Source organism: Vombatus ursinus, unplaced genomic scaffold (assembly GCF_900497805.2).
Source record: "Vombatus ursinus unplaced genomic scaffold, bare-nosed wombat genome assembly UNPS02007284.1, whole genome shotgun sequence".
Taxonomy (NCBI): domain Eukaryota; kingdom Metazoa; phylum Chordata; class Mammalia; order Diprotodontia; family Vombatidae; genus Vombatus; species Vombatus ursinus.
The window spans coordinates 21,872,501-22,015,846 of record NW_020947062.1 but is presented as its reverse complement, the minus strand read 5'-3'; the positions used below and the strand labels follow the sequence as shown (position 1 = coordinate 22,015,846).

The following is a 143,346-nucleotide window of genomic DNA, read 5'->3' as shown; positions in this document are numbered from 1 at the left end:
TTTCTTTCTTTCTTTCTTTCTTTCTTTCTTTCTTTCTTTCTTTCTTCTCACTTCCTTCTTGCTCTTGTTCTTATCCTCATTCTTCTCATTCTCATTTTTCTCATTCTTCTCATTCTCATTCTCCTCCTCCTCCTCTTCCTCCTTCTTCTTCTCCTCCTCCTCTTCCTCCTCCTTCTCCTCCTCCTCTTCCTCTTCTTCCTCCTCCTCCTTCTTCTTCTTCCTTCTCTTCTCCTTCTCCTCCTCCTCCTTTTCCTTCTCTTCCTCCTTCTTCTCTTCCTTCTCTTCTTCCTCCTCCTCCTCTTCCTTCTCTTCTTCTTCCTCCTCCTCCTCCTCTTCCTTCTCTTCTTCTTCCTCTTCCTCCTCCTCCTCCTTTTCCTTCTCTTCTTCTTCCTCCTCCTCCTCCTCTTCCTCCTCCTCCTCTTCCTTCTCTTTTTCTTCCTCCTCTTCCCCCTCCTCCTTATTCTTCTCCTACTTCCAGGTAGTCCAGGGTTATCACCAGTCATCTTGATCTTTGTCTTGCCACTAGATTTTGATGACTCTAGAGGAGAAAATGAGGCTGATGACTTTGTGCAACTCTGCCTCACTCATATCCAACTCATGCACAAGTCAAGATATCATGCTCATGATGTCATTGGTCCTCTTCAGGAATGAAGGACAAACAGCAATAACAACAACAGGTAGTCTAGTGATTCTTAAGTTATCTCTATATGTTTTCTAGGGCAGTTGTTTTAAATATGAGATATTTTATATTTTCTTCTGGTTTTTTTTTCAGTCTTCTGACTTTGTTTTAATTTTAATTTTTATATCATGGAGTCTTATTTGGCCCATTTAATTTTTAAGGAGTTTGTTTCTTGGATAAAATTTTGTACCTCTTGTTCCAAGCTATTAATTCTCTTTCTAATTCTTTCTTCTGTAGCTCTCATTTGTTTTTCATTTTTCTTTTAGTACCCTCATTTGAATTTTAAAATAATTTTAAACTTTTGTTACATTTTTTTCAGGAATTCTACTTGAACTTGTGTCTCCAAGCTATGGGGTTTTTTTTGGGGGGGGAGAGAGTCTTTTGTAGATGTTTTGGAGTCATTCTCATTTCAGATTATATCTTGAGTGTTCCTGTCATCCCTCTTCATAATGGGATTATTTTTTTTTTTGGTTTGCTCATTCTTCCAGCCTACTTCCTGACTTCAGAACTTATGTTAGAGCTAGGCTTTGCCTACTTCTGGGGGAAATGCCTGGGTTGACCTTGTTTACTTTTGGGTCTCACTGGTGCTTTTTTGAGCTATTAAGTATTGTGTTATTCCAAGTTCTCAGTGATAACTTAAGTTTTCAGTGCTCCCAAGGGTAAAGTCTTATTACTACTATCCTGATCTGAGCATAGCAAATTTCTGACATGCACTTGGGTACAAGTGGCTTGCTCCTGGTTGAAGTTCCAGTAGACTGCTGCTCCATTCAACTGCTGTGTGCTAGTTGGAAACCTCTGCTGGTTCAGATCAACAGAACTAGAGGTTCCCCTTTGGTTTGGAATTCTTTCCTTAGTTATTCCCCCACAGGCTTCATACTGGGCTAGGACCTGGAACTGAGACCTCTGCTCTGCTCCTGGAGTCAGAGCCTCATAGCTGCTACTTGTTTCTGAATGTGTTCCTACCTCAATGCCACCTTTAAGCATAGGTCCCCTTCTTGGTCTGCTGTAGATCTATGATCCAGAATTGTGAGTGGCAGAGCTCCCAGTCAAGCCTTGTTCTTGCATTGTGCACAACATTATTCCATTTTGTAGTGGTCTGTGTCCTCTTCTTGCCCTGCCTCAAGACTCTTAGTTCCTACTCTAAAATGATACATATAGTTGTTCACAGATAGGTCCTGTCCCCTTTGTTTGCAAATCTCTCTGTCTGTTTCCCTATGCCAACCTGGGCTGGAAAAAAAAAAGACTCACTGGGATTTTTTCCCTTGGATTTCCTGATCCAGACTCAGTATGGTGAATTTTCTTTGTAGAGGAGTTACAGCAGACAGAGATCTTTGTAGAGGAGTTATGAGGGTTGAAAGATGGAAGGCTTAGGCTCAGATTCTTAAAATCTAGCCATTGCTCACTAATGTTCAGACTCCTTAAGAGTCTGGTCAATATGGTGGATGTTCTAATAAACCTTGTCTTTGGCTGAAAAAAAAAAAGATGGAAAGCTTAGTTCTATTTCTTTCTGTTACTCTGCCATCTATGCTCCATTTCCCTGGGTCTTTTCTTTAGTTTTGTGACTTCTTTAATTTCTTTTTTTAAGTTTGGGTCATTTAAATTTTCTTTCTTGTTCTGTCTGGGAGGTTAATATTTTTTTTTTAAAGATTCATCTATTTCATTAAGTGGTTAATTTTATTGGAATACATTTGGGTGATAGAGTTTCTAATAATTTCCTTTTTTTGAATTATACTTTTCTCATTTCAGATACCAGCAATTTATTATATCTAACTTTTCTAAAATTCGATTAAGGTCCTTAACTTCTTTCTTGTCTTATTTTGGATTAGATTTGTCTAGGTCTGAATGAGGTACATTGAGGTTGTAGTTTTACTATTTCTCCACATAACTTATTTGGCTTTTCCTTTAAGTATTTAGATACAGTGCTATTCAGTGGATATGTGTTAAATATTGATATTGATTTGATGTCTATGGTAATTTCCAGCACAATGTAGTTTCCCCTTTTACCTACCTCAATTATCTATTTTTGCTGAGTCTGAGATTATGATTGTTACTCCTGCCTTTTTTACTTTAGGCTAAACATGATTGATCTTGCTCTATCCCTTTATTTTAACTGCATATGAATATGCTTTAAGTGTGTTTCTCGTAATAAACATATTGTTGCATTCTAATTTCTTATTAATTCTGATCTTCTTTTACATTTTGGGTTACATATGGGTAATTTCATCCCATTTGCATGCACAGTTATGATTATTAATTTTATTATTATTAATTATATGTTTCCTTTCAAATGAGTCTTTCATATTTTTCTTCTTTGCTCCTCACTCACCTTTACAAAGAAGAAGAGGTTGTGAAAAAGAAGTGTGCTCAGCACCAGTATTCTATGGTTGATACAGTCTGCTTCTCTCCCTTGCCCCTCTTCTCTTCCTTTCACTCAGACTCAAGTCACAGGTTCTTGTCTTTTCTTTCTTTCCTTTTAAACATCTTTTCATGATTATAAAAACTAATCCCTCTTTATATTTGCCCTCCGCCTTATTTTGTCCCTCTTCTTTCTTCCCTTCATTTTCCTCTTGAGTTAAATGTATTTCTACACCAAACTGTGCAAATGTGTATTTTACCCTTCTTTGACTAGCTCAGATTAACATGAAGTTTGCAATACCTATCCCCCTAATTCTTTCTCCATGTAGGCTAAATCTGTGACCTCACTCCACAGTCAATGTCATATAACGGCTGCTTGCTTCTGTACCTGCTCTTTGCCTTGCAAAAACCTCAGGACATATCTTAGCTATACTCCTTGCCCTGGTATAAAGCCACAGGTTTAAAAAAAAAAAAAAGATCGTTAGCTCACCCTGGATTCTTGACCCAACTCTAGGGTTAGAGACGTACACCCACTAGCTGGCTTCTGTTCCTGCTCCCTACAAGTACAAAGTATCCACCTCAGTTTCTGCTGGATGCAGGATTGCTCCCTTCCCTGGAATATAGACACAGGCTCCAATTTAATCTCTCTCCTGGAAGCCTCTATAGGCTGTACCCCATTCCCATTGCCTAAAGTCCACTGTTACTCTATGGTGATCTGGACTAGAAAAAATTACTCTTTAGTTCTTTTGGGATTTTCATATCACTGCTTGGCCTGGTGATCTTTCTAGATCTTTGTTGGAGGGGTTCTTTGTGAGATAGAGTTGCGCTATACTTCCTCTTACTCTGCCATCTTTGCTGATCTCCTCATAATAATATTTATTCTAAGAGCGTGAATGTAAGACTATTGAAGGATAGTGAGTAGTTCTAGCAACCTTTAGCACCAGTTTGTAGGTGAATTAAGGGAAATAAAATTGGGAGGCATGAATTCTTTTGGGTTAAGGGTAAGCCCTCTCTGGGTTCAAGAAAGCATAGTATTCCTGGCGGGGACTCCACAAGTTTCATAAATGCAAATTTTAAAAAATGAGTATTAGAAGATTTCTTCTCTGAGAGGAAAAGCCAAAGTCAGTGTCAAAACACTGCACTTAAGGAATTTAAAGGGAAGAAGACAGAAGTAGGTTGGGAAAAGGAGGCTCCCTAGTGCCATCATCAGCTGGCTTTGCCTTTATTCTCATCAATAAGAAAACATACACACACATTTGTGAAGGAAAGCCCTAATTTAGATGTTGTCCTAGTATAAAATGTTGTAAAATTAAAGCAGTTTTGAAATGGAGATGTTGAGGAATAGGTATTCAAGTGCTAACATGGAAGAGGAAATTATATTATCTTGTCCTACATCCTGTGAGGATGTCACTGTAAGGATGTACAAAGAAATCCCAGGCCTTCTCACCAGAAAGAAGCGGCCTCCTCACCTAGCTTACTTAGCTCTAGCCTTTAAGTTGAGAAAAATAATTATTAATAACCCAACTTAAAAGGAATTTAATCTAAAGTGTAACCTTGGCCCGTTGTGTTCTACTCAGGGTTGGGTGGGGGATATAGATCATTTGTCTAGGGGCTAGGGGTGTTTTAGAAGTAAATAACATGATTAAGTCACATCTACTAGTCCCTTGATAGAATAGGTCCACCTCTCATTATAATATCCATTCTCTTTCATTTATTGTTAACCAATCAGAGTTGATTGATACCCTCAGGAACATCCACTCTTCCTAGGGCATATAAACTGTGAGCCCACCACTATGATTCATCTTTGGTCCAAGAGCAACAGTCAAATGACCATTCTTTTTATTAATAATATGCTAACATTATGAATAAAATGATTAATTACCTAGAAATTATTTCTCTCAAACTTTTTAAACATCACAAAGTTACAGCTGAAAAAACAAATTCCTCTTTCCTAACTCTCCATGGTATCTGAAATCAGGGCATTTGAAGCTGTCCAAAGGCTAAATGTTTCCAGTTTGCTAAGACAGTTATTGTTTTCTTGTTTCACCAGGAAGAGTTGGAATTAGTCAGATAATACATCTTATTCTGAAAGTACTTTGTTCTTAATATGCTCTCTTATTATTCTTAAAGGGAAAAAACAGACTTTTAAGGTTTTTTTCTTAAACATGAAATCTACTTTCTACTTATAGTTTCAAAGATAATTATAAGAGTCAAACACTTCTTTGAGATAAAACTCACCCCTTTTATATCCCTATGTTCTGTCTTGGAGATTCATTGTTGCTTGATAATCTTTCTGAAGTTGGTTAGAAAATCTAATGGTTTATACTATTAGTAGGCTGCCTAATGCTAACCAGTGAATTATCAAAATATTTTTAGAGGGATTCACACATACTGGAAGGAGAGGATAGTTAAAAAATCTCCAAGATAAATGAACCCCAAATCCAACTTCTTAAGAGGGGGAAGGTTCTATCTTCCATTATTGAAATAACTACTGAGTCTCATCATCTGTCTGAGGAGCAGATAGGGCCCTATATGGCCCTCTGATGAACTAAGAGTCACCCCCCAAAAAATTCTTAACTCACTCTGTTTGGATTAGGAACCAGTCCAGCTCATGGTCCTTGTAGTTATGATAGGATAAGAATGTGTAACATGGCTGAACATTGTTCCCTTAAAACAAAGCATTTTTCCTTATAAGGAAATTGTTTAAATCATTTCTCCAAATCTATTTCGGGTTTAGTTTAATTTGTGAGAGGGTTCACATGAGAATTATTTGGCATTTTTAAGTGAAAAAAAAAAGAGGTTCACAATTAATGTTCTCATCCCTGAATGCATTTAATAATGTTGAACCAAGTTTTTGATAAAGTGGAGTTTGTTTAGATGACAGCCACCAGGATAGGAAGGGAATAGAAGGCTGTCATGGAGGATTCTTTGAAGAAGAAGGAGATTCTCAGCCTGGAGAAAAGAAGACCTAGGGAAGGATGATCATTGTCTTCCAATATTCAGAGGGTTTGTCATGTGGAAAGAGGGATTAGATTTGTTCTGCTTGGCCCCAGTGGACAAGATGAGAACAGTAGATGGAATCATTGTAGAGGCAAATTTCTCAAGATCATGGTTCATAAGAGATTTGAAGTCATGAGATCATAAAATTCAGAGCTTCAAAGCATCTCAGGTATTATTTAGCCCAACCCCTTCACTTTACAGCTAAAGAAATTAAGCAACTTGTCCAAAGTTGCATATAGGTAGCACAAGACGGGCCTGGGATTCAAAATGAAATCCTCTGACTCCAAATGCTGTGTTCTGTCCATCGCAGCATGTCAGCTCAACATAAATAAAACTTTCTTTGTTATTAGAGTTTTCCAAAAATGGGATGGGCTGCCTCAAGAAACAGTGAAATCCCCTATCACTCATTGTACTCAGAGGCTAGATGACCACTTTCAGACAATTCTCATTCCCATACAAAATCACAAAAGACTAGAATTTAGAGCAAGAGGGGACGTTGGAGGCCCCACATCTGTACCTATAGCCAATGTACCCCTGATACTGTGTGCCATTAATGCACTGAGTTAAAGAGACATGATTAGAATATATACTGCAACTGCTTTTTTTTTTAAATCCAATGAATATAACAGGAAGAAAGAGAAAACAACTCCAGCAATTATTTTTAAAATGAATACTGTTTAGGGGGCAGCTAGGTGGTGCAGTAGATAGAGCACTGGCCTTGGAGTCAGGAGGACCTAAATTTAAATCTGGTCTCAGACACTTGACATTTACTAGCTGTGTGACCCTGGGCAAGTCACTTAACCCCAATTGCCTTGCCAAAAAAAAGAATTTTTTTTACACATAACTAAGGTTGGGGATGGAGTGGGGCAGGGCAAGAAGAGACAACTGGTGTTTACACATTGTAGTACTTCATAAATAATTGTTGAAAATATGAAAGAGTTTCTGTTTCCTACTTTCCACTTCTTCCTATTCTACTCAACATCACCCAGACCTGGGATGAAGCCTTCCCAGATGAAACTACAATCAAAAAGTGCTTTCACATAATCCAGAAATGCACAGCAAAAAGGACAGCAGAATCCACCAGTGGTTAGGAAAGGGGATTATGACACAAATAAGGTTTTGAGACATAAACCAGGGAGTCAAAACAGAAAAAGAAAACTATACACCAAGTTCCCTAATCAATATTAATTCAAAAATTTTGAATAAAATACTAGGAAAGAGATTATAGCAATACATCACACAGATCATACACTATGACAAGGCTGAATTTATGCCAGGAATGCAGGGATGGTTCAATATTAGGAAAACTGTAAGCATGATTGACCATATCAACAACAAATACAACAATAAAAATCATACGATTATTTTAATAGTTAGAGAAAATGCTTTTTGGGGCATCTAGGTGGCACAGTGGATAAAGCACCAGACTCAGGAGGACCTGAGTTCAAATTCAGCCTCACACCAGATACTTGACACGTACTATCTATATAATCCTGGGCAAGTCACTTAACCCAGATTGTCTCACCAAAAAGCAAAAAAAAAAAAATGCTTTTTTACAAAATACAGCATCCATTCCTATTAAAAACTCTAGGAAGTACAAGAATAAATGGAGCTTTTCCTAAAATAGTAAGCAGCATCTACCTAAAACAAAACAGCAAGCATTATCTTTAGTGGGGACAAGCTAGAAGCCTTTCCAATAACACCAGGAGTAAAGGAAGGTATATCCATTATCAATATTACTATTTCAGTATTTTACTAGAAATGCCAGTTATAGCAATAAGGCAAGAAAATGAAATTGAACAAATAAGCATAGACAAGGAGGAATCAAAATGATCACTTTTTTAGAAGATACAAAAGTAGAGAGTCCACTGAAAAACTAACTGAAACAATTAACAACTTTAGCAGACCTATAGGATATAAAATAAACTCACACAAATCATCAGCATTTCTCTACATTATCCACAAAATCCAGCAGGAAAAGACAGAAAGAGAAATGCTATTTAAAATAACTTGTACCTACCAAGACACACAAAGGAACTTTATGGACACAATTATAAAACAATCTTTACACAAATGAAAGCAGATCTAAATTATGATAGAACTGTTAATTGCTCATGAATAAACTGAGTCAATATAAAAAAAATGACAATACTACCTAAATTAATCTACTTATTTAGTGCCGTACTAATCAAACTACCAAAGAACTACTTAAAGTAGTTGGAAAAAATAATACATATCATCTGGAGAAGCAAAAGGTCAAGAGTATCAAAAGAATCAGTAGAGGGGAAAATGAAAGGAAAAGAGGCCTAGCAATACCAAATTTCAAACAATACTAAAATGGTAGTATTTGATGGTAATCATCAAAATAATTTGGTACGGGGTGAAAAATAGAGAAGGTGAACAGTGGGATGGATTAGATATACAATATATCAAAGAAAATCAGCATAGTAAGCTAGTTTTTGTTATAACCCAAAATCTCAGATATTGGGGTAAGAACTCATTACTTAACAAAAACTGTTGAGAAAACTGGAAAGTATTCTGACAGAAAGTAGTCCTAGACCAACATCTCACACTACATACTAAGATAAAATTGGTGCTTGATTTAGACATAAAAGGTGGCATTTTAAGCTAATTAGTGGATCAGGAAGAAATTATTTACCATATCTATGGATAGGGAAAGAGTTCATGACCAAAGAAGGGATAGAAAGTTTCACAGGAGGTAAAATGAACAATTTTTATTACATAAGATTTGAAAGTTTTTACACAAACAAAACAGTGCAGCTAAAATTGAAAGAGAAGCAGAAAACTGGGGAAAAAGTCTTTGTAGTAAGTTTCTGTGGTAAAGGTTTCATTTCTAGGATTTATAAAAAACTGAGTCAAATTATAGGAATAAAAGTCATTTCCTAATTGATAAATTGCCAAAGGATATGAACAGGTAATTTTCAAAAGAAGAAATCCAAGTTATCAATAGCCATATGAAAAAATACTCTAAATCACTAATAATTAGAGAAATTCAAATTAATGTAATTCTGAGGTACCACTTCATATCCATCAGATTGACTAAGATTTCAGAAAAGGAAAATGACACATGCTAGAGGGGATGTAGGAAAATCAGTGCACTAATGCACTATTGATAGAGCTATGAACTAATCTACCCATTCTGGAAAACAATTTGAAACTATACCCAAAGGACTATAAAACTATGCATACCCTTTGATCTGGCAATATCACTACTAAGCCTACATCCCAAAGAGATCAAAGAAAAAGGAAAAGGATCCACATGTACAAAAATATTTATAGCAACTCTTTTCTATGGTGGCAAAGAATTAGAAATTGAGGGGATGCCAATCAATTAGGGAATGGCTAAACATGTTATGGCATATGAATGTAATGGAATACTATTGTACTCTACAAGATATTATATTGTTCAGGAAAAATAACTATACTGTTTAAATCTGACACTATGTGATTAAAGGTTGTCCACACCCAGAATCTCACCTGACTCCAATAATTCTCTAAGAATGCTGAAGACGGCTACAAGGCATTTTGGATTCCCCCAGGTCCTGGATCGTAACCCAGAGCATTCTTGTTTTGGATTACCACACCCAGGACTTATGATAAGTCCACCCAAGCTTGTGCTTTGGCTTCACTGAAATTTCAGTGAAAATTCACAGTTACTCACAAGTACCTCAATCTACCTTGCTTTCAAGTTGCCTCCTTGGCAGTTTTGCTTAACTGTATACATGTGGTTTGTGTGTGGATACTCTTGTCTAGATACTATATATAGACAGTTTTCACTTTACATAAGTGGACCATTCAGCAGACTTCTACGTAAGTGATTTTTACTTAATGTGAATTTGCCTGCAGATGAGGGGATGGCGGGAGAGAGGCAGAAAGAGGCTGCACACCTGTGGAGAAAGAAAGCCAGAACAGGGCTCAAGGACAAGTGGAGGTGGGAGATGGAGAAGCAAGAGCAGAAGTAACAGTGGGGTGCCTGCCATGTCAGGGCCTGGCCAGAAACAAGAGGAAGAAGAGGAGGGAAGACACTGGGGGCTGGACACAGACAGGAGAAAAAGAGCAACAGGCAGGGCCAGGACAGACAGAAGACAGACACCTTGGGGTGCACATGGTGGGGGTTGTACTGGGGCAAAAGATTCCTTTCTCTGAACCAGAGGTCTCAATCCAAGTCCTGATCTAGCAGTGGCAGCAGGAGTGGCAGTCTCTCTGTGTGTCCATTCTTCTGCTTTTACTTGGAGGGTTTATTTTTAGGTTTTTTTTGTTTGTTTGTTTTTTTGATGAGAGTGTGAAGTACCAAGCTGAGGAGCAGGAGGAGGAGGAGGAGGAGGAGGAGGAGGAGGAGGAGAGAGAGAGAGAGAGAGAGAGAGAGAGAGAGAGAGAGAGAGAGAGAACAGTACTGTACGGTAAAGTTAACATAGGTTTGTTTGTTTTTTTGGAATGCAGATTTATTTCAGAGTTCTTTAGGTAAAGCTGAATTTGTGTAATGAGAATTTATGGAAAGAAAACTATCTGTGTTGTACTGTAAACCTTTCAGGGCTACCTCCTTTCTGGCTCTCTCTCCTCTACCAAATGATCTAATAAATGTCTTTCTAAAAATATTTCAGATTTTTGGGATGTGTTCTCATGAATAACACCAGAAACAGCTTTCTCTCCCTTAGAGCAGGGAGACTAGATAACCCAGGCTAAGAGTGAGTGTTATGGGGCTATCAACCTTGTCAATGATTTTTCCTCTATTTCTGTGACTGAAACTAGTCAGGAATAGTTTGATTTCATCTGTGAAGGAATACAATATACCTTCACTGTTCTTCCTCATGGCTTCTTCAAGTCTCTTTCCTACTGCCACATTATGGTGAGCAGAAACCTTAGAGGCCTCCTCCTGCCCTCAGGGTACTCGGTGTACACCACTATATCGATAACATAATATTGACTGGACCAAATGAGGCCACAGTGGCAGGGGCCCTAGATCAGATGGTAGATGATATGAAAGACAAATCAATCCTAAGAAAACTGAGGGTCCAACCTTCTCAGTCAAGTTTTGGAAAATATAGTGGGAGGGCAAAACTCAAAGGACTTCAGGCACAGTCCAGAGTAAGCTACTAACACTTGCTTTGCCACTTATTTGGGGATGCATGTCAGCATCAATCAGAGACGTATGTGAAAAAAACAGGTTGGAACTGTTACAAGAGTAGCAGAGGCCAGGGAATACGTCCAATGTCAGTTTGGACATTTGGATAGTGATACCACACTGTGCTGGGCATAAAGCCATATAATCCCTCTCACAAAGTACAAGACAGCTGTTCCTTACCCAAGTGGCCCTGAACCTATCCCCAAATTGCAAAATGGAATCTCAGGGTGAGAGGGCTGTCCCTAATGATGAACAGGTGCATCATTATGTACCTGACTGTCCATGTCAGGTGTCCAACTACCCACAAGTCATGTTGATAACAAATTGATGCTCCCTTGGAAAGAGAAAGGAGCTCCCTTGTACAGTGGTTTCTTGGATCCAGTCTCCAGAAAGCCTTACCTCATAAGAATGGACTGTTTTGGGACATATTTTTGCCTGATCTTCTCTGGCTTTGTCAGCCTCAAAGTTCTTTCCCTCTCATAAGGCTTCATATCCCCTGAAGAAGTAGCTCATGTCCCCTTTAATTAGCAGGCTTCTTTTCCTTTGGGATGGTTTAGGGAACTCCTTTCCAAAAAAGATTTAGGGGGCCAAGAGCTGGTATTTGGAGGCACCTTGTTATCTAATAGCATGGTGGAGATGGAATTGTTGCTATATAATTCTGAAGGGTATGTCCTTATCTGGAAGAAAGGAGGCCCTTTAACTGACTCAGTTGTAATTCTGAGTCACTGGATGAGAATAAGGGAGAATCCTTATTTTGCCACTGGAAGAAGGGGCAGCCCTTCAGAGGACTTTAAGGGGGCAAAGATTTTGTGTTATTACTCTTGTAAAGCTTTCAGGGAGGGAAAGATTTGAGCAGGTAGAACAGGGAATACTTAGCTGGTGGTGATACAACCAGAGCCTCAATGTCAACTTAGATCCCAAGATATTTTGCATGGAAGAGGCTTATGATCTCTTAACCACTTTACTACAGTTGACCCTGATGCAGAGTGAAGAATCATTGATTATGTCAAACGTGTCTGTGCAGAGGCCATGATACTCCTAGAACTGCTCTTGCTTATCATCACCACCTCACACCAGGAGAGGAAATCTATGACCTCTGGGATGTTATTATCTGCACCATGGCTCTAATGTTCTCATTGCTGCTTTGGTTCATTGTCTCCACTTTCATCAGGTGAATCACTATAAACTTGAAAGATGTGACATCATTCATCACATGGACCAAGACTGTGAAACTTTGAGGCTTAGTCTTTCTGAAAAAGGAAGCAAAGCCTTAGGACTTTTGGCTTTTGAATTCCTCCATGTTTTTGTTTTGTTTTCCCCTTTATTCCTTTTTGTTATCTTAGAATTGCCCATGATAGGAGGACTGTCTAGTTATTTAAAGGATGGAACGTCATTTAGAGGATCATTAAGACCTTACCACCAAGGGGTGGTATGTGGTGGAACGGCAATTTTCTGATGTGGCTACCCTTACCCTAACACAGCTTCTCCCTGGTCCCAAACAATTCTCACACAATTTACATTATTAGAAGAAGTTCCCAAATCAGTGAGATCACAGTGCCCTTTTAGTGTTTGATTATAAAAAGACAACAATCTATAGCTCTAGAGGTCTCATCCTTCCTCTAGGAAATTTCCTAGTATTCAGTCTTAGTATCCTATATTTGTATTATGCAGGCAATCAATTTTCTTTAATCATGTGGTTTATTAAACATAGCCAAAACTACAAATACAATTATTAATCACTCCCCTTCACAGACGACTTCATCCAATGGTTTTCCAGAACTTCTTCTTGACATCTGGTTTCAATGCATCAGAAGAGTAATTCCAAAACAGTCACCACAGTCCCCCTCATATCTTAAGAAAGATTGCATGTATGTATTCCACTTGGGAATAACTCTACAAATGAAGGAAAAGCAGAGGAGGGGCAAAGAAATGTATTATTTTCCTTGCCTTCCAATAGCCCAGCAGGAGGTATAGCAATGACCAGTCTTACCACTCCAGTCCTGTCAGCTCCTTGAATGCCTGACCCATGGATCAGTATGATATTTCTACTACAACATTGGCCTTAGGGTATCTTATATCTTTAGCAGATAACATGATAGGCATCAGTGTTATAGTGGCTGCCAGCATTTGAAAACATTCAAAGCACCAAGCAATTTATCAGATATAACCCAACTCATTCTTTTTTCCTATTCAATTCTAGGCTTTATAATTGGACCAACTAAATGGGCTATATATCCAATTTCATTTCAAAACCTAGGCAACATGAATTCTTCATAAAATCATAGGATTTCACAATTGGAAGGTCCCTCAATAACCATCTAGTCCAATCACTACCTGAAAAAAAATCTCTCTACAGTGCTCTGGACAAGGATAGACTGCCTTTGAACCTGGAGAGAAAGTGAGCAAGGAGATGAGTCTTGGAGGTGGGGAAGGAGGTGTTTGTGACTCCAGATATACATTTCACCTGTGCAGAATTGCGTTTATCTTGACAAAGAGAAAAACTACCTTATTCTCTGAGACTAGAACAAAGGAAGAAAGGTTTGGGAAGGAAAGGAATAAGCATTTATATATTGCCTACTATGTGTCAGGCAAATAAGCTAAGCACTTTACAAATATTATCTCATTTGATCCTCATAACAGCTCTGTGAGATAGATGCTGTTATTATCTCTATTTCGTTGTTGTTGTTGTTTGTCTCTTGTTCTTGAAGAGGACCAATGACATCATAAAGGTGATGCCTTGACTTGTGTGTGGATTGGATATGAATGGGGCAGAGCTGCACAAAGTCATCAGCTTCATTCTCTCTTCCAGCGTCATTGGAGTCCAGTGGCAAGACAAAGGTCAAAAGGACTGGCAATGGCCCAGGATGCACAGAGAGAGGTTAAGTGATTTGCCCAGGGTCACACCGTCAATTAGTGTCAGAAATCAGATTTGAACTAAAGTCTTCCTGACTCCAGGTCCAGTGCTCTATCTACTGCATTACCAATTGCCATGGGTGAAGAAATAGAGAGGTTCCAGAAGAATGAAGGAAGAAAGAATTAAAAAGTTTCCTACAAATATTCTTATTCTCCTCAGTAAAGCAGTGGTTAAGGCAGCAGTGTTGTTATTTCCGGTATTTAAGAATGAACATTTAATTGCTAGACTAGAGTTTTTAATGAAGGACTTAAAAAAAAAAAAAAGCAATTTCCCATTCCTGGAGGGATGGATACATTCTTCTGTATCATGGGGAGACTAGCTTATAAATGTCAGTGTTTGAAGCAAATGCAAAATTTTCCTGCCTCGTTTCAGCTCAGACAACCAGGTAGAAGCTTGAGATGAGCTTATTTCTAGTTCAGCAATGATGGGATAGGAGAGAACTCATTGTAGGAAGAGTATCATATAAAAACCAGCTTAGAGAAGAGTGAAGAAGGAACAATAAGGCTATAATCAAGAAAAAGCATCCAACAAAGTGGGTAAAGGTTACAAGGAAATTGAACATTTTCCAATGTATTTCCAATGTATCATAAACAAAGTATTATGATAAATTTTGTGAGCTCTCCACCCATCTAATTAGAGTCCTAAAAGAACTCAAAAAGATGAATCAGATAGTAGAAAAACTAAAGCAAATAATGGAAAATGTCTCCTAAACAATGCAGTCTTTGATAAAGAGAATAACATATTTGGAGCTCTACGATGCAGAGAGAGATTACAAATTCACGAAATAAAATAAAAATAAAGACTGAATGAACACATGTCAAGAAAACTAAGCTTGATGACAGGATGAAAAGATATAATTTAAGGATTATTCTAGAAAAGCACAATAAAATAAATAGCCTGATTTTAATACCTCAGAAGTCCAAAGAAGAAAAATTGACCAAAAGTACTAGAAAAAAGACTAAATATACCTTTTTCAGAACCCATAGGATGTCAATGGAAAGTAGTTTTAAGTTTAATCCACAGAGAAATGTCATAGAGTCATTAACCAAGGAAAATCAGTTCAAATAGCTCAAAGCTACTCATCATTTGTGAGAAATCAAAGGAAAAATTGGAATATGATATTCTAACATGCAAAGGAGCTCAAAGGAAGGCCCTAAATAATATATCTTCCTAAGCTTTATCATTAATGAAAAAATGGTGGACTTTCAGCATAAGGGAAGAATTTGAGTCTCTCACCAGAAACTAGAGGTGAGCAGGGCATTTGACATGTAAACTCATGGGGAAAAACATATAAAAACGTAAACAACTGTAGTGAACCAGTCCATTTCAGTTAGGTCATTATATACTGTTAGCCAATGGTTCCCATTTTTAGAATTATAGCAACCTCAATGAATTATTGGCTAAAGACTAGAAGTGTACAAAAAAAGAATGTTGAAAAAAAGATGTCAATGAGAAATCTCAAAATATTCACTTAGATCCAATATACTTTGATCACAAAATTAGTAAAAGTCATTCAATAGATCATAATTCTGTAATAGTAAAGATGTTCAAGAAATCTGTGTTATTGACAGCCATGAAAAAGAGGAAATATAATGAAGAATACATTAAATTGGTTTTTCATTTTATGAAGATAATGAATATCCATGACAACAATGTGTAATTTAAATTCTTACAAATAGCAGCTTAAAACCTTCTCTTTTACCTCAACATTCACAATTGAAATATGTAAGCAATGTTTATAACATAACTGGATTTCACCCATTGGAAGTGCTCTCTGTCCCTGCAGCTTCTCCCTCTGATTGATTGGTTTCTCCCAGAAGCTCCATATGAAAGAGGAGGTCCAGGCCAGTCATGTCTTCATTCCTCTCCAGGCTGCATTTCTGACTCATTTAGACTTTTTCTACGATACCCCTGTGTCAGCTGTGTTTATCCTTCCCCTTTCCCCTTAGCATTTCAGCTCCCTTTTACTTGTTTTCTTCCACCATTAGACTGTAAGTTCCTTGAGGGAAGGGCAGTCTTTCTGCTTGTATTCTCAAGGGTTAGCCCAATACCTGACGTGTTAAGTCCTTAATAAGTAAGCATATTAAGTAATTGCTTAATAAATACTTGCTGACTTGACTTCATTTGATAAGTCTGCTTAATTTTTTAAGTGCAAAGAACAGGATTTGAAAACACAATGTTGATTCATTTATTTCTGTGAATAAACAATAAAGTAGAAAAGTGATTGAAGCTTCATATTTAGTAAATTATCAAATTGCAAAAAAAATAGAAGCTCACTTTATTGCAGAAAAATTAATTTTGCTGTTTGTGAAAGCAATTTTCAAGTGTATGTTTGTAGATTTCATTTGGAAGTTAGAGATAATGCCCATTTCTAACAATACAGTGTCTTATAGGATACTTGATAAAGAAAATGATATTGAAATAGTTATTATAGAAAGAGTTCCAAAAAGGGACATTTAGCTTTGCAATTAGGTAAGACAATTGATATTTATAACTTAACAAATACAGTTTTAATTGCATTTTAAAGATGTCTGCATGGTGATAAAAATGATTTTTTGTTGTCAATTAATAGGACATAGACATTTTTAATCTAATTCATAGTTTGGAGGAGAACAAATCAATTGATCCTCTTGTAGAATTTGCACAGATGAAGCAAAATTAATGACTGGGAAATTAGACACATTGGCATACTGCTTCACATATTAAAAAAATTAATGTGAATATAACATGGACACAGTGCAACATACACAAATGTTTTGCATCAAAGAGAATGCCACAACAATATAAAAATGTGTTAGATGCTGTCAAAATGATTCATTTTAAAAAATCAAAACCTACTAACTCTCAACTGTTTACCATTTTGTGCAGAGAGATGGGCAGTGCATATGTTACACTTCCAACACACATGAATGTGTGCTTTTCCCATGGCAAATAGATGAGTTATTACTCACTTATTTGAATTGAGAAATAAATTAGTTGTCCTTTTCACTGACTATTCTTTTTTATGTGAATAAGTTTATATGTGATAAGGCATGGTTACAAAGTTTAGAATATTTAGAATTATTAACAGTTTAGAAATAAGCTCAGCATATAGTTACAGGGTATAAATACAAACAAATTCAATGTTTAAGACAAAGAAAAAAGTAAAGCTAAGAAATTAAAATTTTAGACCCACACAATTAAGAACTATACTTAGTACTTTGTGATATTACATAATTTCTTATTAGAAAATGAGCTATCTTTGGATTAGACCATTAAGAAAGACATCAATAATTATCTGAAATTTTTTGAAGTGACTTTCAATGAATATTTTCCTGAAATTTCCAATAAATTAAATTGGATTTACAGCCCATTTGGTACATATTTGACATCTCTGGTTGATGAATTGCTAATAGATAAAAAAAGAAAATTTAGTTGACATACCAACAGATTTTGAACTACAAATATCATTCAAAAGCAACATTCTTATAAATTTTTGACTAGAAATTTTAAAATGAATTTCCATCTCTCAACAAGAGAGCTTGAAAAAGTATCCTACTCTTTTCCACCCCATATTTGTGGAGCATTTTTATTTTATCCTTTTAAAAAATCAAAATATAGAAGTAAAATCTACATGGAAGCTGATTCAGGACTGTTTGTCTGGTGTTGAGTTAAACATTGTAAACTTTTGTTCAAATGGAAAAGTTCAACATCAAAATTAAGTTTATATATGATTATTACAGTATATTAAACCTTTTCCAAGTTTTAACTTCTTTCATTTAAAATATTATTTAACTATTAAAAAAAAAGAAAAGAAAGAAAATCTATGGACTATCATAAAAGTTAATGTCAAAATGTATTGTCAAAGATATACTTAATTTGCAATGAGTTACGTGGTTTTATGATAAAGAGTTAAAGAATGTGTCAAAAAAAAAAAGGAAAGAAAGAAAGAAACATACAATTTCAAGCATGACCAATGTGGGAATTTGTTTTGTTGGATTATACATGCTCATGATAAGGGTTTTTCTTTTCTTTTCTTTTCTTGCTTTAATGAAAGAAGGGAGTAGAAGGAACAGACTACGAATTCATGTAAAAACAAATAAATTAATCTTTTTTAAAAATTAAAACAATTACAAAATAAAATGGTATTTATATTAAACAAAATTTATAAAAGAAATGAATTTAATATGAAGTTTTATAGATAATAGTAAGCGTATTGTTGGATAAGCTCTTTTAATTCTTAAATAATTTGCCACAAAATATTTATAATTACTTTATAATTGAGGTTTTATAGTTTTATATTTAGCATTTTCATAATTTTAGGTAGAATACAATTTTGTGTTTTACAATTAATGTAAATTATAATTTGGAGCTTTTGGGGGCAAAAGTTATATTGTAAGCATTTAATGAATAAATCTAAAAGAATATTATGAGTAGCATATTAAACTGACCAAGAGTTCAAAACATTTTTTGTTGTTGTTGTTTAAAGGGGTCCAAACAAGATATGTTTGGAACCATTGTGGTAAGTAATACAACAATACAACATTATTCTTTAATTCATATAAGGAAAAGCTTAACTTGAGACATACAAGAGGATGAAGAGGAGGGAGTGCAGGTATCAGCTGAGATGATCTTTACGACATAGCAGGGGAAGGAAGGGAATCACTGATCCAGAGAGAGCCAACCTTATTAACCCTACACTCAGATCACTCCAGGCTTTCTGCTCCAGGATTTGGAGACAACTAGGAGTTTTACAGGAAGTGGTAGGATATCATTAAGGTCAGAAACAGGGAGGGAGGGAGAAAGGGAAAACAAACCATTTATTCGGTGCCTACTGTGGGTCAGAAGATGTGCTAAGCACTTTACATTTGATCCTGACAACAACCCTGAGGGTAGATGCTATTATTATTGCCATTTTACAAATGAAGGTGCTGAGACAGTCAGAGGTTAAATAACTTGTCCAGGATCAATCAGCTAGTAAGTATCTGAGGCCACTTTTGAACTCAGGTCTTCTTGACTCCACGCCCAGCATTCTTTCCACTGTGCCACACATACATCAATTAGTAAGGTTCCATAAGGAATAGAAGTTTCTAGTAAATATGGGGAGATGACCAGAAAAGGAATGGAGCAAGGAAGGGTACAAGGCAGCAGGGAGAGAACTTTCTAGGGCAGAGACAAACCTAATGCAAAAAAGGTTAGGCACAGTAAACAAGGTGGTGTTGTTTTTTGTTTTTTTTTTTTTTGGCTTCAGATAGCAATAAAGGACTATGCAAATGAAATTCACGCCTTGCACTTAGAGTCCTCTCTGCCAAAAGCAGATGAACTATTAAGTTTTCTATTTGTGTTAGTGTAACCCTTGGCTCAAAGGACCAATTATATGGAGCTTATTATTATAAGGAGCAAACTCCTTATTGGAGTTTGATTACTCAGTGCCCTTCGCCAATGTGAGGAGCAAAGGTGGAGTTGGTGAGAACAGGAGAGAAGAGACATCACTGCTTTTCTGGCTTCCAGCATCAAGAAAGACATATGACTTCAATGTCTCTTCAAGTCCATGAAGGGAGAAAGAGTCTGAGAAGAAGCTGATATGTAGAAAAGCTGGCAAAACTGATCATGTCCCTATTCCCAGCTTGCCACACTGGAGACTTTGGGGAATTTCCCCTTGAGTAAGACCTGAGATCCTCTCTCTTGGTTGAGCTGAGCTATCTTACTCCCAATGGGAGATTTCATTCTCTCTGTATTGCCTGGTATATATTTTCCTATGTACACTTTCATGGGTTTCTAATTTGCTATCAGTTTGAATAAATGGGTTGCAATTTGCCATGTGTGTTCATTGTAGAATTAGCAACTGATAGGAACCTTGGGACACTCCTTTCCCTATTAAGGAAATTGTGATCAGAAGCTGTAGCTTGAACCTGAAAACTACTTCCCCTAGACTAATAATATTTAAGGGAGTAAATATATGTAATTCTTGCCTGGTGCCTTCTCTCTCTAAGGAGAGCAGAGTGGTCAGCCTCTGGCTCCAACTTCCTACTTCCCAACTTTCTAACAATTAATGCTATTTAAAAGTGGAATGTACTACCTCTACATGTGGTGGTTTGCCTTTCCTTGTATACCTTCAAGCAAAGGCCACTTGTCAGGTGTGGTATAGTGAAAATTCTTTTTTTTTTTTTTGTATGAGTTGGACTAGATGGCTGGTATGGATCTTTCCAAGTCTCAGATCTGTGATTCTATGTTTTTTGAATTAAAGAAGGCTTTTTTAAAAAAAAAAGTACATTCTCCTAGGGGCAGTAAGACAACAAAAAAGTATCTATGAGCAAACTTCAAAAGGGTGTGTCAAAAGAATGGAGAAAAAAAAATTGAAGCAGTATTTCTTGCACTAGAACAATGTACCCTCAACATGAAATCAATATATTTAAGGTGGGAAAAGCACAGATGATCTTTGAAATGGGTTAAAAAGAGAGGAGATACAAGGGGTGAATCTGGAGAAGCATACATACCAAGTCTGGGATTTAAACGAGAGAAGAGTGTGGCTTTTTGTTTCTGCCTCTTGCCCTGTCTGGGATCTTTGTGAGGTCTAGAAAAGAGCCCTGGGGTGGGAGAGAAGAGTGAAAACATTTTATTGTGGTGCATTCCCCCGAGTGTGATGGGAGGAAGAATGATTTTGGTCTTGCCACAAGTTCAGATCAGTTCAGGAATAGGTGCTTCTCTAGGGGGGAGTAATCTTTCCTGGGACTGCTTCCTATCCCAAGGAACCTAGGATGGATGTATCTGAAATGGAAGATTGGCAGTGGTATATAAATTCAAAGGAAGGGATGAGGTTGTATTCTTAGGTGGTGAGTGAAAGGGCTTGGAAACAGACCAGGTCCTTTGACTATGGATACTGAGCTCTTTCCATCATGCCACACTGCCACCATCATTAATATGGATCCTTATAAAAATATATGAGAGAGAGAGAGAGACAGAAAGAGAGAGAGAGAGAAAGAAGAAGAAGAAGAAGAAGAAGAGAGGAGAGGAGAGGAAATGCAGAAAGGAGGCTTGGGAGAGAAGGAAGGCTTGAGAGAGATCTGAAATTGCATTGAGTTGGGTTAGATAGAGTAAGGAGCAAGGCTTTTGTTTTCCAGAAGCCCCACTTTGTATGAGAATCATAGAAAGAATAAAGAAAGAATGCTTGAGCACAAAACTCATGAAAGAGAAATTAGAATTTAGAGTATTCTAGGAGGAGAAAGGAGTAAAGAAGAAAATTAAATTAGAACTTCTTAGAAAGGGGCACTACAAATGAATACTATTCAAACTTAGAAACTAGACAGTTTCTTAAAGGGAAGAGAAGATTCTGTAACACTCTTTTCTGGGTGGAAAAGGATAGAACAAAAAAAAATGGGCTGGGGGCAGGATAAGGGATGCAATGGTCATCAGATACATATAAAAAACCAAATTGAAATGCCTTGATGCTGATTTTAAATTTAATGTAACAGAATTTGATGGATTAAAATACAAATTATTTTAACCTTAAACATGAGTGGACTGAATGCCTTATTTGAGGCAAAAACAATTAAAACAATTGGGAATTGTGGAACTGATAAGGAAACAAAACCCAATAACAATTTTCTGCACACAACATTTTTAAAACATGTACAAAATGAAAATGAGGTACCAGAACAAAATTTATTATGCTTCATACAATTACAAAAAAGGAATCTCCTTTATGATTCCAATGAGGCAATAATAAAAATTGATAATGTCAAGAGAGATAAGCAGGAAAATACATTATGCTTGGAGGCACCATAGACAGTGAAAAAATAACATTATTAAAAATAATAAAAAAAAATTATTAAATATTCTACAGCATCTCTGACAAAGGGTTATCTATCCTTCCACTGGAGATTTCCAGAGAAGGGAAATTAAACATTATTAAATATATTTAATAATATATAATAATTATTATAATAATGTGTTAATATTATAATATATAAAAATATAATATAATAATATTAATATATTATAATATTATAATAATAATAACACTAAATAACAAAACATCTAAGTTCTTAAAGGAAAAGCTAATGGAATTTCAAAAAGATATTGATAATAATGATAACCATAGGACACTTTAATATTCTTCTTTAGAACTGGAAAAATCTAACAGAAAGAAAAACAAGAAAGAAAAAAAACTGAAGAGATTGTTGGAAAAATTAGATTTGGAAAAACCTCTAGTAGCTTTGGAATATGAATTAAAGAATATACATTATTCTCAGCATCACATTATTTTAAAATATTGATTGTGTTCTAGGGCATAACAAAAAATGCAAAACCACTAAAAGCATCATTTATAGATCACAACTCAATAAAAACTAGTAATCAATAAAGGAAACTGAGCAAAAGATATAGTCCTAAATGGAAGTGAAGTAATGACATGCTAAATAATTAATATGCCAAAAAGGGAGAAATGACAGAAACAGAGAAAAATAAAATTGCCAAAATAAAAAGTTAAGATGATACATTCCCAATTAACAGGAAATAAAATGGGAGTTCGTTAGTCCATCCATCCATCCATTTAACAAGCATTAAGTATCTACTAGGTGCTGGAGATTTTAAAAAAGATAAATAAGACACAGTCTTTACCTTAAAAGAGCTTAGCTAGTAGAGGATATAAGAGATATGGACAGAAACAACCATATAACTGTAATATAAAATGAAATATAGTGAGTCCATAGGAGAGACCCAAGCAAAAGATTATTAATTTAGAGGAGGGAGAGATCATTCTAATCAGAGAAGAAAAGGCAAAGCTTCCTGGACAAAACTGGACCTTGAAGAATGGGTAGGATTTCAACATTTAGAGATGAGGGAAGAAACAATAACTACCCTACCTAACTCATAGGATTATTGTGAGAATCAAATAAGATGGTAGATATAAAAGCACTTTCACAGAATGTATGAGTTAGACAGAGGTTACTATTTAGTCCAATCCATTTCTGTATATTCCTATATTTTTTTTTTCTACAGCATCTCTGACAAAGGGTTATCTATCCTTCCATTGGAGATTTCCAGAGAAGGGAAATTCCTGCCACATTTCTTCATGCCTCATTAGTTTTATCTATACCCTTCTGTAAGTCCTCAGTCCAACAGTTCAACCAATGTGCCAAAGATCTCTTTACATTGTGTGAATGCCAATCAGCTACCCATTGAGTCATTTGTCATTCATTCTGAGCCTACCTCCTTTTCCAGTCATATTTCTATCTGATGTTATTTCTGCAACTTTTACCATGTAATTTGGCACTAGCAATGTTACAGCCTATTCATTTCTACCAAGTACCTCTCCATTATCCTTGAGGTGAACTGAAACTTTAATTCTTCAGAGACTGTGATAGGCCATGACCAAATAGAATCATGGAAAGAATATTGACATTAAAAAAGGTAAGTCTTTGTTTCCTGGAAAATGTTCAGGTCATTAAAAACGGCACACAATTCCAAAAGGTTATCTAGCCTACTCCCCTCCTGTACAATTCTAGGCCCAGTTCATTGTCCAATCACAGTTACCATCCAAGATACATGTACTGATGGACCAATTCTATGAATTGCCTAGCTTACTTCATATCATGGTCTTGATATTCTTCATCTATTTGTTTTTTCCTGTGGGAAGTTAGGCCACATTCTTTTGAGTGATTATATATCTCATTAGGGAACTCTGCTGTATTCTAATCAGCACAATGTCACCTGCAAAACAGAAGCTCCTGGAAGATCTCACAGTCTATAGAAAACACTTCTTTAGTATTTTGTGAAGGACATATTTCATAAGAGTAGGAAGCATCTTTGTCATATCTACATCTCCCTATTTTGTGCCTAACTTGATAATAATAATCATAGTGGAAAACAAAGCAATCTGGTGTTACATCTTTCAAACAGTCTTATATGATTTTAACATATGAAAGGGAAACACTTTGTTGGAAGAGAGTCTTTCAGGTGACATACTGCTATATAAATCAAATTTTTTATAGTCAATAAAAAATAAACACATTAGGATCTTGTATTCTTCATGCCCTCCAGTCAATTATATGCCTGTAAAGAATGTGTTCTGTTGTGGAATATCTTTTGTTAAAGTCTGTTTTCCTCATATCTTTCTAAGTGCTATAATCTGAGTGTCCATTAATCACATAACGACTTTGTAGAGATAAAAATGGCATTTAAGTCAGTAGTTATTGACATTTTCTGGGTTGCCCTTTTGGAGTGACAATGAGAGAAAACTAGACAGAGAGGTGGCCTTCTAGTCAAGAAAACACTGGTTAAAATCTTGCATCAAATATAATGGCTACATGACCCTGGGTAAATCTCTTAAACTTAAAAAGCACCAGGCAACTCTGAGCCAATAAACTGCTGCATTCATAGAAAGAAGAATCTCTTCACTCGGAGTTCCTTAATCAAGTCTGAGGACACACACACACACAGGCTTTCCCTCAAGTATGTGATGTCCTCTCCCCTTTCATACTTCCTGAGAATTTATTCCTCAGTGGCCTCTAAAAATCACAAGGAAGAGTGTTTTCTTCCACTTCCTTTTTTCCATTTCTAAACCAACCTGAGAGATGGTCAATGTTCCTGCTAAGGAAGGCTTCCATAATCATCTGCAATGAATGCTCTGCTGTGGTGTAGTGGAAGGAGCATTGAATTTGGAATGAGAGGTTCTGGGTTTGAATACTGGCTCTGCTACGCTAGCTATGTGACCTTGAGCTGCTCCTTTTTCCTGCTCTGGGTTTAAGTTTCCTGATCTACAAAACGAAGGATTTGAACTAGATGGTCAATCAGGTCAATTCCAGCCGTCTACCTGGGGTAGAGGAAGTTGATGATTGGATAGTCTTCGGTTATTTCTAAGTCTTTCTCCTGCTTTGGTCCTCATCCCTATTCACAGAGTTACCGTTTTCTTTCCAAGAATGGCTTAGGAAATCTGACGTGTGTTTGAGCTCTGCTCCACCACATCTCCACTGTCCCCCGACTTTTCTCAAAGGCACTCGCCAGAATAACTGCCACACTACAGTCTGAGATTATCCGGAAAAAGCCCTGAGAAGGGTCTGACTAGGGACAACAACTATGTCTACTGTCAGGGGACGAAGTAAAAAGGCGATGGAATTAATCTCTCCGCCTCACAGCAAGCAATGCATAAGTGGGAAGGTGGTTATCTTCAGCAAATCCAGCAGGACCGGCCAACCCCACCTCGCAGAATGCAAGCTCTTTGAGGGTAGGGACTGTTTTCTGTGTGCGCCTTTTGTTTCCTAACAGCCTTACCACCTCAGTGCCTAGCAAACAGCAGGCATTTAATAATGTTTTTCGAACTTAACTGGGAAGCAGTAATCTGACTGGCGGGAGGAGAAAGAGAAGGCCCTTTAGACTGCAGGACCGGAGCTCGAGCCTGCACAGGACAAGGAGCCAGGCTCTCCTGCAGAGGACTCCGAGACCGGGGACAGCAAGGCAGCTGGGCTGGAGTTCTCTAGTGCCTCAGGCTGCGGTTCGGGTCGTGCTCGTACGTGCACGCGCGAGGCCGCGCATTGGAAAAGGAGGGTGTAGATGGGGCGCGTGCACGGGAGCTCCGTGTTGGGAAGAGGGGGTGGAGAGGGAAGGGAAGGACCGCTGCCAGCCGGACACGGGCCGAGGATGGGGATGTGACGAGTGGCTCGCGGTGCATTGTGGGAATTCACACAGACCCTGCCGACTGGTTCCAGTTCACACGGCGGTTGATCAGAGAGAGAGGGAGAGTGAGGGGAGAGAGCGAGCGAGCGCGCGCGAGCGAGAGGGAGGGGGGGGGGAGAGACCGGACGAGCGAGCGCGGAGAGAAAGAGCGAGAGCGGCCGAGGCAGGAGACATATTGCTGCTGCTCCTGCTGCCTGGGAGCCGCTCCGTAAGTGATCGGCGGGGGGTGGGGGCAGGGTTCGGGCTTTCCCGCTCCTCTGGGGCCGTGCGCTTGTTTGCTGGGGCAGCAGTCGCTGCCGCACCCCGGGGCTGGTGGACTGCCCCGCGGGGCGCCCGGCTTTCCATTGAGAATTCTCGCTCCAGGCGGCGCGGGCTGCCCGGGCTGGATACGTTGTATCTCTTTGGTCTGGGCTTTGGGCGCGGGGAGGGGGGGAGGCTGCTCAGAGCCCGGGGGTGGGGGTGGGGGAGGACCTGCTCCAGCTGCCGGGAGAGCGAGAGAAAGGAAAAAAGGAAGAATTCGTTTGTTTCTCTCCCAGTTCCCTCCCCCCCTTTTTTTTTCCTTTAAAGAGGTCGCCTTGCTTTCTTTCCTTTCTTGCAAGGAAGCTTGCAAGGCCGACAGCTTCTTAATTTTTAAAAATAAACCCGGAAACCAACTTCCTTTGGAAGAAAAAAAAAAGCAAGCATCCTATCCCTGACGCTGCTGCCGCCGCCGCCGCTGCTGCCCTCCTCCTCCTCTCACCCGCCCCCACTCCCCTCCCGGGCCCCGGAGCCGGCGGAGCCTCCCGGAGCTGTTCCCGCCCTTCGGGGAGCCCCGGCCATTGGAGGGGGGGGGGGTCTGGGGAGGGTAGAGCCCAGTGCCTCTGGCTCCTTGAAGGGAAGGTGCAGAACCTGGGAAGAGGTGAAGAAAAGGACTCCTCCCCCTCCCCCTTCCACCCCTCCCCGCTCCTTGGCCAGGCCTGCACCCAGGGCGGTGTTTGGGAGTCTTGTGTTAAAGGTGCCTAAAGTTGCACTTGAAAGATGAGACAGCCTCGGCGGCAACGTGGCGCCCCGGAGTTATGAGAGTGTATGGGAGAGAGAAGGGGCTGTTCGGAAAGGGGGGGGGGGTTCCGAGGAGGGGGGGTTCCGAGGTTCCCAGAACAATACTGGCAGAGGGAGTGAGGGCAGAGAAGCACGCCCTGCAAGGAAGGAGGTGGATGTGCATGTGTGGGGATTTGAGCCTTGGCCGTTCCAGGTCCTGTCATTACTTCCCCTGGGGGAAGAAGTCCGAGGAGCTGCACTGGCAAGGGGTCCTCTTCAGTGGGGGGGAAGGATTGGACCGAGTTGACCCGGTCGGTACCCGAAGATGCTATTTGCACAAGCCTCTTCTCATTAGGGAACGATGGAGGTTTTGGGTACCGACCAGCACTCCACGTTCTTTAGTTTCTGGGTAGTTCTGTTTACAATTTTAATTTTTTTCTCGAAGGTAATTCCCGGAAGGGCCTATATTTCCCTTCTGTTGCAGCTTGGTGAAGTGCTGGATTTGGAGCCTGAAGAACTGAATTCGATACCTGACTTTGTCAGACTGTCCTGTGTAATCTTGGGCATGCCTCCGCACTTTGGGCCTTGATTTCCTCATCAGTAGAATGAGGGGGACTGGTGTAGATGACCTCTAGGGCCCCTGCTGGTTCTATATCTTTGATCCTTTGTAGGGTTGAGAAAGTATTGGAACTAAAGACTTGCCTGGCACTAGGAGGGAGGGTGGGTAGAGATTGGGAGGGGTGTTTGAATGTTGTCTGTCATCTCACCTGACCACCAGTGAGTGAATCCCTTTCCCCTAACAACCCATTACTCCCTCCATTACTTAAAGGAAATTCAGATTACGACTGTATTCTTAGTTCTTATATACATGTTAAGAAAATGCTTTATTTCAAAAGAGACCAAATGGATTATGAAGAGCAAGTAAATCTTAAGTCCAGCATTTGCACTTATTTTGAAAAACTTGTAAGATTTTAATGATGCCATAAACGTCTTATAAAAATAGAAAATTATAGTTTCTTGCCAGTTCCCTTCCCTTACACTCATAGTTTGAGGTTTCACAGTTCAAGGTGCTTCCTTCCTTTTAAAGATTAGGCATTCTTTAAAGACCATTTGCTTTTGTGGAGTTGGTAGCACTCATTCATAGCTTTGGAACTCAGTTTTGCCAACTGGGGCCCATCTTTACCCATTTGATTATGGAAGCAAACATTAATTTACTGGCCATGGTATCATTAAACCAGAAACTAGCACCTCTGATTTCCCAGATTTGACACCAACTCCTCTACAAACCAAGTTTAGTATGTTGTACCTCCTAAATTTCATGGGAAAGTTACAATTCCTCTTTATAAAAACATTTTTATGTTTAAAAACAGGATTTTAAAATTATGTATTTTTTTCTCTGCTTTTCACAGTGAGATAGTCAAATACTTCCACAATCTCCAAAAATCTAGGTTTGTATTCTTAATTTAATAATTGCAATATGTAACATTTATAAAGCACTTTAAAGTTTATAATAATACTTTACTAATAGTCTCTCATTTAATCCTCACAACAACCATATAGGGCGGGTACCATTATTATACCCATTTTACAGATGAGGAAACTGAGGTTAAGTAAAGCGACTTGCCCAGGACCCTACAGCTACTATGTTCAAGGCAAGATTTGGACTGAGGTCTTTCTGATTCCAGGTTCAGCACTCTATCCATTGCACCACTTAGCTGACACAGTTAGTGCTGGTATTGAAAGCTGACACACATAGTGCTGGAAATGAAGGCTAAAGGAAGCGTGAAGTTATACCAAGAAGAGGTTGGACATTGAGACATTTTATTTTCAGACCTCAGAAATTGTCCAGTTCCCCATAACAAATACAGATGGAGTATTTTAATGAATAGCAAGCTCAGCACAAATCAACACATGTGGCAGCCAAAAAAGCTAATTTCATCTTCAGAGAATCACAGTGCCTAGAACATGGGATGCAGTGGTATGGTTAGAGAGAGTGCTAGATTTGGGATCAGTCACTGATCAATCACTTCTCTCTGGGCCTCAGGTTTTTCCTCTACAAAATGGGAGGACCACCTCAGAGGGCCCTTCTAGCTCTAAATTTATGATCCTGTGGTACTCCCAAGTATGTTAAATTTCTGTCAAACAATATAGCTCTTTTATTCATTTAGCTAGAATTTATTGAGTGCCTACTATGTTCCAGACACCAAGCAGGGGATACAAAAACCACTTCCTGTCCTCAGGGAGCTTACATTCTCTTTTAGTATTGTTTTTAGTTCTAAGTACTACACTTTAGGAAGGATGTTGACAAGCAGGAGAGTGTCCAGAAAAGAGTGACTAGGATGATGGGAGTTCTTGAGGTTATACCATATGATAATCATTTCAAGGAAAGGGGATAAGGATTTATAAATCAATCAACCAACAAACATTAAGCATCTACTTTCTGCCAGGCACTGTGCATGTCCACGGTCACATAGCAAGTCAGGAGCACAAAGGGACTACAACCTAGGTCTTGACTTGAGTCATGTCTTTCTCTGTAAAGCCTTATACCCTTGCCCTGGATAAGAGCTGCAATGAAACTAAGTCATGATTTCTTTGTAAAAATAATAATTGGGGGGCAGCTAGGTAGCACAGTGGATAGAGTACCAGCCCTGGAGTCAAGAGGGCCTGAGTTTAAATCTGGTCTCAGACACTTGACACTAGCTGTGTGACCCTGGGCAAGTCACTTAACCCCATTGCCTAGACAAAAAAAAAAAAACTGAAATGACCATAACCCCTTATTATATGTACAGTGCTTTGCACTCTATAGTTTTCATAGTGTTTTCACTTATGTTATCTTATTTAATCTTTGCAGTATCTCTGTGGCGTATAGGCAGAATTAGTCACAGAATTGTTGGGGGGGAAAGTGTTTTATAAACTTTAAAACACTATTGAGTAGTATCATAGATTTAGAGCTTGAAGGGACCTTGGGCCTCATTTTATAGATGAGGCTCCTGGGAGGTGGCGAGTGAGGTTTTGACTAGCTCATGGTTCCCATAGTGTCTGAGGTAGGGTCTGAACAAAACTCTTCCTGTCTCCAAGCCCGGTGCTCTACCTGCTGCACCATCCAGCTGCCTTAAATGTTATTATTAATAGGTAATGACTTTGAGATAGCAGTCATTTTTAAAAAAAAAGATCTAGGGGTTTTAGTGGACTTCAAGCTCAACATATTTCAAATGTGACACAGTTGCCAGCAAATGAAAATGAAATCTTAGGTTGCATTAAAAAAGAGGACTAGGGATGTGAGAGTCCCACTGTGTTATTGTTTAGCTCACAAGTGGAGCACTGTCTTCAGTTCTGGGCACCGAGTTTTAGGAGAGACCTAGAAAGGTTCTGGAGGAATGGCAACCTGTATGGTAGAGAGTCCTGAGGTCATGCTATATAAGGGTAAGTTGAAGGTAGTGGGGATGTGTAGCCGGGAGAAGAGAAGACTTCCGGGTAGATATAATAGTTGTTTTCCAGTATTGACAGGGCTGTCATGTGGAAGATGTATAGTTTAGCTTGGGCCTGAATAGCAGAACTGGTGGTAGTGGGTAAAAACTGCAGAGAGGCAGATTTTGACTCCATCAGATTAAAAACTTCCTAAAAATTAGCTGTGTTCCTGTGTATTGAATTTCCCCCTACCCGAAGGTCTCCAAGCAAAGGTTGGCTGCCCACTTGTGGGGATGTTGTAAAAGGGATCTTACACAGCTTCATAGCTGGACAAGATGGTTTCTGAAGTTCCTCCCACCTCTGTAATATTGGATAATGCACAGATTAGGCTTCGGCATATAGGTATACTCAAACTTTCTGACAGCTCCTATTTTAATAGAAAACTGATAAGGATCAATTCATAGTACCCACTCACTTAGTCCTGTCTAAGGAGGCCCAAAATAGTAGGGAGTTTTGAAATATTATTCCAAGGTAGCCTACAAAAAATTTAGTTTGGACAAGTCATCATAACATCAAGCTAGTTCATTTTTTTTTACCTCTATCACTGCCACCAAGCAGTGTAGTGCAACTTGCTTTACTTACAAATCCAAAAGGAAAACCCCAAAATAACCCCCCAACAACAGCCTGACCACTTCTGATATTATCGCAGCTGCTCGTGAGGTTGTTCACCTGTTGTTTTACTGATCTAGGGCTGGTGGCCAGAGCAGACAGCTGTAGAGATTGTAGAGTTTTCTGTCTCTTAGTTCAGAAGGATTCTCTGAAACCCTGAAAGAAAAGGAGTTATGGTGACCAAGTATTTTACCCACTTCTGTGTTCTGCTTGTGTTTTCTTATATCATCCCAATTTCATTGAGGCTGTTTGGTACAGTGAATTGGCAGCAGATCTGGAGTTGGAGGACCTGGGTTCAAATCCCAGCTGTGCCACTTAGGATTTATGTGATTTTGGAGAAATCACTTCGTTTCTCTTTGTCTCAGTTTCCAGAAGAACAGAATAAGAGGGTTGGACTATGTAACCTTTGAGGTGACTTCCAGCCTGTGGTTCCAAGAATGTCTGCAAGCCAGTGTTTCCTATATATAAATTCACAAGCTTATGTTCTCTTGGCTGATAATTAGAAGAAAGTCTGGCTGTTCTGTATGAATGACTTATAAGAGTCATTTAGCAGTCAAGAACCTTGGAAATGTATTATTGTTTGGGAATGTTTTTTCACAGAACCACTTCACTATTCCTGGGAGCTTTTATTTGATGGGTTTCCTTTAGAGTGGATATTTTCCATTTTATATTGGGACACACCCTTCCGGACTGGGGATGAGGTGAGGAAATCACTTTGTGAATCAGACATTTGCCTTATGTATAAGGGCTTGTGCTTGGATCTGGGGATAAAGACCTTACAATCTAAGGTAATGCATGGCTATGACCCCAGGGAGAATAGTTAAGGTGACATCTGAAGTCAATTTAGTTACTTGAAATAAAATAGGAATTTTTTTTTTGTTTGTTTTGTTTTGTTTTGGTTAGGCTTTGGGGTTAAGTGACTTGCCCAGGGTCACACAGCTAGTACGTGTTATGTGTCTGAGGCCGGATTTGAACTCAGGTCCCAAAATAGGGATTTTACAAGATGGAGCTGAAGGGAGGGGGGATTCTCTTCTAGCCATTAGGGATGATATGTGTAAAGATGGGGAAGGGCAGAAATAGCATGGATAAAAGAATAGTCTTGTTCAGCTAGATTATAGACACTGAAGAGGAAACATTTTTTTCCTACATTGGTGGGGAATCAGGATCAGGTTAGAAAAGTAGTTTGGAGTAAGTCTAAAATGCCAGGTTCAGAACCTTGTACTTCAATCGTTAGGCAGTGGGGAGTCCCTGAAGGTTTTATGGGTAGAGAAATGTAATGATCAAAGTAATTCAAAGGGAAGATACCTTGGGTGGCTGTATGGAAGATGAATTTAAGAAAGCATAGGCTACAGTCAAGAGAACTGGCTATGAGGTGAGGCTATTTGAGAATCTAAGGAATTCCTGAATTGGGGTGGTTGTAATGAGTGTGGAAATGAAGACTAGAGGGATTTTTGTTTTCCTTACTGGGTATTAACATTTGACAAAATTTCCTTTAAGCAAGTAAGCATGGCTTGGGTGGTCTACATCGGTGTTATCCCTTCTGTAGTAGATTTTCCAAGGCAAATTGAAGCTCCCTGTCAATTGGCTGATGTTCAGATGCACACTAGGTTAGTTTTAAGCCCCAAATAAACAAATTAGGAAGACAAATGCATAGCAGGTAAAATGACATACAGTATTCCAAAGCACAGAATAACTGGGTCTTTGGAATATATGTGTGTTGGGCTCACCTGTAGTACTTCATGGCTGGCTTCCAAAGGATTGTGGAGAGTTGACTGTAGGATACTTAGCTAGTGCAGCATGCTTTCAAAGAAGTGTGTTTGTGTGCATGAATGGGGACAGATGACATTCTTGATTGGCTGGAAAACTAGAGCAGCCCCTATTTTAAGCCAATCAGAGTGACACTTTTTAACCCCAGCCCAGTGAGTGATGGTTATTGTACTGTATCCTATGCCTCTTGGGAGTGACAACATTGACATGGTTAATCATTTTGTATGATGGGAATAAATGGAAGAGAATGTTGTAACAGGATTAGTGTCTCATGCTCCAGAATTAAGTGTCTCAGATTGGCCTTGGTGATTGAAGTTGATGGGAGGGTGACAAATGCTTGTGTAGAAAGTGGGCATTTATCCAACTCCATGAGATCATTATCCTGTGACAACATGGCTTTGATCTGAGCACTAATCTTACGGAATCTGTCATCCTTATAGTAGGATGTAATTATCTTTAAATAGCTGTCACCAATCAGACTCTAATCAATACTTTTATTTGTGGTAAATGAACAAGTATTAATTATTTAGCTAATAAAAAACCCTTTGTAATATATCTTTAAGCCATTTTGTAATTGTCTCGATTATTTGCTTCTTGTTACTTGGTTTTTAGGTCTGTCTAATAATGGAGTTAAATTGCCAAGTCTGAAAAAAAAAAAACCTGTATTTGGCTTTCTGCAAGAGAAAAACTTTTAAAAGATGTGCAGAGGTGCTTATTTGGATATAACTTTAGGACATCTTTTTGTTTCCTACATTGTTGGGGAATCAGGATATCTGGGTTCTATTCTGGCTGAGCTGTTCACATTCAACCTTAGATTAGTTTCATAGCTTTTGTGGGCTTCAGTTTCATGAATTGTAATAGATAAGAAAAGAATAATCTTTGGCCTACTCATCCCTCTTACAAGTATGTGAGAAGGGTATATGAATGAGGCACTTTGAACTCCTTGGAGGAAAGTAGTATGTACTTTGGAAGTGGAATTGGTATTAATGGATTCTAGTGTGGGCATGACAGACATTTCTCATAATGGTGTCCTGAAAAAGTCACACATATAGTATTGCTTAGAACTAGTGTGTAGTCCCAAAATTAGGAAAGGAGATTGTTTGGAAGAGAGGCATAGATGATAATAATTGTAAAGTGTTTCACACAGTGCTTGGCACATCGTAAGAGCTATAGAAATGTTAGCTATTATTATCATATGTAATAAAGCACTGTCTTCACAGCAGCCCTGTGAGGTAGGCAGTGCAAGTCCCAGCTCTGACACATATTACCAGTGTGACTTTGGGCAAATTATTTAACTTCTCTAAGCCCCAGTTCCCTCATCCATAAAAGGAGAGGATAGAACTAGAAAATAATGTCTGAGCCCTTCCAGCTATAGATTTTATGATTAATCAGTCTGTCAGTATGCTTTTATTAAGCCCTACTATGTGGCAGGCATAGGGAAAACAAATAGAAAAGGGAGCCAGTCTGTACCTGTCAGGGAAATATCAGCCTACTAGGGGGATGCAGTGTGTTCACAGATATGTATGAAATAAATACAGAATGATAAGTGCCTTCAGGGTTCTTTAAAAAGGTGGCCCTTGGGCTGAACTTTGGAAGGAGCCAAGAGTTCTAAGAGGCTGAACATGCTAGGCATGGAGAACCTCTTCTCCAAACAGGCTGTGCCCTCCAGAGGCCTAGGGCCAGGAGTCCTGTAAGTATTCTATCTGTTTGAAAGATGAGAAGTTTAAGCAACTGGCAGGGTAATATTCTGGTAAGTAGCCCTCGACTTCCTACTGCCCTTGAAGATTTCCAGAGAGCTTTACTATCCCATTTGGTCTTCAGAAAACCCTGTGAAGGAGGTGCTGTTGTTAGCCCCATTTTACAAATGAGGAAAATGAGGCTGAGGTTAAATGATTTCCTCAGGGTCACATATCTAGTAAGTGGTAGTTTCTACTAAGGTAGGATTCAATCTCAAGTCGTTCTGATTCTAAATATGGAACTCTTATCCATTCATCATCACCATAGGGTTGGCCACAATGTAGTGAATTTTTTTGAGAATAGCTTACTAAAAACTCATGAAGACATGTTTATCTGCTTAGGTACTGTTGCACAGTGGAAAGAGCACTGGATTTGTTGTCAGAGGACCTAGATTCAAATCTCAGCTCTGCCATTTTCTATTTGTATAACTTTGGGCAAGTCATTTCACATCTCTGGGCCTCAGTTTCTTCATTTGTAAAATGAAGGGATTGGATTCAGTTATGTCTAAGTTTCCTTCCAGCTTGAAGTCTGTGATCCTTCTGTATATATTGGGCTGTGATCAGTATCAGTGGAGGGAGTGCCCATATTCATGAAATCATGGATCCTCTGAAGTATTGAAATAAAAAGCATTTATAGAGCTCCTCCTGTGTGTCCAATATCAAGTCAGTGATGCATAGGATACAAAAGAAGACCTTTTTATCTCTAGGATTTCATATTTTAGTTGGAGATGCAATCAGTCAACAGGTATTTATTAAGCACCTACTATGTGCTAGCCACTGTATTAGGGATAGTATAAAGATAAAAATGAAATAGTCTCTGCCCTTGAGGAGCTTATCTTCTATCAGGGGAGATAACATACATACGTGTGTATGTATATATGTATATGTAGATATGCATTATATATGTGTGTATGTATACATATATGTATATGTGTGTAAATATATCGGAGACATGAAAAATAAAGGTTAATGTGAGGCAAGGGATTAGAGCTTAATTTAGGAGGTGGTGTTTTAGTGAGCTTTGAAAGAAACAGATTCTGAGAGGTAGAGGTGAGAAGGGTTGCATCCTAGGCATAGAGAACAGCCAGGGGTAAAGCATGGAGATTGCAGATGTACTGTCACGTATGAGGAGCAATCAGAAGGCCGTTTGGCTGGACCGTAGAGTGCATAAAGGGGAGTGATAGAAGACGGGACAGGTAGGAAGGAGCTAGGTTACGAAGGGTTTTAAATGCCAAACTAAGGAGTTTACCCTTGATTCTAGAAGCAGTAAGGCAGTGGTTCCTTATTGGAGTTTACTTATTGAGCAGAGGAGTGACATGGTCTTACCTGTGCTTTGTGAAAACCACTTTTATCTCGGTGGAGGATAGGAGGAAGGGGGAGACAGTGCAGGCATGAAGAACAATTAGGCCAATACAGTAGTCCAGGTGAGAGTTGAGGAGTGCCTGAACTAGGATAGTGGCTGTGTAAGTAGGGAGGGGGAAAAGTTAACATGAAAAAATGAGAATGACACAGGACTGTAGAATCCAGTGTTGGAGGGGCTGTTGTCCCAACAGTAACTGGGACATGGAGTGGTCAGGGAAGGTTTCCTAGAGGCGGAAGGGCGGGAAATGGACTTCAAGGATGGGTAGGATTTAGAGAGAATGTGGAGAAAAGGAAGATATTAAAGAGAAAAGGAATAGCATGACAGGACTAAGACTGACAAGTGGAGAAGTAAGGTCCAGAGTTGGGGAACAGTGTGCTGTTTGGTTGGATAGGTGGGCTGGGGCCAGGTTATGGATGGCCTTGAAAGCTATTATAGTTCCCACAGACTCCAGGGCTTGCTCTTCTCTTCTGATGATGGGGCAGTTTTTTTAAAAATTTACATAAGTCACCTGATCTGATCTCAGTATCCTAGTGCAGGTGGCAGACACATAGCTTATTTTCCCAATCTGACCCACAAACATACTGATCCCTGCTCTGCTACTCTCTTATCTGTGTGACCTCCCCTACCTGGGTTTCATCTATAAAATAAAGGGTTTGGTCTAAGGACCAGAGAAGGAGAGTGAGGAAGTCACATGACTAAGGCTGTATGGCTAGAAAGTGGTAGAGCAGGGTGTAACACTGAGGTCCTCAAACACCTGTTCCTGTGTGTTTTCCTCCCTGGGGACTGGCAAGGGTTGGAGAGGGTTGTCCTCTCCCTCTACCTTTCCATATGAGATATACCCCTCAGTGTTCCAAGTATTCTGTGTTCAGTCAAGGTGAGTGATAATAAGCGTATATTAGAGCATTTTAGGGTTTTCAAAGCATTTTCCGGTGCAGGTATTATTTTCCTCACTTTACAAATTAGGAAATGGAGGATCAGAGAAGTTACATGACTTTTATTCTTGTCACAGCTAATTTAGTGCTAAAGCTGGAAGGGGTCAAATTTGTGGCTTTCCAAAACAATGAGGTGATTTTCTTGGGTAGGAAAAGAGTAGGGTCTTTGCAAAACACATTGTTGGAAATGCTTTTTGTAAGTGGTCACTTTGTTAGAAATTTCAGTTCCTCCATCTGACCAGGTGACAGACAAAACAATAGCTGGACCAGACTGACGTACAATGGCTATCACAGTAACCTAATGTCCAATCACTTTCCTGAACATACGACAATTGATGGATGTGTAGGAGAGCAGAGATGGCTCCAGGGTGGTTCACATGGGAAGGATCAGAGTTTGAGGGGCTAGATTGTATGTATTTTGCATAAAAATAAGTCTAAGAAAAACATTTTCAGTTTGGAGTAGAGAGATAAATTAGGATTATTGGATTTAAGAGGTGGAAAGGATCAGCTAGTGACCCAGGGGTGGGGAACCTGCAGCCTCAAGGCCACATATGGCTCTTTAGGACCTCAAGTGCAGCCCTTTGACTGAATCCAAACTTTACAGAACAAATTAAGACTCTGGGGCAGAGCTTCTTAACCTGGGGTCCATGAACCAGTTATTAATATATTTTGATAGCTGTGTTTGAAAATAATGTTTCCTTTGTGAGTCTACGTGTTTTAGTTTATTCATTTAAAAACATTTAAGAATGGGGTCCATGGCACAAAAGAAAAGGCAAAGAATCTCTGATCCAGTGCAGTCCCCTCATTTAAGGGATGAGGAGAGAGGTACAGAGAGGAAGTGCATTGTTCAAGATGTCGTAGGCAAAGCCAAGACTCAGGCTCAGATCTTCTGACCCCAAATGCTAGACTTGTAATTAAGAAGATTGGAGTCAGAGGAACTGAAGCAATTCATGACTTTGATTTCTTCATTATGTAAATCTACTATCTTGTGTACATTCTCTGTAGGCACTTAGCTCTCATTAGTCATAGATGGACTGAAACCATATTGCCCAACCTGATAGCATTCATGCTTCTACAGAGCTATTTGGGGAAGCCTCCCTGTGGTTGTTTGATGCTTTCATCAAGGATACTGTCAGTATGTGTTTAGATCATTCTCAAAGATCTTATAGGGATGAGAAGTAGACTATGTAACTAGAATATATATTCTGGTTTACTCTTCCACAATGACTAAGCAGTAATTCTATATTAAGTACCACTGTGTGTCAGAAACTGTGCTGGGCACTGGATAGACAAAGACAAAAGCAGAACAGTTCTTTTCCTCTAGAAGCTTATGGTCTATCAGAGAGAAATAATAATATGTATGTTCATAAGTATATACAGAATCCACACCAAATAAATGCAAGATAATTTCTGGCAGGGAGGGGCACTAGCTGTTGGTAAAGAAAGGCAGGTGATTTAAATGCAGAGTAGAGCTGGAAGGAGCCTTAGAGACTAATCAGCCTTCTGATTTTACTTAAGGGTAGATGAGAGCAGAGAAGGGATCCATGCAAGGTCACCCAGCAAGACCTTGGAGGGAAAATAGAAAATAAACATTAAGAAAAGCATTAAATAAATACAGAAAGGTAAAAACATTGCCCCTATCTGTGTCTCAGTTTAAAGGGAAATATTTAAAAATCTGATATGGAAACTTATTCCAGAGATGATTTGCTATGAAACATGACTGTAGAGTGAGGGTGCTTGATTCTAGGTGGCTAACATGGCATGCTGGTCAGACAGATGCCTTCTCCAGTTTGGTTTAAAAATCTTGGAATGAAATGACTATAAAGTGCACTAAGTATGAAAAATACCCTTAAAATGCTGTTTTGTCTACACTATACAAAACTGAGAGGAGTTAAGAGGTTGCTGTTATTCATTTGTTTGTTTTGTACTACACGTGGGTCCCTTGGCAGTTTGAGGAAGCCTATGAACCCCTTCTCAGAATGTTCTTAATAGCCTAAATTAAGATACACAGGGTCACAAAGGAAACCAATTACACAGTGGAATAAGATTATCAAAATGTAAAAAAAATTTCACAGACCCCAGGCTAAGCACTTAATTTGATACAAAGTCCGAAGAACTTTCTTCCCTAGGTTGATTGCTATTTTGGTGTCCCAGGTCAGCTTCAGGGAAGGATGTTAGGCTGAAGAGACAGTAAGCAAATCAGAAACATGCAAGAGGAAGAGGAATTAGCACTGAATCTCATTCATAATGAGCTGGTGCTTCATTAGAAGAAAAAGTTATCATAATCCAGTCCCCTTAACCTGTACAACCAGGCATCCCCTGGTGAGGGGTGGTCAGTTTCTTTGAAACTTAGGTATGAGGAATACAAAAACAAAAACCTCTAATGCCCTTGTTCATCTAGAATCATGGGGCCATAGTTTCTGAACCCCAAACTGAGACATGTCTGAAAAAGGCAATTTCATTTGCAAAGCCTTATTTGAAGTATATTTCCCTTTCCTGAAGTTGCAAGTTTATTTGAAAGTTCACTGCCTTGCTTGACTGAAACTTTGAACTTCTTAACTATTTATCTTGTACACTTAGCTAGTTGGAGCTGTTGGCAAAAATTACTCACACAGAGATAAAAAACCTTTATGCAGTTTTTTTCAAATTTTAATTTCTGTAAGTCTGAAATATATAGCTGTAATAGACCAGCTTTTGTTCTGGCCCATACACCTCTGCTTTGCCAGGCAGTTTGGCTCTTCCCTAGGCCAGGTGTAAATGTAAAGTTGGGGCTATTCAGTTTTTCAGGGCAAGCTGCTGGAAACAGATCCTGTGAATACCTGAGTACAAAATGGGACGGAGAACTTTAATTCAAGGGAACAAGATGTGCTTCAGAGCCTGTCAAGCACAGAAGTGTAATTGTTCCTCTGTCGAGCAGAGGTCATCCTCTTCTCTAGCTGTAATTAGCCAAAAGTCACTGAAGGCAACTATGACTAACTACTTAAGGTAAACCATGCCCCCAGGGATTGTTGAAGGGTGTTATGAGCTAAAGTCACAGTTCAAATAAAGAGCTAAACTAATTTCAGGAAATATTTATCACTTTTTCATATGCTTCTATTTAAAATACAGAAACACCCACCCATTTTAAAAATTGTAATAGCAGTACGTGACTTTGATATCCATAGACTCAATGGAAATTTCTATTTGGACTTATGGTTCTAAGAAATAATTTGCAGTAACACTACGCAGAAGGTAGCAAAATGTTTATTCAAAGCCAGGTTTGGATCCTTCAGACATTATATGAGCCAAACATTTCCTGCTTTTAGTGGGTAGAAGCACCTGTAAATAAGGAATATTTTAAGTCACATTCATTCATTCAACAAACATTTTTATTTTAAGTCACATTCATTCATTCAACAAACATTTTTATTAAGCATTCTTCACAGCAGGCCAATGAGGTTGGTGGCACAGGTTGCAGCCCTGCATTGTAATTTATTACCTTTGTGACTCTTAACTTTTTGATTTGGTGCATTTAACTTCTGTGAACCTCAGTTTCCTCATTTCTAGAGCCATTTTTTACAGGTATTTGGAGGGATTTGGGGGAGAGTTCTAGCAAGTTATTGCTTTTACTCTGCCATCTTTCCCTTCTCATTTCTAAAATGAGGGAGTTGGACTAATTTCCAGAAGCTAGGGCTGTGACTTACCATTGAAAGTACTGTTAGATAGTGGTGAAGATGTAAAGTTGACATAAGACACAGTCTATCCAGACCTCTTGGTATTGTAAAGGAATGAGATGCATTGCATTGATAGACACCAAATATAAACATTCTCATTTAAATGAGCAAGGCTTGTAATTCTGAGGACTGCATTTCTAACTATAAGCCATAAGCCCTGTTTCTGCTTTATCTAGCCTTTAGGGGGCAATATGCCATCCTTTGGTGGCATAGATGTATCACAAACAATAAGATCTGTCTTCTTTGGACAACTACCTCAGGGATTGATTCTGTTGTTTTTTTTGTTTTGTGTTTTTTTTTTTTTTTTTAGGCAATTGGGGTTAAGTGACTTGCCCAGGGTCACACAGCTAGTACGTGTCAAGTGTTTGGTCTGAGGCTGGATTTGAACTCAGGTCCTCCTGACTTCAGGGCTGGTGCTCTATCCACTGTGCCACCTAGCTGCCCCTGGGATTGATTTTGAACGAAGGCTTGAGTTGCCTTAGCTCCTATCAGATTTGTCTGTCATAGAACTCTGATTTTTCTAAGAATTAAGCTTACACACATTTGAACCAGGCCTCTCAAGGGACATTGGAACCCCAAAGGGGAAGAATGAAATAGTGAGACAGATATAAAATATGTTGCATCATTGGAAAATGCCTGATGCAGTGAACAGAGTGTACCTGGTAGTGCTGTTTATGAGACTGTAATTAGTGTTTTTATAAACATATTTCTATGGCCTTCAGTGAGCTGAAATAACATTATATATAACTGGCCCTCTGGACTGATGACTGAGGCCTTATTTAATGATGTTAGCTCCATTTCATAGATTAAGAAACTGAGCAGATAAAGGGGTCATGTGAACTGCCAATAGTCAGTGATTCTGCTGAGAATTCTATACTGTGGCAGCAAGGTATAGTGGAGAGAATGCTGGATTTCAAACTGGAAGACCGAGGTTCTAGTCTTAGGTCAACTGTTTACCAGTTGTGTAGATGAATCACTTAATCCCTTAAGTCTCAATTTTCTCACTTGTCAAATGGAAAAATAGGATTTACACTACCTACTTTCTCAAAGAGTAATTTTGAGGAAAATATTCTATGAATTGTAAAGTGAACTACATTTCTTGACACCAACTTCATTGTTCCATCACACTTGACACAAATGAAAAACCCAAGAGACAGTTTCTGAGTAATTAATAATCAATTTATTAATTAGCCTAGTTAATAATCAATAAATTGATGGTCATTGGTTTCTCTCGGTAGCTAAAGACAAAAAACATGAAGAGACTGGAAGCCTTAATGTACTTTTGGAAAAGGGAATGCCCCTGACAGATAAAAATCAACCCTGATTGGTGAACAATTTAATGAGAAGCCAAACATATTAGTGAGGAAGTGGGCTAAAAGTCTTCACATCCTCCTGCTGAGAATGTGACTTCATCGTGAGACTCGGCCACCTCCAGCAATCTGGACAAAGGAATCTGTCTCTACCCAGACCACTCTGGTTGGTTTTCTCCATGAGCTGGGTTACCCTAAATTTCAGTGGGGGGAGGGAGCAGTACAAGGACATGGACTCAATGCTTTGGGGCTGAAATTCACCTAGATTAGATTCTGTTTGTACTTTAAGCAGAAGTGAGGTCTCATGGTTGGGTGGGGTCCCACTCAAGATTGTGGAGCATGTTCACAGAGGATTTGGACAGTCTCATCTACCAGCCTCATCTGTCAGTCTTGTCCTTCAGAGACTGACTGACTGACTTCCAGGGGCTGGTCCCTGAATGAGGAAATAAAGAGCAAAAGCCTTAATCCTAATTTAATAACTGGTTGTTAATGTAATAAAAAATAATTTCCCATACACTGGTTCATGGTATCGAGTGCTTAAGAAAACTTACTATTCAAAAAATATGAGCCAAGGAGGACAGGATCATAGATTTAGAGTTGAAAGGGCCCTTAAAGGTCATCTAGTTCAGCTCCCTCCTTTTACAAATGAGGAAACTGAGGTTCACAGGGATTATGCACTTGTCCAGAATCACACAGCCTCTAAGTTTCAGAAGTGGGTCTTCCTGACTTCTAGTCTAGCATCCTATCTACTGTACCTTGCTACCTGTTAGGTTTCAGAGAATTTAAATTGAAGTGCTTATTGAGGACCTACTGTGTTCTAAGAACTAGGCTTGGCCCTGGGGATGCAGAAACAAAAATGAAATCATTCCTGCCCTCGTGATATCTTACATCCTATGCCCAAGGTCACATAATTAGTGAATAAGTCAAGACAGGATTTGAACCCACTGCTTTGGACTCCAAATGTAGCATTTTCCCCTGTATCTTTAAGGTATGTTTTATGTAAGTGTAGCAATATTAGCTGTCAGTCTTGCTGCTTTCCCCCACTTGGCTTCCTCTCACTGCCTGCCTGATTCTTTAGCATCACCTGTAACAGGTTAGAGGAGGGAGAGGGACTGCCTGCTGTTTCTCTCTAGACTCAGCAAGTATTTGGTAGAACCTTCAAGTTCGGGGTGCCCATAAATTAAATTCCAAGGAGACTTGAAAGGTGGTTCCTCTTGCCACTTAGAACCATAGGCATTAAGTTAGTCATGGATTTTAAGATTCAGTCATTCTCCATGCCAGTGAAGTAGCTTCAAAATATTTATGGTCAGCAAATAGATAAGCCCTGGGTTTTAGTTCTGTGTAAATATAATGATTAAATATAAAGCATAGAGAACCTAGCAAAGAAATCCAATTTTCTCTTTTAAGTATACAGTATAAAGGCACTTAAGGACAGTAATCATTTTCATGGTAATATTTAAATGGAATGGCAAATAAAGTAAATGGATGTCACAGTGTCGGACATGGAAAGTGGAATCATTTAAAGGAGGGAGGAGCAAATTCATTCCAAGAGAATAAAGAGGACTTAAGTCTTCTTTTCAAGTCTAGATGGAAGAACCGAATCCACTGTCTTTTATTTGCCTTCATTTGGACAAATATGAGGTAGACTATTAGTCTGTGCATGCATGTCCTGTTCCAGACGATCCCAGAATTAGAGTGGGAGATCTGATTGCTTTTTCCCTTTGCCTTTGTAGTGTGCTGTTTCACATCCAGGAAAAAACAAGATGTCAAGCCGGGGTGGGAAGAAGAAGTCCACCAAAACCTCCCGGTCAGCAAAGGCTGGAGTTATCTTCCCTGTGGGGCGGATGTTGCGGTACATTAAGAAAGGACACCCCAAGTACAGGATTGGGGTGGGTGCTCCAGTGTACATGGCTGCTGTGCTGGAATATCTGACTGGTGAGTCTGACTCAACTTGGATGTGAAGTGGCCATCCAGCAAGCATTCACAGGACATGTATTGTGTGCCCAACCTGGAGCTTCTTTGTGGAGCCTGGGGTGGGTGGGGGAGAGGGTTATTTGGGGGGAAAGGGGAGACACAGAGGAGAAGAAGAAGCTGTAGAGTTTATCCTCTCAAGTTTACAGTCTGACATGACTTTATGCACAAAGAAACAATTGGTGAATAATATGTTTAAATGCTAAAATGTGATATAGACGTAGGTTCAGGAAAGGGGGAGATCAGTGTGGGCTGAGGAATTTAAAGAAGGCTTGCAGGAGGAGGTGGGCTTTGAGCTGAGCTTTGATGGATGGGGAGAATATGGATCGGCACAGAAAAAAGAGGAGGAGGAGGGCATTTCAGGCTAAGACAGCAGCATGAACACAGACATAGAGACAGGGATAAGTGGGGTGTGCTTAGGGGACAGACCATTTATGTGGAGTAGCAGGGGCGTGTTGGGATAGTTGGAAAGAATGCAATTTAATGAACATTTATTAAGCACCTTCTATGTGTGAGACCCTATACTAGAGCCTGGGGATTCAAATGAGGAATGCAGTCTCTGTCCTCAAGGAGCTGGCGGTGTGGATAAGGCATGTACAAAAGGCACGTGCCAAAGAAAGATTTTACAAAGGAGGATGCGGTTACCACAAAGGCGAGCTCCAGACAAAGTGGTTGAAGAAAATTTGAGAAGGGATGGAACACTTGAGACTGGGGGAAGTTGGAGGAGTTTTTTTAGGGAAAAGGCTTCCTATAGAATCCCACTAGTAAAAATTAAACTCCTTGAGGTCAGGGATAGTTTCATGTCTGTCTGTTTTGTATTATGTATTTTTTTTCTGTCTGGACCTGTGATTTCCTTAATAAGAGGAACTCTTATCTGCTAGTATAGATGAGCACCTGTTGTACAACTTAATGTCTCAGAGATTGGCCATGGGAACAGGGAGGTTAAGTCACTTGTCCCAACTGATAAGTGTCAGAGGCAGAACCTTGACCCAGGTCTTTTGGATTCCAAGGCTGCTGATAATATTTTGCACAGAGTAGGAACTTAATAAATGTTAATTGAATATTTATTGAAATATAAGTCTCAACAAGATGGGGTTTAGGTTCCTCAAATCTAATAGACCTAGTTCTCATGGAGCCATATTTTTGTTGTCCCACTGCTATTACTTTTGGCACTTGGGAAATAAGAAGGCAAAACTGTCATGCTAGTGCAAACCAACTCCTGTGTAAAGTGTTCAACCAGGAGTGGGTAAGATACACTACAGATAGATAATCTAGGGGAAAGAACAGTGGGTTGGGAGTCAGTAATTGCTCGGACAGTCATCCATTGTCCAAAGCAGTAGTGCCTTTTGACTTTGCTTGAAAGGGATCATCCAGGCTGCTCAAATACATCCAGTGATGAGGAATCCACTGCTTTTCAAGTCTGCCTGTACTCTGAACTTCCATTTTCTCATCCATTAAATAGAGGCAATTATTTTTGCTTATTGTAGAAGCAAACTAACATAGTGGGTAGTGAACTGGCTTTAGGGTCAAGAAGACCGAGTTTCAGTCTCACCTCTGACACATACTGTCTGTATGACCCCAGACTCTCTAAAATGATAAGTTCCTTATCAGGTACTGATCTACATTGATAAAGGGACTTAATTGATCAGGAACTCCTTAACCCAATGAAATTACAGGCTAGGATGAAAAAAAAAACTACTACAATTCCTTCCTCATAGGGTTGTTGTGAAGGGCCCACATTCATATATGTGTAAGTGCTTTGAAAACAGTCATGTTTTAAATTAAGATTATTAGATTGGTTTTAGGACCTTGGAGATCAGGTTGCATGATCCTCACATTTTACAGCAGAAGAAACTGAGGCTCAAAGAGGGCAAGGGACTTAGCTCAGGTTTCCAGAGCAAATTACCAGAAAGTCTAGAATGAAAACCCAGGGTTTCTAACTCCCAGAACAAGGCTCTAAGCACTACATTTGGCAGAATGTTAGAGTGCCTTGTATCCTGCAGCATGATACTTTCAATTCACTTCAATTAAAAAAGCTTTTTAAATCTTATTTTTATTGATATCTTTTATCTTTGCATGACCTTCGTTTCTGAACATATCTTTCCTCTTCCTACTCAGAGAGTCATCCCTTCTAACAAAGAATAAAAGAGGAAAAAAACCCAGTTTTGCCAAATGAACCAATGCATCAAATATGTCTGCAGCATATGTAATAATCCAAAACTCCCCTTGTATTCCCTGTTCCTTCTGTAAAATGGGGACAATATCTGCCTTAAAAGTTTATTTTGAAGATCAAATGAGATACTCTGTCATGTACTTTGCAAACTTTAATGTGCTCTATTAACTATTAGTTAATAGTATTAGTTATTATTGTAAATCATATGCAAAGTATACATATACAAAGTAAATATAAAGTAAATTTGAGCAGCTATGGGGCACTGACAAATGCAGGACACTAGGAATGACCTCATGGAGAGTTAGGTCTACCTGACCAGTTATCATTCTGTACTTTCATGCATAGTTCATGGGGGCCTAGCTGTGACAAAGGGCAGTGGTAATCTTGCGGTTGTGAGGAGGCAGGAGGACCAGTGTTTAATGAATAGACTTCCAACATTTAGAATCCTCTAATATTCTTTGATCTCTTTTTAGTGGGATGTTGGAATCCCGGGTTAAGGAGGATGATGACTCACCTTCAAGTTTATACTTTAAAGTCCCTTAATCAGAATGAGAGGAGAATCATAAATTTGGAATTAGAAGGTAGCTTTGAGATCATCTAATCCAATCCTCCATTTTACAGATGAGGAAAGAGGCTCAAAGAGATTAGTATACTCTTCACTATCATTTTATGGTCATTTAATTTTTGCTCCAGTGAGAACATTTTCTTTCAACAAATATTAAGCGTCTATTATTTGCAAAGGCCTGTGGGACCATTGTCCTCACAAAGCTCTTGGTTTAGTAGAGGTTGTAGGGAGGGCTTAAGGCATGAACAGAGATAAATACGCTACAAGGCAACATGTAGCATGTCCCATATGAATGATAAAGACAACAAGAACTTTTGGAAGATGGAGGATGGAGAGGTCTCTTGGTGTGTTATTAGAGAAAGTTTCATGGAGGAGGAGGTGGCATCTTGAAGAAAGGGCAGCGTTTAAATAAGTGGGGGTGGAAGCAGAGGGAGGAATGAGGCATTTCAGGCAGTGAGAGAACATTATAAGCAAGACTCGTAAGGGAAGATAAGGCTTTCATGGTGGAAAGTGAGTACAGCAATTTGGTTGGGATACGGAATATATTCATTTGTTCACAAACTAATACTAAGCACTTAAAGTATGCTGAATTACTGTGCTGCGGGAGACACAAAGTTTAATTAAGAAGCTCTTCCTTCTTGGATTTTACAGTCTCACAGGGAAAGATACGTAATTGTAATATACAGTATCACATAAGTGCGTTAGAGATAGGCACAAAACGAGAAAAATAGCTGACATTTAAGTAGCACGTTAAGGTTTATGTAAAGCACCATACACACTTTATCTCATTTGACTTGTATAGCAGCCTTGTGAGATAGATATTATGGGTATGATCTCCATTTGGAAGTGAAGGAAGCAGACTTGGAGAACTTAACTTGCCCATCGCCACACAGCTAGTAAGTATTGGAAGCAGGATTCAAACCCGTGTCCCTTCTGACTTGAAATCTAGTATTCTTACTAGGATACCTCTGCTTTGTGAAGTTGGGGTGGGACCAGGGGAGGGGATTATTGAAGCCTCATAGAGGAATTGGCTCTTGAGTTAGACTTTAAGGGCTATTTCCTTTAAAACTCAAGCCACCTCCTCCATGAAACCTCTTTCCTTTATAACCTCAACTCTAAGGAATTTTTCTTTTCTGTTAGACAAAAAGGGAAGGGAGGACATCCCAGGTATAGGAAGCAGTGTGAACAAATGCATGGAGGCAGGAGAGTACAAAGTGTGTTGGAGGCAGGAGTTTTGATCTCTCTGGCTAGAGCTCAGAGCTTGTGGGAGGAGAATATTATGAGATAAGTTTGGAAGGCTTAGGTGTCACCCAGTTGTGAAGGTCTTTGAGTGTTTTAAAGGCATTTGAACTTGAGTCCTTAAGTTGTAGGGAGCCATTGAAGATTTTTAAGCAGAAGAGTAACATGACCACATGCATGTCCCTCAGTCCATTTCTAGTCTGTTTCTATGATTCTTTGATTCTGTGGAAGATTATTTTGGCTTCAGCATGAGGGATGGATTGGAGAAATAAAAATTAGAGAATCAATAAGGCTTATAAGGAAGCTATTGGAATAGTTCATAGGAGTGCTAATGATGGGAGTGACAGTGGGTCTAGAGAGGAAGGGACAGAGTTGATGCCAAGGTAACGTTGATAGGACTGGTGGGAGAGTTTGATATAGGAGGAGTTAAAGACAAGACTAGAGGAGGATAAGACTAGAGAGCTAGGTTGAGGCTGGGTTTAAACAGCCTGTGAATCTAGGATTTGTCCAGTCATCATTAGTAGGGAGCTATTGTAGATCGTTGAACGAAGAGGTGACATGTGCATGTACTCCCTGGCTTTGGGAAGATTTCGTGGGGAGGGAGAGACAGATACAGAGACAAAGAGAAAGAAAAAGGAGGGGGGAGAGGGAGAGAGAGAGGAAGAGACCGACAAAGACAGGGAGGAGAAAGAGAGCATATAGGATTGCTTGGATGGGGGGCAACTAAAGGCTTTATGCATATGGAGAACATTTCTGAAGCCTTACTCTTTAAGTTCAAACACTTCAAAAAGTGTTGTCCGCTTTTTGCCTGCCTGCAATATCTTTTGGCAAGCACAGTGAAAAGGCCTCTTTAAGGATCATTCTGGCTCCTGCTGAACAAAAATGTTAGTCATCTAGAATCATGCAGCAGGCTGCCTAGTTAACTGGTGGCATATCTTGGTACTTGAACTCTGACTTAAAATGTAGTGCTTTCTCCATTATAACACATTTTCTTCAATACATAGAATAATAATAAGTAATAATAAATAGTATTTTAGTCACTGCTATGTGCCAGGCACTGTGCCAAGTGCTTTACACATTGTATTTCATTTTATCCTCACAACAACCCTGGGAAGTAGGTGCTGCTATTATCCGCTTTTTACAGTTGAGGAAATCAAGGCAACAGAGGTTAAGTGACTTGCCTGGGGTCACACAGTAAGTGACTGAGACTGGATTTAAACTCAGGTTTCCTGACTTAAGGCCTGGCACTCTGTCCACTGCACCACTAGCTGCCCAGTAGGGACTTGTCAGGGGAGGCTTCTTAGAGGCCATCTAGTCTAATACTTATATATACTTATATAATTATACTTTTATGTGTGTGTCATATGTAATACTTATATAGTCCAGTTTTACAGATGAGGAAATAGAGGCTCAGAGAGATTAAATGGTAGGCCTCCTAGCTTTGTCGCCTCTGTCTAAAGTGAATGGGAATGGACTGAATGTTGGACATGGAATCAGGCAAGACCTGAGTCCATGTCCCATCTTAGTCACTCACTAGCTGCATAACTTGTCCCTTAAACTCTCTGAGCCTCAGTTTCCTGATCTGTTAAATGAAGAAAATAATTCCTGTAGCAACTACTTCACTGTGTTACCATGCGGCTCAGATGAGATAATATACATCAAACTCTGTACAAACCTTAAAGAGTAACAAGAGTATGAGCGCTTACTGATTGTTCGTCAAAGTCAGACAGCGTGGTAACAGGGCAGGAGGTGTAATGATAGAATAACCAGGGCTTGGAGAGGGTAACCTGGAGAATTGCAGTGGTTAGCTGGGCCCTCGTGCTCCTGTCGGAGGAGATGAGCACCGCAGGTGGGGATTTTAACTCGTGGAAATGCTGGTCTTGGACTTGTCAGGTAAGAAGGCTGGAAATGAGAAATCTTGATTCAAACAGATAGCAAACCTGAGATTGAGAGCAGTTAGGATCACTAAGAAAAAAAAAAAGACTCCGTTCTCTGGATTTATGTCAGTGTTATTTACTTACTTATTTTTAGTGAGGCAATTGGGGTTAAGTAACTTGCCCAGAGTCACACAGCTAGTGAGTGTTATGTGTCTGAGGCTGGATTTGAACTCAGGTCCTCCTGACTCCAGGGCTGGTGCCCTATCTATTGCGCCACCTAGCTGCCCGTATGTCAGTGTTATTGATAAGTTTTGGGCTTTGACTTGAATTATCCTCTTCGAGAAGAAAAGTTGAAGTCTTAGGATCATAGATTCAGGTCTAAAAGGGACCTTAGAGGTCATTGAGTTCAGCCCCATTTTCCTGAGGCCTGGGCCTCAAGTCAAGTGACTTGTCTAAGATCACATAGACTCTGTCAGTGCTAGGAAGTTTTATCATTGGTTGAAGGTATCAGGGACACCTGAGCATGCTCCATAGAGGTGTAGTGTGACTGAGTCAGGATGAACTGGATTCGAGTCCTGCCTCAGCATACTGTGTGACCCTGGGTATGTCTCTTCCCCTCTGTGGGCCTTAGTTTCCTCATCTCTAAAATAAAAAGGGTTTCACTAAATGGCCTTTGAGGTCCCCTCCAGTTCTGCAAAAAAAAAATTTAAGAACCTCTGGCCTACACTGAGATCAGAGGTGTGGACCCTCCACAAAAAAAAAAAAATGTGCTTAGTGGCACAGTGGAGAGTGCTGGGCCTAGACTCAGTAATACTTGAGTTGAAATCTAGCCTCATACACTAGCTGTGTGACCTTGGGCAAGCCCCTTTACCTCTCTTTGCCTTAGTGAGGATCAAATGAGATAATTTTAACAGCTTACCCTGTTACAATTGCCTGGCATATTGTAGATGCTATATAAGTGCAAGCTATTATTATTATTATCATGTTCTTACAGTTATGTATAACCTCTTTAGGCCTTAGCCAACTTAAGGCTCGTCTGCTGAGTTACAAATAAGGTAGGATCTGCATCAGAAGAGGAAATTTCCACACAGATATGTATTGTACATGTTCCTTATCTATAGTTTCTCTACAACAAAAGAATAAAGTGGAAATAACAATGACCTTGGAATCAAGAGATACTTGGTTTTGGACCCTGACTCTCTCACCTACTAGTTATGTGACCTTGGACGGAGTATTTTACTGAACTTCAGTTTCTTCATCTGTAAAATGGGGATAAGGACACTTGCATTACATACCTCAGAGAGTTCTGAAAAAAAAATCACACTGCTACTCAATACAAAATTTTAATTTACAAAGTTGATATATAGTAGGAACTATCACCTTAGTCAAGTCCTTCCCCCTGTCTGGGCCTCAATTTACATCATGTGTAAAATAATGGTGTTGGCTTGGATTTCTAAGGTCTCTTTCATCCCTGTCATTGTAGGATTCTAAAATGGAGATTCCTGATTTTTAAAAATTGCTCATTGCACTACTTTTTGACTTTCAGGTGAATAACACCCCACCTCCCCAGCCCCCTCCAACCAGCTTTTCCCTAAGTAGACTTCAGTACTCATTTGTAAAGGAAATTAAACTTTCCTTCCCTTTCTTTTCTCTTCTCCCCCAGCATAACAAATCTGATGGTAGTAGCTTTGGTGAGGTTCTGCATCTTAGTCATCAAGTTTTGTGGGCCTTTCAAGGCTGTATTGGGGAAAGAAAGCAATTAGAAAAGTAAATAGGACACAAATGAATGACCTTTCTTATCCTCTTCGTCCAATAGGCCAGCAATACAGAGTTTGCTTCTGATCTCTCTGAGTCAATCAAAGATGTATAAAAGCCATACCACATGAGTACGATCATAGGATCAGATATGCAGAGTTTGAAGGGACCTTAGAAGACATTTAGTCCAACGACCTTATTTTCTAGATGAGGAAACTGAGTCCCAGGAAGTTAAATGACTTTCCCAAGGAGACACAGGTGGTCAGCATCAGAGGCAAGATTTGAGCTCTGCAATCCCACTCCACATATAAACTGGAGCCAGGGCTAGTAATGTCCCTAGTTAAAAAGCACCCAGAGAATTGTTGCTAAGAAATGATGCTCTGGCTGTTGAAGGTTATAGAATGTCACAGCTGGAAGAGACCGTAGACCACAAAATGTTAGAGCTGTGAGGGAGCTTAGAGACAATCTAGTCCAACTTCCTCTTTTTACAAAAAGGGAACAAGTCTGGAAAGAGGAAGTGACTTGTCTAATAATACCATACACCTCGTCAGGCATTGGCAGACCTGGGATTCAAGCAAAAGTCTTTTAATAGTTATCCCTTCCACATTGCAGTTTTCCCCATCATGGTTTGATACATTGTGGGTCAGTGTAAGAAATTAAATGGGAGTTTTTGGGCAGTTTTACAGAAGCCATAGATGACATGCAAAGGTCAGTAGATGACACAGAGCCTATAACCAAATACTTAGCCCAAATTTTACAATAAGATACTGTAAACACCCCTTAAAAGAAAAAGAAGACATTCAGACTTCTTCTCTGTTATGAAGGGAGGGCCAGAAATTTTAATGAGGATTTTCCAGATCTTGAGGGCTCTGTGCCCCTAACCTCTCTGACATAGAAGGAGTAACTATACTCACTATGGTACTTTTCCTACTACATCATCCTTATGCCCTCCTCCCAATGAGTCTGCCTCCACAAGTGAGCTCATTGTCTCAGCAAGGACAAGATGGAGGCAACTTCAGTGAGTTACAAGTGTTCTCAGTGCAGTTCTGTGACTGTCCTTGGGATGTGCACAGGTCAGCCAGGCATCACCTGTGTGTATGCTTTGAAGCCTGGCCACAAGGGAAGGGGGAGTGCCTGAAGTTGAAGGACCTGGTTTTGAATAACAGCTCTGCTGTTTACTACCTGTGTGATTGCTTAACCTCTCTGCTTGGTTTCTCTGTTTTTAAGATGAGTGAGTTGAACTAGATGACCTCTAAGGCCCCTTCCAGTTCTGTATGACCCTGTGAGTCTATAAACTATTGGTAGGTGTAGTCATACTACATGCTACACATACTACATACTACATACTACACATACTAAAGTAGGTGTAGTCATAGCCATGTTATAGACTCCCTAAATGAAAGAGAGGGAGGAATGAAAAGGATATTTCTTTCAGAGCTAGGGATGTTGGGTGACATGGTTAAAAGTCTCACTCCTGGGGGGATTCTGTTCAGTTCTGTTGGGAGGGGCAGCAATGTGGGCTGCTTTTGTTGTTCTGTAATTTGAGGCTGGGCATCTGTTTCTCCTCTGGTATGACTAGGCAAATCATCTGTCTTACTTGAAAGGAAAATACAGCATCTGGAGTGAACCTGTGTCTGGTGACCAGAATGCACCGTTCCAGAAATCCCTGTTGCAGATAGCTTTCTAGTCCCGCCAAGCCCTAACCTCTCAGATTTTTCCCAGACCTTTCCCCATGGAATATGACCCCTTCATATACCATGCACTATTGCCTATTTCTCTCAGTCACGTTATGGTGTCTTACTATTCTCTTAGTGCCTCAGTGGCATCTACACCTTTCTCACATAGTTTGCAGGCTTTTATTGCTTTTCCATGTCTTTGTTCATCCAGAACAGCGAGGTTCAGTTACTGTGTACAAGCAGGGACAATTGAGACGATATTCGAAATTGTGGTCCCGGCCCTGGTGGTGGGTCTTGGTCTGCTCTATCATCTCTGCTCCATATTCCCCTAGGTAATACTTGGTTGTTCAGTCATTCAGTGGTGTCTGACTCTTCGTGACCCCACGGACGATAGCATGCCAAGACTGCCCTTGGGGTTTCTTGGCAAAGATATTTAAGTGGTTTGCCATTTCCTTCTTCAGGAGATTAAGGCAAACAGGTTAAGTGACTTGACCAGGGCACACAGTTCGTAAGTGTCTGAGGCTGACTCTTTTTTTGCAACATACTTCAGAAAGCATGTTTCCCTTTTAAGGGAAAGGGAACATTGACTTCCTTGTGTTGTAGTTGAAAGAGCATTGAACTTGGAATCAGGAATCAAGCCCCAACTATGCTCTTTTTATAATCAGTGTAACTGTAGACAATTCACTTCCCCTCTCAGCTTATCCTTTGTAAAATGGAGCTGATGATGCCATCCCCGCCTCCTGTTCCAGAATTGTTGTGAGGCTCAAATGAGATAAGCCCTTTGAAACTGTAGAGTACTGCATAATGGTAAGCTTTAATTATGTTTGTTGTTATTATTCAGTAAGTACTTATTAGAAAGCATGGGAAGTACCAGTTTGTGACATACAGCCTGACTGATAGCTGTTAGAGTTAGTCCTAATATATGCATGTCTTGAACAGGTGTTTAAGCTTAAGAATGAGCAGACCCGAAATTGGTAAAGCAGAAAGAGAATCGTGAGTCTTGGTGTCGAAGGGACTTCAGAGAACATCTAATCTGTACCTGAATAAAAATCCCTTCTGTTATATGTTTAAGGAATGATCATCAGCCTTTACTTGATGACTTCTCATGAAGGGGAGCACAGGATCTCCTGAGGCAACCCATTCTACTTTGATACAGAATTAATTATTGGGAAGTTCACTAACTAACTGCCACCTTTTGCCCTTTAGGACTGAACAAAGCAATCCCTCTTCCACATTATGACCCTTGAAGTGCTGTTGTGTCCCCACCTAAATCTCTTCTAGGCTAAGTATCTCCAATGTTTTCCTTCCTCAGCTAGGTAGTTCTCTGGAAACTCTCTAGCTTTTCCTCAGGAGACAGATGTAGCCTGACGAGGGCAGAATATAACAGGAGTATCCTAGGAATATAGATTTAGAGCTGGAAGAAATTTAGAGCTCAGGTAGTCCACTTGTCTCAACTTACAGCTGAGGAAACTGAGGCCCATAGTGGTGAAGTATGTAATCCAAAGTTACCGCGTAAGTCCCAGAGTCAGGATCAAAACTCAGATCCTTGGATTTCCTGTCTATACCTCCACATCACCACACTGGTATCACTTTATCACTTCCTTTACCTAGACAATGTACTTTTTAGTGTAGCCCAAGATCTCATTAACTTTCGTGGCTGCCACTTTGCATCGTTGATTATGTTTCTCAAGAACTTTACAAGTTCTATTGAAAATTATATAAACCTTCTCAATGATTTGAATTTGTTACTTCAAAAGAAAGCCCAGCATTCTTTAACACTGGTGTTCTCCAAGTGATGCTATATGTTCATGACTCATAGAACACCATAATCTTAGAATAAATAACATTATAAATATCCTAAAGGGCAAAGAAAATATGCAAGCTGGATTTAAGCAAGATTATGCATCTTACCAGTGGAAACATATGTAAAAAGTGGTATAGGAATAAGGGAAGACTTGGGATTTCATTATTATAGGACACTCCAAGGTGAGGAAATGCCCTCTACCAATTGAAATTGTTATCTTCTCTGAAACTCATAGTCTTAGATGCGTAGAGGTTAAATGATTTGTTCAGGGTCACAGTCAGTACATGTCAGAGATAGGACTTAAATTCTGTGTCAGATCTTCCTGACTTTGAGCATAAACCATAACAGACATAAAAGGCATATCTGATTTGAAAAGGAGATGCTACTATCATAGAGCCAGTGAGAGAGAGCTGATGGGCAAACTGAGGAAAGACAGCCTGAGTGCTGCTGAGTTGCCCCTGAGAACAAGATGAAGGATTCTGTTGGGTGGATCCTTGGTAGAAGATTTGCAGGAAGGCATAGATAAGAATCACAGGTGATAAAAAGACATAGAAGGTGGTGATTTTCCCGGTTGAGGTAATACCCACTATAATGAAATCATGAAGTCAGCAAGGTATCAGGTGTTTAGTAAGTGTCTCCAGTGTTCCTTCCACAGTGTTAGCAGTTGCAAGGGAGATTGGAGAATATGGTATGGTCCCAGTCCACAGACTTGTGAGTTAATTGTGACAGTATGGAATTGAATGCTAAATTGAATCTAACCAAAGCCAAACCGTGTGGTTCAGTCAGCAAAAACTCTTGCAGGTCAAAGAGTGTTCAGAGTCAGGAAAATAGAATAGATAGATAGGAAGGTATAGAGAAAATCACACTGGATTTTTAGTCAAAGGTTCTAGATTTCAGTCCTGGTTCCCTTCCTTCCTGTGTGATTTTGGGCAAGTTCCTACAGTTAGACCTCAATTTCCTCATTCTTTTATGAGAGGGTTTGACCAGATGAACTCTGATGTCCCTCCCAGTTCTAAATCTATAGCCTTATGTCACTAGGATATAAGAATCTGAAACTGAAAGGGATATAGTGTTGGAGGCACTGTAGTACAGTGCAAATAGTGATGGATTTGGGGTCAGAGGACCAGGGTTCAAATCCCAGCTCTGTCCCTTACTTCACATGTTACCTTGGGCAAGTCACTTAAGCTCTTTGGGCCTGTTCCTTCATCTGTAAAATCTGGGGTAAGGAGGATTGGGGATGTGGACTAGATGACTTCTAAGGTCCATCCCAGCTCTCATATTCCATGCTTCTCTGATTCATTTGTTTAACTTGGACATTATAGGTTAACCTGTGAGAAATGGGATGGTTAGTGAAGTCTAGTTTCAAATTGTAGGAGAAAGCTCCATGTATAAAGAGTTGGATTTGGTCTGTCTGTTTGCATGCACACTTCCATTCAAGGTGTAGTCGACTATAAATCAGTGAGAGGCTTTTAACAGATGGACCAGATGAGGTGTGACTGTGTAGCCATGTGACTTATTTTAAAAATAAACAGACCAAAACTTGTATATCCAAATGAATGCCACCCTCTTGGGAGGCTGCAGGCTCCTTTCTGTGCTTCTGACATTGCTTCAACTACATCTGGACTCGTTTTTGACCAGACATGCTGTTACTAGCCCTGTCACATCATTCACCAGTCTTGGTTTTGAGTGACTTTTAGCTGCTTCCACAAATCAAATTCACTCCTAGAGAGGATTTGAAAATATTGTAGATATTCCATCCTGTGCATCAATGTCTAGGTCTCAGTGTGGGTTAGGTGCCTGAAGAGTGAGACTTGAGGCCACCGCTGGCGTGGAGCAGCTGTTGCTGGAGACTCAGGCCAGAATCCAGGCCAGTAGAGGCCGAGCATGGGAGAAAATTGGCAGGGTTTCCCCTCCATGAGTCTCCAGGAAGCTACCTGGGCTGGGCTGGATTTAGGTATGAAGAGCAAAGCCAAAGAGGCTTCTGCCATCCCATCCACTCATTCACCAAATATTTAGTAAGCAACTGCTATGTGCTGAGAATTGTTCTAAGTACAGGGAAATATAACTAAATCACAGTTCTTGCCCTCTGAGAGTTCACCATCTAGTAGGGGGATAATACATATAATCATGTAAGTAATTACATTGTATTATTTCCTACATTACTCCTGACCAAGAAAAATTGATAACTACATTTGAGGGATGTACACAAAGTGTTTTGTGAGGTCTGAGGGGAAAGGTAATTGTTGACTGGGAGAACTAGGGAAAGTTTCATGGAAGAGCTTAAACAATACATAGAGTTTGGAGAGGCAGAGAGGAGGAGGATTAGAAACCCATATAAGCACAGGGCATGGGTGGGGGCTAGAAAACAAGCAGGTATTTTTCAGTGGGAGACAGAAGTCCAGTTGGGCAAGACTGAAGGATTTTGGAGTCAGTCAGTTATAGTAGACTGCTAAACTTGGAGCCAAAGAATCATAGTTGGAATTTGGCTCTGACATTTCCTGTCTGTATGACCTTGGGCAAATCACTTTGGTCTTTAGTTTCCTCAAGTACGGAATGAAGGATCTCCAAGGTAACTTGCGACTCTAATGATCTGTCACATGCTTTGAAGGTAGTTCCCAAAGTTGAGTCTAGAAATGAACTAGGATAGCAGCACTAGAATAAGTGCATGGCCCCCCAAATGGACTGCTTTTTACTTTGGAGGAACCAGTGCTTATTTTGATGTGTTAAGCCTTCAGATGCCTTTTGCATATTTCCTACACCATGCATTTGTGGTTAAAATTTAATTCTCATTTTTGGTTTTGCTTTCTGTCTTCTCTGTAAACACATTGAACTCACCTTATATCTTCCATTTCCCTTCCCTTTCTTTCTGTTTGTCCTTCCTGTGGTTTTCCCCAAATCCCAACCCGCTCTCCTTCCTTTCAGCACTCTGCATCCTCTTTGTCTCCCTCTTACATTAACTACTGGACATAAGACTTCCTTAATAGGAGCCTAGTGTCCTTGGGTAACAAGTCTCTTCTGCAGCTGTCTGTAGTTAATTGACCTGAGTAATGTGTATTTTTACACAGCTGATTCTTGACCCAGGGAACAATAGGTGTCCCTTGGGTGATCTTCCAACCACTTGACAGACTGAATGAGGTATACTTTGGAGCCTGATTTCATTTTGCAATAAAACACAGAGGAAAGGTATAATCATTAAAAATACACCTTGAAGTCTGGTCTAAGCTAATAGAATGATCTTCTTTATTCCATATTTCAGCTTGCTTGACTTCTGATCTTTAACTTGGGTCAGATGTTCTCTATCCTTCTGCCATCAGTTTTTCAGCTACGCCGATCTTCTCAAATCAGGGGCATGAGAGAATTCTCTTGTCAGCACATCCTGCTTATACGGATACTTGTTTCAGTGAACATACATCATTTCTGGGGCTTCTGGCCTTGGGAAAGGAAGTAAATCCCCCCAGGCTCAGAGAGCTTAGGAGTGGAAGGTATGTGTATCTGGCCCTGACATTAGCTCTAAGACCAGAGGTCATGGTTAAATTTACTACCTCTCACCCCTAGTCACTCCAGTCTTTCCCGAATATGCTCATTGAATACCACTTAACTAGAGCAGCGAAACAGAATGGGAACATCATTGGGTTTCCATGGTTTAAAGAGCATTGGAATAAGAGTCAAGACATCTGGAATCTAGTCCTGATTCTGCCACAAACTCGCTGTGACTTCAGAGAGGCAAGGAAACAGGTCAGGAGAGATGAGGAGAGACCTGGTATGATAGGAAGAGTGCTGAATTTGAAGTCAGAGGACTTAGGTTCAAATCCTGGGTCTGCTACTTATTACTTAGCTTTGAACAAGTCTGATTTTTTTCTTCTGTAAAATGAAAGGTTGGATTAAAGGATCCCTAAGGTCTCTTTCGGCTCTAAAGTTCTTTGACTCTATGAATGCTTCACCAGTTTTTTAAGATGACATATATGTCTTTGTGTTTATATATGTGTGTATTTGTATACATATATGTATATTTGTGTTCCTCTATGTACATATTTTGGAGCAGACCTGTGATTCTTTTGGTAGAGGGAACTCACCCGAACTATGCAGATTGGCGCCTGTTTTGAAATTTATAGTTTTAGCGAACTTACTTGGGAACTTGGAGATTAAGTGGACTTGCCCAGGGTCACATAACCAATATGTGTTAGAGGTAGGATTTGAACCTAGGTCTTTCTAACTCCAAGGCCAGCTCTCTAATACATGATCTGTCAGTGTGTGAGTGTTTATGTCTTTACATTGGCACATTTTTGTCTTTCATTGGGATGAGCACTCCTTCTATCTATGTAACTTTAAACTACTTTATATTGTAGTAAGTGAGTTGTTATGGCAAGAATGGAATGGAATGGAATGCTATGGAAAAAATTCATCACTCAGCAGTCAACCTCATAGAAATGGAAGGAAACATAATGGTCATCTAATCCAATCCTCTTGTTTTACACATGAGGAAACTGAGGCCCAGATAGGTCTTATGAACAGTGGAGCTCCCCATTGCTTCAGAAGAACACCCAGTTCTTCTGAACAAGGATCCTCCCAGCAGCATACTTAACCAGTAGTCATCTAGCTTTAGCGTGAAGAAGTCCAGTGAAGGGGAGATGGCCTCCCTCAAGACAGTGATTGCACTTTGGGGTAGCTCTCCTTTTTTAGGAAATTTTTCTTTATATCTGATTTAAATCTCTCTCTCTCTCTGAACTTCCTAATTCTGCCATCTGTGGTTAAGAAATCTAATCCCATTTCCTTTTAATATGGTAGCTCATCAAATGCTTTAAAGTAGCTACCATGACCTTCCTAAGCCTTATCTTTTTCAGGCTAAATGTCTCCAGTTTTTTCAGTTAATTCTTGTATGGCTTGATCTCAGGGTTCTTCATCATCCTGGTTGTCTTCCTCTGGACATTCTCCAGTTTATCAATATCTTTCCTAAAAGAACTGACTACAGTACTGCAAACTGTATGACTATCACCGCCTTAATCCTGGATATTATGAGACTCTTAAATAAGCCTAAAATTGAATTCACATTTTTGGCTGCCGTATCATACTGTTGACTTAAATTGAGCTTGCAGGCCAATATGTTTACTGGTTCACATCCTGGATTGACCATTAACTAGCTTTGTGAACTTGGAAGAGTCACTTAATTGATCAGATCCTCCCTTTCTTTTTTAAAATGGGAAAAATAATCTTTGCTATACTTCTCTCAAAGGGTATTATTAAGCTCAAATGAGATCATTTATGTGAAAGCCCAATGTAAATGGCAAAGCACCATACAACTGTGTAAAGGATTATGTAGACACTCAAATTTCAGGGGATACATATGATCACTGCTGGCAATTGTTCCTTGCTAAGAAAGATAATCTTGAGAACCAGAAGAAAAGATAAAAATGGTTACCAGAGAACTTGCCACCCTTAAAGATGACATGAGTTACCAACACTAGAAATACATCCCAAGGCTCTGAAAGAATTAGGTGTTGTAATTAACAAGTTGCTGTTAGTGATTTTTGATAAATCATGGAGAACAAGAGAAGGTGTTGTATTATTGGAGTTGGAATCTGAATTGGGTGACAAACTTCACTGTGATTCCTGGAAAAATTATAAAAGTCAGTATTAAAGTGATTGTTTCCAAGCTTTTTCACAGGAAGTGATTGATAGGAACCTTCATGGATTCTTAAAAAAATAGGTCATGCCAGCCTACTACCTTCATTTACTTTTTTGACAGAATTTTCATATATATGCATGCATATATATGTGTATATGCATACATATTAGATTGATAGATATGTGTAGCTATCTATATCTTAGATTTCAGCAAAGTATCTTTCATTCTATCTTTGTGGACAAGAGGGAAGCATGAGCTAGATGATAAGACAGTTAGGTGAATTCAAAATTTGTTGATCAGCCAGACCCAAATAGTAGTTGTTAATGGGTCAGTACCAATTTGGAGGGAGTTCTTTGGTGTAGTAATTTAAGGATTTGCTTGTACTATTCAACATGATGTCAAAGAAGGCATTGATCACATGCTTATCAGATTTACAGATTACATGAAGCTGGGAAAGATATCTAAATGAATAGTAGAATCAGGATCCCAAATGATCACAGCTGTCTAGAATTGAGAGTTAACGTCTAAGAAGATGAAATATTAATAGGGATAAATTTTAATTTCTGCATTTGAGTTCAAGGATTTGACTTCACAAGGATGGAAATCATGGCATGATCACGTGCGAAAGATCTGGAAGTCTTCGTGGACTCCAAGCTTAATAGTTGCCAGTTGTATTACATGATACCTTAAAAAAGTTAATGTGAAATTAGGTTGCATTGAGAGACATAGTGTCTGGAATGAGGGAGTTAGTAGTCTTGCTTTTTGTTGACCTGGTCAGAACACAACTGGAATATTTTGTTCAATTCTGGGTGCCACATTTTAGGAAAGGTATTGACAATCTGGAAAACTTTACGAGGATTCTGAAATTGGTATGATTTTCTCCTTAACTAGGTTGTAAGTTCTTTGAATGCTTCACATAGAGTAGCTTGGTGATCCAGCAGCCCTTCCTTGACTACTATTGACATGTGGGAGTGATATTTTCTGCCAGTTATATTTTCCATAGAACCATCCTGCTTTATATTCAAGACAGTTAAAAGAAATTAAAATGGAGTAGAAATTGGGTAAATGCAGGCCAGCAGAATCATGGGGATATGTGAGGATAGGAATTGATTTCTATTTCTTCTTTGGTTATTAGGAGAAAACTGCTACTTCCAATGATTATTTTTAAAAATGTTTCATTGATGCTTTGTTTTTATTATAATCATCATTTCCCAAATGTCGCTGACTGTGCTCCCTGAACTCTCCCTTATAATAAAGAAGTGTATTTATACCAGTGGTTCCCAGTTGGGTTGTTGTTGTTATTGTTGTTGTTCCTCTTCCTCTGTATGTTGCCATGTAAATGGTAGCATTTGGAAATACTGAGGCCATCATCATTCCATTGTGAGTAAGGTGACTCTGGCCTCTAGACCCTAGCTCATGTCCTTCTTCTTCCCTCTGATGAATTGTTACTCCTGAATTCACAGCTGCCTAATGTTCATCCTCTTTTCTTTTTTTAATTGACAAAACTTTTGTGACCTGCTTAGAGATCCCTCATACAGCTAGCTTGGCGCCTTAGCTCCCCACATGAATGAATGAATGACAAAAGCATATGAGGACTTGCAATGTACAAAACATTTTTCTAAGCATGGGGGAATGCAGAAGTATGATAGTCCCTGCTTTCAAGGAATTCTAATGGGAGAGATAACATATGTGTGAAGTTTCCACTGAAAGTAAGATATAAAGGTCCCATGGCCCTTAAGAGTACAGCAGCAGAGCAGATGGATAGTAATGCCTCTTTCTTAATATAATTTCTTTTTTAGAACATGTTTTTTAAACTGAAGTTTCCCCTATGTAGAGCAGAGCAAGCATTACATTTACTTATCATAACTCAATTAGCCATTCCCCAATTGATACACACACCCCCAGTTTCCAATTCTTTACCCATCTGTACAAAAATATTTTTAGCAGCTCTGGGTCCTTTTCATTTTTCTTTGATCTTTTTGGGGTACAGACCTAGTTGAAGTAACTCTGAGTCGAAGGGTATGTACAGTTTAATAGCTTTTGAGGCGTAATTCCTAATTGTTTTCCAGAATGGCTGGACTGATTCACAGCTCTACCAGCAGTAATTAAACTAAAGTACCTGTTTGTTTCTTTAGCAGCCCTTTTTTGAATATAATTTTTATTGCATTTTGGTTCATGAAAGATATGTTTATTATTTCTGCTTCTCTACATTTGTTTGTGAGGTTTTTATGCTCTAGTGCATGCCCTAATACTTAACACTGGTCAATTTTTGTGAAGTTGCCATGTGCAGCTCAGAAATTCTTCTTTCTTCTCATTCAGTAATCTCCAGAAGTCTATCATGTCTAACTTTTCCAAAGTTCTCTTCAGTCCTTCACTTTTCTTTTTTATTTTTTGTTTAGATTTATCTATATCTGAGAAGAATAAATTGAGATCTCTAGCTGTTATAGTTTTATTTCTCTCCCTGCAATTCATTTAGCTTTTCTTTTTAAGTATTTGGATTCTCTGCCATTTGGTCCCTGTGTGTTTTGTATTGATATAATTTCATTGTCTTTGGTACCTTTTATCTTTAAATTAAATTTTATTTTGCTGTTGATTTGTCCAAGTTCCTGATTGTGACCCCTGCCTCTTTTATTTCAGCAGAAGCGTAATAGGTTTTCCTCCAGCTCTTTATTTTATCTGTGTACGTCTTAAGTTTGTTTCTTGTAAACAACATATTACTAGATTTTGTTTTCTAATCTATTCTGCTCTCCTCCTCCATTTGATAGATGCATTCATCCCATTGACTTTCAGTTATTGTTAATTATGTATTTCCCTTCATTCTGTTCTCTTATACTTTTCCTTTTCTTTGTTTCCTGCCACCTTTTTTTAAGGAAGAATAGGATGGTGAGACAAAAGGAGTGCTCACGTAGAGCCCAGTAACAGGTTGTTATCCATTCTTTTCTTTTAAACCCCTTTCTGAATACCACCTTCCCTAGTTCAAGTTTATTTTGCTTAAGACTAATCCCTCCTTTAATTTACCCTCAGTTTTCTCTCCTTTGTCTTTTCTCATTTTCTTCCTGTTTACCTGTTGAGTGAAATGTATTTTTGAGCCCAACTCTTTGTGTATGTTTTCTTCCCTTTGATAAAAGAGAAGTTTAAGTGTCATCCACTCCCCCCAACCCTTTCTTCTCTGTTTACATAGACTTCTACTTGCTCACCCAAATTATGTGCGATAATTTCCTCCACCGTTCCTCTCAACCTCCCTTTCTATTCTTTTCAGATCATCAAAACATAGTGGAAAATTCCTGGGCACTCTGTCTATAATTAAATTTTCTTTATAATGCCTGATCATTATAGAGTTTTGAGGGGATACCTGTATCATCTCCCCATGTTAGAATATAAATAGTTTATTTTTGTTCTGTCCTGAACCATGTTCAGGACCATGATTGTTCATGATTGTTTTCTCATGTTTACCTTTTTAATGCTTCTTTCAATTCCTCTGTTTATATTTCAAAGTTTCTATTCAGTTTTGGTCATTTTGTCAAGAATGCTTGGAAGTCCTCAATTTTTTTAAAGGTCTGCTCCCTCCTACTCCTTGCCTCTTGTAGAATTGTACTCAGTTTTGCTGGGTAAGTTATTCTTGGTTGTAAGCCTCTTATATTTTGCCGTCTGACCTTGGACCCAGCTGTGACATTATCATTCATGATATTAGCAGTCCAAAAAAAAGTAGAAATCAAGTGTTTTAAGTTTGTCAAAGCTAAGTCAGTGGTAAGACAGGTGGTAGTTGCTAGAAAAGCAACCAGTTATCTTAAATGTTTCAAGAGATGGTCTTTTCCTTTCTGCCAAGACAACATGAAATGAGCAGTATTTTTTAAGGCAAAAAGGTAGCCAAGGGCTGAACAACTCAATTGGGTTGTAATAGCATTCTCCCAGATGGGTGTGTGGGAATCACTAAGCTATAGGGTTTAGGGAGGGTTCTGTGCTTTCAAAAATCTCCCAAGTGCCTTGAACCATTGAAGACGATTATTAGAATTTGTTTTTGAGATACCAGGGCCCCGATGGAGAGGAGAAAAGAAACCAGTACAAGTTTTGTGGGTAGTCTTTCCAACTATTGTTCCATCAAAATATCAACAACTAATAAAAATATATTTATTATCCTCTCTCCTTAGCTATTTAAGCCATACTAACATGTTAGGAAAGCAAAACCTAAAGTTCAGACCTATAAATAAATACAGTTGAAGGGATCAGCCATAACGGGGGAATATTAATCACAGTCCTCAAGAAAGATGGTCTTTTTCTACGTGGCCTCTTGTTTGTCAGGAGTTTAATACTCAACCTTCTTTAGATCTGTCAAGCTACATGAAACAACTCCTTGCTCTGTTCCTTCTCCTCTCTCCCCCTCCCTTTTCTTCCTTCTCTTTCTCCTTTTCTCTGCCTCCCCTTTCTCTTTCCCTTCCTTCCTTCTTCTGTCCTTTTTCTTCCTTTCTTTTCTCCCCTCATTTCCCTTCCTTCTTCCTCCTTCTCCATCCATCCATTTATCCATTCATTCAGCAAACATTAAGTAAGCTTCCACTGGTCCATGATTGTCAGAATTTGAGGAGCCAAAGATAGGAACCCTGCCCTCTTAGAATTCATTGTCTAGTAGAAGGACATGGTAAAGCTATCAGAGGGGTATAAATTTTTCTTCTCCCTCTCTTTTCCTTCCCTTCCCCTATTTCCTGTGCCTCCAAATACTCAGGTGATTTTTCCATCGTGCCAGGGGCAGGGAGAGAGAGGGACACACAAACAATGGCTGTATTGTTTCCGTGGTACAAAGTGCTGTTTTCTCCATATACCTTAATATTATCATGTAAGTGTCTAACATAACAGATGGCCACCAACTACACAGGTATATACCTTTGCCTTGGGTTTTGGGAAGTTAGGGTAGAGAAGAGAAGTCAGGGGAAATATCTTTGTGGGTTCCCCCCCCGCCTCCTTCACTCCTCATCCTTTGGAACCACTTCTTATTCCAGTATTTCAATCAAATTCTAATTTTACTGGCTGGATAACAACAGCCCTATACAAAATACCCTGCCCACAAAACTGCACTCACTACCTGGGAAGCCTAGGAAAATTCACAGCATCACCAAATTGATCCTAGAGACAGTGGCTTCATATTCTTGTTGAAATTCTGATTTATTGTCCCTGGAGTAATTATTAGCCAAGGTTAGTCTTTGGTTAACAATTTGTCTGTTGGTGTATAAATCTGGTTATTGACTACTAAAAGTCAATATCAATCATTCATTAGAAAACAGGTCTTCTCAACTTGAGTACTATTATCACCCTCCACTACCTAACTGCTGACAGCTGGACATAGTGGATGGAGGCCTGACTTTGGAGTCATAAAGACCAGGGTTCAAGACTTGCCTCTGACACATTCTAGCTTCGTCCTCATGAATAAGTCACTATCTTCTCTGTGCCTCTGGCAGTTCTTAATTAGGGGAAAGCATTCTGGATTTGGAATCAGAGGACCTGGACTCTAATTCTGCCATTTTGGGCAAGCCACTTAATCTCTCTGGGTCTCAGTTTCCTCATGTAAAACAAGATAGCTGGGCTAGATGGTTTCCAAGGCCCTTTTCAGTTATGATCCCATGTAGATGTAGACTGACTTCATATTGAATCTGTTTCTTTGGTACCTCTCTAATTTGAGGCGTCTTAGAATGATGGGTAATAGAAATAGAGAGCGCTGACCCTAGAGACATAGGATCTGGTTTCAAATTCAACCTCTGATGGTCCCTGCTGAACCTCGGGGAAGTCATTTAACCCTGCTCAATCTTAATTTCCTCATCTGTAACGTGAAGGGATTGAACTAGATGGCTTCTGAGCCAAGTGTCTTTCTGCTCAAAATCTACAATCCTGTGTGCAGTGGTCACATATTAAAAGAAGGGGCCAGGGAATTTTTGATTTAGCTTGGATCCTAGAATTTAGAGGTTGGAGGGACCTTAGATTAACCCAGCCTCCTCATTTTACAAATGAGTAAACAGGTTTGAAGAAGGTGGGTCATACAAATAGTTTTTCTAAATTATAATTTAGGTTAAGTAAATTAGTGTGATTGGTTCTGGTTTTGGTGTTCCTGGTCTGACTTGATTTAAGTCCCTTTGAGGGCAGTTAGCCGAGATGTAAAGTTCAAGGCCCTGAGTAGGCATCTACAAGTGCAAACTTCAGAAAGGCATGGAGCAGGTCATGATCAAAGTAAAAGAGATGGATGATTACTCAGGGAGCCTGTGCTTCCAGTTAGGAATCTCATAGGTGGTAATATAGCATCCTTTAGGGAAGCTACTCCAAGATGTTAATCATGATACCGTGTGTAGTCCTCACTGATCTGGAAATGAGCCTGTAACCAACTTGGTCCTCAAAGCCCACGTCTTTCACATATTCACAACCCAGCCCCACTTTATTGTGTGGAATAGGGTGGTGGCTATGTTGTTTCAGTTTCATCTTCACTTCCATAAGTGTAACTGTGCTAGGGCATGATGAGGAGACCCTAACCAGGGAGCTCACAGTCACTAGACTTACACACATGTAAGACAGGCAGCAGTGATGTAAGATAGTATGATTAAGTGCTAAATTGTGCGGTATAGACAGCATGTGCTCCTGGAGCTCAGAGAAGGGAGAGATCAGTATTGGCAGGAGTGGCTGGGAAGGCTTTATTTAGAGAAGCATCGTGGTATAGAGGAAGGAGCCCTAGACCAGCAGTTAGAAGACATAGCTCTGCCCCTAACTAGCTGTGTGATGTGGAGCAAGTCACTTTCCCTTGGTGGGCCTCAGTTTCCTTCTCTGTAAAATGAGGACATTGTACTGGATCTGACAGAATATGATTTTAGAATTTCCAGAAGAGGATCCCAGTAGGTAGGTACAAATTACTTCTGGAATTTTTGTGACAGGCAGGGAGATATTATAGTCAGTGCTTTTAGTTGACTCAAGATTTTGTAATACAACAATCATAAAATTAAAGTTGGAAGAAACCTTAGAGGTCATCTGGTCTAACCATTCATTTTATAGATGAAGTAAACTGAGGCCCAGAGAGGTTAAATAACCTGCCCTCGATCACCCAGATAGCACATGGAAGGATTGGGACTCCAAATCAGGGCCCTTTCTATGCTGCTTGTTTCCCTGGAACCTTCTTGGCCTCCGAGGAAGGGGATGATTTGGATTTTGCCTTATAGGATAAAATACTAGACTTTCAGTCAGAAGAACTAGATTCAACTCCTAGCTCTTACATTTACTAGCTGTGTGGCCATGGGCAAGTCCCTTCTCTTCTGAGTCACATTTTCCTCATTTATAAAATGGAAATAATGCTTGCATTACCTGTATCAATGAATAATTGTAAGGAAAGCATTTGTAAACCTTAAAGCACTGTGTAACAATAAACATGGACCAGAGAGTTCTTCATCCCATCTCTCTTCTCCTTACTTCCCTCCAACTCCTTAAATTCTGTGCTGGATCATGCAGGGATTTTCGATTGGGAAAACATTGAATTTAGAGTCCAACAATTTGGACTCTATACTTAATAATTGTGTGACTTTAGGTGAGATACTTCCCATCAGTGGGCCTCATAAGTAAAATTAGAACTTTGGACTAGATCATTTCTAAGGTTCCATTCGGCTCTAATTCCTATGATCTTCTGTGAGTCAAAGGGGAGACCTGCCAGAGTTGTCTGAAGGAGCAGCTGGTGCGAGATGAGAGGCTCAGCAGAGTGAGTGAGCCCCCAAGCACCCATGGAGGCTCCAGCAAAGTTTCTATCTGTTGCATAGTATCTCTCCCTCAAAGTAGAGTTTCATCCATGCTTACTTCTCTTTAGCATGATGGGAATCTTAACAGTCAGAGCCCAGGGCTTGGGTTTGAACAATTACGACAAGTGTCTCCAGTCAATTTTCAGTGTCTTCTTTTTATTAATGTTTACTGAATGCATACTACCTGTGAGTGCTTGTTCCAGGTTATATGGATGAAACAGAGATGCACAATATGTAGTTTCTATCCTCAAGGAACTCATAATCTGTTGGGAAGAAAAGACATATACAGGTAAAGAGATAACTAATATGGTTCAGTGGGAAAAAGCTCTGGCTCAGGACTGGCTTCAAATCTTGGCTCTGCTACTTTCTATCTGTGTGATCCTATGCCAGTCACTTGACCTCCCTCAGCCTCTTTCCTCATCTTTGAAATGAGGGAGTTGGACCTAGATGACCCAAGTACCTTCTAGATCTATGTTCTTAATGAAGAACAGCTTGTGCCAAGTGCCAAATAAGGGATACAGGCAGTGAGGCCCCAGGGTGCAAAGACTGCAGAGGATGGTGGAATTGTGGAAAGATTTCATGATGATGTGGTCCTTGAGAGATGGACAGAAATTTAGATAGGTGGTGAGGAGGAACACCATTCTAGGTAAGGAGAAATGATGTGAACAAAGGGATGGATTCCGACATGTGAAAGGTGTGGGGGGCCAATGAAGAGACCAGTCTGGGTTTCATAGAGGGTTCATATACAGGAGCAGTATGGAATAAGATAGAAAAAGTAGGGTGGCACTAGGTTGGGGGGGGGGCCTTTAAGTCTAGGCAGAAGAGCTTGTACTTTATCCTCTCAGCAATGGGGAACTATTGGATGTTTCAGAGAGGAGAGTAACCTAAGTTTGAATCCTGGCTTTATCACTTATCTATGTTACCTTGGGCAAGTCATTAGGCCTGTGAGGGCCTCAGCTTCCTCATCTGTAAAATGAGGAGCTTGGACTAAATGACCCGCTATCCTACGATGAAAATCATGTTTTAGGAAGATTAATCTAATAGTGTCAGATGAGTTGCAGCCAAGAGAAATGTTTAGAACATCATCTTTTCTCTACCTCTTGACTCTTGGTTGGGGAGAGCCTGGGACAAGGGTGCTAAATGCCTAACCCACAGATTCTCCTGATTTAGACATTGGAGAGTAGCCACATCTTTGGATGAGAAAATTTCAGAAATGGCCTTCTCAATCACCAAGCTCACAGTGCTTCAGAATGAAATTCAGTAAACCAAGAAAGAAATGAGATTGAAAAGTTTTGTTAGAGTCAGTCAGAGACACAGCATGTGGTTAATTTCCACTCCAAGGAACAAGATGGATGGGGAGGATAAGACCAAAAGTTTTTAATGAAGGAAGTAAAGGTGTGATTGCTCTCTGTCTCTAAAATCTTGCTGAAGTGGTAGTGAGGAGGGTTGCTTCTTTTGCAGTGATGTGTTATGAACTATCCCTGATTGTTCTCAGTTTTTAGCAGATCTCTTTGTGTTGTACCTACCCCTCTCTTCTGAGATGAATGAATGGCAAAGCATTGCAGTTTAGTATTTCAGTAGACAAATATACAAATTAACCACTTCCTCTCAGATGAGTTTAGTCTTCAAAAGAAGAAATTGATTCTTAGGGACAACAGAGACCTCCCAAATGGCTAGAGCTCAAAGATACTTTCCTCAGACCAGCTGGTGTTGATGAGGTCACCTCCTCCATTCCTTTTCTTTACTAATGGTGCTGGCATTTGCTGCCTCAGCAAATGTGGGGTGGGCACTAGCCAGTGATTGGCAGCTGACACCTGTCAGCTCTGACTCTCCCCTCCCAAATGCAAGTTTGGCAAATGCAGAAGAAGGTCAGGGACTAAGAACCAAGACCCCCAACTCTTAAGGAATAACGAGCCTGCTGGGCCAAGACATACACTCTGTGTTCAATCAAGTAATGTCTGGCAGCACTTAGGTTAATCAGGTTCAAGTACATTTTTTCAAACATATGTAAACCGTTAGGAGTAACAGCAAAGTGTAAACTATCAAGGGGAGGAAACACCAGGTTCTCGATTGCTCTCCCTTCCCTCTTCCCCCACAATAAGTCTCTCTTTTCTGTCTCTGTCTCTGTCTCTCTATCCCACTCCCTCTCTCCCTCCCTCCCTCCCCCTCTCCCCTTCTCCCCCTCTCTCCTTCCCTTTCCCTCTCCCTCTCCCTCCCTTTCTCCTTCTCCTTACCCTCTCTCTCTATCTCCTCTCTCCTGTGTGTATGCACATATATATATATATATATATATATATATTTATATATACTGTATATGTTTGTGTGTGTGTGTGTGTGTGCGTGCTGGAAAATCAAGTCTGCCGATCTTTGTAAACTTTTCAGTGGAGTGTGTGGTTTGGGGGCATTTTTGTGGCTATGTTTTATGCTGGCTACAGAGCCCATACTGATTTATGTCAAAATGAATGTGTAAATGAGAGAAGCTAGAAAGGTTTCTTAATTAAAACAAGTAGATTTGACCCAGGATTCACAAGGCACCAGGAGGTACAGATTCTCATCCTGATTATACTAGTGTGTATGACCTGTATGTATGACCTGTCTTGCAGTAGAAAGAATACTGAAGTTGGAGTCATAGCACTTGAGTTTGGATTCTGATTCTGCTATTTGGTACCTGGGTGACTTTAGCTGAGCCTCTTAATTACTCTGGGTCATAATTCCTCATTTATAAAATGAAGGGGTTGGATTAGATCAGTGTTTCTCAAACTGAGCTTTAAGGAATTCCTAAACGGTTTTTTGGTTTGGTTTTTTAAATGAACCTTTTGTTGTTTAACAGACATTAAAATAATTATTTTAGAGAATTTTACTATAGGAGTTTTGCCAAAGTCTTATTTAAACTGACCAGTTCTAGTGCTATGGAAAAGTTTGAGAACCACTGGACTCCATGATCTCTGAGCTTTCTACCTTGTGATACAGTAAGGGAATTTAGAGGTGCGTGGGTGATTTGGCTGTGTTCACCTTTCACATGCCACTTATTGTTGTTATTGTTAGTAATTGGCATATTTATGCCTTTCACAGTACTTGTGAGGCTTTAACTTTGTTACTGGAGACTAGTTGCTCACTAGCTCCACCAAGGATGGAACAAGAGAAAATCATGCTTCAGTTGAAGCATGGAAAATTTAGATTAGGTATAAAAAAACAAAACCCTGATACTTTTTTCACTTCAAAGTATCAAAATATAGCAATAATCTCCTAATAATAAGAGCAGTGAACTGACAATTTTGTGCAAAATACAAGACATGAAGAAGCATGGATGTGACTAGGACCTCGTTTATAAATTGGGGACAGTTCAATTTGATCTTGGAAAATTTTCAAATTCTATCAGTTGCCTACAATTCTTTGGTTCTGTGAGTCAGACAGAATGAGGGGAGGTCATCTAGTCCAGTGATATCAAGCTCTAAATCATATGTAAGGATCCCTACAGGCCATATGTTGACTTAGGAAACTACATATTAACATTACCTTTGTTTTTATTATATATTTGTTTATTTTGTTAAATATTTTCCAAGTACATTTTAATCTGGTACCAGCTGCACTTGGGAATGTTTCAGGCTGAATGTTTGACACTTCTGATATCATCTATTCCCATATCATCTTTACTCCTAAGTTTCACCAGCTGAATGAACATACATCCTGTTTTCAGGGACTTTATTTACAAAATGGGATTATCATATTATTCTGTATCTTTACTGTGCCAACCTATTAGATAGCTAGACAAAGCATCTATTAAGCACCTACTGTGTTCTGGGCACTCTGCTATCTCAAGAATACAAACCCAAATAAAAAGGAAGACAGTCCCTTTCCCCAGGGAGCTTATATTCGAATAATGGAAGACAGCACATAAAAAGGAGTTAAAAATGATTTACTTGCTCAACCCACATCTTCTGACTGACTTCCAAGTCCATTCATTCAGACAGCAAGCATTTAAGGGTCTACTATGTGCCGGGTACTGTGCATCTTTTAGGGATACAAAGAAGTTGGGGACCTTGCACTCTGTATGTCCAGCGCTCTTCTACACATAAATAATTTCTTCCTGCAGTGAAGACTTATGTCCAGGAAAAAGCCCAGAGAACTGATTATGCTGTGTGTCCACCCTAAGGGTTAGATGACTTTGAGCTTGGTATAACTAGGACTTCTGTAAAATGGGGATAATAACAATAATGCAACAGCTCTTATAGAGTTATTGTAAGGATCAAATGAGGTTCTTTATATTTGCATATATGTGTAGAACTTTATAAATCTTCATATATATGTGTATCTATGTAGAACTTTGTAAAAACTTCATGTGCTTTATACATGTTAGCTCTTAGGACAACAGGCCTGGCGGGGTCTCAGATGAGGCACAAGCACAGGAATGCATGTGGATCCATCTTTAACTACTAAGATTTGGGACAGTCCAAGGGGATTGGAGGAGACCATAGTTGGGGGAGGCATGTAGGAAACCCTACAGGCACCCCAGATTGGGGTTGATTGGGTTAAAACCTTCCGGAATTGTGTGAAACAATTCTGAACTCAATAAACTGCTGATGGAAGGTTGATTAACTTAAAGAAATACAATAAACAGATACCTTGTCATGTTGTTGGCTTTGTAGCAAATGCCTGTTTTCTCCTTGGGATTACAATAGCCTTTGCTTTTCTTTGATTTCAAGATGTTATTTTCAATTTCTCTTTTGTTACATGAGTCTCTTCAAACAGCTCTGAAAAGGCCCCTGACTTTTTCCTATTGGAAGATCTGTATTTAAAAATTTGGCTTGGCCTCAACACATCACCTGTTAGTTGTTATGAGCCTAATTCTGCAAACCATGACTTCATCTCCCTAAAGGGAAGATAGACAAAAGGCTTCAATACAACAGATATGGTTTAGTTCAAGAAATTTAAAAAAAAAACACTAAACTTAAGGAAAAAACCCCCCAAAACTTAAGCCTTTGGTCTCTGGATGAACTCGGAAAGTAGACCTGTCAAAGGTACTCACATTCTGACAGCTGGTTAGGGGCTGGAAAGGCTGCCAAATCACACTGTTATTCAAGGCTGCAGGAATTTTGTCAGAACAGCCTTTAAAATATCATGTTCAATGAGTCCAAGGGACATTTAGGCCAGTGAGGAATCTGTCAAGATTGCTGCTCTGGGGAGAGAAAAGGATGCTGTGTCTCTTAGGCCTGGGGTCACTGCAAATGATGGAGCTGGCAGGTCATGAAGTGTGGGTGAGCTTGGGCCAGTATAGATTTTAAAGCTAGCGGAGCTGAAATGAGAGCTACCTAAATCTAGGCTGCTTTGCAACATGAAGAATTAACGAGATTGGAAAGAATATCTCATCTTTTCAACCTGCCTTTTTTTCAGCAACAATTTTTCTAATTGGTAAACTTGCCCCACCTTTTTTATCCCCTCTAGACTTCACCCCAGGTTCTAATATGTATGAAACAGGTCCATGGCGGGCATTCTTTATAGAAAATGGATTTTTTCCCTCAGCTGAAGTGTGGAGCAAAAATGACCCAACAAAGGCAGCAGTGAACTTGATGTAAGCCACATGAGGGGCCCAGTTTTTGTTTTTGTTTTCCTCCTCCTCAAATACTTTCCTCTTGGTTTCCTTTGTTCTTAAATTCAGGTTCCTTTTGTCCCAAGAAGAGTCACTTGTGACACCTGAGAATTTCTTCCCGAACTTTATCCAAAAGTTATTCTGTCAGTCTCTGCAAGATGAGGGTTTTGGTCTGTGAATCTCAGGGCATTCTTGGCTCCTGAGATTCTCTTCTCCCCTAATCCAGCTATAGTCAGGAAATTCAGATATGCACAAAACCTTCCCCAAAACAAATTAACTGAACTTAGGAAAACCTTCCCCTAAAAGAGTTTGGGTTCAGTTCAAGTTTTAGGCAATAACTGAAGCTGGTTCTGATTTAATTCAAAACAGTGCACCTCCTGCTGAAAATCACCAAGGTTTTGGTAGAGTTGATGTAAATGGTATGTAGAATCATTTTGGGGAGCAGAATTTGACTGTTAACAATTTAGTGCACAGTTCAATGCCTGAAGTCTCTGTGACCTTGTGTCTTGTTAGAGCATAAAAAGGAGGGGCTCACCCATTTGCAGGAAAACAAAGCCTGGAAACATCCTTTGCTGATCTTGTTTGTATTTTGTATCTGTCTGTCTTTTTTCCTTCTCTTTCTTTGTCTCTGTCTCCCATTTTTGACCTCCTTTTTTCCTCTTTTAACTCCTCTTCCTTGTTCTTCTCCTCCTCCTCCTCCCATAATTTCTCTCTTTCTCTTTCTCCCTCTCCCTTCTCATCTTTCCTGTATCCTCTCCTTCTCACCCTTCTTCCTTTACTTTTCTCATACCTTTGTGCCCCATTGTCTCTCTCATTCCTCTCTTTTCCCTCTCCCTCCGCCTCCCACTGCCTTTTATCTTCTCCTACTCCCCCCTCCTCCTTCTCCCTTTTGACCTGTATAGAGCCCTCCGGGAGTGAAAAGGGAATTGTCACATCATGTTCAAGCTGCCAGCATTTGGCATGTCCTTCCTTTTTTTCCACTCAGTTATAGGCCATTTGCTGCCTTATCTTTTACCAGGAAGCACTTTTAGGTCCCTTTTTTTTCTAAAGAGTGTGGAAGGAGACTGTGTTAGAAACTTGGAAAGGACAGCAGATGTTTAGGGGTTTGTTTTGTTTGGGGTCTTTGTGTTCATTTTTCCCTTGCTATTGTGAAACATGCAGCCATCCATATAGGGGGAGGAGGGGATGGGCGTGGAGTGTGTTTTTGAAAAGGTGTGTCTTGGGGTGCTATGTCTTGTGTGTCCCTTGATGAAGGGGTTGCTATAGTAACTGTCCATCTGGAAAAAAAAGTGCCTGAGTAAACAGTTATAAACGCCATTGCACAGCTATCCAGAGGGTAACTGTGAGTACTCCCTTTGTGTAGTCCTCCCATCACATAAAGGAGTTCCCAAATTCATGTGGATAGGGAGTATGCCTGCTTACTATGCTGATAGGCCCTGTTAAGCTCTGTTTGGACTCCATTTTGTATTATTTGATTTTGGATTCCATTTTGGATTGTATCACAGACAGATATACAACATGGAACTGTAACATGAAGGGAGCAGTACTGAATAAGGTTCACATTGGCATATGGCAGTGGCTCCATTTTTTTGCAGTCTCAAAATTTTTGTTGTTCCTCTGCTTCTGGGATTTTCAGGAGTCAGAGAGAGGGTAGATGATGATCAAATAAAAGCATATGATATAACCTATCATTTGAGAAGCTTGTAGGTAAAAGGAAGAAGAATGGAACTGTAAGCAATCTAAGAGATTATTTAGTCCGACCCCCTCATTTTGTGTATGAGCTTAACAAACAGATGGAGAAGGTTTAAGGAACTTTCCCAGGATTACAGTAATAAATGACAGAGCTGGAATTAGAATACAGGACTTGTGATTCCAAACCTAGCACTGTACTCTTTTTCAGTTTCACCACATTACAGGGCTAAATCACAGCTCATAGATCCATAGCATGGTAGAACAGGTAATGACCCTGGGCAAATTACTTAACTTCTCTCAGCTTCAGTTTCCTGAGCAGACTGGACTCAGTGGCCTCAAAGGTGCCTTCCAATTCTAAATCTGTGATTTTGTGCATTATGAGACTTGCAAGTTATTTCTTTTCCAGTTAAATGGCTAAGAGTCCTTTCTCTTCATTTTGCAAAAGAAGGAATTAAGGCCCTCAAGAACTTACTGACAGTCACACAGATAACAAATAGCAGCGGTAGTTCTTGAACCCCAGGCTTTGTCTCTAAGGCTAATGCTTCATTATTATACAAGGCAGGAAGGAGCTATTGGAAGGAGAAGGAGGAGGAAACTGGAAGAGAGGTCATAAACATGGAATTTGTATTCATCAGTAGTCAGCAAGAAATGAAGTCTAGGGCATAATGTTAGACTTAGGATAAGAAGATGTCTATATCTTAGTCTGAGATTGGAGGGAAGTCATAGAGAATAGGTATAGGGACTGTCAGAAATATGTTTAGGGGAAAGGGAGGTAGGTATCAGAACTTGCATTAGATTGCCTCCATTTTTTAATAAAGTAAAAGTGAAGGTCATTTATCCAAGAATGAAGGGAAGGGAATGAGAATGGAACTAGGGAAAGTCTGGAATAGGTGCTGTGTGATGATGTGTGCTAATGAGTCAGCAAGAGATAAATAAAAGGATTCCCAGGTGTAAGCCCTTCCTTTTTTTTTTTTAATAAGAAAACAGGCCCACAGGAGGGTACAGCCATACAGTCAGTCATCATCAGAAGAAAAGAGTTCTCTCATTCTAAATCTTTCTCCTAAACTAAGGCCCAGAACCTTGTGAATTCACAGCTTGTGTGAGAAAGGAGCCTCCAGCATAGCAGACTTGGAAGGGAGCCTAGGTTTTCCATGAATTTTAGGAAAAAGGAGTTTGGGTTTTCCCTGAATTTTAAGAAAGGGATCCAGAATTCAGATAGCCAAAGTGTAAGTCTTCTGCTTTGGTAACCACTTTGCCTGTCTTAGAATATCTGTATCCACTTCTGTGGTCAGGTGTTTTGAACTTCATTGCCATTAAGTAAACACCATCATAAGTATTTCCCTAGTATAATCACTGAGGCTGCTGAAGTTTCAGCAACAGGGTAAGTAGGCAGGAAGAACAGAAAAGGCAAATAAGGATTATCCCTGGATGCCATGTTGTCCCTCTTCAAGCCACTAAGCTATCTTTTCTTACCTTTCTACTTCTCCATCCACTTACTGGTCCCATGCTTATGAAAATCTGTTTTCATACAAGTATGAACCCCAGACTGCTTATTCCTGTTCTTTTCAACTCTAGGCTCAACTTCCTCACCTCAACTTCCGTAAACGGCCATTAGAAAACCATAACTTCAAACTGAATTTCCTGCTGAAGGAACAGGATTTAGCTGAATCACATTCCTCTGTGAGAGCAACATTTTCTTTCCTATGACAAATACAACAATCTTCAGTGGTGTAATGCTCCCCTGTCCCTCTTCCTCCCCCACGTCCCTGTTCATTCTTTGTTTATTCTTTAGTTGTGAAATAACTTGCTAGTCTAGTCATGCACAGAATCACAGGATAACAGATTTAGAGCTATTGAGTCCAGTTCTCTCATTTTACAAATTAGGAAACTGAGGCTGAGAGAGGTTAAGTGACTTGGCCAGAATCACAGCTAATAAGTGACTGAAGTAGGATAGCTACTCACATCTTCTTGATTCCAGATCCACCACTCTACCCAACATACCTACCATCTAACCTACCTGTGCTGACAAAGTCCTAAACATACTAGTACCCAACTCCTCCAAGTACCTGTGCAAAAGAGACAGAAGTCAACCACATCAGGGAAGGAGAGAGAAAGAAAAATAAACCCAGTAGAAAAACCTTCGAAAAGCATTTCTCCTTATTTGTCAGCCAGGGCGAGTGTATAGATCCTAATAATGGCAGGGGCCCACCCTGCAGTCTCCCTAATTCTTGCTTGCCTACCCCAGTGTCAAAGCTATTGTACTTTGTTTCGGTGCCTGGCAAATTGTGCCTGAGCTGATTGGGACACCTCTGTCAGGGGAGCAAGTAAGTTTGTGTAATTACTGCTTCACTTAATGAATGGGAGAGAAATATAGTAAAAATTGATCTGGCCAGCAAACTTTGCAAGACTTTGTTTCGGCATATCTGATGCCGGTCGTCTGAAATTGGTTAAGTGACCAGAATCATTACCCTTTATGTCCTGATCAATGGAGTAGTTACATCACTCTACTTAACTGAAACGGAAATACTTAAAATGATCTGATCAATGGAGTTATATCATTCTTTACTTAACACAAAGGGAAATACTTAAAATGATTAGTGGGCCTGGTGTGGCCTAGTAGAAAGAGAAAAGGTCTTAGAATCAGAAGACCTGGGCTTGAATCTCTGTTTGGACATTTATTAGCTGTGTGGTTGCAGGCAAATTACTGAATATTTTTGAACCTCATTTCCTCATTTATGAAATTACGATAATGGTCCTAAGACTCCATACCTCATAGAGTTTTTATTAGGAAAGCACTTTGTAAATGTTAAAGCAGTTCAGAAATGTGAGCTATGAAAGATAAAGAAAACATAACATGTGGATCTCTTATTCTTTTGGTTCACTTCTGTTGATAGGGTATGGAGGAAAGGACATCTTCTAGTTACTCTAATATAAAACTATGACCTGAGAGGGACTTGGAATCATGATGTCAACTTTTACTTTCATTTCATTTCATTTCTGTGCTGTTCTTGTGATGCTTTTGTGGTGATCTTTGCCTGTTAAGTACAACTCCCATATGGGATTCTTGAGTGATTTTGTTTTATTCTCGTGGGGCAGGTCTTATATTTAGGGCATGCCCACATATAAGATCATAGGATTATAAAGAAAGCCAATTATTGATTTGCAGTTATCAAAGTATTTTTTTAAGTTCAGGGACCTTAGGTTAAAGCCTCTGATCTAGTCCAACGTCTTTATTTTACAGGTGAAGAAACTGAGCCCCCAAAGGGGAGGTAACTTTGTGACTTGCTCAAGGTCATAATACAGCTTTCAGGGCTGGAATTTGAATTCCTTTGAATTCAGATCCAGTGTTTTCTGTTATACCATACATGGCAGTAACCTTCTCAGTTCATTCAGCATCATAGATGAGGTCCAGAGAAACTAAATGACTTGTGCAAGGTTAACAGGTTCTAAAGAAAAGAGCTAATATTTGAATCCAAGTGCTCTGCCTCCAGATCCAACATTGCTTCCACTTCATCTTGCAGTATTTTTGTTATTTTGGCAGTGAGCAATTTCTTATTGACCCATGTTTATACAAAAAGAAATATTTGTAAATAGGCCACCTAACATGGCTTTCACTTAATTGGGTGAATACACATTTCATCCATTCATACATTAAGCATCTCTTAACTTTCTGTGTGCAAATTTCTGTGCTGAGAGCCATAGGTTAGGAATATAGAACTATAGGTTAATCATACCTGGTCCCCCTGCCCTCTTGGAGCTTATAGTAGAATAAGCAGGGTAAAACCCATTTTGTTAACTCTGACATAATGATTGTGGATAGGTTTATTAGAGAGGTGAAGAACTCTGAAACTCAAGGAAAATTTATTAACAATGAAAGGAATTAAGAATAGCTAGCTTCGTGGAGCAAATAACATTCGAATTGAGTTTTAAAGGATGTGCGAGAATTCAGCTGATGAAAGGGAGGGAGAACTTGAGGGGAAAAAAGAATATGAGTAAAGGATTGGAGTGAGTATAGCACAGAGTGTTCAGGATACAGAAAATAGCACAGTTTGGTGGTATTGAGGGAAGTGAGGTAAAATAATAAGCTAACATTTATATAGCACTTGAAGGTTTGCAAAACATTTTACACAAATTATTTAATTTGATCCTTAAAACAAACTGTGAGGTAGGTGATATAGTTACATCATATTAGGTTACATTATGTTATTGTTTTATATTCCCGTTTTTCAGACTGAGGAAACTGAGGTTGAGAGAGGTTAAGTGATTTGCCCATGCTCAGCCAACACTTAGCCAGTTAGTAAGTGGCTGAGTCAGGATTCATACTCAGCTTTGTCCTCACTCTACCCAAGCTGCCTCTGAAAGAGAGGGCAGCTACGACTTGTGAAGGACGTTGGATACCAAGTAAAAGAATAGAAATTTTACCCCATAGGCAATGGGGAGCCACTGCACATTTTTGAATAGAAGAGTGACATAACCAAATTCCTGTCAAAACATTTAAGAGACATACCTTTGGTTTAGTGTCTGTACTAATATCACTAACTTTAATCGTGAATGCTGATGTTTTTAAAATGTGATCATTATGGACTTAGAATAAGTATGTACAGTGGATGAAATGAAGAATAATACATACAAAGGTCCTGCCTCTAAGAAGTTTGCAATGTAGTAAGAGAGAGAAGATATAAATGCATGAAAATATAGTAGTATAATATTCATAAGGCATGACATGATTAAGTGTAGTCTGTTGCAGATAAATTGTTATTTTTTTTTCAAAAAAGTTTTATTAGTACACTTATTTTTCAAGTTAGAGTTTCCTAGTTTTAGTCCTCCCCCACAAACATACCCATGCAATAGATCCATCCCTCATAACTAAGAAATAGTTCAACAAAACCAAGATAACACAGTCATCCTGTTTCATAGTATATGCAACATTCTCCACCCACATTTCCCACTTTGTTGTTGAAAGGACAAAAGTTGTCTTTCATTGTCTGGCTTCTGATGTCAAGATTGGTCTTTGTATTTAATCTGAGTTCAGTTACCTGTTGTACATCATTTACATTATTGTATAGTCATACTGATCTCCTGGTTCTCTTTGCTCTGTGTCAGTTTGTAAAATTCTTCCCACATTTCTCTGAATTCTTCATATTTTTTGTTTCTTAGGGCCCAGTAGAACCCTATTTAATTAATAAACCACAGGTACTTTCCTAGTTGATAGGAATTCACTTTTCAATTTTGTTTTCACCTTTATTGCTACTCTCTCCCTCCAAATGACAAAAGTAAAGAATATGTTTCTAGTCATTTAGAAAGATAACCTAATTAGGGGCTGCTTGGTAGTGTAATGGATAGAGCCACCAGCCCTGGAGTCAGGAGGGCCTGAGTTGAAATATGACTTCAGACACTAGCTGTGTGACCTGGAGCAAGTCATTTACCGCTGATTGCCTCCAAAGAAGAAGAAGAAAGATTCCTAGTTATGGCTCTGCAGAAGGAAGGAAATTGGCATCTATTCCTAACGCCACAAATATCTGGAACATGTGCTGGTGGCTTTTATAAATTAGAATACAAGTAGAAAGATGATTTCAGTGGTGGAGGGGAAGATCCTCTAATCCCTAATGTATTTAGTTTCCACTGAGGTCTTTTCGATATCCTCTCTCTTTTCCTGTCTTCTCTTTCTTAATTCTCACTCCTCTCTTCTTTGCTGTCTATCAGTCTTTTGAGCTAAAGAACTGAGAATTGTATGCAGTTTTTATTTAGTCCAGTGAACACAGTTAATCTTTTCCAACCAGAAACCATTATAAACTTAGTGACTGACCTTGAAATAACTGAGAATCTTTTCAAAAAGCGTTTTGCTAGGACTCATAAAGTTGGTTCAATTACCTTATAAATAGAGGCTTCTCTATTTCTCTAAAGACAGGTCTTAAATCAGGAACACAGAAAAAGGTCAATCAGTGTAACTAATGTGACTTCTCAAAAGCAGTAACAGATATTTATAAAACAGTGGATACCTATTTAATAAATAATCATTATAGTAATAATATGCTTGTAATGTTTATTTCAATTATAGCTATTATTTGCAATGATTTATGTGTGAAAACTTGGGCCAAAAGGCTGAGCACAATAGTAAATTCCATATTGTACACGCAGAGCCTGTGTTTGCGCATTAAGTCACAACTTAACCTCTCTGGTCCTTGGTTTCTTCAGTGATAAAAGGAGTGGATTGAACTAGATGGCCTCTGAACTCCCTTCTGTGTCTTAAGTCAGTGATGTTGTTGGTGATCAATTAATGGCTTTATAAATTATGATCAGTTAATGGCTTTGTAAATGCTCTCTTGCTGCTCATATTACCTTATTTTTACTTGTCTGTGTACATGTTATATTTTCTAGTGGAATATACGTTATTTGAAAGCAGAAGTTATCATTTTTCCTATATTTATCTCTAGTATGCATCATACTGGCTTGTACCTACTAAGTAGAAGCTGAGTAAATATTTGTTGAATTAATTTGAATTAACAGATTATTATTGAGTACTTAACTGTGTACAAGGCATCAGTTATGCTGTGATCCACTGAGAGGTGAGCAAGACAGGTAATTATAAATATTAAAGCCCTTGCCTTCAGGCAGCTTATAAACTAGTTAGGGACATGAAACACAAGCAAAAACTTAAAATGACAACATGATCTCACAAATAAGACAGGACAATAATTACAATCCAAAAAAGTAACCTAGAAAGTAAGTACTAGAAGAGCTTGGAAGTGGTAAGGATCACCATGGGCTAGACAGAAAACAGGAAATAGGCTCTATGTAAATCAAATCGTGAACAATGGCTTGTTTTGGTAAGTGCAGAGGAGAGGAAAGGCATTTCTGGTGGAGAACAACTTGAGTCCAGAGTGAAAGTACCAGATGTGTTCAGGGATCAGGGAGGAAAGCAATTTGGTTGAAGCATAATACTTAGAAAGGTGAGTGAGTAGTTGGTAATCACATTCTTGAGAAGAGCTTTGGTTTTCAAGTCTCAGTTATTGTGTGACCAAGTCATTTTACCCTTGAAGACTCAAGTACCTCATATGTTGTGAAATATGGGGATTGAACAAGATGATCTCTAAGGTGCTTTCCAACTCTAATGGCCTATTCTATTGAGGCTGAAAGAAGAAATCTCTTACTGGGGGTACATCTTATCCCTTCAAATTAGATAAAATCTGTAAAGTGCTTAGAACTAGGTAGCACTTAATAAATGTTTATGGATTGGTTGATTCATTCCTTGTCCACATTTGGTGCAACAAAATATACGACATCTATATTGCCTCAGTGGCTTATGCCAGAATGTTTTGGGTTTTTTGTTTTGTTTTGTTTTGTTTTGTTTTGTTTTCAGTTGTAGCAGTTGAACATTTGCCATGGAAACCCAGTGCTTTAGTTTGCAGACAAATGTCAGTTAATGTGAACAAGGAGTCTGAATAGACACAAAAATTCCCAAGTTTTAAAATCGCTTATATTCAAGACAAGATAAGGAAATCATGCAAGTTTTAGGGGTTTAAGGATGTATCAAAACTTCTGAGTGTGATTTTCTTAGACATCTTTACTCTATTCATGCTCACTAATTGAAATACAGAAAGCGAGCAAGAGAAGGGTCTTTCAGAATCATATGTGATTCCCTGCCTCAGAATAGTTGGGTAACCCCCAAACAAGTTACTTCATCTCTCTCAGCTTCAGTTTTTTCATCTGTAAAATGGGAACAATAATACTTGTAGTTCTTACCTCACAGGGTTGTTGTGAGTAGTAAATGAGGTAATATATGTGCAGTGCTTTGCAAATCTTGATGCACTGTACACAGTAAATTTTAATGATGATGATGATGATATTGATATACATAGGGTCATTGTACCCTATGTATAGGTCTTTCTTATGAAGCCATCCTGAAGCTTTGTAGGTCTCATTGGTGTAGGTTATATGACCTTTGTGCCATAGTATTCAGATTGGTGACTGGCCTCATTAACAAGTGTATCCTTTGAAGTGAGAAGAAATTAGTAATTTTGGCCTTCAAGAAAGTTGTTACTGATTTTAGTAGATGTAGAATCCCAGAACAATAACACCTGCTAATAACTCAATTTGGTCACACATTTGGGTCTACGAAGTACTTTCCTCATGTGTTGTAGGTGGGTAGTGCATGTTTCACTACTTCTATTTTACAGACAAGGAAGCTGAAATTGAAGTACTTTGCATGGAGTCACCCAGTTTGTAAGGGCTAGAGCTGAGACATAATACTACATAGATTATCTTGTAGCCTCATTAAATCTTTGTGATTTAGGTACTACAAGCCCTACTTGTAGGCATGAGGGGCATGAGGAAACTGAGGCTGAGAAAGGTTAAGTGACTAGCTTTTGGTCTAACAACTAACAGAATTCAAACTCACATCCTCCAGGCTATGTGGTATGTTATATGCCATGGTGCTGTTTTAGTTCTAGGTCTCCATCCATCCATATTAGCTGACATTTACTTATGGTGCTTTACAGTTTATAAAGTGTTTTATGTATACATCTTATTTGGTCTTTATATTAATATGAGATATAAATATCATAATCCCCCCTGAACAGAAGAGAAAATTGAGGCATTGGTAGATTAAGTGATTTAACCAAGGTCATAAAATGAGGATGTGAACCCCCATGTCTTCTGATTGTAAATGAGCCTGTTCTCTTTCCACTACATTGTACTGCCTCTGTCAGAGCAGGAAGCAATCCTCAACCTTATGTAATCTAAGGCCTTTCTTCATTTCACAAGAAAATTGGGGCTCAGAAAGGGAAAGAAACTGGTACCTGCAGGGACCACCATTCTATGAAGAAGCCATATACAGAGTATTGCTTCATAGCAGATAGATAGAAGATAATTTTCTTATGTTACCATGTTGAATGATAGTTGTTAAAGTCAAGAAAGAATGAGACGTTTGTTCAGGAATGTAAAGTTTCGTGAGGTGGCCAAGCTGCAGTGCCTAACAGAGGAATTTACGGTAGATGTCACAGAGGGAGATTTCCCCCTTCTGTGACACTAACCAAGAGCCATATTCTTCTGCCTCTCCCCATCCACAGCAGAAATTCTGGAATTGGCTGGGAATGCAGCAAGAGACAACAAGAAGGGAAGAGTCACTCCTCGACACATCCTTCTGGCTGTAGCCAATGATGAGGAATTAAACCAGGTAGGAACACAAACCTGGGTGTACCTCAGGTAGATTTTGGGTAGTTAACCACTTTTAAGGAAGTTCTTTCATTCAGTCAAACATTCCAGCAAATAGTCCAATTTTTTTATCATCCTCTCCCTCCTCGCAAGCTCTTCCAGTCTGCAAGTTCTGAAGGATGGGATCAGCATCAAGGGTCACTGCTTTGATTTCTCTTTCATTTACCTGCAACTTCATGGCCTCCAGACCAGGGCTAATTTTCAGTTATTGAACCCACAGTTTTAGTAGATTGTGTTTAAGAGATGTTCTGGTTCAAAAACTTACTACCTGTAGTCTGAGTGGTGTGGGCTATATTTTGACTTACAAAACCACAAATTAACATTATCTATGTTTTATTTTAATTTTTTAAAAATTTGCCAATTATATTTTAATCTGGTTCTGTGCACTTGGAAGGGGCCAGGAGTTTATACTTCCGCTGTGGTTACCTTACTAATAATAAGCCTCTCTGGACTTCACTGGTCTGGTCGTTAGGCACCAGGTGTATACGGTTTATCAGGTGGCTCTCACTCAAATCCTCTGGCATAGTCTTGGAGAACTCCACATCACCACCATTCCACAATCAGATATTAAAGTAGGATTCAAGCATAGGATTCTGAAGGAAGAAATTCACAGAATGAATGATCATTTTTCCTAGTGAGACATAAGACAAAAGTTTTATGCTATACCAGGCAATTCATGTGTCATACTAATTTTAGATAGGTCTTTTCTTTTGACTATACAGAAGGGAAGGGGGGAGGCTCTGGAGCATTGCTGGGTTGCAGGTAGCTCACACCTGCTCACAAGAGCCCATTGTTAAGTTTTCAGTGTGAGCAATTTGTACCTCAAAAATTGGCCAGTGCTACAAAATCAGGGCTTGACTATTGTTTTGTTTTTTGTCTAAACTTAAGAAAGTAATGGGAAAAGTGTTAATAATGCAGATTAATCTTAAAAATGTGTCATGTATACAATTTTTTTGAGAGCTGGTTGTTAAACATTTACCAGCATTCTTCTGATGGTGGAATGAAATAAAGTATATGCAGTTTGAGGGAGGAAAAGTACTATGTAAATGCAGAGACACTAAAGTAGATGAAAAAAAATCACTCATTTTCAGTACTTACTTTCATTTAGTCCTTAGAATCTCAGAATTGGAAGGAATGTAAGAGATCGTGAAGTACAACCTCCTATCCATGTAGGAATACATGATGTAGCTTTCCTGATGGAGTGGTCCATTGGGGAAAGAACCCTTTTTTTTTTTTAATTCAAAAACTTGTCTTCTTGTCCCAGCTCAGTCATGGGGTCTTTCCTTTTTCTGGGCAACGGTTTCAGACGATCCTTGAGGTCCCTGCCGTTCTGACCGTCTTTGGTTCTAGGTGATCAGCTTCAGTATGAAAAAGTTGTCATTCTGCAGGCCTGGGAACATTGATTTATAATGTGCCACTCTGATTTGCCGGCAGCTATTAAAGGGAGTCACCATCGCCAGTGGGGGTGTTTTACCAAATATCCACCCAGAATTGCTAGCAAAGAAGAGAGGATCCAAAGGCAAACTGGAAGCCATCATTACTCCTCCTCCAGCCAAAAAGGCCAAATCTCCATCGCAGAAGAAACCTGTGTCAAAGAAAGCAGGGGGCAAGAAAGGACCCAGGAAATCTAAGGTATGCTGCTTTGCCATACCACCAGGGGAGACCTGAGGCTTATAACCTCATTCAAGCAAGTATGCATTTATTAGGCCCTTTCTGTGTGCAAGGCACTGGGGAAGCAACAACAAAGTGCCACTTAAACGCTGTGTATATCCTCCAGGATGAGGGTGTCTCTTTTGAACTTTGGATGAAGTAAATTTAAGTCCTGCTTTGTACAATGACTAATTACTTACGGAAATTGTTACCACCAACAGCTGTTACCAGAGGCAGGAAGTAAAAATGGATTTAAGGAGTTGGACATATTTGTGACCAACAAAACTATTTGTGTCTCCTAAAAAGCCCATCATCTATCTAACCTTCATGGGGTGTGTCATGTAGGATAGCTAACCCCTTTATATCTTGTCCCTTGGTGTCATGTTGGGTACAAAATAATGGGTCAGGTAGCCTATGAGGCAACTAAGTGGAGCAGTTCTTATGCCCCCATATATACTTCTGCCTATGGCTGTGGCTGTTCATGAATTTTCCTTCAAGCGATCTACATTCCTCAAAAATTAAATGTCCAACATATAAGAGAGCATGCTGGTTGATTACTCAAGGGGGAAAATTTACTTTCAAAGGTATATGTTGGCCCCTTGAAAAATAACTTTTCCCCAGTTGTCACTACTCATTGCAGTGACTTTATATCTCCCAGTGAATGGGAGCATTCCCAAATGTCCCAGATGTTTTCTTCATTGGAATGTTATTACTCCAGCGTCAATGAGAAAAACACAAGTGCTGCCCAGACATTTAGTGCCATGTATTCCTGCTCAGAGAATGGGATAGGAGCCTAATGGTTACTGGGGGGTGGGGTAGGTGGGTGATTCTTTGCTCTTATGAGCAAACTGTTCTGCTCTATCTTCTAAAATACTGATTACATTTACTCTTTTTTAATTTTATTTTTAATTTATGGAATAAAACAAGCAAATTGAAATGATTTGTCTTTCTCTTAGTGGGAGAGTAGGTGAGCATGAAAAAGTTTCTACAGATCTGAATTTTGGTTATCAGACTACTTGTAGAATTGTATTTTCTGTGGGGAAGTAGATCAAGCTGTCTCCTCATGAAACATGATGATATGCTTGTTTTTGACCTGCCCGGAGAGGAGCAGCTGAAAATGGACTATAAGCATATTTGTCTTGTTTTCTACAGATCTGTGACTTCCATTTTAAATCAAGAGGCCTCATGAGTAAAGGTGAAACTTTTCCCTTTGCCTCATCAGATGCATTTTTAAATAAGATGGGCACCACAACACTTGAGCTGAAGGAGCACTTAAGAGGCATTCATTGTAGTCTCCTATCTCCTCTTTGGCCAATGAAAACAGCCCAGGACATCCTGCTGGCTATTATGTTTTGAAAAATCTGTTCTCCCAACTCCTTGGTAACACATTCTTTCTAAAAAGTGCTTTATTGATGTCTTTTTTTTTTTTAATAGTCCTTCTAATAAGGAAGCAACTAAGCAAAACTTACCACAGAGCAATTTGACAGTGCATGCTGTATTCTGCTTCCTTTACCTTCTCTCTATGTGACAGGAGAGAACTGTGTTCATAGGATCATCATTCATCCTTCATAGATTTAGAGCTGAAGAGGATCTTGCAGGCCATTTTGTCCCACCCACCCCCTCATTTTACAGATGTGGAGCTGAGGCCCAGAAAAGTTAAATGACTTACCCATGGTTATACAGTAAGTAGAAGAACCTGGGCCCAAAACTCGGTCCTCTTGCCTCATGTACCACATTGTCTCCAAGTAGATGAATATAACTAGTGGAGCATAGGACCTGGATCTGGGACTTCGTTGGTACAGGAACTCGGAGGGGAGAAAAGCTTTTTTTGATTCAGCTTGGGACCTCTTGCAATTTATAGTCTTGGAAAATTGCCTAGGACACTGAGAGCAAATGGCTTGTACTCAGCCAATTATGTGTCAAAGATGGGATTTGAACATTGAATTCCTAACTTACTGACCAGCTCTCTATTTACTACAATATCTTTCCTTATACTACTAGAAAGTATTTAAAAATATAAAAGTAATGCTATTTCAGAGTTCCCTAAATGGACAAATCTTAATTTACATTTCATGGAGAGCATACATGGTTCTTCATACAAACTCAGAACATCAGAGCTGGAGGGGATCTTAGAATCACAGAAGGTGAATGAAAGAATTAGAAGGGCTGCTTCTGCTTCCTAGGACGATAATTGGCAACCTATTGTAGTTTCTACCAATAAGGAAGGTCTTTCTAATTCCGTCTAGAATGGGGTCCTTTGGAAGCCTGGACAATAATAGAAGGGGAATGATCAAGTTAAATGAGCTTCCATCCATTCCTACAGCATACCAATTAAAGACTTTTTCTTAGAAAAAAGTGTACCACCTCCTGGATGTCTCTGATAAGCACAGCCTGGTTTTACCTGGGGTGTGACAAAATCTTTGGTCTGTGTCTCCCTATTCAACCATAGGGTCACAGAACTGGGGCAGGAAAGGGTCCTTAAAGGTCAGCTGCTCCAACCCTCCTCATTTTACAAAATGAGGAGAGTGCAGCCTTGGGAGTTTATTAAATAACTTGCCCAGTGGGAGTGTGTTAACAGCAGGACTTGAACTGATTTTTTGGTAACTCTGAGGCCAGCTTGCAATCAACTACCTCAAGCTGCCTGTTTTGTGGTGGTGTTGTTACTGGTTTTGGAGTGGGGGCTGTTGAGGTGGAGTTGGTTCCCTGTTGAAAGAAGACATTCATCTTTAACTTAGAGTTTTAGAGAGTTGCTGAGGACACTGAGAGGTTAAGTGACTTGAACCACAAACAGCTTGTGTGTGTGTGTGTGTGTGTGTGTGTGTGTGTGTGTGTGTGTGTGTATCTCACCTCCTCTGCTGGAGGTATGCCAGAGCCCCACTCCATTCTAACCCTTGCACCCATTATCTTGGTAGGGGACCATCTGCCCTGACATTATTCTCCAAGGTCCTTGGGGCCTTGCCATCTGCCCTGCTACTTCTCCTGCCCGATTACTTACTGACTTTTCTATCTTCCATGTACTTAACACGAAAATGAACTCCCCTTTATTTGTTGTCTCTCTCAGCTAGAATGTGAACTCCTTGAGACCAGGTGTCTGTTTGTATTGCTAGTGCTTAGCCCCTAGTAAGCCCTTAACAAGTGCTTTTCCAGTCTGTTCCATATATGCCAGAGGCAGAACTTGAACCAGCCCCTTTCCAATTCTTAAGACTGGCTCACTAACCACTGCACCAGCTTGCCTCTCTTTTGTCTGCCATAGAGTCTGTTTCCCTTAGAGTTTGTTAATGTCTCTTTGAGTGGAGTCAAAATAAACTTGGAGAAATTTCTTCCATGCAAAGCTAATTTCTTTCAGGGCAATGAGGTACTTCCCATAAAACAACAGTTCAAAAAACCTTTCCCAGACCACCTGAGAATTGCCCCAAGCCTTTTGAAAGGGAAACGCAATATTGAATAACTCACTAGAAGTTATTTCCAGACTTGAATTCCACTTCCCTCAGAAGTCCCGTAGGTGGTTCAGGGCTACTCAGGGATTCCTTGGAACGTTCCATACTTGTTCTTGCAAAGTATAAAATTAGCAAGATTGAACGGTTTCTTCTTCTCTTCTCATATGTGCGGTTGAGATGATTTTTTTTTTTTAAAGTTAGGTGGATCCATTCTGAAGCTTATGAGAAGAATACAGATCCACTCTTTGTCTAAGAGATTTGCCAGCTCTGGCCACCCACTGAACAGCATCCCATCAGCATAGGGGCTGTGGTTGAGCGACTGGTCTGAGTCGCTCTACAGAACAATTTCATTTTTTGTATTCATAGCTTCACTGCTGCATGTTTAGTCCAGAATGGACTCTCTTAAATTCCTGAATCCTGGAGAAAGCCTGCCTGAGTTGCTAAACAAAGTCTCTGGCTCTTTGTTGTGTTTTCAGAATCCAGCCCTTGGTCATTCCCAGTCCCTCTCCCTTGACCTCCAGGTGTTTTAAAAAATTTATTTATTTTTTCCCACTGCCTCTCTAAACTTCCAGACCTTCCAAATCCAGGCATGTTTTCTTTTTGGACTAGGATAGAGGAGAAAGGAAGGTGGTGGGGAACATTTCTTGGTGGAGCTATATTTAGAGCTCAGAATTTCTAATAACCACACACGAATGATCACTCCAAAACTCCACTTTTTCCTTGATTACAAAAGCAGGAAGTCTGTAATGGTGGTCTGTTTTTCTTCCACACAATAAAGCACATTGTCTGCTTACTGTACCAGTATTTGGCTAACGTTAAACCCTGAGGGGAATTGAAATTGGACCTGTGAACAGCTAATTTTCCAAACATTTGTTTAATGTGAATTGTGGTGTCAGCTCCCAGAAATCAGTGGAAAGCTCTGCTTCTCCACTCTTCCTGTTCCTAAAATACCTTGTCAAAGGATACTTGGAATGCCTCCTAACATTCCCAGACATTTGAAGAGAAAGGGCATTGCTCCTTATCAAGTGTCAAACCTCGAGTACCAACGCACCATATTCTTTTTCAATTCCATGTCATTTAAATTTTTTTTAAACTCCTTCCAAGTCTTAACAGCTGAACCTGTTATAATGGACTCTTATAAGCAGATACTGAAATTTTTCATCTGTACATGGGTAATGCATTTTAATCTGGTTAGTTTCAAGCACTTCATTTTTATAATTGTCTTTGAATTTAAGCATCATTGTATGTGTGTGCATGTGTGTGTGTGTATGAGAACACAAGTAGATCTGGGAAGAACTGGGAAGGTCTGTGTTCAAAATCTGCCTCTGAAACCTGGGTGACTGACCAACCAGTAAGTCATTTAACTTCAATAGTAGTCTAGGGCAATTCTCTAGTATTTTAAGTTGCAGGGATGGTGCCACCTGCATTGAAAGGAGTTCTCTTATCCAGGAATTATTTATCTCAATGAAATCACAGATCTAATCCATATCTATATGGGGACATAAATTGTATATATAAACTTTATATGCATATAAAGTTAAGGAAAGGAAATTACAGATAAATAAGGATAAACTTAAGGACAAATAACATTTAGATTATTCATGAGGAATTGATAATCTACTAATGTGAAAAGGTTTTTTAGCCAGAAATTAGGGTAAAGATAATTTTCATTCAGAATCTTTCCCTTTACCCAGTATAAAAAAAATCAGACATTTGTACCAGTTCTCTCTTATCTTAGACTGGTCAAGACCCTGGGTGATCTTGGTATAGTCACTCTTTTTGGGAAGTGTAAATATTCTAGCCATAAATTTAAGGATGCATGTTTAGGTGAGGATGACATGAAAGTGAAATGGCTATTTGGAAAAGCTGCTGCTCTTTCAGTACTTTTGCTGCCCCTTCGGTGAAGTTTTTTACACAGGAGTCAGACTCTTCCCACGTGAGTGACAACTGGGGTTGTGCCATCCAACAGAGGGAATCAAGAAGAGGGATACTGTTGCTCCTTAAGCATGCAAATCTAACCATAGGTCAGCTAAACATTTGGAAAGTTGAAACAAAATCTGGAATGAGTTTCAAAATCGCTTAGATTTCTTTATAGGATCATAGAACTAGAGTTGGAAGGAAAAAAGGAAGAAAATAGGGAAAGAAATATTTATTAAACACCTACTGTGTGCTAAGGCTGTACAAATATTTAAGTTTAATTTAATTATTTAGTCATTTAATACTCACAATAATCCTGGTAAGGTAGGTGCTATTATTACCCACATTTTACAGTTGAAGAAACCAAGGCACACTGAAGCCAGATTTTGAACTCCAGGCCCAGGGCTCTAACGGACCTTAGAGCTGGCCTAGTCCAATCTCTTTATTCTGAAGCCCAGAGAGCTTTAAGTGTTCAAGGAATGAGTAGCAGGGTTTGGATTCAGACTTAGTTCCTTTGACTCCAAGGTCAAAATTTCCTTACCACTGCATCACTGTCTCACTCTTTTAGGTGATTGCCAGGCCTGTGAAGGAAGGAGCTGACCCTTTTAGAATCTACGGTGTTATCCCCTTTTTTGCATAGTAGACAGAAAAATTGATTTGGAGTTTGGAGACATGGGTTTAAATCCTGACTCTACTACCTGTGTGACATTGGGCAAAGTTGATCTTTGAAATCCTTTCCAGCACTAAGTTCTAGGAGCCTAAGTATTTAACCACTAGGCCTCAGTTTTCTCAGGGGATTAGACTAGATTATCTCTGAGTTCCCTTCTAGCCTTAAGTTCTACAGTCATATTTTCTGATAATAATATTCACTGCCATCCATTCTGGACTCAAATGCCACCAGCCTGTTCATTCAACTCCCAGCTAAATGCTAAGCAGAGTATAAAAGAAGCAAAAAATAACCCAAGAAGCCATTTCTGTTTCATTAAAATTCACATGAGACACATGACATCCACTTTGTACATATTAAAGGCAACCATCTTGGATGCTGTTCTCAAACCCCTCATGAACTAGTCCTCTTAAGGGGAACTGTGTCCCAGTGGAGCCCTTAAAGGAGCAGACGAATAACCTATGGAGTGATTCATTCTTACCTAGATTGTTGACTGTCAGACATTTAGAGGTCCAGGGACCATTCTTTTGGGACAAAAGACCCCACATCACCCTGCTTTACCTGTTTTTGCTGAGCACTATTAAAACATCCCAACTAGAATTCGTGGAACAGGAGCACTGCTTCAGGTGAGACACCGATGAGGGAGATCATAGGCAAATCGTTGATTTTGGCCCCAAACAGAAGTATAGATGTTGCCATAAAATAAGGCAAACCAGATTATTTCTGGGTTGCCAGGAAAACCTGTGGGTACACACCCAACTTTTACTAAGCCTGAAATTTCACCAGATTCGTTTGTCTAGCTCAAGATTTGTGAAAATGCAAATACCAAGGAGAGGTATCCTCTAAGTTATCAGTCAGTTACACCTCTATGTGAATGAATTTATCACATACTTTCCTAAGAGTGGATTTTGATAAGAGGGAGGAAGAAAAGAGTAGGATTAAGGGCATGGGGCATCCAACAGAGACAGGGAGGAGCACTGTCCTTGGTCCATCCTTTGAGAATCACTGGTGGTATATCATGGGCATAGTGGGAATAATACTGGATTTAAAATCACAAAATCCAGGTTCTAATTCCAGCTGTGCCAATTTTTTGCCTGTGTGATACCTAGCCTCGATTTCTTTCTCTGCAAAATGAGGGGTGTTGAACTATATAAACCTTAAGGTTCTGCTCAGCTCTAAATATAAACCCTATGATTGGATGTTTTACATTGTTCTCTTGATTTTGCAGTGAAGTGCTACATGCCAGCCTCAGCAGACAAATATTCAGTTAAGTGAGAACCTCCTCATATGCAGATTTAAACTAATCAACTCTATTTATGCAAGAAGAAGCAGGGAGAAGTCAGCAAAGCAGCCAGTGCAGATAGCACGACAGAGGGCACCCCTGCTGATGGATTCACCGTCCTCTCCACCAAAAGCCTCTTCCTCGGCCAGAAGGTATGCAAGCACTTTTCAGAATTGAATGAGCTACTGGACAGACCTTCAAGATTTTCGCACACACACACACACACACACACACACACACAATATCCTCCACTGTGAAGGATGGGGACTTTTGGAGTTGTGATCTGGTCCTGTTTCAGGGACTTTGGGGGCCTAAGACACCACCATGATTGAGGAAAGGGAGGTTGGACCCCAGAGGAACTACAGGTGTCAGATCTGTTGGGAAAACATTGAGGGAAGCCGGAAGACTTGGAAATATTGGTGGGAGTGGTGAAAAAGAATGTTAAGGGAACTGAGGTGCTGTGGAGATGAGGAAAAGTGTGGGCATTTCACATATAAGGGATTGAGAAGCTGATATGTATATAACATGGTCAGCAGATCATATAAGCTTCCTCCTACAGGTGGAACTCTGTCCAAAAGGTAGACTGTGAGTTTAGCCAGAAGCAAAGAGAATCTTTGGCAGAAAGCAAGTGAACAGATGGTGGGTCACTTAACCATATCTGGAAGAATATCACTTTCATTTTCCAATACAGTGGTCTTTCTGACCTAAATGGTGGTTGGTTCTTATAGAATATGTATACGAGGGTAGTTTTCACTTACTGACATATCAATTTATAAAAAGCCTTATTGTTTGTTTTTTAATCTTGTACAATGTGTTTTCAGTTGCTCTGGTGTTGCAACTTTGCAAAAGATGCCACAATTTGTAAAAGATAATTTATTTTTATTGCAAATGAAAATGATACCAAGAGCTTTTAAGCCTTGAAAACATAACACTGCCTAAAAAATATCATGAATAAAAAAGAATTAGATATTATATTCAGATCATTTCCTTTTTTGAAAATTTAAATGGTACAATTTAAGGGTTGAATTGACCTTTTTTAAAAAACAAAGATATTCTATTTCGGCATGGCATCATTTGTTAACTCTCAATTATGAGGTTATTTTTGCATCATAAGTGATTCAGTCTGTTTTATCACACCACTGAGATTTCTCCTTTGAATCCTTTGTTTTTTTCCTAAAACCAGGTTGTACTTAGTTTCTTATTGTAGTTTTATGCTAATTTAGTGTTGTAAAACATAACCAGAACAGCTTCTGTTTTGCAAATGCTATCTGTGTTTTTAGTACTTTTTTTTTTGTAAAAACAGCACAAATTTGTTATTTTAACGTGTGGGGGTTTGGAATTTTTACTTAACATTTTTTATTCACTTTATGTTTTAATTGCACAAAGTAAGAAAGTCAACTGATTGGGTATAGTTTTATATCCTTTTACTTGTTCTTTGGGCAATAGATCCCAGATTAATGTGACTCATCATACAAATTACCTTGATTGGAATGAGGGGTGAAAAGTGCTGCGATTTGGGCCCTGCCCCCCTCCCCTTAGCTTGTACTAAGTTCCTTGGCCCAGATGGAATTTCCAAGACCTGGTAACCTGTTCAGTACATGAAGACATAGCGCCCTTAGTGTTCCACCCCCTCCCCACCCTCCTCCCCAGTCCCCTTTCCCTGCTCTCTGGCAGCTTGTCCCTACAGCCTCTTCTGCTTGCTCCCATCTTTGCTACTTACTTATAGCTAACTCCCATTCCTGCTTTGTGTCAGAATTCCTCACCCTGCCTTGATGAATAGGGGAAAAAAATGCTTCCCAAATAGCTAAATAGAAATTCTTTATATGTGTGAATGGTAAGGAGAAACTCTCCCTTTCCCCAACTCTTTTATATTTTGTAAAGAAACTGCAACTCTGGCTTGCCTATCTTCTTCCTAGTCTTTTGTAAGCTCCTTGGATGAAGGGACTAGGGGGTCTTCAAATTTGCTTAAGTACAGTGCTTTATACTTATAGTGAACTCAACCCAGTCCCCCCCCCCCTTTTTTTTCCCTGAGTACAGTATGTCGGCTTCAGTGCACATAAAAGAAACAGGAGTTTCTTCTCCCATGTAAATGGATTTATTATTCATACATTCAAAAGTGTGCTGAAGATTAGGATGGAAAGAGGTGGGACTTGTACACGAGTCATTTAAATTTGCTCTTCTCATTTATGTTTCATTTCCAGGCTCCATAGAAATGTCTTTGCTTTGAGAAAAGGATTTTTTAAACAGGGAAAACTAGTTAATGCCAACTGCACAACAGTGTTCAGGAGCAGCCAGACAAAGTACACGGCAAGCCTGTAACTTGTGCTGTTACCGTTTAAACTGCTTGCAGACATTTAATCCAGTATTATTTAGGAAAGGGGGAAAATTTGAGGAGCCTTGTTAGAGTACAGCAATGAAATCAATACCTCTGTTTGGCTATTTAATCCTTGGCAAGAAAGTCCCTAAAACAACACTGTTCTTTTAATATGTATTTCAATTAAGAATTTTGGACACTTTAGGAGACATGCAGGTAAAGTTAAGTGCCAGTACTCCATACAACAGAACTCTTCCTCTGTTCAAATTTGGAATCTGTAGACCATGAGAGGCATCAGGTTGTAGTGCTACAAGGCCAGTTATCAAAGTAATGAAGATATGGGTTCAACTTCTGCCTTTGGCACATCTTGGCTGTGGGATCCTAGACAAGGCATTTAATTTCTCAATGCTCTAGGCAACTTTTTAAGACTTCTTAAGTTGTAGGACAATTATTACATTGCATTGGTGAAGGACGTTTACATTCTAGGAATTCAGTACACTGCTGAAATCAGTTTCACACAAACAAATAAATAATGCAACGCTGAGACTGAATTTTTGTAACTTAACTATTGAGCCTCTTAGCAAGTATTTTGTTCAACACTTAGAGGATGTTAGAAAATTTTCCTCTAGCATTTTAAAGTTGTGTACAATTATTGAGTTCTGCTCCCAGAGTTTTCATAGAATGAATTGTATTTAGACCAACTTCAAATAACAACTTCAAAACAAAGGCTAGTCAACACAGGGAAAAAAAGTTTATCGCTTGTTTCTACATATATTAAACATAGGAACTAAAGATACATAAAAGCAACAAGAGAGACCTCCCTTAATACAACCTTTTTATAAAGAGTTCACTGTTAGATTTGTATGAATAATAACACATTTATGTGATGCATTAAACTTCACGAAGCACTTTGTTCACAATCCTGTATTACTATCCCCATTTTGCAGATGAAGATTCTGATACTCTGAGCAGTTAAATGACTTAAGCTTACACTGACAGCAAATGTCAGAGCCAGGTTTTGAATCTAAGAATTTCTGACTCCACATCTAGTTCTCGTTTCACTAAATTGTACTGCCTTTGTGATTCAAATCATGCCTCCCTTACCCACTGCCTAAATATAACTCCGTAAAGCAAAACAATATATAACATAGTTCATTGTTAGTATGACTGTTCTCTACCCTGATGCTAATATTATGAAAGGGTGCTGTTGTTCCTGAAATCAAAAAGGCCGTCATTCTCACACCTTGAGGTGCAAAGAATTTTACATTTAACAAAATATAACAATTAGACAAACAAATGATACCATATATTCTGAACCATAAAACAGAGATAATTTTCATTGTACCTCAAAACCCCATTAACAATGTCCAACTTTCAGATTCAGTTTACCTTTTAATTGAGGCAATTTAATTTGGCCATTTTAACCTACAGGCTAATTCTGGTTTTAAGAAAGATTTCAGAAGTCTCACATCAGTACAGTTTCTATACAGTAGTCTTCTGTACTGCTCAAGTCATATTTTTCAAGGATGTGTCATGATTTCCCATCTGTGAAGATGAAAACTGGTGCTTCCTGCACATGGCAAGAGGGTTGGGCTGGAAGATGCTGTTTGGTTGCTACAATTCTCTATGTTGGTTGCTAAGCTACTTACATGAAAAAGCAAATGAGTTTTGGGGACTAGAAGTTAGTTGTTCTTGTTAATGATGGTGCATTTGACCCGTATCAGTCCCTGAAATAATTGCTTTAATTATGCTTTAAGTTTTTAACAAATGCATATAAATATTGCATTGTGAAACTGTTGTGAAAATGAAGGCAATGTGTGATATCGAACTAATTATATGCCTTTGTTTTGTCATTTCTGATGCAATTGCTGCTTAAAAGACGGCGTCCCTTTGCAGAGCTTTTAAAACTTGATACTTCATCTCCAGAGAGCATCCAACACAGATTTCCATAAATCACTGTCAAATGATAGCAAATTTAATTTAATAATTTTCTTTATAGAGTTAATACTTTTTCAGAACAGCCTAGGAAGTGATGAGTCATTTCTTACAAATCTTCCAGGTGGTCACGGAGCAGCCTTAGGACCCTCAACTCCTCGGCTTTCTCTTGTAGTTCTAGACTTTTTTAAATTCCAGATTATGGAAAGACTCATATGTTCCCTTCCTGAAACTGTGGCTATTTCATTTGTTGTGTTTGAAAATTTCCCTGAACCAACTCAGAAAACAGACAAGGCAGCTTCAGGGAACTTTGGTTGTTGTGTCCGTACAAAACAAAGTAAAAACTTCCTATGAAGGAGATGCCAGTTGAAACCCACAGAATTGCCTCAGCTCTTCCATCATCAACATTGTGAAGGCATGGTGGCCATTGGATGTTTCATGATATGCCAGTAGGCCTACTTATAAGAAACTCAGAAAAGTAAGAGTGATTAACCTTCTCCCCAACATGGACACACATTCAGGAAGCCACTCCTTTACTAAGATGAACAAACGCTGCAGTAAAGTTCTATTTCCCATAATGGATCGAAAAACAGAGACAACAGGATTGGATTTTTCCTTTGGGGTTGGTGGAAAATGTTCTGCTCTGTGTGAGTAATGTCAGAAGATAACACTAATTTCACCTAAATTCCCCTTTAGAGAATTAATATAAACTAGCACCCAGCCAACAGTACAGAAGAGGATTATCAAAATCTTCCAAATCTTTTTTGTTGATCATTCACCTTACTTTCATAAAATCTGCAATTTATATCCAAAGGGTATTAAGAAAAAATAAAACTTCGCTATATATTGCAACCACATCTACATATAGTATATAGTAGCTTCAAATTTCAATGCTTGTATGTCACTGATACCATCTCTTCAGCTCAGTTAACAAGCTAATTCAAAGTCTGTTCCAAATAGGCCTGGTCGTTGTTTCTAAGTAAGACCATGTGGCTCTGAATGAACAGAAAACTTGTTGAGGCAGTTTTCTGTCACTGTAATGGATAGATCAGAATATTCAAAATGACTCACTCTATTTTCTACATTGAAGGAAGAGAGACTAATAAAATATCATTTCATTTCACCATTTATGTCTACAGATGTTCTAGCATTCATTTCAACTAATGTTTTATTTCATGGTCTGCCACCCAGCCCTGTGCTAAATGCTATGGGGAGTACAGCTGAAGCATTAAGATATGGTCCCTCCCCCTCAAGGAGCTTACATTCTAGTTGGGGTTTTCTTTCTCTCTCTCTCTCTCTCTTTCTCTCTCTCTTTTACACACACGCATACACACACACACGCACTCTCCCAACTAGAGACCAATATAAAAGAATATCAATCTAGCGCTCAGTTGACTATAATCTAAGGTCAGAAATACAGAGTGAAGACAAATGGCCATGAGGTGGTGAGGAACAAGGTCAATGTCATTTAGAACCAATCAAAATTAAAACCATGGACTCCTTGTGCAGGCAACAACTTTGAGAAGTCATCCATGGTGTCCTTCAGGCATGACTTTACTTAAGTCCTGATTGACCTATGAGAAACCATCTTATTTTTTATAAACACACCAACATTTTTATGTCACTTTTTCCAGTGCCTCACAATCTTATTGGCAAGAAATTATTCTTCATGTTTAGCCTAAATTTCCCCATGTGGTAGTTTTAAACTGCCTTGTAGACCTGTTCTCTTCTACATATCTTTCATGGGGAGTCCATTGTTGCCCATTCAGGTTCTTACTAGGGTAATCAGAGGGTGGCCTTACATTTTTCCATCTTTAGTTCTCTTATTTCTGCCTCCTACATTTGCATTTTTATGAAGGGCTGACTAATTCATGGCTGGTCTGTTATGTGCTATGGCATTGAGATCTCCTTGGCCATACCTGCTCATGCCCAGCCCACTGCCTTTGTTTCTGTGCACTGTTTGTTCTTCCTTGGGTGTATCACTTGTCTCCGCTGAATTTCATTTTTTTCTACACAATGTGCCAGTTAATCAAGGTACCTGCACCTCTTTTCATCTACTTCTTTCCTCCCTCCTACCCCTCAAAAAAAGAACAAAGAAAAAAAGCTTTATTTTAAGGTATCTGCTCTTTAGTCTATCATCTAAGTACATTAGATAAACCTTTCTCAGGTATAATCCGTAGTGAGGAGTAATGGCTGTTCTCTGGTGTCCTGTCTCTGCATGACACCCACATTTGGCCAGTTAAAGACAGACATCTCCACTCTCCAGCTGTAAATTGTCTGTGGAGCCTCATGGCTTCAGTTTGCAATTGCTGTCCTTTTACCAGGCTAGGATATAAGATTCTGCCCACATTATACTCCATATTCTCAGCAGAGAATCCAATTGCACTAAATGTAGGCAGAGTCAGTCTCCCTAGGACAAAGCCAGCTCAAGGCTGCAGGGTATTTTATAGCTCGGTTGAACTGGATCCTACATAAATAACCAGCTTTCCTATGAGGCATTTCTGAACACAAAACCAGAACAGTTTATATAACTGGAAAAAAGTGTGAATTTCTAAGGATTTAAGCATGTATGGTTTTAAACACATACAAAAATGCAGTAATGTGATAGATATAGTAAAAAGTGCACTCATCCATACCATGCCAAATGAAGTATTTCTTTCCCTTTTCCTTTCTCCCCTCTTTTCTTCCCTTTCCCCAACCTTGAAACAGTGTTTCTTTGGTATTGGCTTAATTTGAGTTTTGTTGTGTTTTTTTTCAAACAGCATTTGCATGTTGTCAGATTGCAAGACTCAAATGATATCATTTGGAAACAACCAATCCTTGTTCACAATTGTGCATGTGTTAAGGCACAGTAACCATTAAATTGCCTCCACATTTCCTACCCAATTGGTAGACCCATAGTTAACAAGTGTTAATCTTGACTTTCTTTAATGCCATTTATTCCTATGCACAGGAAGAATCCTTCGGATGAATGAATGAATGAATGAATGAATGAGAATCATCCCAAACTAGTGTTTGTTTGTTTTTTTCCCCAAAAGCCAGGACTGTGGACAGCTGAAGTCCCAGGTTGCAGTTCTTTATTCAAGAGCCACCCCTCTCTCCCCCCAGTCACCACACATGAGTTCCAAGAAACACATCTGAGGATCTCAATTCAAGGCCATTTGGAAAAGTATCTTAAACCACTAAATGTTCAAACTGAAAACTAGTCCACTACCTCTCTAGTTAGTAATTAAAAGTGATTCCCACTGTCAGATGGCTAGACCTGCCATGAGCCTGGGCCTAGAGTTTGTTTCCACTACTGTCTTCCTAAGAAAGGATTACTCTTAGTCTAAACAGGGTCCTGATTTTGAGAATGTGGTGACTGCTTCTGGGAATCATAAATCTAGGTTTATGTTTCTGATGCTTGGAGAGTGTTGGGCTTTTATTTTGTTTTCAATAAAATATTTGGCTCAATTAATTCAGAGGATTGAAGCCTAAGCAGCAGTTGGCCCTATTGCCAGCTTTCACCTCCTCTGATATGATGTTCACTTGTTTTCCCAGAAAACGAGGATAAGACAGCTCTGGCTAGAGTAGGTTTTGGCTGTATTGGGATGGACATATTCCTTACCCGAAATGGATCATCTTCTCCTCTGGGGAGGCCCTACATTTCTTTATGTAAATTGATGCCCACAGTTCTCATCATCACCCTGGCTAGAATCTAACTCAGCATCCTTCTCTGGCATTGTTATTTTTCTTTGACACAAGTTTTGTTCCTGAAATACCAAGCCAAAGAGTTAACATTGCATTTCAAAAAAAAAAAAGTTCCACTTGAACATTCATGTCTAAAAAACAATAAATAGGAAATGTGATACTAACATCCATTGGTCTCTATCTTAATTAATTCCCAGCACCCCACTGGTTGCTGAGTTTACAGTGTAAAATTTCCCCTCATCCTTGGATACTCAAGGTTGCCATGGAAATATGATAAAAGGACGGTCAAGAGCTAGAATATAAAGGAGCTGATTTATTGGGCAAAAATAAACTTGCTAGAGGGAAATACCCTGGAGGAGAATTCAGGACAGTGGTGCCCAAAGACTTTGGCAAATTTTAAGATAACTGCTTCTCGAAGAGGAACTGTTTTTTCCTTCCCCTTGGTTCTCCCTGGAGAAATTCAGTCTGGTGATGAATGGGCAGGTGAAATTAGGTGTTTCTAAGCAACAGACCAGTATAGCTCCTAATTGGCCTTCTGACTGAATCAGAACAGACTTCCTCCTGGATAGATTGAAATAGTACTAAAGATATGTGATAGGTTTGTTTAACATGGTAGTGCCCACCCCATCCCTGAGAAAGCCAGCCTGGTACTGTGAAGCCACTGGGAGGGGACAGGAATTCAATAACATTGTGCTGTCATAAGGAAGAGAGATTTTGAGTCTCATGATAGTGATTTTCCTGGACAGAGGCTCTGGAATGATCAACATTGCCAAAGGCAATGTGTGTATCCAGTACGGTTTAGACTTTGCCCAGACCCCCCATATTAACATCATTAATATGGTATCCCTAAGGCTGGCATCTAAAAAAAACTTCCTTGCAGCATTCTGAGTAGCATTTGAGTCTTGTGTTTGAAATGGATTCATTTTGAGCACTGACCCTCCCCACCTCTGCACCCATCACCAGCCTTGTTTGTGGCCTGTACTTTGTTTTGAGTATTTGTTACTTCCCTCTGTGTTGCAAGGCTCACTTCTCTGCAGCTTTTCTGTGACTTCCCAGCTGTCCTGTTATTTCCCACCTCATGCTTTTCTTTTCAGCTGAACCTTATTCACAGTGAAATCAGTAATTTAGCCGGCTTTGAGGTGGAGGCCATTATCAATCCTACCAATGCTGACATTGACCTTAAAGATGACCTAGGTAATTGGGGGAATGGGTTTGGCACAACCAGCTGTCAGATGGAAAACTATGGAACCCAGAATTTAGCTATTTAACAACTCTTTTTCTGTAAAATAGTTTAACCCAAATTCCCAAATCCTAGGCTGATGTTTGAGCCTGCATATCTGTGTCCAGCTTACACCAACCTTAGCCCAGGTATAAGGGACTCAGTACATATCATTGATTCTGATTGGCATCTTCTCACCTGATTGTAAATACATTTATATCTAAATTCTTTTCCATAATGATCAAACTGACTGTTGGCTTCTGGGGTGGGGGGAGGGGGGATTTTTTTTTAACTGACTGAAATACTCAGGTAACAGCAAAATGAGAGTTTCTCCATTCTCACCTTCATTACAAATTATATTCAGACTAAGCCTGAAAATAATTGAAGAGTAGAAGAGAATAAGATAATGTGGCTACAAATTGTCATGCTGGCTTTAATTAGCAAACATTGATTTTCTCAGCATTTATTATCTACCTTCATTGCATTGTCTTTTATGTTGGAAAACAGTATAATAATAAGTGCCACCTACTTAGAGCACACTGTGGTATCAAAGAGTGGATTTGATTCAACAAATTATATGCAAGACCCTGCTTTAGATATTGGGAATACAGAGAAAAGAAAGAAGAGTGAGTGTCCCTCCACCTCACCCACCTTGCAGGCCAGGAGCTCACAGTATCCTGAGGGATACAACACCTACACAAATGGGTAATAAAAAGTAACTTCAAGTTGGGGGAAGTCAGAAAAGGCCCTCAAAGGAGGGGTCCCTTGACCTGTGCTTTAGAGAAAGTGGACCAAAGTCTAAAGATAAGTCTCTTGATTGGTAAGTTACTTTGTGAAGAGAAAACATCTGTTCCAGAGCTCCACATAACACCATAGATCAGACTAGACATCTATAAGGGAATGTAGATGGGTCTATGCGTATCATCCCCATGCTTATAAACACACCTTAGCCTTCACTGATAGGTGATAGGTTATTAACAACACCTCTGTTCCCCCCGACAACAGCTTGTGGGAGTGAAGATGGCCACCTTCTCCCTCTAGCTTTGTCTGTGGTATTTATAATACGTTGAAAGTCCTCAAAGGAACTCTTTTCTAGTAAATACTAATTTAGGAATTCATTTTATAGTAACAGAGCTAAATACCTATTAGTTTTTGTTTTTTTTCTTACCTCTGCTTTTATAAAGCATCAACTTGGCTTAATGAAAGAATAATTCCATTCTACTGTTCAGGTATTGTTCATAAACATTTTTGCAAAATATGGGAGTAGACAAATCTACAAATGTATACTAAGTCTAACCCCATTTCAAATATTTGTATTTTATATAACTTAGCCAGATATTATTTTCAATGAAAAGACAACCAAAGGGAGGGGAAAAGTGGCACCAATAGAGTATATCTTAAAAAATGCAAAATACATTAAAGCAGAATTGACTTAAATAAGTGGTAGACCTGAAAAATATATTCCACTCCACTGGAGAAGGGGGAAAATTACCAGTTCTCTACACACAAATATACTGTTTTCTCAGTTTAAAAGAGAGGTGCCTTGAAGGTAGACAAGATGATAAATGTCACAAGGATAAAAATTAAGGCCTGTGAGTTTATTGCTGCTGACAAAATGGAGAAACTCGTTATTTTGGTTGGCCTGATGATCCGCAATTAAAAAAAAAACATGCCATATTTTAGTAGCCTTCTCAGTGGGGTGCCAGTTTTATAGGTTTCTGCAAAGTGAAAGGGGTGTTAGCCATTTTAAAAAAAAACTTTGGAAATGATCTCATGTGATTTTTTCAGACCTGTCATTCAAACATTTAATTGAAACATGTCACATTTGATATCCCTCCTCCTCTCACCCCCATCCACACGTGTACACACATCTTGGATTACCGTTTTGGCTCATACTTTGGAATCCACCAGGTAGGTCCACACTTCCATTGGTGCGTTAGTGAATGTACAGCCTATGCATGGGTCTCAATCCAACCCAGTTGATCTACATTTGTTTACCTGTTATAGTTGCAAGTTGTACAGGCTGATATTGCCACGATCGACAGTGATGCTGTCGTTCACCCGACAAACTCTGACTTCTACATCGGTGGTGAAGTAGGTAATGGAAAGCCCAGTGCTGCGGAGTTTGTGTGTGTGCATGGGCCATCAGCCACAAAAGCTTGATCGTTCTGATAGCTATGCAGGGCTGCATTCATCTTGCACTTCCAGCAGTCCTGACTCATGGGGTCTTAAAAATGAAATAACCTTCCTCCAAAGTCCCCTGATCATAGTTCTAAATTGCATTCCCTAGGCTCAATGTAAAAGGCAAAAAGACCAGTGGTGATGGGCCATGCAGCCATCAAATGGATGCTTCTGGTTGAGGAATCTGGCTTTTCCAACACAAGTTCTCCCCTTAAAATTTTGCAAGTGATCCCCACCCATAATTATGACCATCTGGGATCCTGTCACATGGACTCACTCTCTGGCAGAGGCATGCCATTGGGTTGACCACTTTTTTTTAAACCTGAATAAAGCTTTCACAATATCATCATAGTGAATTAGAAGAGAAATTATTAGAAGAGAAAATTAAAATTAGATAATTAGAAGAGAAAATTAAAATTAGATAATTAGAGAAAAACTCAATCATATAATTATTAGTATCATTTTTCTACATGAAACAGTTTGTTTTAATCACAGAATTGACTTACTTTTACTTTCCATCAACCTTTTAAACTATTTTAAAATCATGGAGACACCACAGCCTTAGACTTCACAAGAGCTAAAGGAATCAAAAGAGAATTGATAGTTCAGGGTAATATACAGATATCTCTCAATATGTAGAACGCATATGGGACCAGTATGTTCCTAAAAAATATTCATAGTTTTTTGTGTTTATATCCCCAGTGCCTGGCATAGTACTTGGCATATCATAATAGATAATAAATAAATACTTGTTGGTTGATTGATTACCATTACTATATATTTAGCCTCTCCAAAGACTTTTCAGAACCTTAAATTCTGAAAAGGACTTTCTTATCACTTGCTTATTTAATCAATAAGCAAGTGTTTATTGAGCACTTTCTATATACCAGGTGCTTTTCTAGGTGCTGGAAGAGTTTTCTTTGAGTTGACTGGTTTCAAAGGGTTGGAATAAATGATCTTTAGGATCCTTTCTAACTCTAAATTCTATGATCCTGTAGTTTTGTAAGTGTATTAAATTGCCTTACAGTGAGGGATACCTGTACAGAAATATTCATACATCATATCATGTAGAAATACTAGGTTGTAGGCTCAAAGATAGCACCCATAATGTAAAAAATGAATGTTACCAAATAACTAAATGTCAACTTATATTAAAGGTGGCTAAAGATGACAAGACCTTCAGAACTATTTAACACTGTCCCCAAAATGGCTATAATCCAGCAGTCTATAGCAGTCCTGTTTTGTTCACTATTACTGAAGAAAACATAGTATTTGTAGAGTGTCTACATAGATCATTGTTCCATTGTGTAATTCAAGTTAGTTAATCCCATAGATTCTGGTTTCTAATGCAGCATCTAGGAAGAAAATATTAAGCCGAGTCTGGATAAGCTGAGGGTATCATGCCAAAATTAAGTCCTAACAACTAAAATAAACTGAAATCCAAGTATCAAAAGGCAGAGCCTGAGAGACAGGAGCTTCACTCCTTACTTGACCAAATGGAAATGTGATGAGCAGGAAAAGGTCATTTTATGAATAACAAAACAATTTAATAGTAAATTTTACAAAATTGAGAGCTGTGTACGCAATCCATAGTAACTAACCTGTCTCTTTTAACCTGTACTGAAAGACAAGGCCTCTAGACACGATACCTATTGGACCTGGAAGGCCACCTTCTGAATTACCAGTTGCTCTGAGCCCTCCTTTGAACTCTAGTCTTTTGATTCAAAAGCTGAAGGGACCCATTGAAAATGAGATTGTTCAACTTCTCTCCAGACAAGGACAATTCCAAACAATCCTAAGGAAGACAAGAGTTCCCTACATTCTTTTCTGACATCCACCTCACAGTGTGATGTGATACCTCTATGGCCAGATGACACAAAAGCCAAAGGAAACTACGTTAACCCTTAATGGAACTAGTTTTCTTGAATCATTAATTGAAACACTTGCAAAACAATGGTGTCAATGATACCTTACATTCAATAGTTTTGTGTTTTCTCAAGAGTACATGTACCTTCACAAACAATAGTTCAGTCTCACAATTAGACAAATGAGGAAGTAGGCCCAGAGAATTCGAAAGACTTGCTGAAGGTCATATAGTTGGTTGATAATAGAGCCAGGGGTAGAATATACCAGCATGGGGCTGTTTTTAAGAGTGATACCTGGTGAACCAATTTAAACCAGAACTAAACCAGATCTATACTTTATCTCCACCAAAACTGACCTAAATTTACATCTCATTTGGGTCTAGTGTCTGCTTTGAAGTGAGCCTCTTTAAGAGTTGGAGAAACTCCTGCCCGATAATCTAATTTCTCACCATTGATAATAAATTCCCAGGTCCCATGACTGCTGGAAGAAGAAATGAACCTGCACGAATGCTTAGCTTCTGATGATTAACTTTGATCACCTAAAGGTCTTTCTAACAGTGAAATTTGCCACAGGCATAAAGCCTCAAGTCATCTAGGCCAAAATTCTTTCTTAGGCTGTTCTAAGCACTGTAATACTTATTATGCCTGCTTTGTAAGCATGAGATAATGCTCTTATTCTCATGAGAGTAACACATAGTTATGCTTGGGAGAAAATAAGCCAATTGCTTTACCATTAACCCTGATATTAGACTAAAGAAGCAAATGTTCTTTGTTAAGAATTTTAACTATATAGAGGAAAAATGTCTTCATCTTATTAAAAAAAATGCAAATGCATTCATGCATACATAGTTATGTATAGGATCAAAGTGGACCTTGGTTGTGTGTCCTCAATTTTGGGTAGAATTCAGATATCACTAATACTTAAAGAGCAGTTTAATTTTAATTTCCTTTCCAATTAAAAAAAAATAGGGTAATTTGTTAAGTAATTTAATTCATTGAATAGAATATTGATAATAAACCATATCTGCCTAAGAAATAGTTGTAGAAAAGAAGACACTTACTGTAATGCTATTCTTAACATTTTCTAGTCTAGTGTGTTAGTTAATAGATATAGTTAGAGAATTTGAATTTTATTAATTTACTGTAGAATGTTTCTTCTCCCCTCAAATTAAGCTAAAGTGTAAGGTGAAAATAGTACTATGTTATAATAATAATAATAATAATAATAATAGCTCACACTTTTATAGCTTTTTTTAAGCTTTGCAATATATTTTGCATATATTATCTGAAGTGAAAGCAGTGGTACAGTCATTCTGGATGTTAGTGAATGGAGAATCAAGGCTATGATTTGCATCTTTCATCTCCATAGTGGCCTTGCCCCAATTCTCTGGTCATTTCAAGCCTGCACTATGTAAGTGCTTTTTCCTTATTGTCTGCTATTCATTGCTACCTTAGTCAGATGTCACATGTAAATCAGACTTCCTGCCACTTGAGCTTAAGATCAGTGGAGCTCAGAAATCTGTATTGGGTAGTGGCTTTTGCCTCATGACCTCTGCCATCAAAACACCCTATTGCCCCTTCTGAACTTTAGAGTGTAGAGAGAAAGATTTCTCATGAAGAATCTTCAAATGGACACCTCTCTCTGAAAGTCAGCCCAGGACCAGGTTAACATCTTAATGTCTCTGCCTTAAGGAGAGTTGACTGATGTTTGATTATCACCCTTTCAGTGATCACATCAGTGCTTGCAGATTTCCAGAGCAGGACTCTGCTAACATAACTGTAGCGTTAACCCCAAATTCTATTTGTACCGAAGCCATTTGTCTTTTTATTTTTTTCAACCATGCTGGGAGTTTTTCACCCATGCAGGCCACCCATTTTTGGGATGTGAACTCCCATGTGAATAAGGCAGATTTCTTTAAAACATCTAATACTTGTTTTCGTAGCATATATTCAAAGCAAATTTGGGGTAATTCATTCCAGTGCCTCAAAAGCAAATCACCACAAACTTGTGTTATGTATATCATGATTTCTTTTCCCAAGTAAAAGCATAAGTAAGTAGTTTAAAAGGGTGTACTTCAGCCTCGCTTCAGGAAAGTAACTTTAAGATGTGCAAAACAGGAATCAGAGCTTTAAAAAAAAAGCCAAACTCTGTTCATTCAGAAATATTCAGTATTATTTGCCAATCAAAGTCTGTTGTTTTTTGTAGTTGTCTATCAGAACAATGCGATGGACCAGTTCTAAATACTTAACATTAGATTGTACTGTGAGTTTGTATTTCCACTTAGAAAAACATCCCCCAGTAGAAGGTATTGGAACATAAGATCATAGATTAAAGTTGGAAGGGACATCATAAATTGCCCATTTTAATCTTCCTCCCTTCATAGAGTGGAAGAGCCAGGATTTGAACCTAGGACCTCTGGTTCTAAATCCTGTGCTCTTTGCACCACTGTGTTTTCCCAGTTGATTTTTTACCAAACAAGTGAACAGATTTGCTAGTTACTATTTTTATGTTTTGAGCCTGAATTATTAGAAACTCAATAATCATTCCAATCCATCACCAAGCATTTTTCAGGTATCTACTATTTGTACAGAAGCCATTTGTCTTTTTCTTTTTTTTATCCATGCTGGAGAGTTTTTTACCCATGCACTCCACCCGTTTTTGAGATGTGAACTCCATGTGAATAAGGTAGATTTCTTTAAAACATTCAATCCTCATTTTTGTAGCATATACCCAAACCAAATTTGGGATAATTCATTACAGTACCTCAAAAGCGAATCACCACAAACTTGTGTTATGTATGTCATGGGACTGTGCTAAGTGCTAGGAATGCAAAAAGTCTATATATAATAGAACATCTTTAAGCTCTGTTTCTTTCTTTGCTCATCTTTACATATGACAATCAGGGGTCATTAGTATAATTTAAGAAATCTTGTCTGGGGCCATTTTTGTATTTGCCTATGATGACAGAACTGCAAAATAAGAACTAAGTCATTTAATAATTGGTGGCCATAAGGTGATAAAAACCCTTGATGACTCCCACCAAATGTTGGGGTGCTCTCCTTTTGTTCTAGGTTCAGTGACAGAAGAAGTTGGATGTTTGGTGAAAGAACAATAAAATTCTTTAAAGATCTTCTTATTTTAAGGAAGGAGGGGCAGTAGGGAGAATTTGATCTTTCTTAGAGAAGCTCAGGTGGGAGCAGGCCTTCATGTTTAGTTTCTAGCCCTGTGAAGCTTCTTTTCTGACAAAAACAAAACAAATGAGAGTGGGTCCACACAAAAAGGGCCCAGTTCTCTTGGCCTCTTGATAACTCGGGCATCTTTGAGACCAGCCAGAATTAGACTCACTGATAATCTGAATCAGGGTCCAACAGAGACAGGAAAAGCAGGAGGCAATGTGAAAGGTGCCCATTGGCTATTTGGGAATGGCTTTGAAGTTTTACATTAACAAAACTAACATTTAGTTCCTATTTTGCAGTCCTTCCAAAATTGAGTGGGTCAAATCATTTTGTAAGTAGCATGGTAGCTTGATGTGCTACCATGCTTGTGTGGGCCCAAGCGATGAGGCTTGGAATCTAACCAGACACTGTCCTTGTTTAGGGAATACCCTGGAGAAGAAAGGTGGCAAGGAATTTGTGGAAGCAGTGTTAGAGCTTCGGAAAAAAAATGGTCCATTGGACATCGCTGGAGGTAAGACTAAAGCAGCATTGCCAGTTTTTAGGTTTGGTTCTTGCTCCACCTGGGCACATTCCTGAGCTGTGCCATCTTTTAATCCTCACAAAACACTGTTATGGAAACCACCCTGCATGATTACTTTAGAGTCTCAAAATGAAAATTACAATATGACATCTATCCCTTCCGTGCAATGGAGCGAAGTAAAGAGCTATTATCTTTATAAAACAGAATTTTATTGTAGGCATAGAGTCCAAACTTAGAATCCATCGAACCACCTTTAAAAATATGATTACTCAAAACAGTTAATCAGTTTTTTTAGATCTAAGATTCTGGAGTTTCAAAACAAAGAAAAGAACACTGTACACATAAGCTCTGATAAATTACAAATGGCAATATTTAAACCATCTGTAAAGTTGCTGATAAATGTTGCAAATTAAAAATCCTCATTCAACCACCTCTATTTATAATTGCAAAAAATAAATAAAATCAGTTACGATTTGCCAGTTAAACTCCTCCAGAAAGAAGGAAAAAAGGGAAAAGCTTATTTTTGAACTGAAGGCAAAAATTTTCGTTAACTGCTTTAATTTTTTTTTCTGGTCCTTACAGAATCCCCTATCCAGGCCAGTTTAAAATCTGAAGTTGGAAGAAAATGTAATTGAGCATACAGATCAGTGCAAATTTTAATCCATATGGGTGATGGCAGAGTACAATGTCACCCAAGTTGCTGGATATGAATGTACACGAAATGATAGCTCTGGTACTAGCAAGCCAGGTGCAACTAGGCCATTCTTCTCTTTTGTCCAGGAATCCTGTGGTCTTAACTATTTCTGACAATGTCAGTTCCTTATGCCTTCTGTGGTTACGTAGGACCAAAGCTCATCAGGATGAGGTGGTGGTGGGGTTCCTTGAGATGGTCCAAATATCTGTAGCATGAAGCATTAGGCAGTATCTTGCCGATGGATTTGGTGATGATAGAACCAGTTCTACCCTTTTTTACTGCCAGAGGAAATGAGACACTATGTTGGGCCTCATGAAGTTCTCAAGTCCATCCAGTTGGGAAAGCCAGCCTACTACAAACTCATGTGCAAAGACACAAAGGTTCAAAGTAGACTACAGAATGTCAATTAGATAGGATGCCAGAGACTGTCAGATTTAACCCTTTATCTTACGCAGTGGAAAGCCAAGTCCCAAATAGGGAAAGTGACAGCGTAGAACCATGGCTAACAAAGGAGTAGAAGACATGGTCCCAGCCTGTGGAACTTGCAGATTAGTTGGGAAGAGAATGCCTGCACTTTATGAAACGATCTGAGAATGAACATGATAACTGGCTGTGTGCCAGAAGTTTATTTGTAGGTCAGTTGTCTGGATCTCAGGACACGTTTTCCATTAGAAATGTTGTTTGATGTGCCAGTTTTCTTCCTAAGCTACTCTACAAAAGCTCTTTGAACCCATAAGATAGGCCTATCTCAGGGGTGGGGAACCTGCAGCCTCAAGGCTACTTGTGGCCTTCTGGGTCCTCGGGTGCAGCCTTTTGACTGAGTCAAATTTTACAGAATAAATCCTTTTATTAAGGGGATTTGTTCTGTGAAGTTTGGATTCAGTCAAAGAGCTGCAGTTGAGGACCCAGAAGGCCACATGTAGCCTTGAGGCTGCAGGTTCCCCACCTTTGAGATAGGTGAACAGTGGCACTAATCATATCAGTAAGGTCAATCACCATTCTACACATTAGTTTTTAGTTTCAATTTCACAGACCCTCAAGAGATAAGACTTTCTGATTAAAGAGCTTTCCCTTTCCTACCAGTGCCTCAAACACCAAAATCCACACGTAAGAAAGAAAACCTTCCCCACTTCCTGATATCAGGCTGAGACAGGATTTCTGGGACAGAGCCTTTATCAGTGACTTTTGGGCAGCAGGGAATTCTGGGTGTTCATAAGTCAGGGATAGCCAGTATAATCAAGTGCTTGTTTATAGACACTTCACTGTAATAACATCATTAAGCATCTGTATATTTCCATTTGTTTATAGTCATTTATTTACTCATATTTAATCACCTACGTCTCATTCCTTGGTACATAGAAGGATCCTAAGTCTTTGGGAGAGGATTCTTCATGATTAGTTAAGATGAGAAAGGAAGGAAGAATCCTTAAAAGAGACATATCATTGAGCGTTCTGTTAAAATGAAATAATCCTACCTAAAGCAAACTGATTAATTCCTTAAAAACTAAATAGCATTATTTAATTGTGTGGACTCTCAAGACATTCCCTAATAAAGCCATTGAAGCAGGTTACTGGGGTATTTGTTAAACTCTATAAATAAACAAAGGTTTTTTAATGTGTCTGCATCGACATAACAGGGAAATTTATTGATCATACCTAATGATTCTTCAAATGAACCCATTGGCAGCGAAAGGAACCAGTGGATACAACCACTTTGAACACTGAAAGGGGTTATTAGTCTGGCATATTCAGTTCATTGTGGTTGGCCCTGAATAACTATTCTTTATAGCTGGGGGATTACCCTACAATAATGGAACCCATTCCTGGCGGTTGCTCAGTGAATACTGAATGCCAGGTTTCCAAGGCTATGCCTTGGCTGGTCAGTGCAGTTGTAAATGACTATAACTAAACATATGTTTTACCACCACGGGAACCTGGGTTACAATTGCAAGTACGTTAGAAGTGCTCTTGTTCACTCTTCACACTCCTGACTTCAAAGAACTAGCATAATTTTTAAATAGGTATACAGCACTTTACCATTTATAAAGCCCTTTCACATGCATTATCTCACTTGACTGGCTCAACAGTTCTGTGAGGGAGCCAGGGCAGGGTGATCATCCCTGTTTTACTGATGAGGAAATAGGGTGAGAGAAAGACAGAGACAGCGATCCAAGGTTACTTCTAGTAGGTACAGGAGGCAGGATTAGAACCCAGATCTTTTGATCCCTAGTTATAGCAATTATTCCATGACATGATATTTGCAGGTGGTTTGAATTTAAGGTTGAGGAGTTGTTTTGTTGTTGTTGTTTTTAACCCCATGCACACACGTAAATTGCTTTTTTATTTGCAAAGGAATGGGAGTAAAGGTCTGGGTTCTTCTTCCCATCAGCGGCTGTCAGTGCAGGCCATGGCTTGCCCGCCAAGTTTGTGATCCATTGTAACAGTCCAATATGGGGCTCTGACAAGTGCGAAGAACTTCTGGAAAAGACAGTGAAGAACTGTTTGGCCTTGGCAGACGACAAGAAGCTGAAATCAATTGCATTTCCATCAATTGGCAGTGGCCGGTAAGAGAGCCCACTAGTCCAAATATTTGTGCCAGAAGATAATTCTCAAGTAATATATTCATTTATCCAATTATTGAGGGACTAATGTGGATGCTCAGCTGGGTGATTAGAGGCAAAAATGAATAAGGCTAGGTCTTCATCTTCGTACGGTTCATAGTCTAGTTGAAGAGATAAGATGCAAAATGTTACATAATTCAATTTAATTTAATTTCATCCAATAAATAATTACTTAGTCCTTATATCTGGGCCCTATGCTGGGTACTAAGAATACAGATTTAAAATAAGATGTGGTCCTGCTCTTCCAGGAACTTCCAATCTAGTAGAAGTACAGGTCATGTACACATAGCTATAGTGCAAATCAGGTTTTGATAAACATGGAGGAGAGATTAAATAGAAGCCTGGAAGATTTAAGGATTTAAGGAAAGAATAATCACTTCTAACTGGGGAATGAGAGGAATGGATTGCGGAAGGCTTTATGGAGGAAGTGGTACCTGAGCTGGACCTTGAAAATGAGAAGGATGTAAGTAGATGGAGATGCCTAGGGAGATTTCTCTAGGCCTGAGAGACAGCATTCTCAAAGGCACAGAGATGGGAAAGGGAAGCATAAAACTGAGGAGCACTGAGTGGTCAAGTCTGGCCAAATGATAGATTATGCAGAGTGAAAGACAAAACTAGAAAGGTGGGTTGGAGACTGATTGTAAAGGGCTTTAAATGCCTAGCTGAGGAGTTTGATTGGAGAGGGTCAGATGGGAGACCCTCTCATTTTGTAAACATCTTCTAACTTTTTTGTCTTGATGTCCCCGTCGATGACCTAAGGGTCATCTTCTTGGAACATGGTCCAGTTGCACAAGGATCCTCCAACTAAAGACAGAATTGAAAGCTAACTCTACCTGCCATATGATATTATCTGAGTAGATGGTGGAAGCATCGTTTGTAGGATTTCGGAACCTTGTAGGTCACCTAATCCAGGTCTCTCCTTTTGTAGATGAGGAAACTGGGGCCCAGAGAAGTTCAGTGACCTGCCCAGGTCACCCAGTAAATGAGCATAGCTGGGATTCAGATTGAGGCCCTCTCACTTGAGAGCTTGTGTTTTTCCCAGTCTACTACATTGCCTATTTTACATTGGTAGTGTACTCTACTTTTTTCAGTGGGCTGTTTTGCTCTACACATATTGAAAACTTGCAGTATTATCTAACTGAGCATGATCTAAAAAGAACATGGATGTACATATCACTACATTTAGGAGCCCTTTCAATTGAGAAGAAAAGTGACTGTGCCTTATAAGATAGGACGCAGTCAGCAAGCTCCTGGTAGAATACACTTTATTTGCAATTAAGGAGAATTACTGCATTGTAACGTAGGCGCAGGCCCAGAGTAGATTTAGAATCACTTTCTACAAACCAGTCTTGTAGAAGTCTAAAGTAACTGTGCCTCTGAAGTCTGTTCTTTATCACTGAATTCACTGTGTTACCTTTGATAAATGAGTCGACTTCTCTGCCTCTTGGTTTATTTATCAGTAAGTGAGATTAATAGGGTTTACCTTCCTCATAGAAGTATTATGAGGCTCCATTAATTAGTGTTTATAATGCACTTTGATACATGCTGATAAAAGGTGTTTCAGACGTGAGAGGTAATATTATTCTTTATTGGTAGCAGTATTTTTTCCTTTAGCTATTGAGAAAGCTTTTAATTGAATTATGAAAATTAATTCCCATAAAAGTACATCTGTTATTTCAAGCATATTTACATTTTTCATGGAGTAAAACATTTTTAAAAAATAATAAATTGAAAAACTTTTAAGATCTACAAGTGCCGAAGGCACCACATGTGCACAGCTGTTCTGTTACAGACATCTGTCAAGCAGACATCACCTTATAAAGCCATGTAAACAGTTTCATTCCCTTTCATGACTCAAGAATGGGATTACACCAAAGCTGTTCAAATAAATCATGTTGGGTTTTAGTAGGGGAAATAAAAAAGCTTGTTTGTGGCATCCAGTGTCTCCAGCATAAAAGTCATGTTGGGATTTAAAAAAAATTAAGTCCAGCATGCTAAAGGAAAGGCCTGGCGATGGCATTCTCATGTAACGGTATTTCGATATCCTCAGCCTCCAGCAGCCATAACGATCACAATACTGCATGCATTGGTGTGTATTCCGTACTGGCCATTTGCCTCAGATGATTTCTTTTAAAATGTGCTTCAGTTAAATAAAACCCAACATTGTAACACGGGATGCAGGAAACTACCTTTGGCATCTAGACATCCTGTTTCCAGCCTGTTAGACCACAATATTTATTGAACCCCAACTCCATGCAAAGTCCTCCTTGGCTCTGGTTGACATTAAGAGGGTGCACACAATCTCCTAGGAGAAAAACACAGAGTCAGTTTTCTCTCTTCTAGTTAAGGGATTTTGCATGAACTTTTCTTGAATTTATGAGTTCTGAGAAAGCCAGTTTAGGTAGGGCTGTATTTCCCTTTCCATTTGGCAAGTGCAGGCCCTGCGGTCGTTTGCATGGTAGGGTCTCCAAACCTTTTGAGCCAGCAGAGACTAGGTGGCAGGAGGAAACACTTTGGAATTCTTTCACCCTATAAACTCAGGGTTATAGCTAGTAGGTCCCTCCCTTGTGCCTTTGGCATTTGGTCCTAGAAGAAAAGCAAATTAGAGAAAAAGCAGAAAGAGATCACAGATGCTGCATCATGGCATAAAATGGGAGATGATGAATTAGCATTAAGTATTGTGTTGGGAACCCATGTTTTGAGACTCCACCTACCATCACTGACTATCTAGGAACTCATGGGGCATAAGGGCATTTAACATAGCAGCTTGCTGAAGTTTCCACTTTTCACTGCTTGAAAAACTGTGCTTTCAGAACAGGCTCTTTGTTTTATTGCTAAATAAGGCACCTTCTCATGAAAGCTGTGAATTTCTTAAAAGTAGCTTCAAATTCACCCAAATATCAGAGCAAGGCCAGGACACTGTTGAAAACATTTCAGAGGTATAGGAATGGTGGTAGGACCATGGTCCATTTGGAAGAGCAGCAGATGCAGCACAGCTACTCATTTCCTTTCTTAGACATCATGGTCTTATCCATCCCCTAAATAGTTAAGATTATAGAAAATGTTTCTGATTGCCTCCACCCAGCTATACTTGAGGACACAACGGGGAGGCAGCAACACTTCATGGTATACATTTCCAGGGAAATGGCCTCCACATTTCTGTGCCAATGAATGTATCCTCAAGATAAAATCAACTTAATGTGTAGCCTGCATACATAACCCCAAATCTCAATAGGTCAGACAGAACTGAAAGTAAGCACCAAATCAGGCAGGTTGACACTAAATGACATATTTTTGATAGAGCCAAGACTAGAACAGTAAAGTCAGAGGAATTTTTTTTTGTTACTGTTTGGTGTGGAATTATGATTTCATCAAGGTAAGGAATTCTTGGTGTAGAAACTCCACTGATTGGCAACTTTGCAGTGGATCAGAGTCAGAAAAACCTGAGTTCAAATCTTGCTTCGACAACTAGCTATGCAAGCCTGAGCAAGTCACTTAAACCTCTGTTTTCTTATCTGTAAAATGGGGATAATAATAACAATAATAATAAATAGTACCCACCTCATAGGGTTTTGAGGATCAAATGAGATAACATGTAAAGCACTTTGCAAACCTTAAAGATAGCCATTATATAATAATAATTGTTACTCTTGTAACCTGTAGTCTTGGAAAGTTGTCTGTACGCTGAAAGGTTGTAACTTGCCCATGTTCACACTCCTTGTATGTGTCAGAGGCCAAACTTGAACCCATGATTTCCTGACTCCCAAGCTAGTGTCCACTAGGCTGTCCTACCTCTCCAGAGAAGTAAGCTTGGCAAATGTCTTTACTTAAAGGGATAAAGCCATTTAAGACCCACTTATAAAGTGCAGAAATAGGTAAAGGGGTTTGTGGACTAAGGATAATACATAAGTATCATTGCTCCATAATTGAAGGACTGATTACTTAGGGATTTGGAAATCATCTAATCTAAACTGATTCCTTTAGAGAGAAGAAAACTGAGGCCTGGAGAGAAATGATATGTCCAGAGTGTCACAGCTGGGATTAGAACCCTGTTCTATGGTCCTGAGTGTCAGGCTTTTTCTAGGACACCAAGCTGCCTCTCATACTCAGTTGGTGGGTTGTTGGGCTTTGCACTTTCCTCCTAATGCCCTGTTGGTTTCATTATTCATAAGCAGTGAGTACTCTTGGAAAAAGGAGACTACTGTGTATGATTCACAAAGTAGGAGCCAAAAATGCTGAGCTAGAAGCAGAGACTTTTTATTCACTTGGCCAAAATAATAATGATTAAAAAAAATAAGATTTTTTCATTATCATATTTTCACTAAATTTCCATTTAACAAACTCAACAACTGAACGTGTGCCACATAGAGTACATTAGTTCTGTAAGTAGCTATTGTAATGGGAGACAAAGAATAGATGGTTTCTGAGGTTCCAGGATCCTAGGAATTAAACTGGATTTCTATCCTTATGAGACTTACAGTCTAATTAGAGAGACATGATGTACAGATATAAAAAGATAATCACCAGCACCAGACTGTGTGTGCTAATTACTTAATAAAAGAAGTAGTAAATAGGAATTTAGGGAGGGAAGAAATCATTGTCAGAAAAAGGCTTCCTGTGTGACTTTGAGAAGCTCTTTTACTCATTTGGGCTCCAGCTTCCTTATCTGTAAAGTGAGAGGATTTGGCTAGGTGATCTCTTTGGGCCCTTCCAGCTCTACAGTCTATCATGAAGGCGATCATTTTGGAAACTGGACTTGCAGAATTCCACACCAAGTGGAGTGCAGAGCTGAGAGGACGACAAAGAGACCAGACCATCCAGACCAGAGAGTGTCTAAGTCTGGAACTGTAGATTGGAGCCATTTTTTTAATATATGGTATAAAATGAAGATGTGCCAGTGCAGTCCCAGATCTTGACTGTAAGGAAGAATAAGAAAAAGATAGGCAGTATGACATAGTAGGTAGAGAGCTGGCCTTGGAATAGGAAGAGGTAGATTCAAATCCTGTTTCTGACATGGCAGCTGTGACAGTGGGCAAGACACTGCACCTCTCAGAGTGCCTCTTTCTAAGACTACGAATGGCAGAGTAGGTGCTCATCTGTATTGAGAGGAATCACATACCCCATGTTTCCCCTATGCCCACCCCCAGCCTCACCAAAAGAAAATGGTGACTCTCCCTGTTTTCCCAGTACAGATGTTATAAAAATAATTTCATATTAAAAGTCACTTTAAGCCCACTCTAGACATAAGCAGGAGCCTCATGGTCATTTTGGGACCTCTTTCTTTTTAATGGGGTATGCATATAAGGTTTCTTCTCATTGTCATGCTTCTGGAGTGTTAGTGGAGGCTTTCCCTGCAGGCTGAGAAGTGAACCAGAATATTCATGTAATTCTTTCTTAATCACATAGCAAGGACAGGTTAGTTTGTGCCCCAGACACATAGAGGATCCATGAAGGAAAATTTTACTTTCAAGATTTCAAAGATCTCACTACTTAGTGATTGCACCAAAGTACTGAAACTCAGAATCCAATAGAAATAGCCAAATAATGCTAATAGCTGACTTTATTATTAATTGCTTTATGGCAGAATTTCTTAACTTTTTTTTGTGTCATAGGCCTCTTTGGCAGTTTGGTGAAGGCTGTGGGACTCTTCTCGATGTTTTAAAAATGCATAATAAATAAAATACATGGAATTACAAAGCAAACTAATTATGTTGAAATAGTTATCAAAATATTCAAAAACCAAATTCACGAGCCCCAGATTAAGAACCCTTGCTCTAAAATTTGCAAAGTGCTATAGATACATGTGATTGGAGCCTCATAACAACCCTGTAATGTGGGGACTGTGGCTGTTACCATCCCCATTTTACAGAAAAGCCATATCCAGTACGTAAAACTGCAAAGATCCCCTCTATTTTTCACGTCAATGCACAGCTTTAGGTAAAGTACATGGGTCCTTATTCAATTCACTTCCATTTTATAATGAACAAATCACTCCCCACACATCTCATCCTCTTGAAACACAACTCTCTTCAGGGCTTCGATCAAGTATCATCTCTCTAAGAGACCTTACTTATAAGTCTGTGTGTGTTTCTTCTCAGGACAGTGAAATCGCTGAAGAATTGTTTTTGTTTTTGTTTTTGTCCTTGAATCCTCAGCACCTAGTGCAATTCCTGATCCATAGGTGGTTAAGAAATGCTTGCTGAATTAAATTGAATTTAGCTTTTGAGAAAAGAAAACATTCTTGGAGAAATGGCCACAAATAGACTTAATTCCTGACTGGCAAGACAGTCCTCATGGACTGAAAACACTCTGTGGAAGTTATTTCCTTCTGTTATCCCTCTTTGAAAAAAATGTGTCATTCTTCCAGGCTCTCTGGAATTGCACCCCTATATGAAAAAGTGAAAAGAATTTGTTTTTATCATAAAAACCCATGTTGGATAGCAAGAGGGAAGTGTTTACTACAAATGTGGTATACACCTTGAAACATATTTCAGGAAAACTAATATGAGAATTTTCTGTTAATAAATCCTTATTAACATTCATTCACCAGTACTCTATGAATGAGATCATATGTGTCCTTGTGGGTGGATATATGATAGTGTTTGCTTACTATGTCATGCATGCATGCATGTACATACACATGTACTCAGAAAATATTCCAGAATTTAAGTTCCTAGACATAATGGACAGCTTCTGCCTTCTCCTCACCTGAGCAAGAATTTCTCCAATGTTCACTGTCCTGGTTCTGTGAGACCTGGTTCTTTGAGGGCTTAGATTGAAAAGTAAACACTGATAGTAGAGGAGTGGATTTAAAATAATATCTCTCCTACTCCCTCCTCTCTTTGTTCTGAGTCTTTTCCAGAGACTTGAGACAGACACCATTAGAAACACTGAGTGAAGGTCTATTAGAGATTATCTTTATGTATAAATATGTTCCTATTGTATATCAGTTTCCAAACATCATCCCTTGGGACCATGTTAAGAAACTAGGTCTGCACAGCCAAAATGATCTCAGATATTCAGTTCCCAAACTCTTAATTTGATTGGAATGGTTCAAATAATCAAGACGCAGAGAGGCCTAGGCTCAAGTTACCCAGCCACAGGATCGTAAGTCATTTCATTGATCAGAGAGCCCTTGGGTACTTGCTATATGCTTGTTACTGTGTCAAGACAAAGAAATAGATAACATAGCCTCTTACTTACATGAACATGACCTGGTTTACAAGTTCATAAATTTAGGACTGTGAGGCCATCTAGTTCATTACAGATCAGGAGCCACAACTCCCATTGAGGTTAAATGATTTGCCCAAGGTCACATAGATAGTAGCAAATTTGAGATTTGATCCCAAGTTCTAAGATTGCAAATCCAACATTCTCTCCATTGTAGGAGAGACAAGACATAAGATCATTTATTTTTTCAATAAACATTTATTAAGAACTTGCAACGTAGAGAACTGTGCTATTAGAGAACAATACGTAATAGTAGATGACAGCATTGACACAGGCATTTGTTTTTTAGGACCTCCTTCAGTAGAATGAAAGCTCTTTGAGGGTAGGAGGGACTGGGAGGTTTTTGTCCATACTTCTGGCATATAGATGGGTACTTATTGAATGCCTGTTGTGTTGCTCAGCCTTCTTTTCTGCCCAGTGCCATGGCATATACCAGATGAAGTCAAAATAGAGATGGCCCTCCAGTTCCAATGAGAACCACACACCACTTTAAAAGCGGATTGTATCAGCGTAAACCAAATAAACCAGAGAATAATGGGGTGAAATCTCATTCCCCCTCCCCATCAGCCAGGGCCCCTGCTGGGCACTGCAATCACAGCCAACAGTTTCCCCCTTAATCAAGAAGGTATTTTGAGACTCAACAGGAACCCAGACTGATCCCCACAGTGAACAGAGTTTTCTCTTCAGGCATGTGTTTCTAGAGCTCCTTCCCACATCCTTGGCTGCTAGTGGGTCCATTTATGTCTGCAGTCCTGGGAAGGCTTCCCACTCCCTACCAGTCCAGCCTCCCTGAGTTGTTCTCACAGCTGGCAAAATTAATGGAATCATTGTAACCTGATCAGGTACTCTAAGAAGCAGCTGTACTTATGGCATGAAAATAATCTTTCATTCTTTGTGTGACACTTAAATGATCTCTTATTCAAATGGTCTCTACATGACCCTCAACACCACTTATCCCACCCCCATGCCTATGTTAGCTTAGCTCAGGAATGGGTCTGTGTTGACCTAGTGTGATTTTGCCAAGTCCTCAGCCACGGACGACCCATGGGAATGAGAGGAGGCAGTATGGCACAGGGGAAAGAATGTCCAATTTGGATTCAGAGTCCCTGGAGTCAAGTTCCAGTTCTGCTTATTCATTACCTTTGTGATCTTGGGCAAATCATTCCATCTCTTTAGGCCTCATTTTGCTCCTGTAAAATGAGAGGGTTGAACTGGATAACCTCTTAGATCCCTTCTAGTTCTAAAACTGATGATTCTATGAAAGGGAGCTTAGCTACATGTAGCCTTGGCCTAACCTCTGCCATTGCTTAGTTCAGAAGCCTATACTCAAAATGATAAGATCTTCCACGTATATTCCCACCATCACACATGGTAGTATCTTTAAAATTAAATGCTTGAGGGATCTCAGAACATGTTTAGATAACAAAATAGGAGAAAGAAATTCTGGGAAAAGTAGATAGTTGGGCTGGCTTCTTTCATATATGCCACAGACCCTACCTTCCTATTTTAAATTTAAAATGATGTGCATTATTTCATGTTAAAATGAATCAGGAATAGAACATACCACCTTTTTTCCCCCTTCTGTTAAAATTAGGCTATTATAATACATACCTGGAAAAAATTTGAGCAGAAATGGGTATCTAAAGAAAGGGGGGAAAATCATTCTGTCCTATTTCTGGGTATATCTTTTCCATCCCTGGAGTACTGATGGTATGTGTAATTCATTTACCCATTCAGCTTTCCAGAACTTGTCTGTACTACCTTCTCCATGCCATGATTGTAGAATCATAGATAAAGAACTATAAAAGGGACCATGGAAATTATCTAGTCCAAACCTCTCCTCTTACACATAAGAAAACAGACACACAGGTAATGAGTAGCAGAGTCAGGATTCAAACCCAAGTCCTCTGCCTCCAAATCCAGCATTCTTCCCACTTCAACACCCCATGAAAACATTGCCCCAACAAAGAGAGGTGTTACTTTTCAAAGTCTGCCAGGGAGACTCTCCATCCTAGTGAATATTGCTGTCTTTGAAGGAGTTCTTTTGGGAGACAACATGCTGCTTACTTAATCCAGTGATGCTGCTTTTCCCCACAACAGTTCCAGATTCCCTTTTGGGAACTGCCATCAAGGGCTCGGGGCACAGGCTTTCGAATCTTCCATGGTATTAAATATTCCCCCTTTGAGGCTGGATTTGATTTCTGGAAATAGTCAGCCCCTTGGAGCCAGCCAAGTTCAATATGTGATTAAGCTTGTAACAGTGTTTTCAGTCCAGAATGCAAGTATGACTACCAGTTAATGAAATGGCTTGCAAACTGGCTGTGGATGAATGGATGATTTCCTAAAGGGAAGTCCAGAAATGTTTTAGGCAGTAGCAGCATTGTTGGAATGAGTGTACAGCCTTCTAAAGAGTACATCGTAAAAAAGATAGCTCAGTTCAATAAACATTTGTTAAGCATCTACTGTATACCAGGCCCAAGTGAGGCATCATAGTTTATTGGTTAGAGAAGAGGCTTTGGAACCAAGAAGGCCTGGGTTCAGTCTCACTTCTGAAACACGCTAGCTGTGTGCCCCTGGGCAAGTGAGTGCTCCAGGTGACTCTGGTACTAGAAGCAGCAGAGAAGCTGTTGCCTTGGTAGCTCAATTAAGTCACCATTCTCACCTCTGTCCTTCTGTAACAAGCACTTTCCTAAGTATTGGGGATTCAGAGAAGAAAAGAAAACAGGATCCACCCTCAAGGAGATTACATTCTGCCACATTCTTTTTTGTATGTACAGATTTTGGTATGCTAAGGATGGCTTTAGTCTCACCCAGCCTATTTGAGAATGATTGCACTAAACCTGTCCTCCCTTGCAGGGTTTTACAAAAAGGCCATCAGTCCAGAATGGTCACGTAAAGAGGAAAGGGGGATAGTCTGGTAATAAGCAATTATATAGCACCTACTATGTGCTAAGCACTTTTTACAGATTATCTCATTTGTTCCTCAGGACAACCCTGGGAGGTAGGGGCTCTTATTATCTCCATACCCATTATCCCCATTTTACAATTGAGGAAACTGAAGCAGACAGGTACAGTGATTTGCCCAGAGTCACACAGCTAGTAAGTGTCTGAGACCTGATTAGAACTCGGGCTTCCTGACTGCAGGCATATAAACATGTATTTAACTTATGCTCTGTACTGAAAATTGAATGTATGTGTGCAGAGCCTAATGTAAGTTGAATCCTACTGACTGACTCCTCACATATGAAAACCAGACCTAGATAGATACTTAGCATTCAGAGTAATTCAACAAACATTTATTAAGTAATTATGATATGCCAGGCATTGTTCTGGGCACTGGGGATGCAAAGATAAAAATGAAAACATTCTCTGCTCTTGGGGAGCTTACTTGTGGGAAGCAACATGTATCCAGGTAAATAAATAGAAATATATGCAAAGTAAATGTAATTTCTAGGACAGACTTGGGGGGTGGGAGCTGGTGCCAAATGAAGAGAAAGGAAGGAGGGACAGCTATTTGGAAATATCAGGATGTGTTTGTTGAAAAAAAAATATAAAAAGATCCTGCCTTAATAAGATGAAAAGTATTTATTTAAAAGCGACAACTAACATTATTTACATTGCAATAGAATATAGACTTCTTAAGGATAGGAATTGTTTATGAGAGATAGTGTGGATAGAGATCTAGCCTTGAAACCAAGAAGACCTGGGTTCAAATGATGCCTCTGATGAATACTAGCCACATGGACCTGAGCAAGTTCCTTTAAGCCCTCAGTGTCCTGAGTTGGTACTTTCTAAGTCAAAGAGAAGGTGGCAACCTGCATTGGTAGAGGGAATTTCCTCATCTGGAAATTCCCGATATGAATCAGGTTATAAGTCCAGTGCCTTTCCAGGTGTAGTAATAGTAGATATTTAACATGCTTGCTGAATGAATGAAGAAATGAAGAAACTCTAGATGCTTCCTAATAAAATCAGGAGTGAGCAAGGATGTCCACTGTCACCATTATTATTTGGCATAGTACTAGAAATGCTAGCTACTGCAGGGAGGCCCCCAAAAATGTAGGAAGTAGACCCTGAAGAAGAGGTAAAGTTACCCCTCTTTGCAGACTGTGGGATGGTTTACTTAGGCTTGCCTAAAACTGGCATCCCTGTTTTCATCCGGCATGTCCTAAATGGACATGCTTTTTCTCCTAATACTCAATTTGGCCCTAGCAGGATTTATTTTCGTAGTCTTTGTCCTTGGCCATTTTTGATGGGTTTCTTACCCAGCCATGATTTTAGATGCCTTGGTATGCGCGAGCCATACACAGAACACATTTAGAAGAACAAATCATACAGAAAGTATGTTGAATTGTTAAGTTTCCATCCATCTTGGCACATGCCAGCAGGAGCAGTTCAAAGATGCCCCTCTCCAAGAGGGTCCCCATTGAGACAAAAATCAACTGTTGGAGAATCAGGAGCCGAATTGTCTACGAGTTCTGCTTCAGGCCTTTGTGTTTGTGGATCGCATTTAGAGAAATGCACAGAAATTCACCCACCCACAGGGTGTAGGCTTAGGGCTTCCAGCCTTTCCTATCCTGTGGTTCTACTCTACCACTTCTGAACATTCCTTATAGAGTATGTTTATTTTGTTAAAAATTAAGTTGAATTAAAAGAACTTTTGTGTTGAAAATTAAGTGATATGCCCTGAGATTATGTATTTAGGTTGTTTTAGTATTAGCATGCCCACAGATCCTTCAAGGCCCAAGCTGGCCTTGTATGAGTATATATATACTATTATTGAATAATATATGTATATGTATGATATTCTGTATGAGCATGTCAGAGGTGTAGTTGAGGCCCTATGACTTACTGAATAGAGTTCAGGGCTTGAAGTTAGATCTATGAGCATATCCTGCCTTACATAAATTCTGTGTGACTTAGGCAGAATTTGCATTGGTAGAAGAAGTTCATCTACCAGAAATCCCCATGCTGTTGGAATCACAGGTCTTAAAATGCTTCCATTTCCAGGGATCTAGACTATTTAAGGAATCATAAGAGACCAGTGTGGTACAATGGAAGTAATAGTGCTTTATGATTTGCAGAGGTCTTGAGTTAGAATCCTGGTTCTGCCTCTTACAACTGTGACTTGGGACAAATCACTTCTGCTCTAGGCCTGAGTTACTATTTATAAAATGAGAAGGTTGGATTAAGCGGCCCTTCCCATTTTGTATCTGTAAGATTCTAAAACACTTTTGATGTTCATTTGGGAAACAACAGGGCAAAGTCTAGACTGTTGGAGGAGCAACACTTAAATCATCACTGTTCGTTTTCTGTCACACTCATTCAGCCAACACTAAGTGCCTACTGTACAGACCAAATATACTAGACAAAAGTAAACAGTCTAACCTTGCCCTTTCAGATCTCAATCTGACACACATGCATGAAACAGCATGAGAAAATGTTGTTGTAGCATACTGGACCAGTAATTCAGAGGGACAGAGCTGGAAGGATACCTCATAGGACATATATAACTAGCTGATGGGAAGGGGGAGCAGCAGCTGCTACTTTTGACCTCAGACCCCCCCCCCCATTTGGGATAATCATGAGCTAACTCTGATGTACTTTCTCCCTTCACAGAAATGGTTTCCCCAAACAGACGGCAGCACAGCTGATCCTGAGAGCCATCTCCAGCTATTTTGTGTCCACAATGTCTTCGTCAATCAAAACGGTTTATTTCGTGCTCTTTGACAGTGAGAGTATAGGGATATATGTGCAGGAAATGGCAAAACTAGATGCTAACTGAGTTGAAAGAATTACAGAAGCAGCCCAAACTCACTTGGTCCTTTTCTTCAATTTAAAATTAAAAAGAAAAAAGAAGTCCTTAACTCCTAATTGTGAGGCAACACCCTTTATTTTCAATTTTGCTCATCTAGGGAAATGAGATTTGTTTTTGTTTTTGTTTTTCGGGTTAATTTTTTTTGACCTTCTAAAATGTTTTTATGTTAGCACTGATAGTTGGCGTTACTGCTGTTAATGCACTGTTTCAGCCCTTGTATGAGTTTAGTGTAATCTAGGAGATTTTATAGTTTTATTTTAATGAAAACCGGATTGATGCAGACAGTAGTGGGAAGTACATTGTCTTTTACATGTGGAAGAAACCAGGAAGCCCTATTTTGTAACTGTGTTGTGGTACGTAATCCTACATTGTGTGATGTTTCCCTCATCACATTGTTCTCATTTTTTTTTCCTAAAACAACAACAAAAAAAAAAAAAAGAAAAGAAAAAAAAGACATCACATTTAATTTCTGTTTACTTATTGTCTTAATGATGGATCTGGAAATGGGGGGAAAAAGGAGAAGCCTGTTGTCCTTAATTATATTTGCAATTTGGAATTTGTGTGAATTGATTTAGTAAAATGTTAAACTGTTTCTGTGTCTTGGTGTGTTTTTGGGTGACTATGGCAGAGAGGCCCGTGGTGGCTTCTCACAGTGGTCGGGGGAAGGATGTCAGGCTCTAGGAACGACCCAGATCTTGTTTGTCTAGAGAAGAGGGTAGGCCAGGGTTCTCATTCCCTAGCCCTTGTTTCAGCTCTCAGAATACATAGCCCATCCATTCTCACTCACATCTTTAGGCAATGAAGCTCGTGTTCTACCTGCAAAGTCAGATGATGGACCCTTTTGTCTTAAGTTGTAATTATTATTATGTTGCAGCCTCTCAGAGTTCTGTAAAACAAAAGAGTTTGACTGTGGTCCTTTCCAGCTCTACATAAGATGATGGTCCCTTTTGCTGCATATCATACCTCCCTATTGGCCGTGAAGGTCAAGCCCCAAAGGCTCAGGAAGGGACCTTTGGTATGGACTTGTCCCTGCAGCCACCCTCCTATAGTTGCAGACCAGGGTCTCTAAGAACAAGTATTCAATGTGACTTTATTGATTTGATTTTTCAGTGCGAGACAGTTTAATATAGAACCATGGGGTCACACTCAAATAGGAAGAGGGGCCACAAAACAGTACATAAAGATCCCTGCTGCAGATTGACTTAGAAAACCACATGTTAACATTATCTATGTTCTGTTGTATTTATCTTTTAAATATTTCCCAATTTTAATTTTGCTAGGGCAGCACTGGGCTGCTTTATTGACATCTCTGATGTAAAGCTACCTTCCATATCCAGAAGGTAGGGGCTTCAAGTCCTGCCTGAGGCCCTTACAAATTTTATAATTGTGGAAGATTCAAACTTTTCAGGCCCCAGGCAACTCTCCAAAGCTGTTAATTGAAGAATAGCTTCCAGTTTGCATTGTTAGGGTCTACTCATCAAGAGGTTCTATCTCAATAAAATATCAGGTCTGTACCTCCCCCCGCCTTAGGGAATTTTGTAAAAATAATAATGAATGCTTAAATTTGAAAAACAAACCCTCTTGGGATAATTTTGTTGCTTCTATTATTTGTTTTCTCATTGGAAAAGATCCTGATATTGGGAAAGATTGAAGGCAAAAGGAGAAGGGGACAGCAGAAGATGAGATGGGCAGACAGTGTCATGGAAACAATGAACATGAGGTCGCGCAGACTTCGGGAGATAGCGGAGGATGGAAGAGCCTGGCATGCCGTGGTCCAGTGGGGTCACAAAGAGTCAGACGCCACTGAAAGGCTGAATAACAACTATTATTTGTTTTAAACACAGGCCACTTTGTCCTGCCCTAATCTAGCTTGGCATACACATTCTCCCAGTTTTGCGCCTTACTACCTTTGTAACCTTTGGCAAATCACATAATCTCTGAGTTCTGTAAAACAAAAGAGTTAGACTGTGGTCCTGCTCTTCTCTACATGCAACAAACAGCTACACCCTGGGGGAGGTAAAAGTTCACCATTGTCAAGGACTCTTAGAAGTCACGCTTCATTTTATATGACAGGGTTGGACTAGGATAATCTCTAGGGACTCGCCCAGCTCTGGAAAAAAAAAAAACAAAAAAACACCACCACTTTATGATTCTCTCCTATGATTCTTACACTTAAACTGTATTTTAAAGGTTAGAAAAATACAATACAATATAATATGTTTCATTTGGGTGCTGTCCTAAGGTGATTTCCTCCCCAAAACAACCAAGGTAGTGCAGCATTTGGTGACTTCGTGTTCAAGCTAGAAAAGTGGCTTGCTTGAATAGCTAGTTTACTATTAGTTACTATTATTAGGTACATTCATTTGTGCTTCCATGGTCTCTGCTGGGTTTCTGTGTAACTTGTAACCAAAGTTGTAAGTGTAACCCAGTTACCAAAGTATCAGATTTTTTCCCCCAAAGAAGAGATTTCTTCTCTACTCCTTAAGATGTTTTTAAAATGACAAAAACTTTAATGGGTGGATGTTTTTGTTGTGTGATTAAGCTGCTGATAATTGGGCAGATGAAATGACTTTGTAGGAATATAATCGATAGAGTTTTGCCAATTGGTGGAGGGATTGGACAGAATAGGACTTCTAACACCTGGGTTGAAGATGGACGTTGAAGTCCAAGGTCTAATGAAAGTTCAAATGTGGCCATTGTTTTCTGGGTAAATCAAACCCTGTATTTTGTAAAGATTCCACTAGATGTCGCTAAAAGGACTGAAAAGTAAACAATTTGTCCATGTGTTCACACAAAGGCATAATTTGTGTGGATCCTGTGAAGTTTGCAGTAATTATTTATCATAATTACCAGAGGATCTCTGAAGTTTCAGAAAAAATAAGTACACTTTAACTCTCTATGTGAATGTGGAGTCTTCAATATGTAGCAATAATTTTAAAAGAAAATGGTGCCCAGAACTGAGTGTTGGGTTTTGAGCCAGAGGACATGGGTTTGAATCCTGTCTCTGCACCAGCTACCTTTGTGACCATAGACAACATTTTGCCTCTTGGACTTAAGTTTCCTTATCTATAAAGAAGTAGGTGGTCTCTAAGGTTCCTTTCAGTTCTAAGTCTGTGGTCTTACAATGTTACATTGCTATCTGTTACTGTACTCAGGACCACAGATTGAGAGTTGGAAGGGAACTCCACATTTTACGGATGAGGAAACTGAGGTCCAAGAAGGCTAAATGGCTTGCCTAGAGTTACAGGAGTGGTAGAGTAAGGGTTAAAATACAGATTCTCTAACTCCAAATCTAGCAGTTTTGCCAGTACTCTGTGCAGATCTCTATACCACAATTAAAATTATGTAACAAAATGAGTTCAATAGTAATTACCTTAGGGCTAAGGGTTTGAGAGAAGTGTTTCTTCCTTTAAAAAAAGAAAAACACCCACACCACTGCAAAGAAATTTCTCATAAAACACACTTTTTTTTTCTAGCCAGAAGACTACCTCATAACAAAGGAAAATGCACCACAAAAGTAATTTGCTTCAGATGGGGGGGAAAAATCCTGTGCATTCAGAAGAATAATGTGCTGAATGTTGAATTTTGTTTTTACAGGAATTTAAATATCTATATATTAAAAAAATAACTTGTGCCTATGGCAGAAGAGCATGCCTATCCAAATGAACAGTCAGAAACAGAAGTACAGTACATGGATGTACTATGGTATTTGCCTATGTTTGCTTCACAATCATACCCCAATACATTAGGACTCCTTGGAAAGTTTGCCTCCTTTCCACGAAAGCCCTGCAGGTTTTGTACTCTGAAGAATAAAATTAATAAGATAATCAGTTAATTTGGATAGTTCTGAGGGAAAGAATCAAAAGATATACCTGGAGTCAGAAGAGACCTGGGTTTGAATACTGCTTCTGATAATAGCTGTGTGACCATTGACAATCCTCTTAACTTCTCCAATCTCAGTTTACCCATCTAAAAAACTGAAGAGAATATATTATGCATCTAGATTTATTGTGAGACTATACATATATACATACATATATATATATGCTAAGTGTTTTGCAAACCTTAAAGCAACACTTTTTCCTTAGTGATAGGATTTGTGTTTTTTTCTTTTTTTTCTGTCCCAAATTATCTGGGTAAAAGTTGATTGTCTCAGTTATCTCCCTTAATTCATCTTAATTGCTATGTTCTGTTTAAGATTTAGACAGAGAAGCAGCATTTTCTTCTTTGGTGTCAACTTGGCCCCAGAGAAGTCCCTGGACTAAACTTCTTAGGATCTTGCCAATTCAGATTCTATGACTCTAAGAATCACTGTACAACCCTGTCCTGAAAGAAGAATGGCATCTGTCTTTTAAAGAGAGGTTTCTATACATCTATAGTCATAAATACACAAGCATATACTGAGTGCCTTCCATGTGGAGCTTTATACATGGCAAGATCGCTGCCCTTAGGGAGTATCCTCTCTAATAATGGAAATAAGGGTCTTTACCCACACACAAAACGATTATTAACATTAATAACTAATTTGCACTTATAGAGCATTTTAAGGTTTATAAAATTTTCCTCAAAGCAACACAGGGAAATAGCACAAGTATTTTACAGATTAGGAAACTGACGTTCAGAAATTAGTGACTTGTTATGTCATGGAGCTAGAAAGTGCAATTAGAGGAATCACATGCCTAAATGGGTGGTAGAGGTAAGTTGTGTAAACTCAGAGGAAAGATAAATCTAGGTGGGCTGGGTTAGTCAGGGAAAGCTTCACAGAGTACTTGGAACCTTAAGGACAGATGGGAGTGGAACAGATACAGAGGAGAGGAGAGGGCATTCCAGGTGGAAGAGATGGTGTGAGCAGAGGTGCCAAGGCAAGAGTCCAAAAAGCTCAGGTTGAGGAACTGAGGCAGAAAGACATCAGGCAGATGAGGTAGATGCAGCAGATGCACAGTAAGTGGTCAAATTTCCCATTTGCATTTATGATTGGACATAAATTAGGGTAGAGTAGACACTACACTGTGAGAGCCATGAGTCAGCAAAGTCTTCTTGCTCGGATGCATCCTGAGATGTGTAACTTTAGATCTGCCTTATTTTCCAGTCCAACTCCTACCAGAATTCTCTCACCTTCTGGGCTGTCCATCCATGCGATTTGTTTATCTTATAAAATTACTCCATTACATTCATGGTCAGACTGCAGTGTTAGGTCACAGCTGCATTTAACCACTGACAGGAATATAATTTTATAGCAAAGAAGGAAGGTGGCAAGGAAGGAAGAAAAGGAAAGGAAAGGAAGTTAGGGAAGGAAGGAAAGAAGGAAGAAGACAAGGAAGGAGGGAGGGAATTAGATTAGTTTCAATATTCTCCAGGGTTAATAAACATCAAACTCTTGGGTTCTAGTTTTCCAACTTGGTGTTTTTAACACTCAGGCTTAGTGAAGGGCAAACATGCTTATATTTGGATGTGGGCTATCTTTTTTTCTGGGCTATATAACTGTCTCTTTAGTTTATCTCAGGAAAGATAAAAATGCCACATAGGAAAAAAAAAGAGAAGGAAAAGGAAGAAAGGAGGGAAGAAAAGAAAGGGAAGGAAAAACAGGAAGAAACAAGAAGGAAAAGAAACAGAGAAAGGAAAGAAAAAAAGAAAAGGGAATAAAAGGAATAGTGAAAGAAAAATAAAAGGAAGGGAAATAAATGGGGAAAGAAAAAGGGAAAGCTAAATGGGATTGTTTGAGGTTATTTTCTTTTTGTTTTTTTCTTTTTATAACCTGTACCCATTGTCTTTAACAAAAATGATATCATAGGAACCTACTGACAAGCCCCATGCTAAAAGTTCTCATTAATCCTTTTCTCACACACCCCTATGCTGCTCAGCAAAGGTGTGTAAATATATTGGCTTTTCCCTGACCCCAGCCTATGGGGTTTTGTTAAGAAGATTCTTAGGAACACCTTCCCTCCAAACCATGGCAATATATTGAAGACCCCTTTTCTTTTGGTTCCCCCAAATTCTAGCCTGGGACAGAATTAGGATTGTCCTAGGTCATGTATATAAAGCACTTTGCAAACTTTAAAGTGGTAGAATTGTCATTATTATGATTTTTCATCTTTATACTTTATAGAGTTAAGATAGAAATGGTTTGGGGTCAAGTCACTTTCATTTTTTTAATGTTTAATGCTCAGGGGACTATTGTGCAGGTGAATGATATGGCTTTTTTTTTTTAATTGAATAAAGTGCTGGCATACACTCATTTTCTGGGGACTCACTGGAAGCACCTTGAGAATAACTTGTAGCTAGCTTTCTCTTTTTCTTTCCCCATTTCTTTTCCTTTTTGTATTTTTCCTTCTCTTTTACTCTTCCTTTTCTTCCCTTTTCTTTTTTCTTTCCTTTCTCACTTTCTTTATGTTTCCTTCCTGCCTCTTCCTTTGTTTTTCCTTCCCTTTTTCTTTTCTTCCATCTTTCCTTCCTCCTTTCTTCCTTTCCCTTTCCTTCCTTCCTTTTCTCTCTTTCTTTTTCCTTCTTTTCTTCCATACATGGTATTCTTGTCTTTCCTGACAAGCATGACAAGATGACGAGCATGGTGGAGATGATATATGTGCATGGACATGGATATGTATATCTATGTAGTAATATCGATACCTAAGATATCTCCATCTCTACCTATTTATACAGCATAGTGTGGTGGTTAAACTGGCCTTGAAACCATGAAGACCTGAGTTCAAGTTTCACCTCTTACACACACCATCTATGTGACTCTGGGCAGGTCTTAATTTCAGTGCTCTACATAACTCATTAAGACTAAAAGATTTCCCTGATAGACCTCATCTGAAGAATTCTATTGAGTTCTGAGTGCCTCATTTTGAGAAAACCATTGATAAGCTGGTCACTATCTAGCTAGCTTATCAAGAAGGGTAACCAAGATGATGAGGAGACTGGAAATACCAGAGAGGATTAGTTTAAGGAACTGAGGATATAAAGTTGGAAAAAGAAAAAACTTGGGTGGGATAGCAGTTGTATTAGGACTTTCTCGTGGAAGACAGATTAGCTTTATTCTGTTTGGCCCCAGAGTTCAGAACTAAGCATAATGGTGGAAGTTGCATAGAGGCATACCTCAGGGTAAAAAAGAAAGGGGGGGAAATAAAAACAAACAACTTCCTAACCATTAAAGCTGTCCCAGAGTAGAAGGGATTGACTCAGGAAGTTGGGGACTTATTTGGAATGTCATAGAGGCAATTCTTGAACAGATACAGGTTATACTCAAAGGCCCTGGAGGTTCCCTCCAAGTGTGAGGTTCTGTGATTTTGTGGAATCACAACACGAACTCCATGGACATTGCTTTGGCCCATTTGGAAATGAACTGGCCTGGCCAGCCAAGGGTGGATGGAGCTTGCAGGTTAATATTCTTATGTCAACAACATTACAGAGTCTCCCTGTTATACCATGGACTGTTTTTGCCTTTCTTTGTATTCCCCAAACTTGGCATAGTGCCTGGCACTTAGTACACATTTAATAAATGCTTGATGACTCGACTTACGCCAGAAGGGGAAGAAAGGCTGTCCTCATATCAGCAGCAAGTCAGCCTTGCATGAGAGAGTGCCACATATGACTTGCAGTCAGTGGCTCCGAGACTTGACAGGAAGAAGAAACTGATTGAAGGTGTTCAAGTCTCAGAGTAAAAATACCCTATTCTTCCATAACATTCCCATAAGAAAAGTTGCAATGCCCAAAGATGTAGCAGCAGGCAGCATAATTGCTGGGCCCAAAGAATGCAGGTAGGGAGAGGATTGAATTTCCATCCCTGCTGGGAGGTGGAAAGCAGCCACTAGCTCAAAGACTTGGAAATTGCCACCAATTCTTTTCTGTCTTGTGTCCTTTAGAGATTTACTTAGAATCTTCCTTAGAATCCAGCTTAATGCCTCTCTGACTCATGTGTAACCATTATCCTAGCAGCCTGCTCCTCGGTGACATCGGGCTTCCCTGGAGCCTTCCCCAAGGCCTCACCGAGGACACCATCACTAGCTCTCACTATGGCTAGCCTACAAAACCTCCTTTGGCCTTTACTGCCCACCCCTGGCCATCCTAGCCTCGTGTTCCCATTGCCCAGGCTAAGTGGGAGAAATTTGATATTTTTGTACTCGAAATGACTAGTCTTCTCAGGCTTAGGAGAATAAATTAAAACTGAGCCCAAGTAGGCTCAGCTGCAGTGGATGGGCAAATTGATTTGCTTTACCATCTGGGAGATTAAATTCCACTGCCAAAAAATGGCACCAGCATAATTAGCTGTCAGTCAGGCTGCAAAGAGAGAGGCTGGGGAGGATAATTGAAACCTTTGCAGCTTCTCATTAGGTTCTACAGGAGCCTGATTTGCAAATTTCCACCTTTAGGTGGTTCTGTCTCTCAGAACCTTGACAGAAATTGTACTCTGGCTGCACAATGCATTCTTCTGAAGAGAAAATAGGAATATTGTGCAAGGGCAGGATTAATTTTAAGTAACTTTCACTTAACTCAATGTGCTTGTAATATATTTGTCAACAGCCACTGACAGCTCCACCAGGATTTAATTATGGGCAAATCCAAACAACTGAAAGAAACGAGTGCCCCATGTCTGAGATACATTTCACCCCGGTTGCCTCCTCATCCAAATCCCAACACACTCCACACCCCACACAGTGAAGTCTGCTTCCACCTCCCACGTTTTACACACACACACACACACACACACACACACACACACTGCAGTTTTGCAGTTTAGCTGGGAATCCTGGAAAACAGGCTACCCCAGACTTGTACTTCCTCTGGGTAGCCCAACAGAAAAGCCAGGAAGGCTGGTTTCTCTGTGCCAGACTAAATTTAGGTTGCAGTGAGTGCTGAATTGGAGGGAACTGATGGATTTGGACTTTTCTCCACTCTAGCTCTGTACTGTCCCAAGAAAGGACAGAAATTTTGTCAGTCACCCCAATATGGCCAGTCCCAGTTAAAGATGTGAAGTGGAGAAGTTGGTCTTGGGCCCTGCCATGCTCCCCACCAACAACCTCATACTTTCTATGCAGAGAAGCATTGTGACAGTATGGATGGAGATCTGGCCTCTGAGCCAGAAAGATATGGGTTCCAGTGCTGCCTTTGACATATCCTGGCTGTATGACCATGGGTAAGCCTCACAACTTCTCAGTATTCTAGGCAACTCTCATAGACTACAAATTACAGAGAGGGTGTCAATTTGCATTGGTGGAGGAAATTTTCTCATCTGGGAGTTCTTCATATCAGATTCTAATGTTCTAGGACCATCACTTCCTTCTTCCCCCTATCCCAAACTCAGCAGACCAGAGTAATCTGAGTTATTGTATTGAGACAATAAAAATTGATATTGATTGTGTGGCCTTACCTAGCAGCTGTACTTCTAAATAAGAGTCCTACAATCATAAAATCCTAGAATCTCAGAGCTGGAAAAAGTATCAAATAGTCTGATCTCTCATGTCAGGTGGGAATTCTCTCTATCTATTCTTGACACAGGCTCTGCTTAAACATTTCCAGTACCAGGAAGTTCACTATCTGACCTTTTCCTTTGTTGAAAAGCACCAATTGTCAGAAAGTCCTTCCTTATAATGAGTATGATGAAATTCCATGGGATGTCCAATCTTTGTTCTAGATCTGCCCTCTAGAATCTAGGTATAAATCTCTACTAGAGATAACAATTCTGGGAGCCACAAAAAAAATAGTAAAAATTCTTTTAGGCAGAGTTGATATCCAGCTTCCTCAAATCATCCTCCCTTCTTTTCTATATCGTAAGGCCAGGCTCGAACATGAATAATTTAGCAAAACAGTTTCAATATTTATTAAAGGCACATACACACACACACACACATACACACACACACTACAGTTTTGCAGTTTAGCTGGGAATCCTGGAGAACATACTACCCCAGACTTGTAGTCTGGGTATATGCAAGGCTTTGTGCTTGGCACTAGGAATGCAAACACAAATTTTTTTTTGAAGTTACCATAGAATGACTATGTATTTAGGGCTTTCATTTATAAGATCAAACATGATTAATTGGATTCTTCATACCAATTACTTAATCAGAATACATAAACAATATCATTGTAACTATCACTTAAATGTCATTCTATTTCCTTATAATATACATTTATGTCTACAACTTTTATTCAATTGACTTTGAAAACTTGATTTTTTTCAACCTGCAATTTCTTTTAGCTCCCTAATGACATTCCCAAATAAGGAGTAGATATTACCCCTGCCCTCAAGCTAACTGGAAATTTATGACAACTAGTTATGTCATTGATCATGAGCAATATTAATATTTCAGTGCCCTAGGCAGCTCTCTAAAACTATGTAGGTTATAGACCTATTGCTTTAGATTTGATCAGAGTTTCTACACCAAGTCGTTCCTTACACTCATGAAATCACAGGTCCAGATTCAACCTTTATCCCCACCCCACATCCCATTTGATATTTATACAGCTCTTTACACTTTAAAAAGAATTTTCCTTACCACAATATTTGGAGTAGGTAGTACAAATATTATCCCCATGGATGAATAAACTGAGTCTCAGAAAAACTAAGTGACCTCTGATGTTGTTGTTCAGTCGTTTTCAGTCATATCCAACACTTTGTGACCCCATTTGGGGTTTTCTTGGCAAAGATATTATAGTAGTTTGCATTTTCCTTCTGCAGCTCTTTTTAAAGATGAGGAAACTGAGGTAAACAAAGCTGACTTGCCCAAGGCCACACAGTTAATAAGTGTCTGAGAACAGATTTGAACTCATGAAGATGAGTCTTCCTGACTCCAGGCCTGGCACTCTATACACTGCACCACCTAAATGCCCCTAAGCAGCCTCTGCAGGGGCTACTAAATGGTAGTGTTTCCTCTACTAAATTCTGTTTGTTGTAATTGTTCTGTAGATGTTTTCAGATTATTAAAAACAAACACCCTTGTATTGGTTTTTCCATTTATACATATTCATTTCTGAATTTACTCCTTCCCTTTTCCTACCCAGCAAGTAATGAGATTAAAAAGCAAAACAAAACAACAATAAACCCAGTTGAGCAAACCAACACAAGGACCTTGTCTGATAGTATGTGCAACATCCTAAACCCATAGTCCCCCACATCCTCAACAAAAAGAGGGAGGTCCATTTTTTCATCTCTTCACCAAGGCCAAGCTTGGTCGTAATTACACCACATTATTTTCCTTGTTCTGCTTAATCCATTCTGCCTCAGTTTATATATCTTCTGCGTTTCTCTGAATTCCTCATAGCTTTGAGTCTTATGGCACAATAATACTCTATTAGGTTCAGTTACCACAATTGGTTTATCCATTTCCACCATAAAGATATACTTGACAGAGATCTTACAATCTACTAGGAAGAAAGACATTTAGACAAATAACTATGATAATAGGGACAATGAGATAACTGTAAAAGAGAGGATCTGGAAAAGTGCTAAAGTGAGCAGTGAACAATCACTTTTAGATGGAGAATAGGGGAAGGCTTCAAGGAGGAGATGTCATCTCAGTGAGGCCAGGAAGGAAGGGACGATCTTCAACAAAGATGGGAGTAGGGACCCTTCTAAGCATGGGGGATGTTGCAAGTAAAGGGTCACATCAAAATAAAATGAAAGATGAGGATGGGGCTGGAGGGTATTTCAGTTTGTGAAGACTGTGGCATGAATCAAAAGAAACAGGATGAGAATGCTGGACAAGTAGGTTTAAGCCAAACCATGGAGGGCCCTAAATGCATGGGACAGCTAGGTTGATGTAAAGGCGAGAGCGCTAGGCTTGGAGTCAGGAAGATCTGAGTTCAACTCTGGTCTCAGACACTTACTAGCTGTGTGACCCTGGGCAAGTCACTTAACCCTGTTTGCCTCAGTTTCCTCATCCATAAGATGAGTTGGAGAAAGTAATGGCAAATCACTCCAGTATTTTTGCCAAGAAAACCCCAAATGGGGTCACAAAAAGTCTAACACAACTGAAAATGACTAACAACAACAACTAAATGCCAGTGTCAGGAGTTGATACTTTTTCAGTGGGCAATAGGAATCCATGGAAGGTTTTTGAGTAGATAAAATCAGGTCATATTCCATCATGAAACCTCCCACTCAAGAGCCCTACTTTAGTCCTGGAAGCAGAGGAGAGAATAGGATTCAGTTCTCTTCTCCTTAGTGATATTTACTAATCACTTAATTTGGGTCTGTTTAATCATCTTAGCTGATGAAATAAAGTCCCCAGAAGTATAGATTCCCTCTCTCTCTCTCTTTCTCTCTTACACACACACACACACACACACACACACTCTTCTCACACACACACATACACACTCCACACACACATACACACACACACACACACACACACACACACACACACATATACCTTCATCAAAAGATAGTGGAGAATGGTTTGTTGCTATTGTTTAGTCACATCCAACTCTTTGTGACCCCCTTTGAGGTTTTCATGGCAAAGATATTGGAGTGGTTTGCCATTTCATTCCCTTCTCCAGCTCATTTTACAGATGAGGAAATTGAAGCAAATAGGGTTCAGTGACTTACCCTGGGTCACACAACTAGTAAGTGTCTGAGGTTGGATTTGAACTCAGTTCTTCCTGACTCAAGAGCCAGCACTCTAGTCTCCCAGAGTCATTGAGGACCCTTTTGAAAAGAAACTGGTTGGCCTCCCACTTTATATCTCTGCCCTTTACCCTCTTAAAATATTTATAGTGTGCCAAATTGCATATTGTAGTTATTCATGTTACGTATTATCCTCCTATTAGACAAGCCCCATGAGGGTGGGCATTTTGTCTTATCTAAACTTTACATCTCTCCCAATGCTAAGCAGGACTTTGTACATGTTTGGTGCTTAATAAATGCTTGTTTATGAGTCCCCCAGGCACTGTCCACAGCACACTGGACCTCTCTGAGTCAAACACTGAACTATGTAGGTGAGCTATCTGTGGAAAGAAGAAAAATGTTGGCAGAGTGGCTGTGGGTATTCACTATTGCCCATGAAATTCTGATTTAAGCAGGGCAGCTGACACAGAATGTAGGAGGCTCAGTGCTGCAGGGAGGGCTGCCATTCGCTGGATCATTTCCCAGTATCTCCTGCCACATTGTCTTCTTCTCAGTACTGTATAAGTGTGCTGTACAACATAAGCCGGATTGCCTCCAGGCACTCAGGTCACCTTCCTGCTATGGCCCAGAAAAGAGAATTCTTAGCTCTGAGGAGAAATGCATGTGTTTTCTAATGGTTGTAGAGGGGTCAAAGTGGAGAGACACCTTGAGAAGGAAGACAGCCAAGTCACTAAAGCCCTTCTCAACACCAAAGTTGCCTAGGAGGTACTGTACACATATTTCATGTGTTTGTTTCTTCTGCTGTGCAGTCTTCAGGGGAGCGAAAAACTGTTTGCTATAGCAACCCCACAGAGGCTGAAGTTTCAGTCTTAAAGAGACCCCTTACCCCACTTCCCCCACCCCACCAGAGAAACTTCTGAGTGGAACTGGAAAGGGGACATTTAAAGCACAGCATCCTGGTGCAGGGGATGGAGCTCTGGGCCTGCAGTCTGGAAGACTCACCTTCCTGAGTTCAAATCCAGCCTCAGACACTTACTAGCTGTGTGACCCTGGACAAGTCACTTAATCCTGTTTGCCTTAGTTTCCTCATCTGTAAAAAGAACTAGAGAAAGAAATGGCGAGTCATTCCAGTATCTTTGCTAAGAAAATCCCAAATGGGGTCGCAAAGAGTCAGACATGACCAAAATGACTGAACAACAGAAGCACAAGGCAAACTTGTTCTCTATGGCGATAGCATGTTCTTGATAAACCACACTAAGGCCATTCTCCCAGAGCCTGTGCTGGCTTTTGTCCCTCACATGGCACTAGTGTGAAAGCCAGGCACATGGTCCTCACCCAGAGATGCTTGGTCCATTGCTTCCTGAAACCAGAGACCCAAGTCAACCAGCAAGCTTAGCCAAGCAGGCACAGTATGATGGCAGCTTCCCCTGACCTGCTCCTGGAAACTCACAGAGTGCTTTGCACCTTCATCATGAAATACTGTATGTCTTAAAATAGATTGTGTTGATATATTTTGCTTTTACATCACCAAAATGTTATCTTTTATCCCTCTCCCATCCCATAGAGTCATCCCTTGTATAACAAAGAATAAGAAGGAAGAGGGGAAAAAATCAGCAAAATCATTCAACACTTTGAATAAATCTATAGATGCATGGTTAGACACCCGTGAACCATTACCTCTGCAAAGTTGGGGTGTGGGAGAGGGAGATGGTGGTGTGAGTAGCACTCTGTTGTCAAATCTTTTCTTTGGGGCCAAGTTTGTTTTTTATAATTTTGAGACATTCAAGTTTAAATTGTTTTCTATTTGTTGTTTCCACTTACATTGTTGTACTGCTTGGGTACATTGTTTTATGGGCAGTTTTATTGGCATCGTTAAGTAGTTATGACTCTTTGCATTTATTCATATAAATCTTCCCATATTTATTATGTAATATTATTTATTATAATTCTCTGTGTTTGTATCTCATTACCCTCTCTCACCTCCCTCCTCAATCAAACTGAGTGACATGAAAGCAGAGATTGTGTCTTAGCTAAACTGTCCTCCACATGCTGAGCATAGAGATAATGTTTTCTTAATGAAATGTGCACATCAGGAACATTCAGTTCTTTTCATTTGGGGGACTTCAGGTATTCCCTGTATCATTCAGTGGAGTGGGCCTGAACACATTCGTTTCTTCTTTGTTCCTTCTCGCTAAGGATCATGTAGCATTGTTTTAATTCACTTGACCTGATCAAAATGAAAGGCCACACTTTGAAACACTGAGAAGCCAATCGCCTAGAAATAAATGTACTATTTGACTGTTGGAACCCAGTACAGAAATGAGACAGAAGTACCCAGACATCAGCTGGCACCAAGGGTTATCCTGCCAAGGAAGCATCTCCTCATCTAATCTGACTAGGGATAATAGGAATACAGACAAGAGCTGGACAGGACATTAGGAGCCATCAAAGTCTACCCACCATTATCAAATGAGATAATATTTGAAAAAAAAATTAAAAAACACTTAGCACAGTGCCTGGCATATAGTAGGTGCTATATAAATGCTTATCCCCTACTTCCCTCCAACCTCATTTTATAGAAGAGGAAACTGAGGCGCAGAGAGAGTAAAGGACTTGCTCAAAGTCACATAGGCAGTAAGTAACAAAGCTGGGATTCAAAACCAAGTCCTCCGGCACCATACTCACACTTCTTTCCATTGTAAAGTACCAGAAGAGTCACTTAATAAATAGTTGCTGAAGTAGATTTCCTTTCTACAGAAATGGGTTTGCTGTCTCCCAGACACTGAAAATAATATTATGTCCCAAAGAGTTTACGTCTGATTACATTTGGCATTTAAGTGGTGGAGTGAATGCAGGGGTAAGTAACCTGCAACCTCAAGGCCACATCTGGCTCTCTAGGTCCTCAAGTGCAGCCCTTTGACTGAATCCAAGCTTCACAGAACAAATCCTTTTATTAAGGGGATTTGTTCTGTGAAGTTTGGACTCAGTCAGAGGGTCACACTTGAAGACCTAGAGGGCCACATGTGACCTCAAGGCCGCAGGTACCCACTCCTGGTAGAGTATCTGACTTGGAGTCAGGAAGACCTGAGTTTGAATCTTGCCTCAGACACTAGCTATGTGATCACTTAACCTGTCTTGGCTTCAGCTATCTGTAAAATGGGGATAATAATAGAACCTACTTTCCAGGGTTGTTGTGAGGTTCAAATGAGATGACATCTCTAAAGTGCTTTGCAAACCTTAAAGAGCTATGTAAATGGTATTATTATTGTTATTATTATTATATTTTCTACTGTAAGATAAATTAATTCACATTATTTAGAACAGGGATCACTAGCCCTATACCAAAGTCATCAATTAATCCAAGTTGGAATGGGCACTGAGAAAGAAAAGTAGTATGGTGAAAAGAATATTGAATTTGGGGGCAGCTAGGTGGCACAGGGGATAGAGCACTGGCCCTGGATTCAGGAGGACCTGAGTTCAAATCTGGCCTCAGATACATGACACTTACTAGCTGTGTGACCCTGGGCAAGTCACTTAACCTATTGCCTAGCCAAAAAAAAAAATATTGGATTTGGAATCAAAGGACCTGGGTTTGAATCCCAGCTCTGCCACTTACCCATCTGGGTGATTAAAGGTAAGTTGTATCACTTCTCTGGACCTCAATTTCTTCATATATAAAATGATAACAGAATAGATAACCTCTAAGGCCCTTTCCAGTTCTAAATTTGTGGGTGTGTATGTGAGTGTGCATGTATGAAGTAGCTTGATTCAGATCACACAGAGAGTGACAGAATTGGAATTTGTGCCCAGGTCCTCCGACTCCAAATTAAATATTTTTTTTTCTGTTATATCATGCTGACTTTTGACTACACCATATTGGTCAAAATACAGAGGCCACCTTGAAATATAAATCAGACCCTTTAAATGAGATCTATGATTCCAGGAACTGTCATCTGTAACTCCCATCCTGGAAAATGCTG

The 143,346-nt window shown here is 39.4% G+C and overlaps 1 protein-coding gene across 6 annotated transcripts; it reads left to right on the top strand.

The window, feature by feature from the left end:
- Positions 1 to 25,753: 25,753 nt before the first annotated feature.
- Positions 25,754 to 127,390, top strand: LOC114033654 (core histone macro-H2A.1). 6 transcript variants are annotated; one of them, XM_027849294.1, is made up of 10 exons: positions 25,756 to 25,951; positions 28,170 to 28,208; positions 43,392 to 43,593; positions 84,440 to 84,546; positions 86,019 to 86,216; positions 93,579 to 93,689; positions 102,571 to 102,670; positions 110,340 to 110,429; positions 113,522 to 113,696; positions 126,600 to 127,390. In XM_027849294.1, exons 3-10 carry the CDS (start codon positions 43,422 to 43,424, stop codon positions 126,763 to 126,765), a joined length of 1,119 nt encoding a protein of 372 aa, XP_027705095.1. In that variant the 5' UTR covers positions 25,756 to 25,951; positions 28,170 to 28,208; positions 43,392 to 43,421; the 3' UTR covers positions 126,766 to 127,390. The 6 variants fall into 6 exon arrangements, with proteins under 6 accessions (XP_027705097.1, XP_027705098.1, XP_027705099.1 ...); XM_027849296.1 differs by lacking the exon at positions 28,170 to 28,208 and having other exon boundaries at positions 25,754 to 25,951; positions 84,443 to 84,546; XM_027849297.1 differs by lacking the exons at positions 28,170 to 28,208; positions 102,571 to 102,670 and adding an exon at positions 104,703 to 104,793 and having other exon boundaries at positions 25,754 to 25,951.
- The last annotated feature ends 15,956 nt before the right edge of the window (positions 127,391 to 143,346 follow it).

Excerpts from the sequence above, each read along its gene's own strand:
- LOC114033654 (XM_027849294.1), top strand. The coding sequence starts at position 43,422 with ATGTCAAGCCGGGGTGGGAAGAAGAAGTCCACCAAAACCTCCCGGTCA. Across the intron at positions 110,430-113,521 it reads TCCATTGGACATCGCTGGAG|CGGCTGTCAGTGCAGGCCAT; the intron begins GTAAGACTAAAG and ends TCTTCCCATCAG. Across the intron at positions 113,697-126,599 it reads CCATCAATTGGCAGTGGCCG|AAATGGTTTCCCCAAACAGA; the intron begins GTAAGAGAGCCC and ends CTCCCTTCACAG.